Below are 144,179 nucleotides of genomic sequence, written 5' to 3' on the forward strand. Positions count from 1 at the left end.
TCAGCAATTTCAGGATCTGCCTGATTGGTCCATTTCTGTGTTTACCCTTTCACAGGTAGACATACAGACAAAGGGATAGCAGATGAGCCACTCTTGATATAATTAAGGATAGGTATTGCTCTGTGGATATACAGCAGAGTTTGTTTAAACAGGAGAGATCACAATCCAGACACATTACATTTTAAATACACAATGCAGTCCTCTGTAATTAAACATAGAGCTCTATCTGTAGACCTTTTCCCTATCTTAATACATGAGACCTCCTGGTGTTATGTACATTCATACAGGACTGGTGGACAATAATCCTTTTGAATAGGCTGAAACAATGGACTAATCTGCAAGATAAGAAAAACATGCTGGCAGACATTTTAACTACTTTCAAATAGGGATGTGCACGGGCGACTTTTGAGGTCTCGTGTTTTGTGTTTTGGATCCGGATTTTCTCGATGTTTTGGGTTCGGATTTGTTTCGCAAAACACCTGCTGAAAGGTTTTGGTTCGGATTTAAGGTTTTGGTTCGGATTTAAGGTTTTGGATTCGGATTTAAGGTTTTGGATTCGGATTTTTTTTGAAAAAAGCATAAAAAGTTAAAAAAAAATCAATTTTTTGGGCTTATTTTCACTCCTACGCTATTATTGACCTCAATAGCATTCAATAACAAGCATTTCCACTAATTTACAGTGTATTCTGAACACCTCACAATATAGTTCTTAGTCCAAAACGTTGCAACGAGCTATCTTTCTGGACTGCGTAGTGGAGTGGTCCCCACAATATAATAAGAAAACCATCAACTGGTCTTAATCATACCAAAACATGTACCTGGACTGCGTAGAGGAGTGGGTCACCACAATATATATAATAAGAAAACCATCAACTTGTATGATTCGCACCAATAATGTACCTGGACTGCGTAGAGGAGTGGGTCACCACAATATATATAATAAGAAAACCATCAACTTGTATGATTCGCACCAATAATGTACCTGGACTGCGTAGAGGAGTGGGTCACCACAATATAAATTGAAAAAACCCTGAACTTGTATGATTCGCTCCAATAATGTACCTGGACTGTGTAGAGGAGTGGGTCACCACAATATAAATTAAAAACCCTGAACTTGTATGATTCGCTCCAATAATGTACCTGGACTGCGTAGAGGAGTGGGTCACCACAATATAAATTAAAAACCCTGAAATTGTATGATTCGCACCAATAATGTACCTGGACTGCGTAGAGGAGTGGGTCACCACAATATATATAATAAGAAAACCATCAACTTGTATGATTCGCACCAATAATGTACCTGGACTGCGTAGAGGAGTGGGTCACCACAATATATATAATAAGAAAACCATCAACTTGTATGATTCGCACCAATAATGTACCTGGACTGCGTAGAGGAGTGGGTCACCACAATATAAATTGAAAAAACCCTGAACTTGTATGATTCGCTCCAATAATGTACCTGGACTGTGTAGAGGAGTGGGTCACCACAATATAAATTAAAAACCCTGAACTTGTATGATTCGCTCCAATAATGTACCTGGACTGCGTAGAGGAGTGGGTCACCACAATATAAATTAAAAACCCTGAACTTGTATGATTCGCACCAATAATGTACCTGGACTGCGTAGAGGAGTGGGTCACCACAATATATATATAATAAGAAAACCCTGAACTTGTATGATTCGCACTAATAATGTACCTGGACTGCGTAGAGGAGTGGGTCACCACAATATAAATTAAAAACCCTGAACTTGTATGATTCGCTCCAATAATGTACCTGGACTGCGTAGAGGAGTGGGTCACCACAATATAAATTAAAAACCCTGAACTTGTATGATTCGCTCCAATAATGTACCTGGACTGCGTACAGGAGTGGGTCACCACAATATATATATAATAAGAAAACCATCAACTTGTATGATTCGCACCAATAATGTACCTGGACGGCGTAGAGGAGTGGGTCACCACAATATTATTAAAAAACCCTACACAGGTCTGAATTCCACCCAAAAAGTTTATGGACTGCATAGTGTAGTGTTCCCCACAATATTATTTAAAATTTTTGCAGCAACAGTCAACGTTGTTTAATATCTGATACACCTCTATCTGGACTGCATAGTGGAGTGGCCCCGGTACCCAATTTGGTACCGGGGCCACAATACCTCCTCCAAACATGGTACAGACCATTCGTCATTGAGATCCCATCAAGTATGTTAAAGACAGACAGGGTCGAAGTGTTATTGGTTGACTTTGTAAACCAAAAAACTGTCCCTGTTGCACATAGTCGTGCAATGAAGACTGACTTTTTCATTTAAAGGCACCATCTTTCAAGTGTAGTGTTTGTAAGTCATATTATACTTTTGGTAAAATTGGTTTATTTTGTTCCTCTTTATGGTAACTACTAATAGAATTAAAGTATTAAATAGAAGCGGCAGTTCCTCTTTATGGGAATTAGTAATAGAATTAAAGTATTAAATAGAGTGGTATAGAGTGGTAGTGTGGTATAGAGTGGTCCCCACAATATAATAATAAAACCCTCAACTGGTCTGAATTCCACCAAACAAGTATCTGGACTGCGTAGTGGGGTGGCCCCGGTACCCAATTTGATACCGGGGCCACAATAAAATAAATACACCCTCGACTGGTCTGAATTCCACCAAACAAGTATCTGGACTGCGAGGGACTGGCCACTGGCTACCACAATATAATATATAGAAAACCTTCAACAGGTCAGAATTACACCCAAAAATAGTATCTGGACTGCATAGAGTAGTGGGCACTGGGCACCACAATAAAAAATATATAGAAAACCTTCAAAAGGTCAGAATTACACCCAAAAATAGTATCTGGACTGCGTAGAGTAGTGGGCACTGGGCACCACAATAAAAAATATATAGAAAACCTTCAACAGGTCAGAATTACACCTAAAAATAGTATCTGGACTGCGTAGAGTAGTGGGCACTGGGCACCACAATAAAAAATATAAAAAAAAACCTTCAACAGGTCTGCATTACACTGCACATACGGCTGCTCCTCCATCCTCTCCATCATATACATGTTGGAGTTTCAGCGTGTGAAAACCTCTTGTTTTTGATAATGTCAGTGCATTTTGAATATTTTTCAATTTGCCCCACACCACTGAATGTACTTTATCTATGATACGCATCTATCTATCTTGACTGCGTAGTGTGGTGGCCCCGGTACACAATTTGGTACCGAGGCCACAATATAATTAAAAAACCCTCCACGGGTCAGAATTCCACCAAAAAAGGGTATGGACTGCGTAGTGTGGTGTGCCCGGAACACAATTTTTTACAGCGCCAACAATATAATTAAAAAATTGGGCATCAACTGTCACCGTTGTTTAATATCTGATACACCTAAATATGGACTGCACAGTGGAGTGGCCCCGGCAGTAAATTTGGTGCCGGGGCCACAATACCTCCTCCAACTTCCAAGTGTAGTGTTTATAAAGACAGACAGCGTCGAAGTGTTATTAGTTGACTTTCTTAACCCTAAAATTGTCCCTGTTGCAAATATTCGTGTAATGGACAGTTACTTTTTCATTGCAAGACTCAAGCTTTCAAGTGTAGTGTTTATAATATATAAACAACAATACAGTAGTTTTAGAGCACGTCAATACCTCTTGTTTTAAATTATGACAGGGCATTTTACTTTTGGTTTAATTTCTTGAATTTGTTTAAATTTGGTTTTACTTTTTGAACATGGGAAACGACTGTTGATTGGTCATATAATGCAAAAAAAAAAGTTCCAAGATGGAATTGTCCTTGGGCCCTCACACCCACCCTTATGTTGTTGAAATAGGACATGCACACTTTAACAAACCAATCATTTCAGCGACAGGGCCTACCAAACACCTTTGGCTGAAATGATTGGTTTGTTTGGGCCCCCACACCAAAAAAGCTATTCATCTCTCCCTGTACAGACTAAACAGGCTCTACTGAGGCAAGATGTCGTCCTCATCCTCAACCTCTGATTCCTCTCCCCCTACAGTGTGTACTTCCTCCTCATCACACATTATCAATTCGTCCCCGCTGGACTCCACAACCACAGGTCCCTCTGTACTATCTGGAGGGCAGTGCTGTACTTCATTGAGGAATTGATTATTCATTTTTATAAACATCATTTTTTCAACGTTATGAGGAAGCAACCTCCTTCGCCGCTCACTGACCAGGTTCCCTGCTGCACTAAAAACTCTTTCCGAGTACACACTGGAGGGGGGACAACTCAGGTAAAATAGAGCCAGTTTGTACAGGGGCTTCCAAACTGCCTTTTTTTCCTGCCAGTAACAATATGGACTGTCTGACATGTCTACTTGGATGGTGTCAGCAAAGTAATCATCCACAATTTTTTCTATTGTGACAGCATCCAATGCAGCGAGAGTAGACATGTCTGCAATGGTTGGCAGGTCCTTCAGTCCGGACCAGATGTTATCAGCATCCCCCCCAGCGCCTCTTTTGGGAAAACTGAGCTTTTTCCTCGCAGCCATAGATGTGGAAGAAAATGAGGGTGGAGCTGTTGGCATGTCACAGTCCTCTTCAGAGGACAATCTCCTGACCAGCAGGTCTTTGCACCGCTGTAGACTTGTGTCCACCGGAAACAGAGACACAACATACGCTTTAAACCGAGGATCGAGCACGGTGGCCAGAATGTATTCCTCTGACTTTAAAAGAGTGACCACCCTCTGATCCTGGCAAAGCGTACGAAAGGCTACATCCACAAGAGCTACATGCTTGGTGTAATCGCAATGGCTTACCAGCTCCTCCCTCACTTTCTCCAGCTGCTTCTGCAACAGCCTGATCAGGGAAATGACCTGACTCAAGCTGGCAGTGTCGGAACTGACTTCTCGTGCGGCAAGTTCAAATGGCTGCAGAACCTTGCACAACACAGAAATCAGTCTCCACTGCGCTTGACTGAGGCGCATCCCCACTCCTTTGCCTATGTCGTAGGTGGCTGTGTAGGCCTGAATGGCCTTTTGCTGCTCCTCCATCCTCTGCAGCATATAGAGGGTGGAGTTCCAGCGCGTCACAACCTCTTGTTTGAGGTGATGGCAGGGCAGGTTCATGCTTTTTTGATGTGCCTCTAGTCTGCGGTAGGCACTGGCTGAATGCCGAAAGTGTCCAGCAATTTTGCGCGCCACCGCAAGCATCTCCTGCACACCCCTATCACTCTTGAGGTAATGCTGCACCACCAAATTAATGGTGTGGGCAAAACATGGGACGTGCTGGAAATTGCCCATATTTAATGCCCGCACAATGTTACTGGCATTGTCTGACACCACAAATCCCCATGAGAGTCTAAGTGGGGTAAGCTACTGGGAGATAATTTCCCTCAGTTTCTCTAATATGTTGTCAGCGTTGTGCCTCTTATTAAAGCCTGTAATACACAATGTTGCCTGCCTTTGCACGAGCAGCCATTTTGTAGATGCTGCTACTGATGCAGCTGTTGCTGTTGCTGCGGAAGGGGATGCATCTACCCAGTGGGCTGTCACAGTCATATAGTCCTTCGTTTGCCCAGAACCACTTGTCCACATGTCCGTGGTTAAGTGGACAGTGGGTACAACCGCATTTTTTAGAGCACTGAGGACACTTGATCGTACTTCTCTGTACATTTTTGGTATTGCCTGCCTAGTGAAGTGGAATCTCGACGGGATTTGGTACCGGGGACACAATACCTCCATCAACCCGCTAAATCCCACTCCACTGATGGCGGACACCGGGCGCACGTCTAACACCATCATTGCAGTTACAGCCGCAGTTATACGCTTTGCAATAGGGTGACTACTATCGTATTTGGTGGTCATGGCAAACGACTGTTGGACGGTCAATTGTTTTGTGAAAGACTTAGCGGTCTTATGACTTCCCCTCTGGGAAGATGACCGACTAACAGCAGCAACAGCAGCAGTGGCAGTAGTAGGCGTACCGCTGCAGGATTCCTCGGATGAATCCCGTATTGAGGAGGACTCAGTCTGGCTGCTGACTTGGGCTGCAGGACTGAATCTGATGGAGATTGTGGAGGAAGTTGACGAGGAGGGTGTTGCTGGTGTGTATCCAACTGGACCACGGGATTTAGGTGTCCCTGTACCGATGAGGGTCCTAGCCCCAGTTCCTGAACTAACCACTGAACTATGAAGGTTATTCAGGTGACGTATAAGGGAGGATGTTCCTAGGTGGGCAAGATCCTTACCCCTGCTTATTTGAGCTTTACATAAGCTACATATGGCCATACATTGGTTGTCTGGATTTGGATAAAAATAACTCCAGACCGAAGAGGTGCATATTTTGGTCTTCTGACCAGGCATGACGATGGGATTTTTCATCCCATGGACATCAGCTGTTTCCCCCCCTGGTGCCTCATTTACAATAACCACATCACCATCCTCATCATCAAGTTCCTCCACAGCGCCAGCTACATCTTTAATAGGCTCCTCCCGAGCCACCTCTTCCCGTACAGTGATGGGAAGGTCAGGCTTGACAACCACCAACACCCTTGGACTCGCCTTGAGGATTTGTGATAATTTCTCTTTAGAAGGCAGAGTTGTTTGCTGTTTTGTTGCTGACAGCATAACTCTCTTCAATTTTTTGTAGGGGGGGGAGGAGGAGGAGGGATAAGATCCGTGGGTGAAGCTGAACCACTAGTCATGAACACGGGCCAGGGCCTAAGCCGTTCCTTGCCACTCCGTGTCGTAAATGGCATATTGGCAACTTTACGTTTCTCCTCAGATGATTTTAAGTTTCTCTTTTTGCTACTTTTTCTTAACTTGGGCTTTTTAGATTTTACATGCCCGGTACTACGAGATTGGGCATCGGGCTTGGAAGACGACGTTGATGGCATTTCATCGTCTATGTCATGACTAGTGGCAGCAGCTTCAGCATTAGAAGGAAGTGGGTCTTGATCTTTCCCTACTTTATCCTCCAAATTTTTAGTCTCCATTATATGTAGCACAAGATACTGCAGAATGTGTGAACTTGGTAATATTGCAGTACCAATGGACTTATACTGCTGGATTGGTTTTGCAAATTTGGTTATAATTACTTTTTTATTTTATTTTTTATTTTAATTTTTTTTATAACTTTTTTTTATTTTTTAAAAACTTGGGAATAATGGGGAAATAACTATGCCCTTAGAAGCACCTAGCACAGGACACAGCACCACTGGACTGAACAGGACACAGCACAGGACCCAGCAGCACTACGGAACTCAGCAGGACAGAGCACAGGACACAGCACCACTGGACTGATACTGCAGAATGTGTGAACTTTGTAATATTGCAGTACCACTGGACTTTTACTGCTGAATGTGTGAACTTGGTAATATTGCAGTACCAATGGGCTTATACTGCTGGATTGGTTTTGTAAATTTGGTTATAATTATATTTTTTTTAAATTTTTTTTTTTTTTTTTTTAAAAACTTGGGAATAATGGGGAAATAACTATGCCCTTAGAAGCACAGAGCACAGGACACAGCACCACTGGACTGAACAGGACACAGCACAGGACCCAGCAGCACTACGGAACTCAGCAGGACAGAGCACAGGACACAGCACCACTGGACTGATACTGCAGAATGTGTGAACTTTGTAATATTGCAGTACCACTGGACTTTTACTGCTGAATGTGTGAACTTGGTAATATTGCAGTACCAATGAGCTTATACTGCAGGATTGGTTGTGAAAATTTTGTGGTAATTAAAAAAAAATTAAATTAGTTTTTGGTATTTTTTTAAATAACTTTTTTTTATTTTTTTAAACACAGGGGAATATTGGGGAAATAACTATGCCCTTAGAAGCACAGAGCACAGGACACAGCACCACTGGACTGAACAGGACACAGCACAGGACCCAGCAGCACCACTGACCTCAGAAGGACAGAGCACAGGACACAGCACCACTGGACTGAGCACAGCACAGCACAGCACTGAACTGAACAGCACGAGATATAGCAGGACAGAGGACCACCTAACACACCCTCCCTCTACCCTGATCAATGCCCGAGTGAAGATGGCGGCGATTAGCGGGGAATTTATAGGATCCGAGTATCGCGAGATCCGACAACGGGATTATGAGTCAGAGCCTCAGTTTCAGATTTGAATTTGGCGCCAATACCCGGATCTGTCTCGGATCCGACTCGGATCGGCAACGTTCGGGTGGGCTCGGATTTCATAAATCCGAGTGCGCTCATCTCTACTTTCAAATAGAATATATACAAGTTTAAATATGACTGAAAATATGGGGAACCAGAGGGCTAGAAAAAGTATATGTTTTTATAGTCCACTTGTGAGAAACGAGGTGCAGACTGGTTGAGGTGATATTAATACCTCATTTCAACACATTATTGTTGAAAAAAAAATTGTAAGGCGCTTCGGAATTTGCTGGCACTATATAAATAAATGTTGATGAATAAAACCCGTGGCCAACATCTCATCTTTATGGATCTGTAGCTTGCTTTTGTGGTAAGATGGGAGAGAGAACTCTGGGTGACGCTCAGAATAATTTCAACCAAAACTGCAAATTCAGTTTTTTTGGAATGTTACATATCATCTTATATCATATAAGTTATTTATCATCACAAAAGTTTACTTACCCTAGATCTGGTGTTCTAGACATTTATCGTGTCTCTTGTTGTCCATCCTCTGCCCCATGATATGAATATTAGTGTCACTCACCGGACTGTGAGGGCCATTTCCCGTGTGTTCAGGAACCGTGGCCGTCCACCATCCTGAGGGTCTGCGCAAGTGCGGCCCTTATCAAGCCTTCAATACCTGTTGCTTTTAATTGATTGAATGATCAGGCAAGCCTCCCTATTTAAACCACCTGTGATCATTACCTGGTTGCCTGATCTTGGAGTCTCATTCCCCATGAGCCTCTGAAGGTGTTCCTGTGTTTCCCGTGTATTCAGCTTCTGCTGATTCCTGTTTACTGCTTTTGTGGTTGCCAGACCACTTCAACTCTCCTGTGTTCATCGTGCCTGCACTCAGCTGATTCCTATCCGCTGCCTCCGTTACTACTACAGAGTTCCTGCTCACTTCAACTCTCCTGTGTTCATCGTGCCTGCACTCAGCTGATTCCTATCCGCTGCTTCCGTTACTACTACAGAGTTCCTGCTCACTTCAACTCTCCTGTGTTCATCGTGCCTGCACTCAGCTGATTCCTATCCGCTGCCTCCGTTACTACTTCAGAGTTCCTGATGGTCTCAACTCTCCTGTGTTTATCGTGTCAGCTCTCCGCTGCCTCCGTTACCACTACTACTGGATACCAGACCGCCTCAACTCTCCCGTGTTCATCATGTTTCCAGTTTCACTTACTACTGCTTCCTGAGTATTGCTTCTTTGATTCTGGATTACCTGCCGTGCGCTGCACCAACCTGATTACCACCCTCCAGTGGTCTCTCCTCCTGCCGGCCTTCAGCCTTCAGGTATCCCTGCACGTCGCTCTGACAGCCTGCTCTCCCTAACCGCGGTATGCATACTTTCCATTGACTTTGCTTTTGTATTGCATATCCATCTGGACTGAGTTGTGTTCTTCTCCGGAGCCTCCTATCCACTGAAGCTATTGTTACCATTGACTTTGTTTTCTATTGCCTGGATTGCTATTGAGACTTTGTATACTTCAAGCAGCGCTGGTCAGTTATTGTTGTATTGTGGATATCATCGTGGGATCAAGTTCTGTGTGCCCCATGTATACTCTGCTTTACATTCATCTCCTCGTGCCCCTCCTCACATATATATAGCAGTGGTACAACTTGCTGACGCAGACCACTGACTCCTGTTCCCTGTGACACCTGTTTCAAGTATCCTCTCACATAGCAGTGGTACAACTTGCTACACGCAGACCACTGACTTCCCCGTTACCTACCTTCACCTGGAATCCATTCCTTCACTATAGACAGTGGTACAACTTGCTATACGCAGACCACTGACTCCTGTTCCCTGTGACACCTGTTTCAAGTATCCTCTCACATAGCAGTGGTACAACTTGCTACACGCAGACCACTGACTTCCCCGTTACCTACCTTCACCTGGAATCCATTCCTTCACTATAGACAGTGGTACAACTTGCTATACGCAGACCGCTGACTCTCACTACCTCCTCGCTACTCCTGGACATTCCTCCTCACTATAGCAGTGGTACAACTTGCTATACGCAGACCACTGACTCTCCTCACGTTTCCTTGTCCATCTGGATCCTCGTGTACATTCATCTACTCATTACCAGTTGCTGCTAGTCATAGACTTTCCTTGAGCATTCTCTCACCATCTGCTGTTTCTCCTGTTCCGTTGTCACCCTGCTACCAGAGAACCATAATACCAGCTATATTACTCTGGTAAGTCCATCATCTGGTGATATCCTGGGCAAAGACTCCTAGTGCCCGTGACAGTAAGATCAGGCCATGACAGACCCAGGTGCGGAACCTACAGCTAAAGAGATGCTGCAGCATCTGGTTACCCGTATTGAACAACAGGATGTTCGCCAGCGACATTTGCTGCGGTGTTATCGGGCGTTGGCCTCCCAGGGAGCGTTTGTGCAGGATGTCACAGCTACTGTTGATGCTCCTGTTTCCCCAGTGCCATCCCAGGTGTCTACTGCTTCCACGCTTCACCTGCCTACTCCGTCAAAATATGATGGAGACCCCAAAACATGCAGGGGTTTCCTAAATCAATGCTCAGTTCATTTTGAGCTTCAACCTCACAATTTCTCTACTCATCGTTCTAGAGTGGCCTATCTCATTTCCTTGTTTTCCGGACAAGCTTTCGCATGGGCTTCCCCTCTGTGGGAAAATGATCCATTATTACAGGATAGTGCCAAATTTATTTCCACGTTTCGAAGTGTATTTGATGAACCTGGTCGTGTTATTTCCGCTGCATCCAGCATCCTCCGTCTACTTCAGGGTTTTCGTACTGTAGGCCAGTACGTCATTCAATTTCGCATATTAGCCTCTGAACTTCAGTGGAACACTAAAGCGTTAATTGCCGCCTTCTGGCAGGGGCTTTCTGATAAAATTAAAGATGCACTGACTACTCAAGAACTACCTACTTCTCTAGAAGATTTGATTTCTCTTTGCCACCGTGTAGACATGAGATTTCATGAAAGAGAGTCTGAAAAAACAACTTCATTTAAAGCACCTCTTCGCTCAAGCCCTCAAGTTCGCCCAGTTTCATCTCCGGTGATACCCATGGAGATAGGTCGCTCCAAATTAACTTCAGAGGAGAGGGACCGAAGAGTAAAAAATAGACTTTGTATCTATTGTGCTGATTCTACTCATATGCTCAACTCATGCCTTAAAAAAAATCGGGAAATGCCAGGCCCTAACTAGTTCTGGAGAGGTGAAGTTAGGGTCCCTGGAGTCCTCTCCATGTTAAAAGTTTGTGCTTTTGATGTTACAGTTTCCTTTGCTACCAAATCTTTTAAGTCCCAAGCACTTATTGACTCTGGAACTGCAGAAAATTTTATTTCTAAATCCCTCGTGAATCAATGGTCTCTACCAGTGATTACTTTGAAAATGCCTATTACTGTGACTGCTATCGCTGGATCACGCATTATTAATGGTCTCATCACCCAGAGTACGTCTCCAGTAACCCTTCAAATTGGTGTATTACACCAGGAAGAAATTTCATTTTTAATTCTTCCTGTTACTACCAGTCCGATTGTATTAGGTCTTCCATGGCTTCAACGTCACTCTCCTCAGATTGACTGGCACACTCCTCAAGTTACGTCTTGGGGGCCTGAATGTCATCATCGTTGCCTCTCTCAAGTCGTTCCTCTCAAAATACAGCAATCCTCCATTTCACCTTGTTCACCGGGACTTCCTTCTCAGTATGCTTCTTTTGCTGACGTATTTGATAAAACTCAGTCTGAACGTCTTCCTCCTCATCGTTCATGGGACTGTCCGATTGATCTTCAACCTGGCAAGACTCCTCCCAGGGGACGTGTGTATCCACTTTCGTTACCTGAAACTCAAGCTACATCTGAATACATCCAAGAGAATCTTCAGCGAGGATTTATTCGACCTTCTACCTCTCCCGCTGGAGCAGGGTTTTTCTTCGTAAAAAAGAAGGATGGATCATTACGCCCCTGCATAGATTTTCGTGGACTTAACGCCATAACTATCAAAAATCGGTATCCCATTCCATTAATTACTGAGTTATTTGATCGTATCAAGGGAGCCCGGATCTTTAACAAGTTGGATCTTCGTGGTGCCTACAATTTAATTCGAATCAGGTCCGGTGACGAATAGAAGACAGCTTTCAACACCAGAGACGGGCATTATGAACATTTAGTAATGCCCTTCGGGTTATGTAATGCCCCCGCTGTTTTCCAGGGTTTCATTAATGAGATCTTCCGGGACTTGTTATATGTTTGTGTCGTCGTCTATCTGGACGACATATTGATCTTTTCGCAGGACCTGCCTTCTCATCACCAACATGTGGCAGAGGTCCTTTCCAGACTCCGGAAAAATTCATTATTCTGCAAGTTAGAAAAATGTTCATTCGAGTTGCCCCAGATTCCATTTCTGGGATATATTGTCTCCGGAGTTGGTCTTCGGATGGATCCAGAAAAGGTGAATGCTGTGTTATATTGGCCTCAGCCAACTACTCTTCGTGCAATTCAGCGTTTTTTAGGTTTCGCCAATTACTATAGACGCTTCATTCAAGATTTCTCCTCGATTGCATCTCCTATTGTGGCCCTAACTCGTAAAGGGGCCAATACTAAACAATGGTCCTCTGAGGCTCTTCAAGCCTTCCAGTTTCTCAAAGAGTCCTTCTCCTCTGCTCCTGTTCTTCGACAGCCTGATGTGACGCTTCCCTTCTTCCTAGAGGTAGATGCCTCTAATGTTGGTTTAGGAGCCATTCTCTCCCAAAGATCGGAGCAACAAAAATTCCATCCTTGTGCCTTTTACTCTCGGGGTAATTATACCATCGGGGACAAGGAGTTGCTGGCTATAAAAGTAGCATTAGAGGAATGGAGATATTTGTTGGAGGGAACTCGTCATCCTGTGACAATTTTTACTGATCATAAAAATTTGTCATATTTACAGTCTGCTCAATGTTTGAATCCTCGTCCAGCAAGATGGTCTCTTTTCTTTTCTCGTTTTGAACTAATCATAACCTTCAAACCAGCTGCAAAAAATAAAAAAGCAGACGCCCTATCTCGAGCTTTTGTGACGTCCTCAGACGTTGAAGATGGTCCCAACCACTCTATATTAGACCCCAAATGTGTTTCTCTGGCTGCTTCTTCCACTAAGGTGCTACCATTTGGGAGAACCCTCGTGCCTCCTGCTCTTAGGAAGAAAATCCTTTTGTGGTTTCACTCTTCTCGTTTTTCTGGACACTCTGGTGAACGCAAGACCTTTGAAATTCTTTCTCGAAGTTACTGGTGGCCTTCTATGAGGAAAGATGTCAAAGATTTTGTGGCTGCGTGTGATTTGTGTTCACAGTTTAAGACTCCCCGCAGAACTCCAGCGGGTTTGCTTCAACCACTACCCATTCCTTCCAAGCCGTGGACCCATATTAGTATGGACTTTGTTACTGAACTTCCTCCTAGTAAAAACTGCAATACTATTTGGGTAGTGGTGGACAGATTTTCGAAGATGGCACATTTCATTCCTTTGACCGGTTTACCTTCTTCATCTACTCTGGCTGATTATTTCATCAAAGAAATCTTCCGTATTCATGGATGTCCTTCCGAGATTGTTTCAGATAGAGGAGTACAATTCGTTTCCAGATTCTGGCGGGCCCTCTGTAACACCTTGGGTATCCGATTATCACTCTCATCCTCCTACCATCCTCAATCAAACGGACAAACCAAAAGAGTCAGTCAAGATCTTGAGACTTTTATAAGGATGTTCTCTTCAGCCAACCAAGACAACTGGGTAGATTTGCTTCCATGGGCTGAATTCGCTCATAACAACATGTATCATGAGTCATCTTCTAAAACTCCATTCTTTGTGGTTTACGGTCACCATCCGTCTTTTCCGGAATTTCCTGCCCTCCCTCCCACCCAAGTTCCTGCTGTAGAGACTGTTTGTCAGACCTTCAAAAATATTTGGTCTCAGGTCAAAACCTGTTTAAAGAAAACATCTGCCGGATATAAGTCTTTTGCAGATAAAAAGAGACGGGCTATTCCACCACTGAAAATCAGAGATCGTGTGTGGTTATCAACCAAAAATATTCCTTTGAAGGTCCCATCTATGAAGTTCGCTCCTCATTTTATTGGTCCGTATAAGATCATTCAAGTGATAAATCCAGTTTGTTTCAAACTTCTACTACCTAAGAACCTTCGTATTTCCAATGCCTTCCATGTGTCTTTGCTCAAACCTCTTATCATCAACCGTTTCTCAGTCCCTCCTTTAGCACCTCGGCCAGTTCAAATTCATCAAGAGAAGGACTTTGAGATTACTCACATATTGGATGCAAAAATTTCGCAAGCAGTTCTTCGTTTCCTCGTTCATTGGAAGGGCTTTGGTCCTGAAGAGCGGTCATGGATCAAAGCAGAAGATCTCAACGCTCCAGCTCTTCTTAAGAAGTTTTATTCCAAGTTTCCGGACAAACCCGGTTCCAGGTGTTCTGTGCCCACCTTTAAAAGGGGGGGTACTGTCACTCACCGGACTGTGAGGGCCATTTCCTGTGTGTTCAGGAACTGTGGCCGTCCGCCATCCTGAGGGTCTGCGCATGTGCAGCCCTTGTCAAGCCTTCAATACCTGTTGCTTTTAATTGATTGAATGATCAGGCAAGCCTCCCTATTTAAACCACCTGTGATCATTACCTGGTTGCCTGATCTTGGAGTCTCATTCCCCATGAGCCTCTGAAGGTGTTCCTGTGTTCCCCGTGTATTCAGCTTCGTGCCTGCACTCAGCTGATTCTTATCCGCTGCTTCCGTTACTACTACAGAGTTCCTGCTCACTTCAACTCTCCTGCGTTCATCGTGCCTGCACTCAGCTGATTCCTATCCGCTGCCTCCGTTACTACTTCAGAGTTCCTGATGGTCTCAACTCTCCTGTGTTTATCGTGTCAGCTCTCCGCTGCCTCCGTTACCACTACTACTGGATACCAGACCGCCTCAACTCTCCCGTGTTCATCATGTTTCCAGTTTCACTTACTACTGCTTCCTGAGTATTGCTTCTTTGATTCTGGATTACCTGCCGTGCGCTGCACCAACCTGATTACCGCTTCCACCCTCCAGTGGTCTATCCTCCTGCCGGCCTTCAGCCTTCAGGTATCCCTGCACGTCGCTCTGACAGCCTTCTCTCCTGAACCGCGGTATGCATACTTTCCATTGACTTTGCATATCCATCTGGACTGAGTTGTGTTCTTCTCCGGAGCCTCCTATCCACTGAAGATATTGTTACCATTGACTTTGTTTTCTATTGCCTGGATTGCTATTGAGACTTTGTATACTTCAAGCAGCGCTGGTCAGTTATTGTTGTATTGTGGATATCATCGTGGGATCAAGTTCTGTGTGCCCCGTGTATACTCTGCTTTACATTCATCTCCTCGTGCCCCTCCTCACATATATATAGCAGTGGTACAACTTGCTGACGCAGACCACTGACTCCTGTTCCCTGTGACACCTGTTTCAAGTATCCTCTCACATAGCAGTGGTACAACTTGCTACACGCAGACCACTGACTTCCCCGTTACCTACCTTCACCTGGATTCCATTCCTTCACTATAGACAGTGTTACAACTTGCTATACGCAGACCGCTGACTCTCACTACCTCCTCGCTACTCCTGGACATTCCTCCTCACTATAGCAGTGGTACAACTTGCTATACGCAGACCACTGACTCTCCTCACGTTTCCTTGTATATCTGGATCCTCGTGTACATTCATCTACTCATTACCAGTTGCTGCTAGTCATAGACTTTCCTTGAGCATTCTCTCACCATCTGCTGTTTCTCCTGTTCCGTTGTCACCCTGCTACCAGAGAACCATAATACCAGCTATATTACTCTGGTAAGTCCATCATCTGGTGATATCCTGGGCAAAGACTCCTAGTGCCCGTGACAATTAGAAGTCACTACGAATTTCCATTCATTTATAACCTGTATAAAAGGACTCAGTCTGTAGCCTTGTACCTTTATATGGTCATGGGACACCTTGGTGACTTCTAATATCCTGATACTCTACAGTACAGAGTACATTATCTAGTATTACAGGCCAAGTCTACCGTTAAGCGGAACTAGGGGGTTTCCAAGGTCACAAATGGTCAGGGGGCGCCTAAAACAATGAATGAGTGACACACTGTAATCCAGTGTGTTTAATGTGTCTGCGACACCCTCACATGGAGCCCTGACCTCTGATATGAAGGAAAAGCAGCTTATATATGAAGCTGTCACCTGCTGGTCCTCCATGTCGGTGTTACCTTGGGAGTGTGGCACTTGGCTGTGATACCATAGCAGAGAAGCAGAGGATGTTGCAGCAGGGGAGGGGGGCACCATCAACATAAACTTTATTATAAAAAAATATAAAATAATATAGTGTTAATTGCGCTGAAGAGATGTTGCAGGACTACAAGTAAACAAAATCTGTCACTTTTTAATTTAATTATTTTTGGCTTTCTATATAGTGACTACAATATGGATGCATTTATATTAATATGTTAGTAGTAAATTACTGTTCAGTCCAGTTTTTGGACTTGATGTTTCTATTCGTTATTCTTTAAAATTTATAGGCAATACTATTTTTTATGAATTTCAATTCTTTCTTTTTATTTACTATTTATTACTTTTACCATTAAGTGGATTATCGCTAATGTTTATCTTCTGTATTATTTTGCTTTAAATGGTCAAAATGTCATTTTATACTTGTGTAAACACATATTAACCTTTTACTGAAAAAAAAAATCATAAATTTGCTTCTTCTAATGTGGTAAATGGGATCAGCTAAGGGAGGGAGAGAGGGTGTTAAATCTAACATATGGTTAAAAAGGTCATATTGGAGTCTAAAACAAAGAAAGAGCTGTTCATGTCTCCAGGTTTCCACTAACAAAACACACATGATCTCCACATCCCCTGGTTTGGTCTTTCACTTTTCTCTTTCCCACTGAGCTATACATTTCTGCTGTAGTTTTAGATCTTCTTATACTTTTATCTATATTTCCTTCCTCTTCCTTCACACACATATGCTAATTCCCTCCAGCTTTAGGATATTTGTTTGATCTCCCATATTTTTTCCACGCTGCCTTGATTGCTGTGATTTGATTTTACTGCGCCAATTCTGTGATGCTCTGTGAGAGTAGACGGAGCTATATCTGAGGCTGCTCCTCTCTACCCAGGATGGGCTGGATCCTGGTGGATGGCGTCTCTGGCATGATCGTGTACGTTTTCACTGGTGTTTCTCTGCTTTTGCTCAGTTTTGGAATGTGGAACCAGCAGGAATCTCTACTTCAAACAAAGGTGAGTAACAGCATTCATTCAGAAATAAATTACAAGTGTAAAGGATAATTGTGCTGTAAACTTTTATATTGTTAAAGCATACGCTTCTATTGAAGGTTCGGTACTTTAGAGTCTTTCTTTTTTTCTATGAGCAGTAGATGTCACTGGTACATATAATTTGCTCCTGCAGGGTGATGGTGCAGCTTGTGGTGTAAAATTTCCCTCTAACAGCAGCAGATGGAAGCGATATACTATAAACCCACTGGGCTACAAATGGGATCATTTAAACCTGACATACAGGTGAGTCTTGATGGAGCAAGTATCATTTGGTAACCAAAACCTTAGATTTAAAATTAAAGATTGTTTCCCATTACTGTAATATTCAACATTCATAGTTAAGACAGAAATAATAATTGTGTAGAATACTTTCAATAGGGTGCAGCACTTACTAACATCTACAGAGGAGGCTTTGTTTCCTATAGCTAGGAATAGTTTTAGTACATTATTTACTTTTGAAATGCTCTAAATAACATATAATTGTTCTACCAAGAAGCCATAGTTGCAAATAGTTCTCAAAAAGTGACTGCTTATTACAGGATCGTCCAATTTCCCAGCACTCTAAATAGAGGTGACACAGAGAGGGCTTTAGAGATCGCCTTCAACATGTGGAGCAATGTATCGCCTCTCACTTTCCAGCGTGTGCTTCCCCAACAGAAGTCTGATCTAAGCATTGGTAAGTGGCTGTAAGGATAAGGAATTGTACAGAAATTCCATTGTATAATTTCACTAGTTAATGAAGTGGACAATGTAATTATTATCAATTAGAAATAATGATGATTAAAGGTCTATAAATTTCTGGGCTTTCTTTTAAGATTCCAATCAGCCCTCAGTTGCATCTAACTCGAACAACCAAGTCTGTAAAGTCTGCAACTTCCCTGAAAACTATCCCATCTCTATGGGAATAAAGCAATTCTAAAACAAAACACAAACACTGGGTGCTTGCATGATGTAGAAAATTATTATAAGAGACTTAAAAATGGACATATACCAAAAATTACATAAAAAAAAGGCATATGATGTAGCTGTCTTTTCATGATCCAGATACACAAACACGAGAAACAAACACCAAGGGGGAATTCAATTGCCAGTGTGTTGCGTCAAACATCGCGCCACACATATTGCTGGAAATTACGGTATAAATCTCCACTCATTGTTCCTCGCACCTCTATGGGGTGTGAGGAAAGATGAGCGGAGATTTCATAGAAATCTCTACCGCGAAGTGTCTCTGGAAAGTCCGTGAGATATTTTGCGGCCAATTAAATTCCCTGCAATGATTTAAAGTTTGCCACTAGCCATGCAGCGAACGCATTTCATTATATGACTGCTTGCAATTGTGAATCTGTATGAGAAGATAGCTACATCAAAAAGAATATCTGTGATATACCTGGTTTTATGTACTTTTTACAATAAATAAAGAACATTTCTGCATCTTGAAGACACCTCTTGTTTGTGTTTTGTTTTAGAATTGCTATTATTATTATTGTTCATATGCTGCCAAAAAGGCAAACTATAGGGCATTCAAGAAGCATAAATGCAAGAATAGTTATAAATGAAGTATAATGTTGTACATCGGACATAATGGGTTAGGTATATAGCAAACAAATGTTGTATAGCACATGCAAGAAGCCTGAAACAAGGATGAACAGGTGGGGGGAGGTAACACAAGTGAGAGTAGAATTAGGTGGGGAATTGATAAGCTTTTATGAACAGGTTGATAGTTAAGGAACCTTTCAAACATTGGATATGATGGAGAGTCTGATAAGGGGTGAAAAGTATTCCAAACATAGTGAGCAGCACAGAATTCTTGAAGACGGAGTGGGTTGTGGTTATCAGTGGGGAGTTGAGGCAACAGTGATTGGCAAAGCAGAGAGGGTGGGAAGGAGTGTAGAGTGAGATTAGGTTGTAGGTATGAGTAAAGAGATTTAATTGAATTTGGAAGGGATAAGAGAGCCAGTGTACAAATTGTAAGTAGGGAGGTGGAAGTGGAGCTGTAGGAGAGGAAAATCATTCTCCGCACGGCCTTGAGAATGCACTGAATTGGGGCGAGATAGGTGAGAAGGAGGCCTGGCAGGAAGAATGGGAAATGAGAATTTGGGCAGAGAAAGCCAGGGTCAAGAGAAGATTTTTTTTTAGGATAATTGAAACAAGTGTGTGTTTGAACGACAAGGGAAATTTGAAGTGGACTAGGAACACAATGTATATCCCTAGCAAACCCTTAGCCCACACATTGTCTACAGACATTCTGCCCATACAATTGGTCACTTACAAACCAAGCCTTGCAGTCTCACAAGTTTTCTTTTGATATACAAGTAGTCTTACTTCGTGTCCTGGTGCATTTCAAGGTTTATGCCAATTCACGGTCATTAGTACTTCCCCAGAAACTCATTCTGTGCCTAGAATTCCGAACACACTAGAAAATGTCCATGGTGGAATGAGTAAAATGTCACTTCAAAGTTTAACCTTCTACCACTTTAGGAACCCGTTATATACATTTAAATTTTTCAGTTTTACTTTCAAAACACTTCTCGGTTGAGTGTCATCTTAAATTATTCATGATAGTGAAACTAGGACTGTCTTCATTCTGTGTCAGATTTGTATATTTGATGATTTTATTTTACATTGATGAAAGTGTGAAATTGTTTGTGCATGTTAGTGCAAAAGCATGCAGTAAGACACATCTCTGATCAGGGGCTGGCTGGGCTGAGGGGCACTGGGACATTTGTCCACTGGGCCGGTCCCATAGTGGCCTACTTTGGGCTGGGTCGCTGGGATACCTGCATTTTTTTCCTTTAAAATATTCCTAATACGCTCATGAGTCGATTCTTGGCCCCAGGGCTACAATTTGCCAGCCTTCCCCTATCCCCAATCTGCCTAATTATTCCTATTTGACAGCGCAAATTTATACAGCCCCACAGACACTGATATCTAAAGCTGGGTACACACTACAGAAATTTCAACCAACTTTTTATGCCGAGCAATTTTACATGCGATCGATCGGTCCATGGACTGCATATACACTAGCCTACACAGTACACTGTTTTCGTCCAACAATTGGCTCAAACAGCCGACATACGACCGCTCGTTCAAAAGTCGGGTCAGTGTGTGCAGTGACACGATGGTCGAAAGTCTGCCCAAATGGCCGATTATCGCCTCATTTGGTTGGTTGTACCGTTTAATATTTTCGTTCCAATCTCGTTTCTGCTGTGTATTGTGTATAAACTTCTGACTGATCCACAACAGTGAGTACGAAATTACAGTCATTGCTCACAACGACATGGCTGTAAAAAGTCGCTAAAGGGACGTCCGCTCTTCCCTTTATCGTCCTAAACAAGGCTATTGTGTACGCAGTCCATGGACCGAGCGATCGGAACATCGATCGCATGTAAAATCGCTTGGCATAAAAAGTTGGTCGAAATTTCTGTAGCGTGTACCCAGCTTTACTCTGTCCTAATGGCTGCGGGAGCACCAGTGCAGCCTGTTTAGCAGATATAGGGGACATTGTATTTTTTCATTCTCATAGCAGTGATACATAGTCATTGCACAGTGTTCCCATTAATAAAGCCTACTACAACCGATAAATAGCGGTTTTGGCGCTTGCATGGTTTGCAACCTGGGCTGTTAAAATAGCAGAATTAATTTAATGTTTAGAAATGTATTATTATGCATGTAATAACTAGAAGTTATATGTAGCTATATGAATTATCCAATTGTCATTTTTGGGTTCAGGAAGGAATTATTATTATCCCCTTTGAGGCTAAACTAGCAACTGTTACACTGGAAGCTTTTTGTTTTGTTTTCATCTGGATCATTAATTAGAACTTGGTAAGACTCACTTCTCTGTCTTATAGGGAGCCCTGCTGGAGGTTAATGCCGCAATACCCTCCTGTCTCCCTCACAGAGGAGGTTTCTCAATCTCTCCCTGCTGTCGCATATCAACTCTCTCCTGCTATCCCCTGCTTTTTGTGACCAAACTCCTTCTATCTTCCTTTCCCCCCTACTGTTTTCTCCCAATTGCCTTGCCTCACGCTGCTCCCACTTAAACTGTATGCATTGTAGCAATGAACCAATCCTCCACCAGATGACTCTGTGGCTCACTAATTTCAATGAGAGTAAAATTAAATGGAAAAATATCTGAATAAATCTAAACCCACATATATAAGACTACCCTGAAGACATTACAGGTTATCAGTCTAGAGGGCCTGTCCAATATCCCATACATCCCCCTCAGAGGAAAATCCCCAAGAATTATCAAAACTTCAGAGATGATACCCTCTGAGATCTCTGTATCCACTGCTGGATGAAAATCTATGTGTTAAAGACGCTTATTCAATTAAACAAGCTCAGAGAACTGCCAATGCTGAACAAAGACTTTCCAATATTAAGGATGACTTTCAACTTGCTCAACAAACCATCATACAATATAAAGTAAAAGGCTCCCTTGAAGACAAACATTATGGTTTGCAGAATAGCAGCCACCACAATAAATCTGTGGATACTGGATATTCCAGAAAGCAACAAAGGCCAAGAACGACTTCAATAAGCTCCACATTGTGCAGCCACCCAAATGGGAATGCAAACCCACAAATAAACCACAAGACGAAAGTAGAGGGGGCACAGATGGATAGATGAATAGGGCTGATTTATAAATATAAAAATATGCTTTAAGAACAAAAGTGCACTGCACCTCTGAATTTGTTCAGTTCACAAATAACATATTAGAAGAATATATCCTTAGTGTATGACCAGGAAACATCCTCCTTGTACAAGACATAAGAAGCAAGACTTGCTTTGTGCGGGACTGCAGAAGTTTACAAAAACATCATTGTGTCGGATAGTCTTCGATATTTAAAGATAATTTTTAATTTTTTCCCAGCATGTCATAATAATTTTCTATTTACAAATGAAGCACTGATCAGGTAGGTGAGTGACTGCGTAATTAAATAATATGGTGTGTAATTAAATAATAAGGAAAATACTGGCTGAAATTTCATGTAGGACACAAATATTTGATAGCTTTATTTTTACACTGAAATTTAAAGTTGATCTAGGACATGCTCTACCCCAACTATAAATCTGTCCCCACATTTTAAATTTACCTCCCCCTCCAATGCAACATGGTTTTGACAAGGTTCAAAGTTACTAATTTTCTTTACTTTACATTTCTTAATGAATCAGCCCCGATGTGTTTATAGTTTGTGTTATATTATCTATATATTATTTTGTATATTATGTCACAGGGAGGTAAGATGCTTCTTGTGTGGCAATAGTGTGTTGGCAATGTATATTTTCTATGTATTTATATGAGAAAATTTTATTTAATTCCAAGGTTTCCCAAAATAAAATAAGGTTGGGAAGCACTGCATTGATCACTTCATCACGAGACTAGTTTCCCTTTTTGGGAAGTGTCAGAAAAAGAAAAAAATTTTAGTGTAACCAATTTACTTTTTTATTCTTTTTTTCTGGATCAGAAATGGCTTGATTTTGGTCGGAAATTGTACCAAATATCTTCCTATTTATAGGGATTACCATGGGAATAACAGGCAAAAATATGAAGAAAAACAAACAATAAACAGTTTTCCATGATTGTTCCCCTAGTTACCCTATGTTTTTCAATAAACACAGGGGGAACCTCAATTGATGCATTACTTTGTCTATTTTTGAACATAGTTAAAGCCCCTGAAACCTACCACACAATGAAGTCAGCTTTTTGTTCTGAGTACTGGATACCACATATATGTACTTTACGCAAGGTTGTTATAGAGCACAAGAACCTATTTTAGGTTTAATTTGTTTCCCACCACGATAGTATTACATATCTCCATATGAGGGCAAAGTAACTTTGTGCAAAAATCATTAGGGGTAGACAAAGCCAAATATTGGGCAGTTAAAAATTTGGTGGGACACAGGGTTTAAGGAACCATCCACTCTGTGTAATATTGCTGCATTACTGCATGACACCTATGCAAAATGCTTCCGTGTCCCACAGTTAGATTTTAAGTTATTTGTATTTTTACATGTTAATTTTTTATGTGTTTCTTTTTTAATGAGGGCAACATGATCCATGTCTTCCTGCCCCTCAGTATTGTTAAATCACTGATAACAGTGATTTATTATTACTGAGAGATAGGAGAGACTTAGAGCATGTCTACCCTGCCGTAATGTGACCAGCCCACTATTAGGCAGCAAGTGAACAGTCAGTTCTTGAAGTTGATGCATTGGAAACAGGAAAAATGGGCAATGTAAAGCATCTGAGTGACTTTGACAAGGGCCAAATTGTGATGGTTAGACGACTGGGTCAGAGATTCTCCTAAATGGCAGGTGTTGTGGGGTGTTCCCGGTATGCAGTGGTTAGTTCCCACCAAAAGTGGTGCAAGGAAGGACAACTGGTGAACCGGCGACAGGGTCATGGGCGCCCAAGGCTCATTGATGCACATGGAAAGCGAAGGCTAGCCCACCTGGTCCAATCCCACAGAAGAGCTACTGTAGCACAAACTGCTGAAAAAGTTAATGCTGGCTATGATAGAAAGGTGTCAGAACTCACAGCACATCAGCATGGAGGCCTCACCTCGCAACCTACAGACATAAAGGATGTGCTGGTAACGTCTTGGCACCAGATACCTTCAGTGGTCTTTTGGAGCCCATGCCTCGACGGGTCAGAAGTGTTTAACCTACACAATATTAGGTTGGGTGGTTTTAATGTGCTAGCTGATAGGTGTATGTATACAATGGATAGGAAGCAAGTGGTCTAGGTATAATTTCATACAAACTTAAAAATTCAGTTGTTTCAGTGAAAACCGGTTCCAAAAGGGTACATGCCTGGGGTCTAGCGTGCATGCTATCCTGGAGGTCTTCCTTGCACCATCCTGCGGGTAGCTTATTGTCAGTGGTCAACACGTTGCCTATTGGAAAAAGACTGGGTCAGCAGGAGCGAGCATAGGCTAGTTATGTCTGATATGAAACACCCATTAAATGTAACATACTCTGTGTTTGATACAGCAGATTTCTAAATAAATCACCATGTAATGTGGAAAAATCGCCATGGAGACACTGTTAATTTGTTATTTTACCTAATGTTATTGTAATCCTATTCACCCCTTCACATTACAGGATTTTACTCCTTTAATCACAGTGACTGTTGGGGCTCCCCACTGCACCCTTGCTTTGATGGTCTAAATGGAGAACTAGCTCATGCTTTTCTGCCACCAAGAGGAGAGATTCACTTTGATAACCATGAGTTTTGGATACTTGGACCTTCACGGTTCAGCTGGAAACAAGGTATTTCCTTTCTTTTTATTTGGTTTATCTAGTAGAGGCCCATTAAACAATCATAACCACCTTAAAAAAAGTGTACGTGGGAAATGTTTAGCAAACACAATGGGCACCATTTACAGTTGGATAAATTTTGCGCTATGATTGTACATGTAAAGATTCTGTTGCAAAAAAGTGTACGTATGTTGAGTCACATGTACCTCAAGATACATCCAACTCATAAACTGTAATATTTATGCATAAGGTGTCCAAATGGGTATACTTACATCTAACGCTTTCCTGCCCCTAGTCTTAAGATATGCACAAAATTAGATATGAACACATAATGAAGCAGCACGGTGGCTTAATGATTAACAGTTCTGCCTCACAGCACTGGGGTCATGAGTTTGAATCCCGACCATGGCCTTATCTTGTGGATTTTGTATGTTCTCCCCGTGTTTGTGTGGGTGTCCTCCCATACTCCAAAAACATACTAGTAGGTTGATTGGCTGCTATCAAATTGACCCAAAGTGACTATATCTGTCTTACCAACATCTGGCAAATTTTAGCCTAGAGGGTGAAACCTTGCCCAGCAGCCTAGATTTCCCTCCCAGCGCACATCAAGATAAATGCCCATGTGACAGGGGCTTGTGTTATGGTCCCTGTACCTGATTCCTGGATGCTCAATTTTCGGTTAAGGCAGGCAGTGGGACAGAGAACCCTTGAGGCTTCACAGTACTCTAAGTACCAGTTGATGACCATCATGGGGCCAGAGACTCAACAGCATTTTGCACTGCAGCCGTAATACTCAAACCCTGGTATATGTGGTGTCACATAAACTGTCTAAGAATACAGTAATAAAGTTCTAGTCCCCAATACCATAAAGAGCACTCATTTCAAACAATACACAGGTCGATGATATCACCGTCAATAAATCCCCTTTAAAGAAGACCATCATCAGCGGAGCTAATCAGCATGTCTTCACTGGCCAGACATTTGTAAGTGTACATGTTAGAACCGAACAGGAGGCACTTGCAATTATGAGACTCAGTTTTGGCTGAGTGCCCCTGTGAATAATTATAATGGCAGTCTTGTAACTTCTGTAGTGATCAAAAACAGAAATGACTGTCTTTAATCTGATCTTGCTGGAAAAAGTCAGGATTGATGCTGTTCTTTTGCTAGCATATTCAGGCTATGATGGGTTAAGGGATGCTTCTCACACTAGGGGTTACTGTTAGAGTAGGCACTGGTGATTCAGTCTGCAATTCAGTTATAACTGCGTGTATGTACTGGGACATTGGGTAATGTACCCAACTTGTTAAGCAAATGGCTCTGTAAATCTAGCTCACAGCTCTTTAAATGTAGGATATACTGTGAAGTGAGTTAGCATAAACAGTCAGTTTGATTACACAGATCTGGTTCCTGTTGTGTAGATATTTTTCAGCTCCAATCTGACTTACTGGTGTTAGCTCTTGTCTTCAGCTACAGCCTCTCTGTTGTCACGCTAATGAAGTCTTTGCACCTACAGTGTTCTGGCTGGCAACACACCTCAGCTCTCTGTAGCAGTCTGACTCTCAGTAGCAACACTGGCCTCATTCTTCCTCTCAACAGTATCCAGAAAAATGTTTCTCTTTTCACAATGTCTCTGCAGTACTCACTCACTCTCTGAGGCTCCTCCTCCCAACAGTCTGTCTCAAAAACCCGGGAACTTTTTAGCCAGCTTCACAACAGGGGATTTTCTCTGGGCCCTAGTGTCTCTCCTGTATGACGTTGTCACACCTTCTTGTTCCACAGGGTCCTAGTGCCCGGCAGTTTCCGGGTATCACAGCCACTCTCTGCTCTTGACAATTACTCGTATAAACTAGTAGTGCACCTGGGCAAGTGGAGAGGTGGAAAAGTCTTAAGAGGTGCACTGTGCACTTTATATCAAAGTCCAACCTTTTCCCACTTTACCTTTTATTACATTACACTTGTCCATTTTTCCTCCTCATATAATGCAATTGAGCCTCAATTTGTGTGAAGATTTTTAGACATTGCTCAGAGTGAGTGTCATCCGCGGGGGTATCGGGCAGCTCACCCGACCCCCGGCAAACTTACCTGCCTCCGGCGGTCCGCTCCGTCCCGGGCGCCGCCATCTTGCATGCGCAGACCCGCAGTTTATGAAAACTATGGCTTTTCTCCTATTGGCCAGGCAATCCTGGCGCCTAATACAAAAAGGCACTTCCTGCAAACCTTCAGTGCCTGTTCCTCAGTTGCCTTTGGGTACCTAAGAAGTGGCTACTATTCTATTCTACTTGCCTGCAAAGCTGACACTCTACTCAGGTACCAACTATTCTACTCTACTTGTCTGCAAAGCTGACACTCCATCAAGTACCTGCTACTCTACTCGTCTGCAAAGCTGACACTCTACTCGTCTGCAAAGCTGACACTCTACTCAGGTACCAACTATTCTAGTCTACTGGTCTGCAAAGCTGACACTCTATTTAACTACCTGCTACCCTACTAGTCTGCAAAGCTGACGCTCCACTCAGGTACCGACTACTCTATTGTACTCATCTGCAAGCTGACACTCTATTCTAGTACCTGCTACTTTATTGTCTACAAGGCTGACATTCCTATCTAGTTCCTTCTACTCTCCTGCCTAAGAGGGTCTCGCTCAGTACTCTGGCAGGGGTCGCGACCTGCGAGCAGACGCAGCTAAGACCATACTGCTTTGCGGCAGTTCCTGGTGAACACCATCTGCTCGTTAGACTCCACGCCCTGTTAGTGTAAACGCTAACTGTGCAGATCCTAGGATTCGCATCGTAAAGACCCGGAATCTATTGAGTCTAGAAATACTCTTCTCCACCAAAGGCAACATGGAGGTGCAATATATGTCCCAAGTTCAAAACTCAAGTTTGTTTGTAGAATGCCCCTATAAATGTGCCTTGTGCATCCCTTGATCTAAATTCAATAATTCTTCCCCACCCCGCAAAATGTAATCTCACGTTTGCACTGCTCTGTAGGTAGCCAGGAATGCCCTCACTCTGCCAATCTACTCCCCTAAGGCTATGCCATCTTCTGCTCACGTGCACATGAGGCCATCTTGCTCCATAACCCCAAGCTATATGGCAAAAAAGCTAGGCGCACTTGTACAAATTGAGGTTGCACTATGGTGCCAAAGTGGAATTCACTCTGTGTCTTGGGATTTTTTGTGCTTTATAACTGATCGCCACAGTTTGCAAACACCATTTTGGCATCTCTCCGACATAAACCATCTCATGCAATACTGCAAATAACTTTTTTGCTGTAGTATTCAAACCCACTGAAGCATTTCAATCTATATGTGTTTCATCTTAAAATGACTGCCATAAGCTGGAATACTGTTACCCTAACAAAGTGTGCTCTGTCAACAAATAGCTACTTTTGGAAATTGCTTGTTATCTAAGCTAAATTTATATCATAGTCTCAACCTTGGAGCTATTCGGATTAAGAACCAATTCTTCATTTTAAAACACCAATGGAACATTTGGTATTGAGCTAGGCAGGGAAAGTGCTATCAAACTTTAAGCTTAAGATCCCAAATCCTCTTCTGCATGCAACTACCTATACTAGCTAGGTGGCAAAAATAACTGGAAGCTTTTGAGTTACGTCAAGAATATAGCCAGTATGCTATCTTTGAGCTAGATTTACAATGGTGCCTTTAGAACAATAATAACATAAACATCAAAAGTATTAGAAAGGCAGGTGTATTAAGTTATCATGTATCAAACAATAGCTATTTCCATATGTTCCCTCTCCTGAAATAAAGACAGAGGTTTCTTCTAAATATTTATTCTGATCACATAGTTTATTTTGGTAACCTAATTGTTGAAATACAAGACTATTTTAAAGAAGCAGTCCGATCAAAATATGCGATGTTTTTAACATAAATCACTGTGGCAGACTATAAGAAGAATATTGATATTTACCATTTCCCTTGGTTTATTTTGTCAGGCTGCTATGATTAATAGTTCTGTGTCATGGACTACCATAGCAACCACAGTCTCATGGCACATGATGTAGTGAGCAAAGTGGCTATTGACCTGTTTGTGACTGGCAGCCACACTGTGCCCACCAGAGAGGTTTTGAAAAGGTGATAATAATTTGTAGTAGGACAGCTAAGAAAATTGACAAACCAGCAATCTCACATAGGTTTATTTTTTTCTTTAAATAGCAAGTACCTTTTAAGCATGCATCCAAGTATTACTGTTTGTATTGTTAACTTCAAACATATTCAGATGAAACATGCAAGCCTATTTATAGACTTTTGTTCCTTGTGAATATGCATTTACTAAAGAATAAGGTGTAACTCTACATATTTACCCACTCTACTGGGAATGTCCGGGAAACACACAAATTCTGGGTAGGTCCCTGGACTATCAGGAGAGCAGGTAATTCTCCCACATCCTGCGGAACGGGGCCTTGATAATGCAATTCAAGATGAATCAAGTCATTTTGGTCCCACCCCCGTCAAAGAAATCCAATTTTGTTATTCACCTTCTCTGCAGAATCTCCCAGAGGAGAGATACCTAAAGTTGGCAAGTATGCGCTAGATGTACTTTATTAGTACTGTTCTTTTAGTATCCTAGAGTTCAGGTATTTAAAACATTTGTTAGGTTCTTTATTAAAAGACTAATGCGTTGTTGATATAGGGGCACATTTGTTACACATATCACTTACTTTTTTATTTTTGATGCTTTCCTTGATTTTTTTTTATTAAATTTTAATCAAAGGTTAATTTTAACAAATTTCATACACCCATGTTTCACTTCCTTCCTGGTTAGGGACATACCGATATTAAATTAAAAGGCTATGTTTCTTGGTGATAAATTGTAAATGTTAAAGCTTCTCTGTAATCTTTGTGAAACATCAGCAAGTTCAGTACAGGTGATGTCAGGGCTGAAACAGTGCAACACAGAGCCCTGTACCAAAACTTGGATACGGGCCCCGCTGTAGTCTCCTGGCCCCCCTGCTCTACTCTGAAAACAGCACGGAGGAGTCTGTGAGGATACTGGGGTAATGTTTAGCCCTGGTAGCCATACCCAACTTGTCTACCCATAGGTCAGCCCTATGCATCATCACTGGCCTTCCCAATACGTCACCTAGGCAAATAGTGGGCAAAACACAAACCCTATATATATATTTTTATTACACACACAAACACACTATATGGACAAAAGTATTCAGACGCTTGACCATTACACCAACAGGGATTGTAATGACATTGTATTCAAATACATATACTCTGCTATGGAGTTGGTCCCCTTTTGCAGCGATAACAGCTTCCGCTCTTCTTGGAAGGCTTTCCACAAGATGTTGGAGTGTTTCTGTGGGAGTTTATGCCCTTTCATTCTGGAGAGCATTTATGAGGTCAGGCATTGATGTTGGATGACAAGGCCTGGCTCGCAATCTCTGTTCCAGTTCATCCCAAAGGTGTTTTATGGGGGTTGAGGTCAAGGCTCTGTGTGGGCCAGTAAAGTTTTTCAACACCGAACTCATCAAACCATGTCTTTGTAGCCCTTGCTTTGTGCACAAGAGTACAGTCGTGTTGGAGTAAAAAAGGGCCTTCCCCAAACTGTTGCCACAAACTTGGAAGCATAGCATTGTCCAAAATAACCTGGTATGCTGAAGCATTAAGATTGTCCTTCACTGGAGATAAGGGGCCTAACCCAATCCCTGAAAAACAGCCCCATTATTATTATTATCATTTATTTGTTAGGCGCCACAAGGTATCCGCAGCGCCGCACACAGTACTAACAGTAGACTATACAGGGTGAAACCATACAGAACAATGAACAAAAAGTACCAATACTTCAGAAACTCCGGCCAGTCATATGCAGTAAAGACGGAGCGGAAGAACAGGTATGGAGACAGGAGGGGAGGGGGCCCTGCTCATACGAGCTTACATCCTAAGGGAGGGTAAACAGACCAGGCACAAGAGGAGCCAGCTGAGGCAAGAGGAGGACGAGCTAAAGGGAGGAGATGGGGGTTAAGTAGATGGTAGCCCCATACCATTATCCCTCCTCCACCAAACTTCACAGTTGGCATAATACAGTGTCGTGTACACAACACTGTGGAAGCACTGTTTTGTATTATTCTATGTTTTTTATATTTCACTTTTTGTTGATCTATTAATTTTAAATTGACTAATAAAAGTTATATTTTAATTTCATTTTTGAACGGATATATAATTAAGACTGGGGTGCTTATGCTGATCTCTGTCTTTGACCCAGGTCAATTATTTTCTTTAATTTATTTATCATCTTGTAGCACCCCCTCTCTCTTGAATTAGGAATATTTCTATGATTTAAATAGGAGAAGAGGTTGTCCAAATTCGACTGGTGCAGGACCGACCCCTCCCCCCCTTTCTCCATAATGCAGTTAGGCAAGCAGGGCCTGATTAAGGGTTCTGGCCGCCCTAAGCTAATACACCCATAGCACCCCCCCTCCCCCTCCACACCTGAATCATTAAAGGAAAATTCAGGAGTATTTTCCAGCAGACAAGTTTAGACAGATTATCTTACCTGTTCTTGCTGTTCTTACTTGCTTGTTCTTGCAGCTTTGTTGTCATTTAGCTATCCTCTGGAAAGTTGTGGTCTTGTTTTGGAAATGTGCAAACATTACAAACCATCAATGATTAGGCTCTTAAGAGAACATCCTCAAGAATGCCAAACAATGCACCCCCCCAAGCGGCCAATTCAATCTTCCCAAGCCATTCCATCACACCGCAGTGGCCAATTCATGACTCCCCTGCACACTGTCCCCCTTTCTGCACACACTGTCTCCCTTCAAAACACACACTCTGTCCCCCTCAAAATACACTGCCCCCCCTTTCTGCTTAAACACACACTATGTCCCCCCTTTCTGCTTAAACACACATCTACTTACCTGTCCTCTCTTCCACCGGCAATCAGCTCTTCTTACAGCAGCTCCTCACTGATAGTCAGGACATGATAATGACATCATGCCCGACAGCCAGTGAGAGGGGAGGAGGGAACTACAGTGTGGAAGGTGGGGGAGGGGCACCTCCGTGGGCACATAATCAGTAGTAAACAAAAAAATATATATAAAAAAATATCTTAAATGCTGCTGGCGCTGCTCCCCCCCAGGTCCCAACGCCCCAGGTTGCAGCCTGATCAGCCTATTGATTGATCAGGCCCTGCAGGCAGGTAACATTCTCCCGGCATCCACCGAACCCAGACTCGCCCATTTGACTGCCAAAGAAGCATGACTCGTCACACCACAGAACACGTTTCCACTGCTCCAGTCGTGTCGGTGTGCTTTACACCACTCCATCCGACGCTTGGCATCGGTCTGTGAGACGCCGTTCCCGCTGATCCCGTCAGTCGGGGAATGGACATCTGATCTCCCCGCTGGCTGCCCCGGAGTCCTTCCTGGTTCTCCTTGCTGTCGGGTGCATGCGCCCTTCCCTCTGTCCCGTTGCTAGGCAACGGGACGCCGCTGCCTCCGCCTATTGCCGCTTCCTGTTTCTGCCTATCAGGTCCTCCTAACCATTATTTAAACCTGACTCTGGCACCATTGGGGTGCCAGAGTAACAGGTCTACTAGCCTGTGTTACTGGTTCCTTTGCTCCTGGTCTCCTGTGAGTTATACTGTTCCTGTTGTGACCTCGGTTTGGCGACTATCCCACTATCTGAGTGACCCACTTTGTACTTCGACCCCGGCTTGGCGACTACTCCTTTGGATTTCCCTTGGTACCGCATAATACCGATTGGTGTGACCCGGACCGTCTGACCCTTCTACACTACACCGACAACTGGCTAATAGGACCGCGACCTGCGTACCCTGTGCAGTGAAGTCCAAACCTCCTTGCGGGGGTCCCTGGCGAACACCAGGGGTATGTTAGACTCCGCACCTACTAGTTCAGTAGTGCTAATACCGGTTAGTGTTTTGCTCTGTTACATTCCTCAATCGCCCTACGGCCTGACAGTTTACTCTGGCCATGACGGTACCGGAGAACTCTCTGCTCGAGACCTCCTTCTTCATTTAGGACTGCGGGTGGAACAGCAAGAATCCAACCAGGCGCAACTCCTACAGTGTATAAAAGGGGTGATTTCCCGTCTGGACTCCCTGAACATCCCTCAGGCAGCTGCTCCTGCTCCCGCTGCTGCTTCTCCCAGCGGAATTGTCGCTACTTCCAGGACTCTACGGATCCCCACACCTGAGAAGTATGATGGTAATCCCAAGGGATGCCGCGGATTCCTTAACCAGTGCTCCATCCAGTTTGAACTAGCCCCGGAAAATTTCTCGTCCGAGAGAACTAAAGTAGCCTACATTATTTCCCTCTTTACTGGACAAGCTCTGGCCTGGGCCTCTCCACTTTGGGAGCGGAACGATGGGTCTCTCTACAATTCGGACACCTTTATCGAGAACTTCCGAAAGGTATTTGACAAGCCCGGCCGTGTGTCTTCTGCCGCATCAAGTCTGCTAGCTCTTCGTCAAGGTTCTCTTACGGCGGGTCAATACGCTGTTCAGTTCCGTACCTTTGCCTCAGAATTAGGATGGAATGATGAGGCTCTAATAGCTACCTATTGGCAAGGTTTGTCTGATTCTATTAAGGACGCTCTTGCCTCCCGAGATCTTCCTACCAAGCTCGACGACCTGGTGTCTCTTAGTATCAAAGTGGACATCTGCCATCAAAAGCGTTCCGTTGAGAGGAACCAGGATCGCCGTTTTGCTCGTCTAGCTCCCCGCTTTCAATCTCCAGTTCCCCCAGCTGAAGAGCCAATGCAAATTGGACGCTCTCGCTTATCCCGGGACTAAAGGGAATGCCGCATTAGGAACCGTTTGTGTCTGTATTGCGGAGAATCCGGTCACCTTTTGTCTTCTTGTTCTAAGAGACCGGGAAACTCCACCTCCTAGGCAATAAAAGGGAGGTTGTCCCAGGATCCAGTCTCCATTCTACATGTCCTCCTAAAGATACCAACTTCCTGATGCCAGTCACCCTCAGGTCTTCGGATGCCTCTCTGGAATGTTCCGCCTTCGTGGATTCTGGATCCGCAGGGAACTTTATCTCCGCTACTCTGGTGTCCAAGCTTCGCATACCCTATTCTCCATTGCCGCAACCATTGGTTCTGACTGCAGTTGACGGTAACCGTGTCGGCAACAGTTCCATCACCTATATCACCTCTCCAGTTCGGTTGCAGGTAGGAGTTCTTCACCATGAGTGGATTAGGTTCCTGGTCATCCCACAGTCCATCAATTCTATCATCTTAGGGTTACCCTGTGTCACTCACCGGACTGTGAGTGCCATTTCTCCTGTCTTCAGGAACCGTGGCCGTCCGCCATCCTGAGGGTCTGCGCATGTGCAGCCCTTATTAAACCTTCAGTACCTGTTGCTTTTAATTGATTGGATGATCAGGCAACCCTCCCTATTTAAACCACCTGTGATCATTACCTGGTTGCCTGATCTTGGAGTCTCATTCCCCATGAGCCTCTGAAGGTGTTCCTGTGTTTCCTTGTGTATTCAGCTCCAGCTGATTCCCGTCTACTACGTTTGTGGTTTCCAGACCACTTCAACTCTCCTGTACTCATCGTGCCTGCACTCAGCTGATTCTTATCTGCTACTGCTGCCGGATTCCTGTCCGCCTCAACTCTCCTGTGTTCATCGTGTCAGCTCTCCACTGATTCCTATCTGCTTCTACTACCGGATTGCAGACCGCCTCTACTCTCCCGTGTTCAGCGTGTCTTCCCTCCGCTGCCTCCGCTACTACTGCCGGATACCAGACAGTCTCAACTCTCCCGTGTTCATCATGTTTCCAGTTTTACTTACTACTGCTTCCTGAGTATTGCTCCGTTGATACTGGTTACCTGCCGTGCGCTGCACCAACCTGATTACCGCTTCCATCCTCCAGTGGTTTCTCCTCCTGCCGGCGTTCAGCCGTTCAGGTATCCCTGCACGTCTCACTGACAGCCTGCTCTCCTGAACCGCGGTATGCATACCTTCCATTGACTTTGCTTTTGTATTGCATATCCGTCTGATCTGTGTTGTGTTCATATCCGGAGTCTTCTATCTACTGAAGCTATTGTGACTATTGACTTTGTGTCCTATTACCTGGATCGCTCTAGTGACTTTGTAGACTTCAAGCAGCGCTTGTCAGTTATTATTGTATTGTGGATTTCATCGTGGGATCAAGTTCCGTGTGCCCCGTGTATCCTCTGCATTACATTCATCTCCTCGTGCCCCTCCTCACATATATATAGCAGTGGTACAACTTGCTGACGCAGACCACTAACTCCTGTTTCCCTGTGACACCAGTTTCTAGTATCCTCTCACATAAGCAGTGGTACAACTTGCTATACGCAGACCACTGACTTCCCCGTTACCTACTTGCACCTGGAATCCATTCCTTCACTATAGACATGTCACGGGCACTAGGAGTCTTTACCCAGGGATCACCAGGTGGTAGGCTTACCAGAGCAATGTAGATGGTAATAGAGTACTCTGGTAGCAGGGTGATCACGGAACAGGCAATGGTAGATGATGAGATGCTCAGGAAAGTCTATGACTAGCAGCACTGGTAATATGGAGGTATTAATACACGAGGAACTGTATGGACAAGGACACGTGAAGGTAGTCAGTGGTCTGCGATAGCAAGTTGTACCACTGCTATAGTGAGGAGGAATGTCCAACAGCAACGAGGAGGTGATGAGAGTCAGCGGTCTGCGGAGAGCAAGTTGTACCGCTGTCTGAGTGAAGGAATGGAATCCAAGTGGAGGTATCCGGGTAGTCAGTGGTCTGCGATAGCAAGTTGTACCACTGCTATGTGAGAGGATACTGGAACAGGTGATACAGGAAACAGGGATCAGTGGTCTGCCTTCAGCAAGTTGTACCACTGAATATATATGTGAGGAGGTGTACGGGGAGAGACTGCAACACAGGATGTACACGGGCACCTTAAACACGATCCACAATAATATGCACAATATATATAAATGACTGAACAGGTCTGCAAATATAGAAAGTCTCTTGAAGTAATCCAGCACAAGATAACACAGTCAATGATGGCAATAGACTCAGCGGATAGCAGACTCCAGAGGAGAACCAACACAGTCCAGCAAGGTATGCAATACACCAGCACAGTCAATGAGAAGTATGCATACCGTGGTTCAGAAGTAGGCAGTCAGATAGGAGTGCAGCGATACCTGAGCGGCAGGAGGCCGGCAGGATGAGAAGTCCCTGCAGGAAGAGTCTAGTAGGTGCAGCGCACAGGTAAGTAGACCAACAGGGACACGAATCCACAGGAATCAGTAGAACGTGGAACTGGACTCATGGAGGACCCAGGAGAATGGAGATGATCAGCAGAGGAGTAGTTGATGAGATACGAATCCAATGCTGACAGGAGGGTAGAGACCAGCAGGACACAGGAAGGCGTGGAGTGCGGATCAGCAGCGGGTGGACGATAGCGCTGACAGCAGCAGCAGGGCTCTGCGGACACACGGAGGTAACCAGTAGCAACCAACAGGTACCAATAGCGATGGAACACGGGAGAGCAGAGTAGACCAGGAGCTGTTGATCACGAAGAGAAGCAGATGGTAATAATAGCAGCAGTCTCGAGGAAACACAGGAGAGATGAGATGAGGCTGAGGTGCACAGGAGCAGCGGATAGGAATCAGCTAACAGTCACGATGGTGGACACAGGCGAGTTGCAAGCTGGAGTCTGTAGTGCACGGAGGCAGCGGATAGGAATCAGCTAACAGTCACGATGATGAACACAGACGAGTTACCAGCTGGAGACTGTAGTGCACGGAGGCAGCGGATAGGAATCAGCTCACCGACTTGATGATGAACAGGTGAGTGGATGTGGAGAGAAGGCTGTAGTGCACGGAGGCAGCGGGTAGGAATCAGCAAACAGTCACAATGGAATATGATAGCGTTGAAGTGGTATTGAAGACTGTAGTGCACGGAGGCAGCGGATAGGAATCAGCAAACAGTCACGATGATACAGTTGATGGTAGAAGTGGTATGGAAACCACAGTAGTAGAAGTGGTTTGGAAACCACAGAGGTAGAAGTGGTTTGGAAACCACAGGAATCAGCAGCGCTGAATACACGAGGAAACATAGGAACACCTTCAGAGACTCATGGGGAATGAGACTCCAAGATCAGGCAACGTGGTGTTGACCACAGGTGCTTAATATAGGGAGTGTTGCCTGATCTGCCAATTGAGTTAAAGGGACATACACTGAAGTATAGGAAAGGGCTGCGCATGCGCAGACCCTCAGGATGGAGGACGACCACGGTTCCTAAATGTCCGGGAAGAGGCACTCACGGTCCGGTGAGTGACAGTACCCCCCCTTTTAAAGGTGGGCACAGAACGCCTGGAACCGGGCTTGTCCGGATTTTTGGAATAAAACCTCTTCAAAAGGGCAGGAGCATTAAGATCTTCAGCTTTGATCCAAGAGCGCTCCTCAGGACCAAAGCCCTTCCAATGAACGAGGAAACGGAGGACTCCTCGCGAAATTTTTGCGTCTAGTACCGCAGTAATTTCGAAATCCTCCTCCTGATGAACTTGAACTGGCTGCGGAGCTGAGGGAGGATTTGAGAAACGGTTGATAATAAGAGGTTTGAGTAAAGACACATGAAAGGCATTAGAAATCCGAAGATTCTTAGGAAGAAGAAGTTTCACACATACTGGATTGATTACTTGAATGATCCTATATGGACCAATAAAACGAGGGGCGAGTTTCATAGATGGAACCTTCAAACGAATGTTTTTAGTAGATAACCAGACACGATCTCCAATTTTTAGTGGTGGAATAGCCCGCCTCTTCTTATCTGCGAAAGATTTATATTTGATAGATCTCTTCTTTAAACAGGTTTTGACCTGAGACCAGATATTTTTAAAGGTCTGACAAGCAGTCTCCACCGCAGGGACTTGGGTGGGCGGGAGGGCAGGAAATTCCGGAAAAGACGGATGGTGACCGTAAACCACAAAAAATGGAGTTTTGGATGATGACTCATGGTACATGTTGTTATGGGCGAATTCAGCCCAAGGAAGCAACTCTACCCAGTTGTCTTGATTGGCTGAAGAGAACATCCTTATAAAAGTCTCAAGATCTTGATTGACACGTTCAGTTTGTCCGTTAGATTGCGGATGGTAAGACGATGAGAGTGCTAATCGTATGCCCAAGGTTTTACAAAGGGCTCGCCAGAATCTGGAAACGAATTGTACTCCTCTATCTGACACAATCTCAGACGGACATCCATGGATGCGGAAGATCTCTTTAATGAAATGTTCAGCCAGGATAGACGAAGAAGGCAAACCAGACAGAGGGACGAAATGAGCCATCTTCGAAAATCGGTCCACCACCACCCAAATAGTGTTATGATTCTTACTAGATGGTAAATCAGTAACGAAATCCATACTAATATGGGTCCACGGTTTGGACGGAATGGGTAGTGGTCGCAGCAACCCTGCTGGAGTTCTGCGGGAGGATTTGAATTGGGAACATAATTCACAGGAAGCAATGAACTCTTTGACGTCTCTCCTCATTGAAGGCCACCAGTAACTTCGAGAGAGAATCTCAAAGGTCTTGTGTTCACCGGCGTGTCCAGAAAAGCGAGAGGCATGGAACCACGAAAGGATTTTCCTCCTTAGAGTAGGAGGCACGAGGGTCTTCCCAAATGGTAGCATTTTGGTGGATGAAGCAGCCAGTGAGATATATTTGGGGTCTAGAATGGTATGGTTGGAAACCTCTTCTATATCAGAGGACGTCACAAAAGCTCTAGATAAAGCGTCAGCTTTTTTGTTCTTGGCAGCTGGTTTGAAGGTTATTATTAATTCAAAACGGGAAAAGAAAAGAGACCATCTTGCTTGACGAGGGTTCAAGCATTGGGCAGACTGAAGATATGACAAGTTCTTATGATCCGTGAAGATCGTCACCGGATGGCGAGCTCCTTCCAATAAGTATCTCCATTCCTCTAATGCCGCTTTGATAGCCAGTAACTCCTTGTCCCCGATAGTATAATTCTTCTCTGCGGGCAGAAGACCCCGAGAATAGAAGGCACAAGGATGGAATTTTTGCTGTTCAGAGCGTTGGGAGAGAATGGCTCCCAAGCCCACATTAGAGGCATCTACTTCTAGAAAGAAGGGGAGTGTCACATCAGGCTGTCGAAGGATTGGAGCCGAAGAGAAGGACTCTTTGAGTGTTTGAAAGGCTTGAAGAGCCTCCGGCGACCATTGCTTAGGATTAGCCCCTTTCCAAGTCAGGGCCACAATGGGAGATGCAATGGAAGAAAAGTTTTGAATGAAGCGTCTATAGTAATTGGCAAAACCTAAAAAACGCTGGATAGCACGAAGAGTAGTTGGCTGGGGCCAATGTAGTACAGCATTCACCTTGTCTGGATCCATCTTCAGGCCAACTCCGGAAACTATATACCCCAAGAATGGAATCTGGGGCAATTCGAATGAACATTTTTCTAATTTACAGAACAATGAATTTTTTCGTAGCCTGGAGAGGACTTCTGCCACATGTTGGTGGTGAGAAGGCAGGTCCTGAGAAAAGATTAATATGTCGTCCAGATAGACGACGACACATACATATAATAAGTCCCGAAAGATCTCATTGATGAAGCCTTGAAAAACAGCAGGGGCATTACACAGCCCGAAAGGCATTACCAGATATTCGTAATGCCCGTCTCTGGTGTTAAACGCTGTCTTCCATTCGTCACCGGAACGGATTCTGATTAAATTGTAGGCACCACGAAGATCCAGCTTAGTAAAAATACGGGCTCCCTTGATGCGATCGAATAGCTCAGTGATCAGCGGAATGGGGTACCGATTCTTGATAGTAATGGCATTAAGTCCACGAAAATCTATGCAAGGGCGTAATGATCCATCCTTCTTTTTGACGAAGAAGAACCCAGCTCCAGCGGGAGAGGTGGAAGGTCGAATAAACCCACGCTGGAGGTTCTCCTGTATGTACTCAGATGTGGCTTGAGTTTCAGGTAACGAAAGTGGATAGACCCGGCCCCTGGGGGGAGTCTTGCCAGGTAAAAGGTCGATCGGACAATCCCAAGAACGATGAGGAGGAAGACGTTCAGACTGAGCTTTATCAAACACATCAGTAAATGAAGCATATTGAGGAGGGAGTCCCGGTGAGGTAGATGAGATGGAAGATTGCTGTACTTTGAGAGGAATAACTTGGGAAAGGCAACGATGGTGACATTCAGGCCCCCAAGACGTGACTTGAGGGGTGCGCCAGTCAATCTGGGGAGAGTGACACTGAAGCCATGGAAGGCCTAAGACAATCGGACAGAAAGGATTAAAAACGATATTTCTTCATGATGCAGGGCACCAATCTGAAGTGTTACTGGAGACGTACTCTGGGTGATGAGACCATTGATGAGACGTGATCCATCGATAGCCGTCACAGTAATGGGTGTTTTTAAGGTGATCACTGGTAGAGACCATTGATTTACTAACGATTTGGAAATAAAATTTCCTGCTGCTCCGGAATCAATCAATGCCTGTGACTCAAAGGTTTTGGTAGCACAGGAAATCGTAACATCAAAAGCGCAGACTTTAGATTTCATGGAAGATGGAGAGGACTCCAGGGACCCTAACTTCACCTCTCCAGAACTAGTTAGGGCCTGGCATTTCCCGATCTCTTAGGGCAAGAGCTGAGAATATGAGTGGAATCAGCACAATAGATACAGAGTCTATTCTTTACTCTTCGTTTTCTCTCCTCGGAAGATAATTTGGAACGTCCTATCTCCATGGGAATCACAGAGGGTGAAACTGGACGAAATTGAGGGTTAGAACGAAGAGGTGCTTTAGCAGAAGTTGTTTTCTCAGCCTCTCTTTCACGAAATCTCATATCAACACGATGGCATAGAGAGATCAAATCTTCAAGTGATGAAGGAAGCTCTTGAGTAGTCAGTGCATCTTTAATTTTATCGGAGAGCCCCTGCCAGAAGGCGGCAACTAGGGCTTCAGTGTTCCACTGAAGTTCAGAGGCTAAGATCCTAAATTGAATGACGTACTGGCCTACTGTATGAGATCCTTGTCGTAGGCGGAGGATGCTGGAAGCAGCGGAGGTCACACGACCTGGTTCATCGAACACACTTCGGAATGTAGAAATGAATTTGGCACTATCTTGTAATATTGGATCATTTCTTTCCCACAGAGGGGAGGCCCAAGCCAGGGCTTGTCCTGAAAACAAAGAGATAAGATAGGCCACTCTGGAACGATGGGTAGAAAAATTTTGAGGTTGGAGCTCAAAATGGACTGAACATTGGTTCAGGAAACCCCTACAAGTTTTGGGGTCTCCATCGTACTTTGACGGAGTAGGCAGGTGAAGCGTGGAAGCTGTAGACACCTGGGATGGCACTGGGGAAACGGAGGAAAGCACAGGAGCCTCAGGAGTAGCTGTCACAGTCTGTCCAGATGTTCCTTGGGAGGTTAATGACTGATAACACTGAAGTAACAGCTGTTGGCGGGTATCCTGTTGCTCCACACGGCTGACCAGATGCTGCAGCATCTCCTTGGCTGTAGGTTCCGTATCTGGGTCTGTCATGGCCTGATCTTACTGTCACGGGCACTAGGAGTCTTTACCCAGGGATCACCAGGTGGTAGGCTTACCAGAGCAATGTAGATGGTAATAGAGTACTCTGGTAGCAGGGTGATCACGGAACAGGCAATGGTAGATGATGAGATGCTCAGGAAAGTCTATGACTAGCAGCACTGGTAATATGGAGGTATTAATACACGAGGAACTGTATGGACAAGGACACGTGAAGGTAGTCAGTGGTCTGCGATAGCAAGTTGTACCACTGCTATAGTGAGGAGGAATGTCCAACAGCAACAAGGAGGTGATGAGAGTCAGCGGTCTGCGGAGAGCAAGTTGTACCGCTGTCTGAGTGAAGGAATGGAATCCAAGTGGAGGTATCCGGGTAGTCAGTGGTCTGCGATAGCAAGTTGTACCACTGCTATGTGAGAGGATACTGGAACAGGTGATACAGGAAACAGGGATCAGTGGTCTGCCTTCAGCAAGTTGTACCACTGAATATATATGTGAGGAGGTGTACGGGGAGAGACTGCAACACAGGATGTACACGGGCACCTTAAACACGATCCACAATAATATGCACAATATATATAAATGACTGAACAGGTCTGCAAATATAGAAAGTCTCTTGAAGTAATCCAGCACAAGATAACACAGTCAATGATGGCAATAGACTCAGCGGATAGCAGACTCCAGAGGAGAACCAACACAGTCCAGCAAGGTATGCAATACACCAGCACAGTCAATGAGAAGTATGCATACCGTGGTTCAGAAGTAGGCAGTCAGATAGGAGTGCAGCGATACCTGAGCGGCAGGAGGCCGGCAGGATGAGAAGTCCCTGCAGGAAGAGTCTAGTAGGTGCAGCGCACAGGTAAGTAGACCAACAGGGACACGAATCCACAGGAATCAGTAGAACGTGGAACTGGACTCATGGAGGACCCAGGAGAATGGAGATGATCAGCAGAGGAGTAGTTGATGAGATACGAATCCAATGCTGACAGGAGGGTAGAGACCAGCAGGACACAGGAAGGCGTGGAGTGCGGATCAGCAGCGGGTGGACGATAGCGCTGACAGCAGCAGCAGGGCTCTGCGGACACACGGAGGTAACCAGTAGCAACCAACAGGTACCAATAGCGATGGAACACGGGAGAGCAGAGTAGACCAGGAGCTGTTGATCACGAAGAGAAGCAGATGGTAATAATAGCAGCAGTCTCGAGGAAACACAGGAGAGATGAGATGAGGCTGAGGTGCACAGGAGCAGCGGATAGGAATCAGCTAACAGTCACGATGGTGGACACAGGCAAGTTGCAAGCTGGAGTCTGTAGTGCACGGAGGCAGCGGATAAGAATCAGCTAACAGTCACGATGGTGAACACAGGCGAGTTGCAAGCTGGAGACTGTAGTGCACGGAGGCAGCGGATAGGAATCAGCTAACAGTCACGATGATGAACACAGACGAGTTACCAGCTGGAGACTGTAGTGCACGGAGGCAGCGGATAGGAATCAGCTCACCGACTTGATGATGAACAGGTGAGTGGATGTGGAGAGAAGGCTGTAGTGCACGGAGGCAGCGGGTAGGAATCAGCAAACAGTCACGATGATACAGTTGATGGTAGAAGTGGTATGGAAACCACAGTAGTAGAAGTGGTTTGGAAACCACAGAGGTAGAAGTGGTTTGGAAACCACAGGAATCAGCAGCGCTGAATACACGAGGAAACATAGGAACACCTTCAGAGACTCATGGGGAATGAGACTCCAAGATCAGGCAACGTGGTGTTGACCACAGGTGCTTAATATAGGGAGTGTTGCCTGATCTGCCAATTGAGTTAAAGGGACATACACTGAAGTATAGGAAAGGGCTGCGCATGCGCAGACCCTCAGGATGGAGGACGACCACGGATCCTAAATGTCCGGGAAGAGGCACTCACGGTCCGGTGAGTGACAAGACAGTGGTACAACTTGCTATACGCAGACCACTGACTCTCACTACCTCCTCGCTACTCCTGGACATTCCTCCTCACTATAGCAGTCGTACAACTTGCTGTACGCAGACCACTGACTCTCCTCTCGTTTACTTGTCCATCTGGTTCCTTGTGTACATTCATCTACTCATTACCAGTTGCTGCTAGTCATAGACTTTCTTTGAGCATTCTCTCACCATCTGCTGATTCTCCTGTTCCGTGGTCACCCTGCTACCAGAGGACCATAGCACCGCTATATTACTCTGGTAAGTACATCATCTGGTGATATCCTGGGCAAATACTCCTAGTGCCCGTGACACCCTGGCTTAGAACGCATTCACCGCAATTTGATTGGCTTAACGCCCAGGTATCTTCCTGGGGTGCTTCGTGTTTCAACCAGTGTCTCTCAAAGGTACTCCCACCCACCCGCCTACCTTGTCTCTCTCTTGACTCCCAGGTCAAGCTTCCGGAGCCATACTTAGATTTCCTAGACGTCTTTAGCAAAACTGCCGCAGAGTGTCTTCCTCCACATCGTGCGTGGGATTGTCCCATCGAGCTGGTGCCCGATAAAACTATTCCTAAAGGTAGAGCCTATCCACCATCTCTTCCTGAGACGAAGGCTATGTCTCTGTACATCTCTGATAACCTTCAAAGAGGATTCATCAGGAAGTCTACTTCTCCCGCAGGAGCCGGATTCTTTTTTGTAAAGAAAAAAGATGGTTCTTTAAGACCCTGCATAGACTACCGCCGCCTAAATGCCATTACCATCAAGAACCGCTACCCTCTGCCCCTTATTACGGAGTTGTTCGATCGTATCCGGGGTGCTAAGATCTTCTCCAAATTGGATCTCAGAGGGGCTTACAACTTGATACGCATTTGGAAAGGCGACGAGTGGAAAATGGCATTCAACACCCGTGACGGGAACTACGAGTATCTAGTGATGCCTTTTGGGTTATGCAATGCCCCAGCCGTCTTTCAAGATTTCGTCAACGAGATCTTCAGGGATCTGCTGTATCAATTTGTGATTGTCTACCTGGATGATATTTTAATATTCTCATCTGATATATTCTCTCACCATTTTCACGTTAAGAGAGTTCTCTCTCGTCTCAGAAGATATTCTTTATATTGTAAACTGGAGAAATGTCTTTTTGAATGTTCCCAAGTCCCTTTTCTGGGTTATTTAGTTTCCGGCACCGGTCTTCAAATGGATCCTCAAAAAGTAGAAGCCATTATCAACTGGCCACTCCCCACTGGCCTCAAAGCTACACAGCGTTTCATCGGGTTTGCCAACTATTACCGTCAGTTCATTAAAGGATTTTCTTCTATCATCTGTCCCATCACAGCTTTAACCCGCAAGGGTGCCTGCTGCAAACCTTGGTCTACCAAAGTAATATTGGCCTTCAAAACTCTTAAGGAAGCATTTCTTTCGGCTCCCATACTCAAACAGCCAGACCAGGGGAGACCGTTTTTTCTTGAGGTTGACGCTTCGTCTGTAGGAATTGGGGCTGTCCTGTCTCAGAAATCCTCTTTTGGCATCTTGGAGACCTGTGGATTCCTGTCTAAAGAAAATTCTGGTAGTGAATTAAATTATGGAATCGGCGACAAGGAGCTATTGGCCATCAAGATGGCACTAGAAGAGTGGCGCCACCTGCTTGAAGGCGCTTTACATCCTGTGACCGTGATGACAGACCACAAGAACCTTACCTACCTTCAGGAGGCACAATGTCTTAACCCCTGTCAGGCTCGCTGGTCTCTTTTCTTTTCCCAGTTTCAACTTATCCTTACTTTTCGTCCTGGTTCCAAGAACTCTAAGGCCGATGCACTATCCAGGTCTTTTGATAATACGGATTCTCTTACCTTCCCGGACAACAAGATGATTCTGAATCCTATGCAGATCGTGGCCATTACCAACTCTTCATCTCTCTCTTCACCTCCTGGACGCACTTTTGTGGAACCACATTTTCGCTCTAAATTACTATGCTGGGCACACGAGTCTAAATTTGCAGGTCATGCCGGCTACAAGAGGACAAGGGAGTTCCTTTCCAGATACTACTGGTGGCCTACTCTTGGTTCTGATGTTCGTAAATTTGTATCAGCATGCTGTTTGTGCACGCCACAAGATTCCTAGACAAAGCCCATCTGGTCTTCTCCCTCTTCCTATCCCTGACTCTCCCTGGATCAGTATCACAATGGATTTCATCACCGATCTCCCTCGGAGCCACGACTACAATACCATCTGGGTCGTGGTAGATCGCTTTTCCAAAATGTCTCACTTCATTCCTTGTAAAGGTCTTCCCTCAGCTCCTAGACTCGCAGACCTGTTTTTAAAGAATATTTTCCGTCTCCATGGATGTCCTCAGGAGATCATCTCCGATCCTGGGGTAGAATTCGTTGCTAGGTTCTGGAGAGCCTTTTGTACTAAGATTGGAGTCAAACTCAAATTCTCCTCCGGCTATCACCCTCAGACGAATGGACAAACAGAACGAGTGAATCAGGACCTAGAATGCTTCCTGCGGTGCTTTGCCTCTGATCATCAGACTTCCTGGAGTGATCTTCTTTACTGGGCTGAATTTGCTCACAACAATCTCCTGCATTCTTCCTCAGGCCGTTCACCATTCTTCATCATCTATGGGAGACATCCCACGCCTCCTCTCCTATCCGAGGCTCCTTCTTCACTAGTCCCGGCCGCCAACTCTCTTATCCATGACTTTTCTCAAATCTGGACTCAGACTAAAGCAGCACTTTCTACTTCTGTGCAGCGATATAAGAGGGCGGCTGACCGTCATAGGAGAAATTTTCCTGTTCTGAAGGTGGGAGACCGTGTTTGGTTGGCTACTCGCAACCTCCGACTTCGAGTTCCATCTATGAAATTGGCCCCTAAGTTTATAGGTCCTTTTGCTATATCACAAGTCATCAATCCTGTTTCCTACAAGCTTTCTTTACCCCCCTCCCTCAAATTCCATAATGCCTTCCACATTTCCTTGCTAAAACCTCTAGTCCTCAACGAATTGTTCAAGGAACCTGTTTCTCCTCCACCTGTCAAGACCTCTCTAAGCGATGAATTCGAGGTTGAAAGGATTTTGAAGAGACGTTTCTTCCAGCGCAAACCCCAGTATCTGGTACATTGGAAAGGCTACGGCCCTGAGGAGAGATCCTGGGTTTCGGAGGTTGATCTTCATGCTCCTCGTCTCCTTACTAAATTCCTGAAAAGAACTAATCCTTCTCCGAGAGGGAGGAGGGGAGGGGGTAGTCAGACTCCGTTCCCGCTGATCCTCTGTCAGTCGGGGAACGGACGTCTGATCTCCCCGCTGGCTGCCCCGGAGTCCTTCCAGGTTCTCCTTGCTGTCGGGCGCATGCGCCCTTTCCTCTGTCCCATTGCTAGGCAACGGGACGCCGCTGCCTCCGCCTATTGCCGCTTCCTGTTTCTGCCTATCAGGTCCTCCTGACCATTATTTAAACCTGACTCTGGCGCCATTAGGGTGCCAGAGTAACAGGTCTACTAGCCTGTGTTACTGGTTCCTTTGCTCCTGGTCTCTTGTGAGTTCTACTGTTCCTGTTTTCCTGTTGTGACCTCGGCTTGGCGACTATCCCACTATCTGAGTGACCCACTTTGTACTTGGAACCCGGCTTGGCGACTACTTCTTTGGATTTCTCTTGGTACCGCATATTCCCGATTGGTGTGACCCGGACCGTCTGACCCTTCTACACTACACCGGCAACTGGCTAATAGGACCGCGACCAGCGTACCCTGTGCAGCGAAGTCCAAACCTCCTTGCGGGGGTCCCTGGCGAACACCAGGGGTATGTTAGACTCCGCACCTACTAGTGCAGTAGTGCTAATACTGGTTAGTGTTTTGCTCTGTTACATTCCTCAAACGGCCTACGGCCTGACACGGTCTTGGTGATGTAAGGCTTGCATGCAGCTGCTCGGCCATGGAAACCCATTCCATTAAGCTCCTCCTGCACAGTTTTTGTGCTTACCTGAATGCCAGTGGAAGTTCGGAACGCTTCAGTTCTGGAATCAGCAGAGTGTTTGCAACGTTTATGCCCCATGCGCCTTAGCAGTCGCTGACCCCGCTCTGTGATTTTACATGGTCTTTCGCTTCGTGAGTTGCTGTTGTTCGTAAATGCTTCCACTTTGTAATAATATCACTTACAGTTGACCGTGGAATATCCAACAGGGATGGAATTTCACAAACTGTCTTATTGCAAAGGTGGTATTCTATCACAGTACCATGCTTGAAGTCACTAAGCTCTTCAGAATGACCCATTTTGTATCACAAATGTTTGCAGATGGAGACTGCATCGCTAAGCCGAACACTATTGTCCATATAGTGTGTGTGTAAATGTGTATATATACACACACACACACACACACACACACACACAGCAGCATTGCCTGAAGGGAGACCCCCACCCCACCCCCCATTGTCTGCATCTATAAAACCTCCCTCTTGTCATTCCCTTAGCCCACACCCCAACCTGGAATTGAGTTTCTAACTTACGAGGGGCTGTATGTGGGCCTCCCAAAGTCATCAGGGTGTCTTGCAGGCCCCCTGGCAAATTCATACATACATTTTTAAACTCGACACAATCCAAGCAATGTAAAACACAGTTTGGACAAAAAAAAAATGGGTGTCCAGCAGGCTAATCCCCTAGTTTCAGTGTCCTGACACCCTCATCTGTTCAGAGGCTTCTCCTGAGCATGCAGATGAGAACTCCACTCAGTTTTTCAGAGCATTGAGGGAGGCTCAGGGAGAAATGCAGGGACTGATGGAGTAGGGACCTCAGAGAGGCCACACTCTCTGCACACATGGTAGTCAATGTGTGAAGTCAACATGTTGCTCTGAGGGCTAGTCATCAGCAGCAAAGGACAACAGTGGGTGGGATCATAAGCCTAGGGGTATAGTCTATAAGTGGAGGAAACTGAACAATTTCATGAACATTTTTTTGATGGACTGAATACATTTTACATCATATTCTATTAAAATGTATTTAGCCTGTTTAGAATTTATTTTGAATTTTATAGTTACTCTCTTATAATTTCTTGACCTAATTACCTGCATTCTATAAAAGGGACATTTTATTGTGCAGCAAACTAAACCAAGTATAATTTTATTCATTAGCATATGAAGAGGCAGTAGTGGCGGAGAAACTGGCAATGTAATATATGGTGTAAAATTAAGGACTGAAGACAAGCAAAGGCAAATTTACATTTTATTATTTTAGAAAATATTTAATAATAACCAATATTAAATGGAAAGTTTAAAAACAGATACAAAAGGTACAATTAAATCAGTAATAAAGACACAAATATATAATGAAATATTATCCACATACAAACATGCATAACAATGGTTATTGAATGCATTGCTAAAAACATATAAAAAATGAGGTGGCCATAAGAGACACAAACAGAACAAGGACAAGCAATAGAGAGACCTATGCCCCAGTCCCAGAATGATACATTTCTCAATTTGTGCATGTTATATTTTGCATTTGGGACATCCACAGTCTCGCCTCTGTACTCATCTCCCCCTTATCAATGAACACTTCCACATATTATTACTATCTCCTTTGTCTACTCACCCCTCCCTTTCTCTTTTACAGGTGTGTGGTACAATGATCTGGTCCAGGTAGCGGCACATGAGATTGGTCATGCTCTTGGGTTGTGGCACTCTAGTAATGTCTCTGCACTAATGCATCCTAATGCTACCTATACACGGACACGTCATTTGACTCAAGATGATATTTTGGGCATACAGCATCTTTACGGTAACTGTGAACCTTTTTGTAACTCATTATTAACACAACCTCTGCATATTATTATACTTTTCCACAAGGTTATTTAATTAAAAGTAATTTTATTGTACATTATAACTTTTTATTGTGAATATTCACATTACTACACCCATCCTTTAGGAAAAGATAAGAGAAGGCAGCATCATGATGAGTGTACAACTTTCTGGAAAGAGCTCCATAAGTAGAACTGCACCAATTCAAATCTACCTAGTATCTCTTTGGAATCTATACCCAAAACTGGTTAGACTTTTGTTGGGTGGCCAGTGAAGCACAAAACAGCCACTTTAGAGTGTAAATACAGCTTTTGACCTGCCACATACCTTAATTTGCACAAATGTGCCTACATTTCTGCCGGACGCACAATTGTGCAGAACAGGATGGGTGAAGTTGCTGAGCAGCAGCAGTTTGCATAGACAGAGGGGAGTGGTTGAGTGCAATAAAGGAAACTACAAATTAGACACAAGAGTGCAACTCGTTATGAAGAGCAGTTCAGAAATGAGATTTCAGTTTTCAGAGCAAGATTTTTTGTTGAGAATAATAGATGATGACTTTAACATCGTGAATGTCCTATAAATTTATAGATGTAGTAAAGGTGATAGTAAGGTCCGCCATAGAAATGCTTTTATGTGGGCTGAGGCAAATATAAAAAATTCTGGCTTTACCCACACTGAAAAGGGCAATGGAGATATCAATACCTTGCTTTATATGAATAGTTTTATAATATTTATATAGGTTCAGTATAGCTAAGCCCTCACAAGAAATGGAATTAGAGGGAGAAAATTAGTTAACCACATACTATTCTATATTTTCTAAGTTCATAAGTACAATTTTATTTGATTACCATTTTTAAATGGAAATTCCAAATAAATATTAATATATTGCAAGGTATTAATAACTGGAAGGCGTAGAACTTCCTCCACATTTATAGTATACCCTAATTGCAACTGTAAGTTTGGGACAGGGGCGGATCTAGAGAATACGTCAACCCGGGGCGATGTAGGGGGAGACCATTTAGGCCCCGCCCCCTTTTTGACATCTGAGGCTGCATATAATGTGCAGGTCCGTTCAGCAGTGACAGGTAGGACAGTGTGCTGCCAGGATGCTCTGATTGTGTTTAAAACACAATCAGAGCAGCCGGGCAGCACACTGTCCCTGTCTGTCACTGCTGAATGGACCTGCACATAATGTGCAGCCGCCGGCAGCAAGCCCCTGCTAGGGGGGGCGATCGCCCCGATCGCCCCCCCCCCCTGGATCCGCCACTAGTTTGGGAGCAAAATAAGGGGATGAATAAGGGTGAGAAGGATATTACATGCATATAATCATACTGTATACAAGTCATGGAGGATGATGATTTATCATTTAAAGACCAATCTATTTAGGGGACAACCTTAGGAGTGTTGTGTCCTGCTTAACTCATAAAACCAAACTGGCACCTGGGGATGAGGTGGGAGGATATAATTCAAATGATTTGCAGTACTTTGTATAGATGATGTTGTTAATCTTAAAATAAGCTAATGCCTATATTTACCAGCATCTACACATTAGACATAACTAGGCTTTCCACAATTTTGAAAGAGAAAATGTAGATACCGCCAACACATCAGGATTTCCCATCCAATAGCTGCCACTTGTTGCTTTCATGGGTGCCAAACACAATACAATAGAGGATTCCAGTCTCTACATAGCCTGTTAATATACAATAACAGACTACATAGAAAATGTATAGAAAGAAGACTTTCAGTAGCTAGGAAACATGGGAACATGATGGGGTAGATTCAGTTCTAAAGAACAACGTGGAACGCACATCATTACCATTACTACGGTAATTGATGCACATTATTACTATTAGTACGGTAATTTCAACACTGATTTTTGCTCGCAGCACTTTGAGAGCAGAAATCTGTGTTAAAATTACCGTACTAACGGTAATGATGCGCGCCCTGTGTTGTCCTAAAGAACAACGCGGGGATATAAAATAATTCCCATTTATTCTATGTACACAATAAATGATTCCATTTTGTTTTCTATCCATGTATGCAAAAATGACACCTCACCATAAACATATTTTCTGTTTAGCCCAAATCTTGCTATAATTATTGCATTCACAGGCTGTGCAGCTTCAAGGTCCAACTGTGAGTCACTAGCGATGCAGGAAAACTGCAGGTTACAAAGCCAATGTCACCGCAAGTGTAAAGGCTGTAATGGTGAGACAAAATTCTACATATATGTACTATTATGTAGTTGCATCTGAAGAAACTGTATGGTGTTGGGTTTGGTGTTACATTATGCACACTGATTCTTATATTCCTTTCCATTAAGAGGTTCCTGAGCGAGGCCGCACATCACATAAAGTGAAAGTGAAGACCCATTATGCTTCCAGTGGTCAGTATGTCACCTTCAACTGCACTCATATAGCATTCAGACCACGCCAGAGAGTCAGGTAAGAATTGCATGATTAAGAATCATTGTAACATATCCTTCACAATAGGAGAGTAAAAAAAAAAGCATCTCAGCATGTGTTATGAATTTAATAAAGGTCATTTCACCACTGAGATTACAACCAAACACGCCGGCAAGTCTTTCCAAGCTAAATACAATCAACTTTTGTGGCAGTATCAGCAGTAATGGAGTGGTTAGGTAAATGTATAAAACGACAGAAAAACAAATATGCTAATGTACCCCAAATTCTTGGTGACCAAATCACAAAAGCCTTGTGTGTGGAAAATAAGGCTCAAAAGTATTGTATCCTTAAGCAAAAACTAGAACAGATAAAATGTGTTTGTTTTCCAAATATTGAAGATATCAAATTTTGTCAGGTTACCATCCTTATCGCCAAACTATTTGAAATAGGGCAACTTGTGTTTTAGATTTTATTTTTAATTTAAGTTAAAAGGGACAGATTTGTACAAGCAGAAAAGTGCAAAACACTTAAAATACGTCAGCCCTTGATGAAATAATTTGATCATTCACCCTTAAAAGCTAAACATTAGGTTCTAAAACAATGGATTACTATGTCTTCTGTTAATAAATTACCACTCTGTGGCGGAACTACCATTGGCGCGGTGCACAGGTGCCCAATGAGTTAATGGGGCCCACTGCATGGCAGATGAAGAGGGTCGAAATCCCCGGTTCCCTCCGCCCTGCACCGGGGCTCACAGTTTGCTAGTTCCGCCTCTGTTACCAGTCAAACTATATATTTGCTTGTGAATATTGTTCATGTGTTAAAAGCACACTATGTACAATTATTTAAAATGTCAAAAATCACAAATTGTCTTAAAGTTGATAGGTACTACTAAGGTATTCAAAAGTAGGTTTTTAATGGGTTTTGCCAATAGGCTGTGTCAGTTCCTGGTGAGAAGGATACATAGATCATCTGCCAGTGATCGTAACAAGGTAATGAAGTTGTTTTACCGAGAACTGTTCCACCACTGTTGTGTAGGAGGTGAAGAAATGGGTGTTACACTGAAAGTTGTTCATGAAAGGAGTAGTTGCTCAGTTAGCAGACCAGTGTGTGGCTGTTGGACCACCAGTCCAGCAGCTGACAACCCGAAAGGATTGTTTGAGCTGGGGAACACCCCTCACCATCCCACCAAGCAAGTATTCACCCACCTGGGTGCTTCTAGCCACCGCTCCACCCTGTCATGAGAGACCACACGAGCACCATTTGAAAAGAAAGTGCTATGACTGTAGGATATTCAGAAGTGTTCCACAGCACAAGTGCTGCAGACTTGTGCCCCAAATTAGAGTCTGGGAGCCAGACTTTCTTACCTGAGAAATGGAGGTGAGCTTACAAAGACTGTTCCCATTCCAATCAGTCCAATGGAGGATGGCAAGAACATGAAAGTTATAGCAGGCCTTTCGCCTAGATACAAACCCAACCTGATCCCTGTGTATCAAGTCTAACAAAAGAACCTAAGACTATTAGCAACAATTTTTGCAAACAATTTCAAACCGATGTTGAGAGAGCTGGAACATAGGGAGTGGTTCTTAACCTCTTAGGGTATAATAGTAATATGGGTTTCCATAGATTGTGGTAAAAAATATTTTTTTCAGAGATTTCCTGTAAGGCTTGTAGGAGAATTCTTCTCACCAAACATTTTAAAGGATGGTGAACTTATCTGAGCCCGGAGAGGAAGAAGAAAAAACAGCGTCATCTAGTACGGCATGGATAAAGAGCAGCCCAGAAATACCTTGATTTCTTCCAAAATCCTGGGGAAAGTAATCTTTTTCCATGTAGGATGTTGTATTTTCTTGTTTAATAAAGCTCTCTTCAGGGGAGATGTCCTGGTGGATGTTATATACCTTAATAGAATAATTAGAAAAATGAAAGTGGAAAGTGCCAGCTATCTCCTAATTATGTAACACCCTCCCTCCCATTGGTATCTTTCATGGTAAGGATAAAGGTAAAAGTTTTTTGGCATGCAAGGCCCTAGCCAGAAAGCAACCTGTTTTATTTCCCCACTTGAAAATCTTATTACAACATTTGTAGAAGGCCAGTCTTATTTTGACATTAAGGAGTTTGCTAAGGGCTGCACTAGTATCCACTAATTCTCTCAGCATCTCCCTGTATAGGGAAAATGTATGGCTAGGCTGAAGATCTTTTTGGGCCTATTTGTGCTTCTTTTAAAAGGAACCCAACAGAATTCATCTACCCCAAACACATTTGTGGACTTCCCGTTCCATGGATTGAATAGAGGCTTCATTACAAAAGAAGAAAAACATGTAGAAGTTTTTTTTTTAGCCCGGAAAAGTTTCATTGATATTCTTTTGGTTTAAACACACGTCTGGAAGTCTTTCCGTCATAATTTCTGGTATAAAACCTCTTTGTGTGCACAAGATCCACCAAATCATCCTTAAAGCAATGACAGGAGTCTCTGAACCTCCAGGGTGGCTACCTGGCATTCAATCACCTACAATATCATACTACGTGTTTGTGTTTTCTCTTTTGTTTAGTACTAGATTTTGCTTACATATATGTAATAACTTTGGATGTCACCTCGATGAAAAAATGTCTAACACTATAGATGTGTTTATAAAGCACTGATGTACCTAGCTGAACCATCTCTATTATGTATTATGCAATGTATACATGTATTTAACATTGAAGGCCCGAATAGAGAAATGTAAATATAAAAAAAAATAGTAATGTCACTATTTGTAATCTTATAAACTAAATTAACATTCAATTAGGAAAAAAACGTTATTTAAGGCATAGAACAGTCTGTCCTATGAACTAAATTTCATAGAGCAATCAAAATATGAAGGCTGTAAATATCAACAATGATTGAGGAACATCCATGACATTGCCTTCACCTCCCAAAACATTGGGAATACTGAATAAAACAAAAGTTAGGTAACAAGGGACTATTAGGTCCGGCAATGTAACTAATTAAAATTGCTCACTACATCAGCCTAAGGTCACAAAACCTGACACATTCCAGAAGAGCCTAGATGCCTGAACCATCGGTGGGCAACAAGCTGGAGTAAGAGATTTGCCATTCTGGGAGATTGGTCGCCAGCAGCCCCAATGAGTAACAGAAATTATCAAAATCCACTGGTTTACAAAGAAGGGATTGTTTGTAGTGAGATGCTTGAATACTAAATTGGAATCTTCACTGATATTCTATGCTCATCTGCCAAAAGTTTTCGGAGTCTGTGCTCCTGTAAAGTATGCCAAGAGAGGTCCTAGAACATTTACATTCTGCCTCCATCAAAGTCTGTCCCATTCAGTTGATGCCCTTTTTCATGGATCTCTTCCTGTGTATGATATTGTTATCTACAGATAATATCTCAAGACTTGTCTGTCTGAGACCCTCTTGAAGTGCTGTATGGGCTGTATCAAAAACAATTTGCCAATTAAGGTTCTGTGATAATTGATGTGTTGATAAAATCTTAAATATTACCATATCTTGATGTTTTGGTATTGTATTCACAGTTGCTGTGCAGCAAACGTGCAAGCCATTGTTCTGTGTTACCAGAGTTTCTATCAGAGAGGCCAGCTGTCTGTGTTATTAAACAGACAAACTGGCCACACACATACAGATTTGTTCAGCTAAGTGGGTCAATTTAAAAAAAAAACCTAAAAAAAAAAAACTACTATTATTGCAATGCGTGGCTCCATACTAAATAAATTAAAATATAGCTAGATTGGCCAACTTTAAAGTAGAAGGAGAGTGTGTGGAAACAATTTAATTTGTGATCCAATATTTTGATTATGGGTTCTGTGAAATTTGTCAGTTCAAAAATAGGTTGCATGCTCCACATATATATAGTGAAAAGAAGGCCACCCCAATCACAATCTCACATATTTTCAGTACTGACAAGCTTCTAAAATATTTTGCCATATGTCTGTAAAGGTTATTTATGGCTCTTTTCCATAAGCAATTGTAGTTTAGAAGATTTAGTGCAAAAGTCCTTTCCATACAGGGGGTATACACAAACAAAGTCCAGCACTTATTGTTTCCGAAACACTTGCCTACTGCTGTCCAATAATTCCCTTTCTGAACACTTTTTCCGGCTCCCAATTGAGTAACCCAATGCAATCTGAAGTTCTGTCAGTGTGCAGTTGGTTTTAATTAGATTAGTCACACCTAAAACTAATAATGAACTAAATGTTGCTTGAGAGGGAATGCATTCCAGTAAAGCTTCTTAGCGTTAACTTCTTGATTACAGTAAACTGACAACAGTTCTCAGATTATCCTTCACTTTAATTAACCATCTTCCGTCTTACTTTACATTTGCAGCTGGTACAAGGATGGATCCCGTCTTATCTCCTCGGCAGCAATTTGGATGGACAATTTGGTTGTTTTAACTGGGAAATCCTCAGCTAGTCTGGTTGTTCAAGCTCAAGAAATGACGCAAGGACGTTACACATGTGTAATTCGCCAGGGAAGAGTGACATTGGGAGGAAGGTCATGGAATCTACGTGTCATATAACACTTGCACACATCTTTAATCAGAAAAGGGATTAATGCTTGTTCTATGACATATCTTGTTAGTAAATACAAGTATGATTCTTTTAATTTGCAAGAAATGCAAGTTGCTCCAGATATGCCAAATTGCTGTCCATATACAACCATTAATCCAACTCAACTATAACCTTGCCCTTTCCATAACTATGAAAAATACTTAAAGGGCAAGTAGAACCTTTTTTCAAAATGAATATATATCAAAGGCTACATATAACTGAGCTGAATATTATACAAACTGTAATCAGGTCTCCACAACTTCCTCCAAAGTCTAAGAGCCAAGGACAGAATTTAGGTGCCAACAATATACCATATATAGAAAAAATTGTTATACGTGAAGTACACTGGCAAGAGTATGGGTATTATGCTAAATATTTATTAGGTCTCACATGACATATAATACATCTGGTATCTAGTATAAAACTTTCAAAGAACTCAAGATTTCCACCGTATGCAAACTCTACGCAGAAACATATAAATAAATATTCCAGCGTTCTGGAACCACATCAAAATAGATTTATACTAAAATCGCAATTGTACTACCCAAACACTTTGTTTCAGACTACACCGTTGTTAGTTGTAGTTACTAATGTCACAATTCACAGTATAGCAACTAGTGCCCTACCCCAAAGCAGCTACTGCCCCCTTTGCAATATAGCAGCATACCTCCCAACATTTGAATTTTATTATTCAGGACACTTTAGGTGCACCCTTGAAAGAACTTCTAAAGCTCCATACCCCCACCTTCCCCTAAAAAAATCCACTAATGCACGTGGCACCCATTCATACACTTTCCAAGAGTTTTGGCAGTCGGGGCAAATATCATTAAATTGGGACATTTCTGAAGTATGTAGTTGCCAGGCAGAATAACACCCAGTGTCCTTCACCTTTCACAGTACAGCAGCTAATGCCCACACCCAAGTGTCAGCCAGTATCCTCTCTTCACAGTATATCTGCCAGTGTCATTCCCCCCTATTGTGGATACAGTAAAGTAGGCTGTGTTCCCTCATCCCACCCAAAACAACAGCAGCCACTGTCGCTCACATACACAATATAGCAGCCGATGCAACCCCCCACACACACACGGTTTAGCCCCCAATAAACAATATAGTATCCAGTGTCGCCTTTCCCCCCCTCACATTGTATAGCAGCCAAAGCCCCCCACTTACTCACCAGAATAGAAGGGAGCGTACTTCTTTGCAGGGACAATATGACCTGCTTTTGCGGACTCTTAAGTTTTAAGTGTATTAAGTAAATACACTGAGTGGACTGGTAAATTCACAAATGCACAGGTGCAGGATCAGTGAGGTCACAGCAGCTTAACAAACTGCAATTTCAGCTTTTTGACCTGTATCAGATTCTATTAGGACACTGGGGATGGGCACCCTGAAAGGGAGTGTTGAGGTAATTTTACTTTTTAACAGAGCAGCGGGGTGCATTTTACCTCCTTGGTTCATATCTGAAAATTTCAGAGTTAAGTGGTCCTTTAAAAGCAAATGAAGTGTATATACTTATCCATATTTATATAGTTTTTCTTAAAACCTTGTCAATTAGTAATACTTAACTCACTTCACACATAACTGTAGATCAAAAGATATATACCACCTTTTGTCTTGCATTTGAAAATTTCTGTGTCTGGCCCTTACTATTGTACTAATTATATCTTTTAAGTAAATACAAAAACATTAACAAAATACCAGTATATGAATAGTGCACAGAAGCATACATTTCCCAACTGTCTCTGGTCTAAGGTATAGAACTTCTATTCAAAGCCTTGTTTCAGTAATACCGTAATTTCTCATGGTGTTCAATAAGGGTTAGCGGATGTATGTGAAACCAAAGGGATCATTCTGGTGGATGCAATTTTTTTTTTTTTTTGGTGGATGCAATTTTAATGAAAAAATAAAAATTAATGTTTATAACCCACTGATGTAGCATCATTATACATTTGATTTTCTGTAAATGTTCCGGTGTTTACTTTACTTCCGAAAATGCAAAAAAGCATTAATTTAATAACTTTTTTGCTGCCAACTACCTACCCTTTTTAACATATTTTTCAAATGGTTGAAGTGATCACTGGTGATGTCAGAAAGAATTGGAAAAAAGCAGTATTGTAAATAAGAGTTACTAAGGTTAGAGTGAAATATTAGGGTCCAATAATACTAATCTTGAGTACAATATATGTCCTGCATTAATTACAGGACCCCCCTGCAATTTTAACAAACAATACCAAAAGCTATCCAGCCGTAGCAAAAATCAGCTCCCATGCTAGTCAGCATGGGGCTTGTTCCTTTGTTATAGGAAGAGGATGGCGATGCAGCCCTCAGACACAAACCACTATGCACTAAAAATAACTGGGACCCTTGGTTGGTGGGGTTCTGGGTAATCATTGACTGGCTGGGAACCCTGGTGTATGCCAAAGTTGCAAAAGCTGGCAATAGTGGTTATTCCAAAAAATGTGTATTAGGCAAAAAAGTTTGCCAGCTGGAATTTGGTCTCCTGTATGGCCTAGAATGGTTATCACAATACTATGGACTTCCATACCTATTTCCATTGGGAGGCCCTACCCTCCAATTTGGATTAGAATAAAACGCACTTCTTAAATTTTGTTTCCTATACTCTAAGAATTATCTTTAATCTTAATTTATTGATAAATGAATTTTTACTCTCTCGCAGTATGTTGTTGAGAGAGAGAGAGAATATATATGCCATTCAGCCCAGTCAGAATCAAGTTGTAACTCCTCGTAGTGGCTTAATGGTGCCGGGAGCCTGCACATGCAGCCCTAGGAACATACCTGGGTTGGGCTACCATAAAGCTTGTGTAGCCTAAAAGCAGCCTCTTGGAAATCAAACGCATTGTATTTGACTGCTTTTATAACCATCACACACAGCCTATTAACAAAAAGTGCTTATTTCCTCCATGTCTCAAGTGTTAGGTCTTTATAACTGTCCATGTGTACTCGCAGTATACTTTGTGTTCGTATTATCTTTTGAGTTTAAATTATTTGCACAATAAATTGCAACTTATCAGTTAGTTTGACTTTATGTTTAACTTCTATTTTAGTTTAAAGTGAGCACTACATTTTAAAAATTCAAAAGGACATATGTGCATCTCTGGAAGAAGACCAATAAGAGTATACACTGTTAAGTGCTCAGGGGCTATCAATGAGTGATCCACACAGATGACTTCGAACTGAGTGGAGAAATAAAGTGCTTAGGCGAGCAGCTGTCACCAGATGTTATCTGAAAGTAGGTAAAGACAGAGGCATTATTTGGGAATGAAAGTTTGGAAGTGAAATGGTCATGGGACAGAATCACAGGGTAGCTAGGGAGTATTCTAAGCCTCCCTGAAGAGGTTTGCTTCCAGAGACCAGTTGACACTTTGAAGTTTAGCGGACAGTCAAACAGAATGAAAATTAGTAGTCCATAGTAAGGTGCTGCATATGAAAAGTCTATGATTCTTGTTAGGGGAGATTATAATACTCCAAGGAGCGAGCGAGGCCTTTGAAGAGCAGATCTATTTGGCAAATAAAGTGGCGATCAATAGAATGTGAATTCTACTTGATCTTTAAAAAATATCCATTTTTCTTATGGCAGCAGCAATACAAAATATAATATGGTCTTTAAAAGGTGGGTATAAAGCCTTACAGGCCATTACAATCTGCATTTAGCCAGCTAACACAGAGCTTATGTATTTCCATTCCATGTGGATGATGGGGTGCTGGGGGGGGAATGATTTAATAGATGAGGGGAGATAAACACTTGTGTACTTTATATTATATAAAGATACTTAAGACCCTCAAGCTCTATTTAGTTCAATGGGTCAGAAGAACAGGAAGGAAGGAAAGAGTGGGCCAAAGTTACAACTGTCCATTAAAAAGAGATAGAGTTGGGAATTACAACACTAATGCCGGTATACTCAGATGTAACAGTAATAAAACTAGGAGTGTCTACTTTTTTGGCATTTTTTTTTACTGATAATTGTTTTATTATAAAAAAAGTGCTTATTGTAATGAGAAGTATGGTGTCTGGTTCTCACCGGCAGGGGCAGTCTGGGGTGGAGGGCATCTGCCCTCTGGGGCCGGTCCAATAGTGGGCTACCTTGGGCTAGTTTACCTGCATTTTCTTCCTTTAAAATGTTCCTAATAGGCTGTCGATTCAGTCTTGCCCCTCTCCACCCCCTCCCAGATAAAATTTGCCAGCCCTCTCCTGTCCACCAGGTGGATGTTCTCATGAGTATACCAGAGACTGGCCACCTTGCTAGGGACTAGGAAATAGAGAACATGGGTGGGAATCAATTAGGACAGAAAACCTGGTAGAAATTAAATAAGCTTATTTGGCACAAACTGTTCACCACAAGCTAAGCAGTAAAAAAAAAATATGAAGACCGTACATCTACCCTGCATCATTTGGCTTTTATTTTAATTTTGCACTTCTCTGTCTGTTTCACTCTGTACCTACCGCCTCCCTCCCCCCAACACCTTATTAATATATATATATATATATATATATATATATATATATATATATATGTATGACAAAACTTGAAAGGGAATAACCTGATTGCTTGTATGCCGATGCTCATTGTTTTTTTTTTACGCTCCCTTTTCTAAATAAAGTTTTTTAAAAAAGCTTAACTAAAATAAATGCTAAAGTGGAAAAAAAACACAAGTGTATGGAAAATATCATCCATAGGAGTGAGATTTTTTTGAACATACACCAAAGTTTAATTTGCTGTCAATTATATTTAATTGATATTCCTTTTAGTATGTCCTCTGCGTTTTGCACTTTTCAATGCCTAATCTTATAATAGCTTTATAAGTACAAATTATAGGCAAATATATACCAACATATACCTGGTCACCACCACAGTGCATGACATGCTTATTATAGGGATCTGCTCAGCTATAACAAAGGAACGAAATACATGAACCACCAGAACCCTGGTCATCTCATGAATGGAATATGCTATACCCATCCACTCATGCTAACCTTAAAATGTTGCTGCCAAGCGGGAACAGACACAATTACAACTGTGATGCTAATATGATAGTGCTGGAGACTACCATTAGGTAAATTAAAATGTGATTTCACTCTTCCGTACGTAACAAACAATCTAATCATGTTCAGTCTCCTCGCTCCATGTCTCAAGAGTGTATTAGAGTTACCTCCAGCCAGGAACATGACTCAGAGTCGTCGTCACCAAAAAGCAGAGGATGAACTACATTTCCCGTCATCCTCTGCGCTTCCGGGGCGCGTGCTCCGTCTTTACGCTTGCGCTTTGCCGGCCGGCCAACATGGCGACCTTCGTGGAGATCCTGAGGAGCGAGTTCCCGCAGCTGGACGCCGAGCTTTTTCAATACGTGACCGGTGAGAACTGTGGAGGAAACTTAAGCACATGCTAGAGGCTTTATTGTACTGACACAACGAGTCTGGAGACTGGTGACTCACAGTCTATATAACCAGTGATAGCAATGCGCCTCTATGTCTGTGATTTATTTTACAATAATGCCACGTAGGTTATATGTGGGTATATATTGCTAGTTATATATTTTTTTAGACATTGATTAGTGTGAATTCATTCCATAGCTCAGTATCTGCGTTTTAAACTAAAAATATACTTTGAGTGAAATTCTCATTCAAAGTATACTTTCCTATAGGAGTCAATTATGTTTTATATGTAATTGTTCTAAATGGCTATATTTAAAAGATATCTGTAAATGTTGTACAGAGAATATGTAATCACTCACATCAGTCCCTGACCCATTGGAGCTTACAGACTAGTTTGCCACCCCGCACTCGCTCAAGGGTGCATTGTGTCAGAAGGGAATTAATCTATAAGCATGTTTTTGGAGTGTAGAAAGAAACTGGAGCAGCCAGAGGAAACCCACGCAAACATGGGGAGAACATACAAACTCCAAACAGATAGGGACCTGGTTGGAATTGAAGCCATGGCCCCACTGATAGTTATGTTTCTCAATTCATTATATTGTTCTCTACTGTGATCAAGCTTAGGGGTATATTTACTGAACTGTGGGTTTGAAAAAGTGGAGATGTTGCCTATAGCAGCCAATCAGATTATAGCTGTCATTTTGTAGAATGTACTAAATAAATGATAACTAGAATCTGGTTGCTATAGGCAACATCTCTACTTTTCAGACCCGCAGTTTAGTAAATATACCCCCTAGTCTCCAAAAGGCTCTCTTCATTCTTTTTGGCTGGGCTTATTGGCAGGGAGTGTAGTGTGAATCGAAGGAACCCCCCCCCCCCCAAAAAAAAAAGACAACACATGTCAAATCCTTTAAAGAAGGATACTCATTTGGAGTTTCACCCCTAAGCACCCTGGATTGTTCAGTTGGTGTAATTTCTCTCTCCCAGTCCCTTTAATCACAAATGCTGCTTGGATAGAAACAGGATCAGTTATCATCTGAACTTTGGTGTGCTTAATAGGTTGAATTGCCTGTTAAGATTTAAACAATTGTCTTTGGGTAGTGTGCACTGACCGAGTTTTAAAGGGTTTTGCCTCAAATTTGTTCTATTCAAACTCTGGGACTGTCTGCAGGTTTTGGCATGTGTTTTGGCATCTTGCTGTTTGCAGACCTATTTTTAACATTTTTAAGACCTCAATTGTTTGAATTTTAACTCTGATCCACCTCTCCAGTCATTGAGGGGGCTTAGAAAATAACGGCCTCCTGCTTCTGTTCGAACAGCAATCGAAGGGACAGTTATCCTGTGTGCTTCTGAAATGATAATTTTAAATGTTAAAAGTCAGCAGATTGGTGAATAGCAGTTTTTGAAAATCACCTTATATAAGGGGGATGTGTACATCTACTTTTGATAATGAGATGATTTGCAAATCTTTATTACTTTTTTTTTTTTTAGCAGCTTTCTGCTGATGAATATCCCCTTTGCCAGGGATACCCAACCAGCTACCTAAAGGAAAGACCAATGTTCTTTATAAGCCAAATGTCTTTGTTTTAATAAATTCCTGTAAATATTGCATGTATTTTTGAATGTTACTAATTGCTGTTTTTATGTAATGCAACTTTTATTTAAAGGATAACACCCCTTTAATTGTCTATGAAATGAAACAAATGTACTGCAAAGCTGTTCATAGTTCGTTTATAGCCAGTCAAAAGAACTCTAAGGGCTAGATTTACTAAACTGCGGGTTTGAAAAAGTGGTGATGTTGCCCATAGCAGCCAATCAGATTATAGCTGTCACTTTGTAGAAGGTACTAAATAAATGATAACTAGAATCTGATTGGTTACTATAGGCAACATCTCCACTTTTTCAAACCCGCAGTTTAGTAAATATACCCCTAAGTCTTTCAGTATCAAGTCCTACAGTGGAAGCTGGCTCCCTGTTTTAGGTAATGGGGTGGGTGTTTCGGGGATAAAGCCCCCTATTTGCTATGCATCCTGTCCTTGTTTGATTAAGGATGGGTCTGCTAAAGGTGGAATTATCCTATAAGGTTTAGTTTAGTTGCCCAGTATTTGATTTTAGTTGATGGAGATGGCATTATAATGTGGTATATTAAAATGGACAAGTAGGATGGTTGTCTGCTAGAGTATTTTATGTGAACATGAGATACAAACCCCTGTGTGATAACTGCTGCTAAATGTATGTAACTGGAACTATTGGCAATTATATGGAAGTCAATAGCTCATCTTGCCCATCCCTGTATTTAGTAGTCACTTTTGAATGTGGTGAACATTTAATGAGAGAACCTGTAGTATAGTTTAAAAACATAATTTTCATAGAAAAGGGTTCACGCTGTAAGACTGGATGTTTCAACCTTAACGTACTTTATTTCTGTCCATTACTTGTTCCAACTAGATGTTCTTGACAGTGGTCGCTCAGACTTTGAATCAGAGAATGACCTGTTTGAAGCAGTGGGGGAGCTACTACAGGATGTGTCTGGAGATACCAAAGATGATGAGGACATTAAAGACATTTGTCTGAGGATGTACAGAACAATGCGAATGTGAGTATTGCCTGTCAGCAAGTCAGGACTAATATGCACAATGATAGTACTACATGTAAGTGAGAATTTGCCAGCAAATGTTGAAACAGTTGCCTATAATATCAGCACACCCCAGTCCTGCTTGCAATATACATGAAAAGGTCAGAAAATTGTGTGATTTGTAGATGACATGTAGAATTGTCTTGTTGCAGGGTTTTAGTCTGTTTTTCTTTAGTATTTTGTTTCACCAATTTAAGTAAATAAAACTGTAATATTTATTTCAATTTTGCTAAGGGAAAATCATCACGTCCCTTCACAAACGCAGGTGCTACTTGAAGCTCCTATCCAGCTCTCTCAGATTACTGATTACGGTAAGACGGAGGCCCTCAGACTTTGGTGCTGTATTCTTTCCCACAAACAACCCATCCTCAGTTTCTTTTCTATAATAAATGTTCTTGCTTTGAATGTAAGGGAATTGATTTGCAAGATAATATAACAATATTTGACATATACACATCAGCTTACATTTTCATGTTTGCACTGAAGACCTGCAGAGACATGTCTCTCTCTTTGTTCATTAATCTTCTTTAGAGGAATAATATGTAAATACACACCATTGGCTACTGGGATTAAGAAAGTTAACTCAAAGTTGGCACTACTTGTACATTATTTGTTCCAAGATATAATCATGTTTCCTTACTTGTTGCTTAGATGTTGACCCTCAGATCCTGAATGTGTTGCTGATGAAAAAGGACCCGTCTTCGGTGAGATCCCCTTTAATTTTTTCCTTCAAAAGGTGTATATTAGAAACCTTGTTAAGTGAAATTAGTTAATTACTGTTCTTTTAATTCTGATTTGTAGACATGTTAAACATAGGTTGATTAGCATAAAAATTACTTTGTTACATATACAACTTTGGATACGCTTTATAGGCAATGATACATTGGAGAGAAAATAAAGTTTCTTAGCATCTAAAAATAACTTAAGACCTGTACCGCATGTGGGTTTTTTTTGGGGGGGGTTTGTTTTTTTTTGCTTTCTATTAAAATATCCGTGCCTAAAGGGAAAAAAATCTGTGTCCTATATAAAAGCAATCTTTAGAACCATGTGTAAAGCCATATTACCCCTGCACTTTGAGTATTCTAAATGCTCAATTTCTGCAATGAAATATAGTTTCTGAAATGGTTCGTTCTTTCCCTTTGTTTTGCTCAGACTGTTAATGTAAAGAAGTTGGAGAAGGCAGAAGCCAAACTGAAATCAAAACAAGAAAAGCGGTCTGAACGTGACTCACAGAAAGTCGGTGGGAATGTGTAAGTGGGAAAGATGTAGTGTTTTTTGTTTTGTTTTTAGAACTCTGGGAAATTGTCATTTTGAGGGATTCCTTTTCTCATAACCCATCCCTGTTAGCTCTCACCTCTCGTTTTACTTTACAGTGTAATGGAAGAGGCCTCGGCCAGTCAAGCTGCTAGTAAGAAGGAGAATCGCATAGAATCCAGTGGCAAGAACAAGTCATATGACATCCGAATTGAGAACTTTGATGTGTCATTTGGAGAAAGGTGAGTACTGAAAACGTATTACTGTTGTGAAAAGAATGACTGAGCTGTATAAACAAATAGAAGTTATAGACAGTAAGTGTCCTGCTCATGAGCTAAAGCGTTTTTTTTTATTTTTTATTTTGCATTCCTGTGCCTTAGTTTTGTTTAATGCACTTGTTATATGCATATTATTGATAATGATAACACTAACTTGGAAGTGTTCATAACTAGTAAATAAAGAGCTCAATGAGGGGTCGTGTGGTTTTGTTATTGAGCATCTTGTATGTATTAAATGTAAATCTTCATAAAATGCTTCTTAATGAACAACCAGTAGCATCTTGTGGAGTACATATGAAGATCTACATAAAACCTTTTATATATGCTTAATTTTATTTTTATACAGTTTGTAAACAAAGTATACATTCTCATAGTCCTATACAATTAGATATTATTATTATTATTATCCTTTATTTACAAGGCGCCACAACATTTCCGCAGCGCCGTACACAGTACAAACAGTAGACCATACAGGGTAAAACAGCACAGAACAATAAACAAATAATACCAAGACTTCAGAAACTCCAGGCATGGCTAATGTAGTGAAGCTGGAGCAGAAGAATAGGTATAGAGACAGGAGGGATATATATATTATAAGAGCTTACATCCTAAGGGAGGGTAGGCAGACATCAGGCACAGAGGGGAGTCAGTAGAGGGGATCAGGCGCAGTAGGCGTGAATAAAGGGGATGGAACGAGAGAAAGGAAATGAGAACGAGCATGGAGAGAGTGTTAGGTATATGGCTGGTAGGCTTTGAGGAACAGGGGAGTTTTAAGTGCCCGTTTGAAGGAGCACAAATTAAGGGGACAGACGACTGAAGCAAGGGAGGTCTTTGGGTATCATTTTAAAAAGGGTCTCGCAGGTATAGTTGGTGTGTATTTATCCTATAATGATGCATCTACTCAACATCTCATTACAGGGTCCTTTTGACAGGTGCTGAGTTGCATTTGGCATCAGGTCGACGATATGGTTTAGTGGGCAGAAACGGTCTGGGTAAGACGACATTATTGAAGATGCTCGCTAGTCGCAGTCTTCGTGTACCCTCACACATCAGCATTCTACACGTGGAGCAAGAGGTGGCTGGAGACGAAACACCAGCTCTACAGAGTGTATTGGAGTGTGATACTTTACGTGAGAGTCTTCTGCAAGAGGAGAAAGCGCTTAATGCACGTATTAGTGCAGGAAAGTAAGTGAATGTGAAAAAATGCCCTGACCCAAACATTTGCTAATACAGCCCAAAAAAAATATTATATATATATATATATATATAGCGCTCTACTGCAAATCTTTTAAAATGTAAAGTATTCTGTCTTCACTTCATTAGACAGCTTAAGTTCCTCCTATTATCATCTTTAAGTTGAGAGTGCAGGCTTTTGATATAGTGTAATATTACTCATCCTGCCTCTCTGTATGTGAACCAACCAATCCACACAACACAGTTTCTGAATTGCAAGTCTGCCAATCTTTTTTAATCTGTATATATTCTGTGTTGGAGAAGCACCTCACTCCTAACCTGTTGAGCAGCAGTGAGAGAGGGTATGGAGCGCTTAATTAGTAAAGTATAAACTCTCTAGTTTTACATTAATGTATATTAAGCTCAGGCTAAGGCTTTACTTCCTCTTTTAAAGAGCTTTTGTTCTATGATCCGTGCCTCTTTAAATTTGGGATGCAAGTTTAGCTGTTTTCCATGAAGGTGGAAGTAATATAATTCACTATATGTTTTTAAAAACATGCAAGGGAAAATCAAACATTTCTACATGCTCTCACTAAAATACGTAATCGGTATTTTCGCACAGCCTAGTTGATTATCTGTAAGCTCTTGTAGAAGACAATGTTCTTACTAAAGGCATTGCAAAGAGCAGGTAAAAGATAAAAATCTCAAAATGCAGATCTGAAATCAAGCAGGAAGAGTAAATGAGTCAATAGGTGGGATTAACAAAAACAGTTATAGTATCTGACCATGTTGTAGCAATAAGTGGGCGTGGCTAGTTGCCTGACATATTCGACTTCGAATGCTCCAGAGATGGACATATGGTGATGTTAAACAGACCAGGCACTATGTTGGGAGAACAATTGATGAAGATTGAATAGTGGTTATGAAACGGACAGCGTCTTGTGCTAACCAAGGATTATTATAGTGAAATATATACAATATTAAAACAGTATTTGCGCTCTCATCTCTAGTTGTGTTTTTGCAAATATTAAAATGTCATGTTTCTTCTACAAAAATTACCTATTTCTGCATGCACATTTTAACTTTTGTTTCACATTTTTCCCAGGAATGATGGTTCAGAGACTGCACGCCTGTCAGAGATATACAGTAAACTAGAAGAAATTGAGGCAGACAAAGCCCCTGCCAGGTACAGTCTACTATGCCTTATGATTGTTTCCCAAGTATTTCTCTGTATAGTAGGTAATCTTTATTCATGTCTCTTCTCTCCACTCAGAGCCTCTGTGATCCTTGCTGGTTTGGGATTCAGACACTCTATGCAGCAGCAACTGACCAAGTAAGTGGTTGAAGGTGACAGACTAGTTTAAGGCTGTAGGTGTGCATTAATTGGGTTTGCACTAATAGACAATGCCACCTTTTTAATACAATTCTGTGTAATGTGGAGGAAGACCACCACATCCTGTAAGATCTGATCTATATTGTTCTGCAGAGGATTTGATTATTGTCTGTCTTCAGGGAATTCTCTGGTGGGTGGCGCATGAGGTTGGCGTTGGCTCGGGCCCTCTTTGCTAGGTGAGTACAACATAAGTAGTCATTGTTAGTGCTAATGTATTCATTTAGACATATCGAACCAATGACAGAAAGACTAGTAAAGAATGTGCATTGTATATTATGAGTAGAAATTAAAATGTTTCAAAATTAACATTATCTCAATCTTTTTGTCAGGCCTGACCTGCTTTTGCTGGATGGTAAGTGTTCTGGTGTTTTATGTCCTATTTCAGCTGTTTCATTTTTATGCTTTCCTTCCATTTATTTTGTACTTCATTTTCACAGAACCTACAAACATGTTGGATGTACGAGCCATCCTGTGGTTGGAGGACTACTTGCAGGTCTCTATGTTTACTTTCCTATTTGCCCTTCATATTTGGTCTGAATTCCATTTCTGAAATATAAGCTTTTACATTACTCTTGCAGACCTGGCCATCCACTATCCTTGTTGTTTCCCATGACCGTAAGTTCCTAAATGCGGTGGCCACAGACATTGTGCATCTGCATAGCCAACGGCTGGAGGCTTATCGTGGCAACTTTGAGAGCTTTTTGAAAATCAAGGAAGAGCGCCTGAAGAATCAGCAGCGGGAATACGAGGCCCAACATCAGTACCGTGAGCATATACAGGTGATGAGAATCTCTCATGCGCAGATCAGCAGTGTGGAAATTGCTGCAAACTGATAATGAGGGAATAATTACTAGAATAATAAGTAATGTAGGATATGTATTGGGTGCAGGCAATTACATTCTCTTTTTTATAACTACAGGTTTTCATAGATCGGTTTCGGTACAATGCTAACAGGGCTTCTCAGGTGCAGAGTAAACTGAAACTGCTGGAGAAACTGTGAGTCTTCCACATTCATGGGAGTGATTTGAAAGTGGAATCTGGACAACTAATCTCAGTGCTTTCTTGTTTTTTTTCTTAGGCCAGAGCTGAAACCTTTAGAAAAGGAGTCTGAGGTTATATTAAGGTGGGAATATAACCGTAGGAATTTATTGTGTCCTTTCTTTTCGTACTGAAGCTGGTCATTTACAACTTTCTTTTCTTATTCAACTATTCTGTCTTTTTTATTAACCTGTTAACTCATCTTCTTTCTTTCGTACCTATAGGTTTCCTGATGGCTTTGAGAAGTTTTCTCCCCCAATTCTGCAGTTGGATGAAGTTGATTTCTGGTACTCTTCAGATATGCCAATATTCAAGAATCTGTCTGTGTCTGCAGACCTGGAGTCACGAATCTGTGTGGTGAGAGCCAATGTTTAGTATTCTTAGTATTTTGGAAGGATTCGCTCATGATAGGAGACTGTCTAGTGGAATTCTCTTATTTTACAGGTGGGAGAGAATGGAGCAGGAAAATCCACCATGTTGAAGTTATTAATGGGAGAACTGTCCACTGTTCATGGGATTCGGCATGCACACAGGTGAGCTGTACACAACACATTGTCCCTTTTCACCAGTGGAATAGCGGTGATAAACAGAACTAAGCTGATAGGCTAAACTATCTGTATATCCCTGCTTTAACACATACAGATTTATCAGCTCTGTCTTTTGGACAGACGTCTCTTTAACCTATGGTAAACATCTACAATTGCTGGTATGCTGAATCTTTGTCTCTCTTTTCCATTCGCTACCTCCAGAAACCTTAAGATTGGTTATTTCAGTCAGCATCATGTGGATCAGCTGGATCTTAATGTCAGCGCAGTGGAGCTACTTGCAAAACGCTTCCCAGGTAATCTTAGAGATCACCTCTTATTAAAGGAGAAAGTCATTCATGTTTAGATTCATAATCCCAAATTGATCGCAATACAGTCTGCTAAACTTATTCTGTTCCTTCAGAGTAGCAGGAAACACACTTACTTCACCATATATGGTAATGAGAATTGGAGTGTACTGTTTGTTGCTTTTTATTTATTTTTAAACTTCTACTGGTCTGGAGAATCCAGCTGTCGTTTATCAAGTGTGTTTGAAAAGGCCAAACTGTCCATTTTCAGAGGTCCTCTGGCTTTTCCTTACTGTGACTACATTGGGGTAGAAAAGAGCAGATCATTGTGGAAACCATTCTGGAAAAAAAAAAACAGTGAAAATGTTTAATTGACATTGTCCACTTTAGAACAGGCTCCCTGGGATCCCCACGGGTAGCTGGACAGCTTGGTCTCTGAATATATAGCTGTATAAGTTAATGACCTTTTATTTTTTTTTTACACTTCCTAGCAGAGTGTAACACCTTTCCTGTAAGGTAAAATCAGGTAATTTTCTTAGGAAAGTGCATGCTCTTTTCCCTTCAAGTTAGTTCTCCCTCCCAAAAGAGTAACCCCCATTTTTTTCTAGCTGCCTTCAGGAAATAAGGATTTAAGGGTTAGGCTCTGGCCAGTTAGTATCTTATTTTGCTTACATCTACCACTTTATTTTGCCTCTTACACCCGTTGGTGTAAGAATCGGCCTGAGTGTGATGAGAAGACCTTCCATCTGATGGACTCTCACTGTGAATTGTCCCTCTTGTTCCACCTAAGGAGTATGATGATGAAAATGCCAGGTGTCTTCGATCTACTATACTTGGTTTTACCGATGCTGGCCATTTATTTGTTTAGGGTACAGGTTAGCAGCTGGACCTACTATTCATAGCATAAATACTTTGTCCCTTATACAGGCATTTTTTTAAACATTTTTATCAACATATCTGAACTCTGGCACATTGCTTTGTCTGAATTGAAGGTCGTGCCAGCTCCCTCTGGCTACAGACATAAGACTTAATCAAAGATTCCCTAGAGGCTTAGATCACATAGTCCAAGCTCCTCCTGTTCATTAAGGTCCCACTTATTTTACTTACAAGATGGCCACATCCCCTTAATCCACTGAGCTGGGCCACATGTGAAGAAACAAGCACATTTTATTTGCCATGCTAGCCCTCTCTAGTGATTTGAGTTTGCCAGCTGTCCCATAAGATGACCTAACTCGCACATAGACCATCCAAGCGTAAGGCCTCGCCTCCCTTTTTGTTGCTATGGACCCCTGTATTTATTGTCCAATGGTTTCTCTTCTTTAGAGAATTGGTAAACTGCTATTGATTTAGAATGGAAGGGACATTTTTTGTCTCCACTGACCAACCAGAAGATTTCATTTTATTCAAGGAGTCTGGCAACCTTGGTCGGGGTAAATTTCTTTATGCAGTCCCTCATTCTGCATTCACATATTTTGTCTTTATTTTACAAAATGGTCCTCTAGGCATTTCTTCTTCCTAAAGGACAATGACCTGAACAAAATCAGAATTCCAGGCTCCTGATATGCATTCACAAGTTTCCTATCACTTTGCAGACTTGTATCTGTTTCCTAGGGAAGACTAGTGCAATTGGTGTAACTCTCCTAAAGTGGATGCCTTGGGCTTACCCTAGTCCAAACAAACTGATATTAGGACACACTACCATCAATTCCACGATGAGTGGTTTTCTCCATCGCGCAGACAGCCCTTTATGGTTAAGGCCATGAAAAATTGTGTAGGTTGGCATCTCACAGGTTTCAAAAATGAGATATTTCACTTGCCTCTTCTAAACTGCAAGCATTTGTCAGGATGCTGCATCTTTTTTTGCGTATTGTAACCCAGGCAAACTTATGGCCCCATTGTCCACCAATGTTGCTGTCTGCAGTGAAAGAACGTAACACTGTTTTTCAGGATTTTTGATTAGTTCCCAATAATGTTCAAGTGCTCATTGTACCTTCATTCTGCTGTACCTTGCCTCACCTCATTTCCCATTCCCCATAGGTAATACAGAGGAGGAATACCGCCACCAGCTTGGCAGCTATGGGATTTCTGGTGAACTTGCAGTACGGCCTGTAGCCAGTCTGTCTGGAGGCCAAAAGAGTCGTGTTGCTTTTGCCCAAATGACCATGCCGTGGTAAGATAATGCTGATTGCATTGCTATGTAATCACTGCCATACATTTTGTCTTGTGTTTTAAAAAGTATTCATTTCCATCTTTAATTGTTAATGTTTTTGTCTGTTTCCTTTTACAAATAGAGTTTAAAAAAAAAAAAAGTTAATTTCGGAACAACTGCCTTGTTGATGTGTCTGGGTCTCCGCCCATGCTTTATTCCTCACATCCAGTTTCTCTCCCCTGTTGCATTCACCTTAGAAATATTGCCATAATATGCCCTTTTCATACCCAAGATGCTTTAAAAACTTTTATGCAGTCTCTCATCTCTCACCCTGACTACTTTTACCTTCTATTATCTGTCCTTCCCCTCACCCATCTATCCCCACTTCAATCCATCTTTTATGCCGCACCAAAGACTGATTTTTCCTCTAACCGTTTTACATCTGCACTTTGCAAATCCCTACACTGGCTTCATATGTTCTCCATAAGCCAATTAAAATGAATCCCCCTTACTCACAAAGCCCTCAACACCACCATCCCTTTCATGCATCTCAAATCTCATTTCAAAAGTCTCCTCTCACCCTCTTAGATCTACCTCTGACCTGCCAATCCCCTTGCCACTTATGCCTACAAGACTTCTCCTGTGCTACTAACCATTTATGGAATTCTCTATCATGCCCAATTAGACTTTCCCACAACCTTCAAATCTTTACACTCTGAAAACCCATCTCTTTATTAGAGCTTCTCCTTCTGCTGCCAGTGCTACTCACACTAATACACCCTCACAGCTGTCGCAATCTACTCTGAGCTCCTCTTGTTTCAGCTGTGCTTCTTCTAATTAGAATGTAAGCCCTCCCTTCCCTTTTGTTTTCATGTCTGCTTTTTATTTTTTATGCATGTCCTGTATTACCTATTTTATAAAGCTGTGGAGCTTTACAAATCTACAATAATAATGCCTCTTGTATAAATATATGAAATAATTGTTAGCTAATTATGGGAATGTTTTCTTCATGTGTCTTATTTATTGTCATTATTCTATCAGTCCCAACTTTTACATTCTGGATGAACCGACAAATCACCTTGATATGGAGACCATTGAAGCCTTGGGCCAAGCACTGAATAAATTCCGGGTATTCTTTCTTCTCTTTAACTACTTTTAGTTTTAGTTTTTGTCCATCTCTAGTTGATTAATACTTTTTCCTGATGATCTAACCACATAAGTTGTTTGGTTTTTAGTTATTTTACTTTCATTTGACTTATAAAGTGCTATATGTGTTAATCTTGTAGTGTTGCCTTCTTATCTCATGTCGTTCACTGTCCTCTTCTTTTAGGGAGGAGTGATCCTAGTGTCTCACGACGAACGGTTTATCAGACTTGTTTGTCGGGAGCTCTGGGTCTGTGAAAATGGAGGCGTGACGCGAATGGAAGGAGGTTTCGATGAATACCGGGACATCTTGCAGGAGCAGTTCCGCAAAGAGGGCTACCTATAGTTTTAACTCTACAAGAGTTTGGCAATGCTCTTGTGTTTTTCCCCAGCTTCATGGGTGTCCTGTGCATACTGACTGTCACATATTGGAGAGCAAGAGTCCTGACCGTTAAATAAGTCTGGAGTTTTGCAAAGATATGCCCCAGGAGCCTGCAGCTAATAAGACTGATGGGTGTGAGAGCTGAGGGATGGTATTTATTATCAGTACAGACTGAGCAGTGATAGTCCTTGTTTATGTGAAATTTTGTTATGCTGCACATTACCATATTTAATCGGTCCATTTCTTTTATTCCCACCTGAGACTTGCTGCAAGTCCAATCCTAAATGATAAACTTTGCTATTTATTTTATATGTAAATCAAAGTTGAGGCTGTTCATTTAGCTAATGCTACAGACATACTGTTCATTTTATATTCCAGAGCTAACGATTGAATATTTTAACTGATGCTTCTGCTTTCTCTAATCCTACAATGTCATGTGCTTATTGACAAATTGTGTAATATAAGTAGTGGGAAGATTTGTCTATGACTTCACTATTTGTTGCACTTTGTTGAACACCTCAGTTGATGTGCAAAGGTGATGCTGGTCTAAAGCCAGTAGCCAAGCGCGAGGCCCCAGTTGAGGTAATGGTTAGTGGGCAGCTTTATCTTACTGTAGGTGTTAATTAAAAATACCAGTGTCCTCCAGCTGTTACATGTTGTAGGTGTCCAACCACTTACTATGTTTCATCCAGCGCATGCGTCTATGTTCTTGCTTAATGAATTATGAGCTTTTGCAATAGCACTAGCTTGTTAGCTGGGGAACACTTGATACAATTATGCCCTTCCTCATTGTAGTGTGCAGACAACATCTTGCTCATTGTAAACAGTTATCTCTCGCTTCCTGTTAAGTTATTAGAGGTGCCAGGAGATGTGAAACTAACAAGGTGTAAATAAAGAGCAAAATTACAATACTTACATTGTGTGTTTGTTTTCCCAATTTTTAAGGGTTATTTTGATTTTGTTTTTCCTTTCTTTATAAGTTGACACAACTCTTCTTTCTTTGGTTATGATTAGCATTTGTATAGATATTTGTAATCTCTGTGGTGAAGGTGAATGAAATGTATTATTTTGTTGGGCGTGAAAGAGGATAATAGTATTTCTCTCAAGACAGCAGAGATTAATCTTTTTGTTAAGTGGCTACTTTGTATTGGCTGTTTCTCATTCAAACACTTCCATGTTCTTCATTTTCATTCTAAGAAATTCATAGGATGTTAACTGTAGTGAGAGTTGCAGCACTCATTATGGAGAACTATGTTGGACTACGCACAAATTGGTGCTTGCAATGTGTTGGGATTTTTTTTTTTGTTTAAAAATGCATTTGATGCAAAACAGGACGTTATCTTGTTGCTAAATGTGCGTAAAAGCATATGTTTAAACTTCTGAACTGCAGCTTATTGCAGTTAGACTGCAGTTCAAGTGAAAGCTTTCAACCGATTTGACGTGCATCCGGTGCACTATGATGGAACAAGAAGCTCTTAAAATAATAAAAAAAATAATGCACTGCAACACATGTAAAACACATATACATCGATCTCGTTTGATAGTGTTTTTTTATTTTCACCTCTTTTCATGCACTTGAGAAGCATCATAAATTGTTTTCTCTTAAATTTATTCTTCCAATGTTGAACAAGTGATCAATTTTACCATGCAAAAAAACCTGCATGTGAATAAACTGTTTTAATATATCTATGTAAGCACATATGTGTTTTCGCTTTAATTGCCACATCATTTTTATACTTCTTTTAAACTTATATGCAGCTAATATCTATTGCTCAGACCATCTCATTATTCGGACCAATTTCAGTATTTAGTATTTTAAATAGAAATTGAGGAAAGAACATGGTTTCCTCTGGTGGCTACTCTGTTATTTCCATGACTAAATAAGTAGATTATGAATCCTGTACCCAGGTCTATATTGCAGTCGGATGGCTCTCAAGCAGATTTTGTGCTGCATTACTTCACTCCTCTGGTGCATGCGCATCTTTCTTTTGGGGCTCTTTTTTACACGAGTCCATCTTCTTTACTTGAGGTAGGACAGCTTCTACATAGAATTTTTCCAGCTTTGGCTCTGTCATTTTCCAAAATTCTGAGTCAAATTTCACAGAGATGATTGCTGTCTCTTTGTTTGTATGCACCACAAAGTCTGCGCTTCTCATCCCTGTGGCTGCCAGCTGACATTGGACTTGCGTATAATAGGCATGATTTGGCTTCAGGATATAGGAATCCTCATTCAATGCCAAGCAAAAAGAACGGTCCTTGCAGGCCTCCTGCATTGTGTGCTCTTTGTGTTTATATGGACACTTCACCTCTAAAAGGCACAGCTTCTCCCCTGTGTTTTTATCTTTCACTATCCCATCTGGGCTTGCTGCCAGCCAGGTCTTGGTTGGATGTATGAATAGACCACACTCTTCTACTTGCACTTCCCTGCCTTTATTCTTTGAAGCCAGTCTCTCATAGATGTGCACAGCTTTTTTCTCATTTCTAATGCCCCAACCTATGGCAGCTGTTTGCACTCTGGATCCTGAACCCAGAACAGCCTTCAGATAGGATTGTGGAATATCTTTAGTTTTTTGATTAGCAAATCTACTATGAGATATCTGATGTGCCATAGAAGCTGTTATGCGATTTTGTCGCCAGTAGTGCCAGTCCTGATTCTCTGTCTGCCCACGGGTCTGGCTTTCTATTTTCTCTATATCTCTTTGAGACAGCTGCCTTTGAGTGTCAGGTGCAGACAGTTCCCTTTCCTGTGTAGAGGTGTAAGGAGTAATAAGGATTGTCTGGAAGTCTTCAGTTGCCTTTGAGGTGGTTGTGCACCGATTGCCACTGGCTGCTCCTCTGGCACTACTTGAGGCTTCTGTGGTTCGTGTTGTTGGATGGATGCCTTGTCTTGTATGTAATTTCGGCGGGTCACTGGCATTGGGTGGCTCTTTAAATTTCCTTGATGGAGCAAGATTCTCCATTGTTTTCTGCTGATAAGCCGTCCTGCTACCTTTCTGGTTGGTAGATTGGCGCTGTGAAACCTTTACTTCTGGTGGACTCATTTTGAATCTTTAAAGTAGTGGAAAATCTGAAGAGAGAAAACAACATATTTTCAAACTCTAGACATCAGTATGCTAGTATTACTGTATGTGTATAAGAATAAAATGCACACACTCTTAATTATGCTGGCTCAGTATGGGACTGTCTGCATGCAGCACTGACAATAACCAATGTAAATTGTAAATGCTGTGGCGGGTCTTATAAGACGTTTAGTGACCACTGTATAACCCCTACATATGGGCTCCAAAACCCGGGCTTGCCATGCAACCAAGGCTGCTTTTCAATCAATGTGCATGTGTAGGAGATGGGCAGGATTTTCTTACATTTGGAGGGTTAGCTTGGGGTGTAGAGTTAGGGTAGTAGAAGCTAATTTAGACTTTTCATAACTTCAATGAAATCAAGGCTCTAACTAATTACTTATGGATTTTTTTACTTTATTTGGCAAATGTATAAATAAGGGACAAGAACAGCACCTGAGCATACACAATGGGTTAGAAGTGGTCCTAGTTGTTCAGAGATGGATTTTGGAGCATACAGGCAGGATTATGCAATAGACATTGACCGTGGTTAAAAATTACATGACAGGATGCATGCCACAGTGGCCCAAGGGCAAATGCAACCAATGCTGGGTCACTGTTGACAGTGTAAGTCTAGCCTTAAAGGACAAAATGTGTATTCTCAGGAGTAAAATAGAACTGCCTTGCTACAAAAACACAGGGTCAAACAGGAATGAGACATTAGCCACATGATATAAACTATACACATTGAATTGCAATGTAATATTAATAATGGGAAAGATATTGTGGAGTTATAGTTTCAGATGATATGAAGGTAACCAGGCAGTGAGAACATCCAGTAGAATATTTGGTACTATAGGAAAAAGGGATGTTATATTGTCACTTCATATGTCACTAGCAAAAACATCACCTTGAGAACCTTGTAGCTTTCTAAAGGCCCTATCTACATGAAGACATCATTAGAGCGGAACATGCATAGCGGAGAGAAGAGATACATTAATAGAGTTCAGGCAGTATTAACAAATCAAAGATTACATAAGGCTCTGTAGAACAAAGGTAACAAAGTAGAACAGTACAGATAGAGTAAAACAGTTGTGGTGGGAATGGGAACTCCTACAGTAAAATAATTCAAGAATGTATAAAAACATACATGGCTATTGTTATGACTAACATAAATATAAAAAAAACCTGCAAAAAAAAAAAACGCAGAATATATGGACCTAGTTCTTTTCTGCTGCGACATCTACAGTTCTATGAATGTATAAAGTAGCCACATCAGATGTGTTCTTTAACCCAAACACTTAAATCTACAATTCACCAGAGCTGACATTCCACTCAATATGCCTTTTAAATTTTAATAAGTGCTCAATATCCAAAATGTCCTTTAAAAGTCAACATTATTCAAATCATCATCACCATTTATTTATATAACGCCACTGATTCCGCAGCGCTGTACAGAGAACTCATTCACATCAGTCCCTGCCCCATTGGAGTTAACAGTCTAAATTAAATGAAATTTAAATGAAATAAATACAGCTTCTTACAGTATCCCCGACCGATATCTTTCTCCCACTCCCAGGGATCTTCTGTGAGAATACAACAGTTGGATGTGATCTCACTGACAGTAAAAATAGAAGCAAAGTTTTCTGACTAGCATAAGTCTGGACTTGTCAGGGAAATCTCTGAGTCACAGAAAACTGTGGTCAGTTCCACCCTAAGTGATATAGGAAGTGAAGCAAGAGCTGCAGTGTAGGTTGGTCTGCATTTAGCTTCTGCATAATCCCCACTGCTTTTAACAGGGCTTGACAACCTACGGATCTGTAGCTTTTGTGGAACCACAAGTCACTGCATGCCATGCTGGGGCTTGCAGTTTCACAACAGCTAGCTAGCCACACCATGTTCCTTTTATCTGATTTATATCCTCTAATGCACACACATACAAGATCCCATCTACTCTTATTTATGACACACAACACAGACCTAACCTCTTTACTCATTTTATTTTCTATGTATAAAATACCTAACTTTTCAGTAAGTGTAAAACATACATAAAGGTCCTGAGCTATTTCCAGGGCCACTGTTACTTTACCTGAAATCCGTTTCTTCTGGGTCCTCTCCTGTAGATTTCTGTTATAGTGTTCACTCACATATGTGGATTAAATGAGAAACGAAACACAGCTATGTGCCTCTCCCACATCCCCTCCCAGTGTTTTGATGCACTTCCAGAACAAGATATATATCAATAACACTAGAGGGCATACTAAGATGAGACACATAAACCACAGTACCTATAGTAGTAAAAATACATTTTACACTTAACATTTTTCAGTGTCCATTACAGGACACTCACCCAGGAAATGCTTCGGAGGTGTCTGTATTCTGAGCACACTAGTCCTCATTATTTATATAGCGCTACTAATTACACAGCACTGTACAGAGAATATATGTCAGTCATACCAGTATCTGCCCCATTAAAGTTTACAGTCTAAATTCCCAAACACATTAAGGTTAATTTTGACAGCAGCCAATTAACCTAATCAGTATGTTTTTGGATTATGGGAGAAAACCCATGGAAACAGGAATTGAACTCATGCCCCAGCGCTGTGAGGTAGAAATGCTAACCACTGTGCTTCATTAGCACCTTAAAACAATGTTGCCATTGCTTTAAGGTGCTAAAGAAGTGACTAGAGCATAATGACCAGCAAAAGTACTGAAAGTCTCTGTACACTAACAGGATAATAAAGTCATTGACGGATTAACATCCACCTATGGGGCATTACCCTGCACGGCATTCAGCAGAAGATGATTGGCCCCCTTAGGTTCTAGGTCCATTGTATCTCCCCTCGTACTGCTCTGAGCCCCTGTTGTTCTCTGCGGTGTCCATGTTCAGCAGGAAGCTTAATAAGATGTGTGATGCACAAGGATATGAAGCCCTGAAAGGTAAGTGGGGATATGGGAGGGTGTCCCTATAAACTTTGTTAGTCCCTTCAAAATCTTGCTATGGGGTCCACAAGTTTCTAGTTATACCCCTGCTCAAAATTTTTCTTATTTACCCTCTGAGTGTAATATTGTAGCAATGTTATAGGTCTATTTTCTTTTCTGACGTGAAAATTTTACTTATTTTTTGCTGACTGTCAGTACATTTAATGATGGTTGGGAACCTGAGCCTCTATTCTCACAGCAATGTAACAACCGCCCAACAATACATGAATGCAGCAACATACAATTTGTTAAAATTGTGTACAGTTTAGAAACAATATTTGTGATAGTGATCAATTGGTCTGTATTTTGACATGATCTAAATTGGATTTGGACTTTGCTTGTGAATCTCGTGACCCTGACCTCTGGCTTGAATACCGATCTCTGTCTGCTCGTGACCCCTGACCTCAGCTTGTATACTGGTATTGTTGTCTGCTGCCGGCCCCTGACCTCTGCTTGGATTCCACTCCGCTTGCCTGGGTTCTCCCCAGCCGGTACACACTTCACGAACCTCTGTCAGTCTGCAGCCCAGTCTGTCCCCACCATCAGGGGCTCCAGTAAACACCTGACTGGCAGAGTAGACTCCGGGTTGTGTTGTGCCGGCTGGAGGGGTTCCTAACATTATAACCGGCCATAAACAGATGTTAGCGGGCCATGTGGAGTCCCTGTACCAAATGATCCAGGGATTGTCTGAGTGTTTGTCTGTCCAAGAAGAAGCTGCAAAAGCCTCACAACTCACTCCGAGTTCCCCCTGTGAACCTAAGATGAATTTGCCGGACCGGTTCTCCGGAAATGATCCCTGTTCCGGAATTTCAGGGAGAGCTGCAAGCTCTATTTCCGGTTGAGACCCCGCTCCTCCGGTTCAGAGCAACAAAGAGGTGGGATTATAATTTCCCTCCTACAGGGTGACCCCCAGTCCTGGGCCTTTTCTTTGCCACAGACCAGTCCTGCCATCCAATCAGTAGACGCTTTCTTCGAGGCATTAGGTCTACTGTATGATGACCCGGATCGAATGGCCTCCGCTAAAGCTCATCTACGGGCCTTGAACCAAGGTCGGCGGTCGGCAGAGGAATACTGCGCTGAATTTCGTAGATGGTCACCTGACAGTGGTTGGAATGATCCTGCCTTACGCAGCCAGTTCCGTCTAGGCCTGTCGGAACAGATTAAAGACTCCTTGGTGCAATATCCGTCTCCTCCCTCACTGGAGGATCTGATGCACCTCTCCATTAAAATTGACAGGAGAATTAAAGAGCGAAAATCTGAAATGGAGGCATCTTCTCCATCTGCCTTGATTCCTGTTTCCACGGATGATGAGGAGCCTATGCAATTAGGAGCATACCGTCTCTCTCCTGAGGAAAGAGACAGGAGACGATCACAAGGTCTATGTCTTTATTGTGGCACTAAAGGCCACTTCTCCCGTTCCTGCCCAAATAAGCCGGGAAAAGAGCATGCCTAGGGAATGAGGGGAAAATTCACCTAGGTCTGCAAATTGTCTCCCCGAAAAATGCTGTATTGATCCCTGCACAGCTCACATTCAGTGCTCATTCTGTGGACCTGTCGGCCTTCATTGATAGTGGAGCTGCAGGCAACTTCCTTGTCATCGGGTTTGCCCGCACTGCTGGAATTCCGATGGTAAAACTCAAATCTGCTATTACTGTCTGTGGTTTAGATGGAAGTCCGTTGCCTGGTGGCAAGATTTTCTGGGAGACCCCGCCACTACAGTTGAATGTCGGAGCTCTCCATTCAGATTCAATAACCTTCTTCCTTATCGACTGTTCATCGGTTCCCTTGATCCTGGGCCTCCCATGGCTTTCCCGTCATAATCCTGTCATGGACTGGGTAAAAGGAGAAATTGTCCAGTGGAGCTCTTATTGTACACAGTCTTGCTTGTCACTGCCTCTGCGTATGATTCAGTCTATTCCGGAGCAGCTTCCCTCACAATATCATGAATTCTGTGATGTGTTCTCCAAGAAGGCTGCTGATACCTTACCACTACACCGTGACTTCGACTGTGCCATTGAGCTTATTCCTGGTTCCAAGTTACCTAAGGGGCGCTTGTACTCCCTCTCTGGTCCAGAGACCAAACCCATGCAGGAATACATAGATGAAAATCTGGAGAAAGGCTTTATCAGGCCATCCAAATCTCCCGTAGGAGCCGGATGCTTCTTTGTATCTAAAAAGGATGGAGGACTAAGACCCTGTATAGACTACCGGGGATTGAATCTTATCACAATAAAGAACACCTATCCCCTTCCACTTATCTCGGTATTATTTGATCAATTGAGAGGTGCTACTGTTTTCACAAAAATCGACCTTCGTGGAGCGTATAACCTCGTCCGTATCAAGGAAGGAGATGAGTGAAAGACGGCATTCAATACGCACTCTGGCCATTACGAATATCTGGTCATGCCATTTGGCCTTAGCAATGCACCTGCAGTGTTCCAGGACTTGATCAATGAAGTTCTTCGGGACTTCCTTGGTTCTTTCGTGGTCGTCTATTTAGATGATATCCTCATCTATTCCAAATCTTTGCCCGCACATCAGAGCCACGTCAAACAAGTTCTACAAAAATTGCAAGAGAACCACCTTTACGCCAAGCTTGAAAAGTGTGAGTTCGAGGTGCAGAAGGTATCCTTTTTAGGTTACGTAATCTCTTCTGAGGGATTCTCCATGGATTCAACTAAGGTTCAGGCTATTTTGGATTGGGTGCATTCAAACAATCTTAAGGCGGTTCAGAGGTTTCTGGGCTTTTCCAACTATTATAGAAGATTCATTCATGGCTTTGCTGACATTGTGGCTCCCATTGCCGCCCTGACCCGTAAAGGAATGGGTCCAACTAATTGGTCGCCCCAGGCAGTAGCCTCATTTGAAAGCCTGAAAAAGGCCTTTGTCTCTGCTCAGGTCCTTAGACACCCGGATCCAGCTAGGACATTTGTTCTTGAGGTCGACGCCTGGTGCCATCCTATTGCAGAAGGATCCTCATACTAATCGTCTACACCACATGTGCCTATTTCTCCCGTCAGTTCTCTTCAGCAGAAGCCAACTATGATGTCGATAATAGAGAACTATTGGCAATTAAATGGGCCTTCAAGGAGTGGCGGCATTGGTTGGAGGGTGCTTCACATCAGATCTCTGTCATTACCGACCACAAGAATTTGCAATATATACAATCAGCCAAACGTTTAAATCCCAGACAGGCCCGTTGGTCGTTATTCTTTACCCGGTTTAACTTCCTGATCACCTACAGACCAGGTTCTAAAAATGTCCGGGCAGATGCTCTGTCCAAAAGTTTTTTGGCACACCACGTTCCAGTCACAAACCCAGAGGCTATTATTCCTCCTTCCGTAATCCATGCTGGGTTAACCCAAGATCTGAGTATCACACTTCAGAGAATCCAGAAATTAGCCCCTGATACTACTCCGGAGCGATGTCTCTTGGTTCCAGTTCATTTAAGGAAAGCGGTTCTCGCAGAAGCGCATAACAGTAGGTCCGCTGGACACCCTGGAATTCACAAGACGCTGGAAATTCTTTCTCGTACGGTCTGGTGGCCGTCCTTGTCTGCTGACGTCGAGTCATGTCCTCTCATGTGAGGTTTGTGCCAGAAACAAAGTCCCCAGGATCCGTCCAGTAGGTCAGTTAGTTCCTTTGGCCATTCCTGCAAAACCATGGACACACTTGTCCATGAAGAAGTTTTTACAATGCTACACATCGGAGTTCCACGATAACTGGTCTTCCTTGTTACCCTGGGCGGAATTTGCCTGTAGTAATTCCTGTCACTCATCTACCAAGAGCTCTCCGTTTTTTGCAATTATGGTTTTCACCCCAGATCTAACTCTTTGTATTCACTCAAGTCCGTTGGTAATCAGGAGATCCGCTCCACTGCCAGAGATCTCAGAGTTATCTGGAGGAAAGTACAATCATCTTTGAGACAAGCTTCATTTGTTGCAAAAAAAAATTCAGACCGTCACCGTACCACCTGCTCCCTCAAGGTGGGCCAGAAAGTGTATCTGTCCACAAAAAACATCAGGCTCAGACAGCCTTTCAAGAAGTTGGGCCCTAAGTTCATCGGTCCGTTCCTTATCATTAAGCAGGTGAATTCTGTCGCATTTAGGCTAACAATTCCGGGCTCATTAGGAATCCCCAACACATTTCATTGTTCTCTATTGAAGCCAGTACTTTATCCAACTCAAGCCCAGTCTTCAAGCTTCTTTGGGAGAAATACAAACAGACCACAAAAATACATTATCCATAAAATCCTTGATTCTAAAAAAGTGCAAGGTCAGGTGCACTTCCTAGTGCAGTGGAAAAATCGAGGTTTAGAAGAGCGGTCTTGGGTTCCACGAAGACAACTCCATGCCCCTAAACAGCTGAAGGAGTTCTTCAAAAAAATCCCTAGGAAACCTGGGGGTACTGTCAAGAGCCGCGGCGGTACTCACAGTCTCCGCGGCTCGCTTCTGGGTGAGGTGGAATAAACAGACTTAGGGAAAATCCTAGAGGTAAGGATAGGATGAGAGTGTTTAAAGTGAGTCTGCTGTAGGAGAATCAGGTCAGCCTTTTGTTTATTGAAGTATTGTAAAGCCATTGTACATTTATTGGTGGAGTTCAGACCATTGACAATGAGTGGGAGGATCTTCAAAGTTGCGAATGTCTGTTCAAATCCAAAAATAAGTTGAAGATAAAATGTCAGTCCTTTTTGTAAAACAAAAACAAAAATGTCATGGGGAGTCACCTATTTAGAGGATAAATTAAACACTGTTTCAGATTTGATTTCAGCCTTAGGCTTTTTGTTGTAAAACTTAAGTCTTTGAGATTCATCTGAAACAAATGCAGATATGCATAAGCTTCATTAATAGACTTGAAGCTCTGGTTAAGGCAGAGACAAGGCATGTGTGGGATCAGATTTCTTTAAAAAAAGCCTATGAGAAGCATAGGCAAATAGGGGGGGGGGGGGGATTCCTAGTGCCTGAAGACCCCCTCCAAGCCTGGGGCACTGTATAATTGAGGTGGCTGAACCCTGCTCCCGCTTCACACAGGTCTGCTTGAAAAGGGAGAGCTGCACCTAACAGTAGTGCACGCAGCATTGCCCATGTATATTATGGGGATAGGAAGAGTTGGAGAGCAGCCAAGCACTGTCTAAAATTATAGCTATGCCCCCATGCATGCTTGTCACGCCCACTGGCGGCATGGTGTGGAAACCTCCCTCTACAAATCCTGCGTTTGTCCGAGAAGAACAAGGTCCTACAAAGTCTGAGGATTTTTAAGACCATGTCTTTTGAAGATGATGAGGAATTCTGAATTATTGGAATGCCATCATTGATACTTGTTCTTTCTCTTTAATGAGACTTTTAGTAAACTACAGAGAACAGAAGATTGACATGATTGTTGAGGAAATAGACAATGATAATGTGGATTTTGCAGAACGAGATAAGAGTATAAATATTAGAGATGGTCACTGACCCCCGTGTTTTTGTTTTGGATTCGGTTTTGGATCTGGATTACCGTCGTGTTTTGGTTTTGCAAAACCGCCCTTGCGTGTTTTGGTTTTGGCTTTGGTTTTGTTTGGTTTTGTTTTGCTATTTTTTAAAAAAATAAAACATTTTTGGTCTAAAATAACCTAATTTAGTGCTCCACCAGTTTCTTAGATAAGTGAGGTAATTCTAAAGCTAATAAATTATGAAAAAAACTGTTTAATCCCTGGTAGGCCGTCTGCAAATTATACAGTCAAACCTGGTTGTCTACCTCCTCCATCTTTGATTATTGGCAATGTAGCCATCGTCTTTGGGTGTATATTACACCCTACACTTGTAGTTGAATATTAAAAAAGCAGCCTGCACAGACTGTGGAGCTAGAAAGTAAAATTAAATGGACCACGGTACTTTGGTGGTTATCTATGCCCCCCCCCCCCGCCCTCCACTTGTAGTTGCATATAAAAAAAGCAGCCTGCACAGACTGTGGAGCTAGAAAGTAAAATTTAATGGACCACGGTACTTTGGTGGCTATCTATGCCCCCCCCCGCCCTCCACTTGTAGTTGAATATAAAAAAAAGCAGCCTGCATAGACTGAAGAACTAGAAATTCGAATATACAAAGAAATGGACATAGGCAGTTTGGTATCTGTCTGCATCATAATCATCAACATCCTCATTAGCACCCTCGTCACCTCCATAAATCTCCCCCTCATCCTCTTCTATTTCCAAAGTGGCATCCTCAATTTGTGTATCACCGGCTACACTCGGGCTGTTCAGCTACACATCAGCAGAACTGCTGAAAGGGCCCTTCTTTATGGGTACACTAACAGAATGCTCACAATTAGACATACCACTGTTGGATGGACTCTCCACAGGGATTGGCGTCATTTGTGAATCAGAGCAAACATTATCCTTTAATGCCTTACTGTTATCTTGCAGCTCGGCTTTGACGCGTAACAGTAGTTGTGCACTAATTGTATGCTCGGTAACTTTTTGGGGTCTGCCACTAATAGCCAAAGGTGAAGGCCTCATTCTCTCTTTGCCACTGCGTGTGTAGAATGGCATGTTGGCAATTTTTTTTTTTTATCAGCACTTAACTTTTGCTCAGTATCACTTCTTTTTCGCTTCAACACAGTAAATTATTTTTTTTATTTTGTTTTTTTGGACTGATGTCGAAACACTCTGTAGTTTGACATCGCCTTGCCCAGATGACGTACTGGGAACACTAACATCAGGACTGGTGACAGAACCTGGTTGCTCATTCTGCTCATATGTGGACTGCTTTGAATCCATTCTGAGCGCAAAGCACTTGTAGTGGAAAAAATTATTTGGTAGATACTGCTGACAGATATGACTTTTGACAACCAGAAATATTTATGCACAATTATGGGGGACACCCCAAAAGCGCTGGGGAATGCTAAAAATTATTTGGTAGATACTGCTGACAGATATGACTTTTGACAACCAGAAATATTTATGCACAATTATGGGGGACACCCCAAAAGCACTGGGGAGTGCCAAATATTAAAAAAAAAATAATAAACCTCTATCATCCTCCTCTTCTCTAGCGATTTTTGTTAGAGCAATTGCAAGAAGAATATTGGATTCTCTGTCCCTGCTCTAATCAGCCTGTGACTACACCCTGCTCTCCCTCTGTCAAATGGCGATGGATTGCTGTGGAGGCATGTATTTATAATGTTGAAGTATCGCGAGAACCGAGCCCCGAGATCCGACGACGTCATGATGACGTGCGGCCTTGATTTGGATTCGGAACGGGCGGGAGAGTACCGAGCTACTCAGCTCGGTACTCGGATAGGCAAAGTTCGGATGGGTTCGGTTCTCGGGGAACCGGACCCGCCCATCTCTAATAAATATTAGGATTGAATAGTTTGAAAAATCTTTGATTGAAAATAAGGATAAAAAGCTTTCAAGGGATTGTAATGATAACCAAACTGTAGAATACATTCATATAGTAAGAGAGCTTCTCTTTCAAAAAGTTGCAATAAGAGAATAAGCCAACAGTATGATAATAAGGATATATAAGGATTTGATAACTTGGGGAAGAGGGCTCATGCTCATATCTACAATGTTAGTTCTGAGGATACCAAAGTAAAAATCGAAGATGACCAGGATACTAAGACTACTTCCATGCTAATAGATAGTCTGGTATCGGTGAACAAGAGAAAACAGCGGAGCGACCTTTGTTTAACAGAATGGGTTCTAGATACAAGTCCAACTATAATCAAAAGTTGAATGTGTCTTAAGATGATGACAATTTTGTGGGGGAAAGATTTTCAGATTCCATCTAGCCTGAAGGAGAGGAATGGGTTCATACACATGTTTAGAAACACCAAAAAGCAACAGGGAGGTTGAAGAAGGGGATCTAGGGGAGGATGTAACTTTTACAACAAAAAGCATAAGGCTGAAATTAAATCTGAGGGAGTGTTTAAATTAACTGACTCCCCATAAATGTTCTGTTTTACAAAACTAACTCAAGTTCTTCTAGGCCCAACATCTTCAATTTATTTTTAGGTTTAAACACATATATCCATTCACTCAGTTGGAAGAGGTATTTGGCTTATAAAAATTTAAAACACAAAACCATAGATGCAACACTGGTAATATTAGATGATTTTGCTACAAAATGGTTGATATTCTTAAATCTCTCTTAAAAGAAAACACAGATAGGAATATGCTGACTGAAATAGATGCATATAATTTTAAAAAAAATCAGGGAACATTTAAGAATTTTTCCCTTTTCAACATAAAAGTGTGTTTATTGAAAGATTTATTAGACCACATTCGAACACACCAGGAAACTGTAAAAAGGCAGAATAGGGCTATTTGCTACCTTTCCAACAAAGATAGACAAGCTATCAAAAGTTTGATATCAGATACAATTATTATAATTAAGCCCGCTGACAAACGGGTGGATTGATAGTACAAGATGTTGGTGACTATGTACAGGATTTCTATAGGCAGCTTAATAATGAGAAATTTTATGATACACTCTATTGAACCATACTACTCAATATCAACAGGAATATTAAGAATGATTAGATATGGCATTAACCGAAGGGGCTTTATTAAGAGACATCTTGCAACCTTGTTGTTCCCAATAAAATACTTGTTAATCCACTGGGGCAACCTATTATTTCTAGGATAGGGTCTCTCACTGTTAATTTATCGCACTTTGTTGATTTTGTTCTTTGGGACTCACAGCATGTTTATTTGCTCCTACATCAGAAACACTACGCATCTTCTTAATTTGGTTAAATCCATTACATGGATAGATAGTTATTACCTTCTTACCTGTGATGTCCAGTCATTGTATAAAATAACATTTCCCGTGATGCTAGGATTGATGTAGTTAAACAATTCTTAATTACTGATGAAGAGATTGGAGAGGTTCATACTTAATTCCTTTAAATTAAACTAAACTATTTTTTATTTGACTCACAGTTCAGACCCTGGGTATTACCATGGGTACCACATTTGCACTGAGCTTCTCAAACCTATACCTTCTCTAATAGAGATTCTGATAGAGGTGAACAAGGAAAAACAGCTAGGTGGCCTCTGAGTATATTTGCAATGGGGGGTTTGGGCTGAACCTGGTCCTTTACAGCATATATATAAATGATTTATTATTTATATTATGAGTCTATTGTTATTTTTATAATTATATTACTAATAACAACAACACTAAATAACTTAAAGTATATAGGTGTGTTTCACCATTCACTTATCAGTTTTCACAACATAGCCCTTTCGGTAATTAATAATACCATAGTGACTGAAATCATCCACAAAAAAGGGGATTGTAACTACTACTTGGACTATTGAAGTAATCATCTGAGAAGTTGGTGAAACAACATCCCAGATGGATAACTCTTGAGGATGAAGAGGAATTGGTATAATGATGCACTATTTCATAAACAGTGAGCATTTCTTAAATTAATCTGTGGCTAAAGATTACCCTGTACATTTATTAGACTTGGCCTATCAGCTGGTAGCTATAATTGAAACAGACACATTATTAATTAAAAAAATCATGATAACAAAATGCAATGAAATAGAAGCATTACATGTAACTTTATACAAACGTAAGAGCCAGGAATCTTAGTCATCTGTGACATGTGAGAAACTAATTTTCAGACAACATTTGCATTTACCTCATAGACTGTAAGTGCGGTCTGCAATACATGGGATGCACAAAACGGACCCTCAATACCTGCTTCCTTGAACACAGGCGAAACATCAAGAAGAGGGTTGACTCTCATACTTGTTCAAGAAATTGCTCTGGATAGCATAAGGGTGATGTTTCATGCATAACAATGAGAGGTATAGTGAGAGGTATAGAAACCATGCAGAAAACCATGAGAAGAGGGGATAGATACAGGAAACTACAGAAGTGAAGCATTTTGAATTTTCTGGCTTGGTTCTATGTTTCTGTCAGGTCTCAATGAGAGTATAGAGTCAAATGATTTTTACGTTGACCTGCATTATATCACGGAGTCTGTGCATGGGATTATTGATATTGCTTGCTAAATGGTGCAGTTTCCTTCCTTGGTGTTCTCTCCACTTATATATGAGAAGTATTAGATTTACCTAACAACTTCTCTTATACACTGTTGCAATGTGGGGTACAGTTTAGGAGACTAAAGCTGGGTACACACTACAGAATTGTCCACCAATTTTTATGCCAATCGATTTTACATCCGATCGATGGTCCGATTGCTCGGTCCATGGACTGCATACACACTAGCCTTGTTTTAGACGATAAAGGGAAGAGCGGCCGTCCTGTTAGCCACTTTTTACAGCCATGTTGTCATGAGCAATGATTATAATTTTCGTACACACTGAAGCATCATTTGCGGGGCATGTAACTATATAACAAAGACATTAGCATAAAGGGGCAGAGCTTTCACTATAGTTAACACCCAAAGCCGCATAAAAAGAGAAGGCAACACTGTCTCTTTATTCATTCCTATAAAATAGAAGTTTATTACCATACATAAAATTTAGAAAAAACATTTAACTGGTAAAGTGCAATGCAATAATTATTCCCTAATAATAAAATCCCTTCATATGTAATGGAATGCTCCATTCTCTGCGGGCATCATCGCTGACTGGTCCACAGCAGAAACGAACGCCCATGTCTGAGTGTATAAAATGACAGGAGCCTGTCTGGTGCCAAAGAGCGTGAGAAGATGGCGAGTGAGGAAAAGGTGTCAGTGGGGGTTGCGGGTGAGGAAAAGGTGTCAGTGGGGGGTTGCGGGTGAGGAGAAGGTGTCAGTGGGGGTTTCAGCTATGGAGACGGAGACAGAGTCAGAGATGGTGCTGGAAAGGCCAAAAAATATTGAAAAAATGAAGTCGGGGGGTGGAGATGCTCAAGGAGAGCAAAGAGCAAAGCCAATGAGCTCAAAAGAGGTGGAGATGATAGTAAAAGTACTGGACCAGTACGACTACGACATTAAAAAAAGTGAGTAGCACATGTAGTGTACCTGTTTGAAGGACTTTATTTCATTCTAGTTTCACACAAAGCAATGTAAACGCCTCATTTGTAACATAGATCTTTTTTGGTCAGAACAAGGAATTAACGGTGAGAAGGCCAGTTTAGATACCACTAATACCATCAATGTAACACCTGTTATCAAACAAGAAAAAAATTGATGTTGAATGCAAAGATATGAAAGAAGTTATACACAAAGGTATTTCAGTGACCATGTATAGATAACTAAATGCTTTGGGCACATACCTGTACCATTATAATTAACCAAAATGGCGCCTGTTTTCCATAATATATGGAGGTTAAGCCCGCTATTATTGCGATTGCGCCACAGGGACCACGACATAAACTGATCTCGAGCAGTGTGCAAGGTGAGGAAATGAGAGTATTTCTGATGTTGGATATAAATTAAAGATATAGAAGTTTAATGGTAAACATTTTTTATTTCCTTGTTTCGTAGGTAAAGAAATCAAAGGGAATAGAAACACAAGAAAAAAATAAAAACCTTGAGAAAAATTTTGTTGAAATGTGTATGCTGTTTGGAACTGTTCTGCCACAAACTACTAGCACATTTAAAGTGTAATACTATTTTTTGCCTTGTCAAAGCTCAGAAGCGAAACGCGCGTCGGCGTTACGCTGAGCTCGCTGCTCTATTTTTATAAACAATTCAATATAGGCTGAGAGTTAGTACACCTCTAGCTAGGAGATTAGGATTAGGTCCTGTTAGCAGCCAGATATTAGGTTTAGTCTATTAGGAGCATTTAGGAACCAGCCTATTACAACTATACAATGGATAGACATTTACAAGTTTTTAGCTCTTATATATTATTAAGCTAAACCTATCAAAGTGATAACTAGTATTTTGGTTTATAGACACCAATTAAGGGATTGAAGGGTTTATTCGTGCCAAATAGTTTATCTTAACCATAGATCTATCTCTTTATCAACCTCAATCACGGATCACTGCTGATATTTTAGTAGCAGAGACCCACTACAGGAACTCCTGGTAATAGATTCATACCAATTGAGTGTACTTTAATATACTCGTTAGCCGCTAATCACATAGATTAATAGCAGCAAGCCAGCTTGGTAGTATTCTACCTTTTAACTGAATTATTATAGGTTTCAATATCACATTCATCATTTTTAATATTTCGCTGTGACAATTTTTTAACACAATTAACAATAAAGTTTATTTGTTTTTATAATACCAATATATCACAACCATTTGTATAAAAGAGTGCCCACAAAATACTATTCCTCTCTTTCTTTCTTTCTTTTTCTAATTATAAATAGTTGATACATAGTATTGGAGCACCTCCCCTATATGATTAAACATTATTTATGTAATTGACCTTCAAGGGGTTCAAAGCTTGGTGCGGTGTAAAATCGATTGTGTTCTATTTTTTGTACTTGTCATATTCTGCAATAAAAAATGTTGTACTTTTTTCCCTGCAATAAATCTGTTGCATGAACACTGTGTGGTTTATTCTGGGTATTTTACAAATATTAGTTAATAAAGGTTAATATGACTTTCTAAGTTTAATAGTTTATAAAGGGTAAATATGAATAGGTTCCCAACATAGATGCAAAGGGTAATAACACACGTGCTTTACACAAGTGTAATGGTCTGCAACCAGACAGGTACAATACAAATCTATACAAAACACAAGTCAGTGATGTGCAGATACCGCACAACGTGGGACTGGTACAGGCATCACAAATTTACATATACACGCCCCCAGGTCGAGGAAGTATCAGAGGATTGTCGTGGATCGGTCGGAAATTTATACACGCTACACAACGGAAAGGAGATTGGAATGAAAATATTGAACGGTACAAACAACCAAATGAGGCGACAATCGTCCTTTTGGGCAGACTTTCGACCATCGTGTTACTACACACACTGACCCGACTTTCGAACGAGCGGTCGTATGTCGCCTGGTTGAGCTGATTATTGGACAAAAACCCTGTAGTGTGTACCCAGCTTAAGTAAGTGCTGAGATTTAAATTGCTGAAGGATTAATTGAACTCTGCTATAAAGAACACTATTATATCCTTCAAGCACCAGATGTAACCTGTGCTGTGATTAGCATTACCGTCTGACTTGGTATAGCATCAGGATATGTCTGGTAGAAGTCACTTTAAGGATATTCCAAATTGCGACTTTTATTTCTTGTTCTTATTTCTTTTTGGATGTATTTTGATGGCTGATGTATTGTACGAAATGCAGTTCTCATTATTTGATATGGCTAGATATTGTTTTAAATAACGCTATGAAATAAATACATTGTATTGGTTGAACAATCCCTCGTAACATACTAAAATACTTAAATATATGACATAGGACTGATGGTAGCGCTCACCTTTCCTTCTCCGGACAAGCGTTTTTTCAGATGCCCCAAACAATCTGAAATTGATTCATCAGACAAAATGACTTTACCCCAGTTCTCAGCAGTCCAATCCCTGTACCTTTTGCAGAATATCAGTCTGTCCCTGATATTTTTTCCTGGAGAGAAGTGGCTTCTTTGCTGGCCTTCTTGACACCAGGGCGTCCTCCAAAAATCTTTGCCTCACTGTGCATGCAGATGCACTCACACCTGCCTCCTGCCATTCCTGAGCAAGCTCTGCACTGGTGGCACCCCAATCCCGCAGCTGAATTAACTTTAGGAGACAATCCTGGCGCTTGCTGGACGTTCTTGGGAGCCCTGAAGCCTTCTTTTCAACTATCTCTCCTTAAAGTTCTTCATGAGCCCATAAATGGTTGATTTAGGTGCAATCTTACTATCAGCAATATAATATGGGGGGGAGGGGGGTATGGTATATGTACAGTACAAGACAACAGTTCAAAATCTATTCCAACAATAATTTATCATGAGTACAAAATTGCAGGACCTAGGGTGGTAACGAAACATCAAAATTAAATGAGATACTTCATAAAGGCTCTTTATCCATACGACCATAAGAAGGACCAGGAAGCGGTTACAGACTTGCATAAATAAGCAGCTACAAGGAGAAAACTGGAGAGGGCATGGTGCCACTGCCTGACAACGGCCAGGATAGCCTTTTCGAAAATACCAAGAGGCCCATATGGCATCAAACTTGTTTATCATGGAGGTAAAGCTTTCCATGCATGCAGTGTGCCAGATGGAATTTTTGAGGTAGAGGGGGGTCCTTGTTGCTTCCAATTCTTAGTTATTTGTGTTTATGCAGCTGTAAGAATATGAGATACCAAAGAAAGTCCCAGGGGTCTTTGGGTATTGGCTGTTCTGAAAGTGAATTAATGAATGGACCTTAGTCCAGAAAGGTATAATAAGTGGACAAGTCCACCAGATCTGGAAAAGAGTGTCCCTGTAGCCACAGTTCTGCCAGAAATTCAGGTCAGAGGTTGGGAACATTTTAGTTTTTCAGGGGTATAATGCCACCTGTAATAGAGCTTATATACTTTATATCGTATTTTATACGAGTAGATAACGAACTGGTGGCTATTCCCTCTCTAACCTCTTCCCAGCAAAATTGGCCAGAGGGTGGTTCTCGGTCCCTCTCCCAATCCCTTTCATGTCAGCTCTGAGAATCAAGGATAACCACTATGAGTAGATTATACATGATAAGCAAATGAATTAAAATGGGGTTAAATCCCTTAGGGAATCCGTAGGGGGAAAGGAAGTAAGGAAGTGTGACAATTTGTGAAAGATGTCATCTAAAGAGGCCCAGGTATTGTGAATTGTTTCTGGTGAAAAACCAGGTTCTTTTGAGGTTGCAATGAGTTAATAATTCATGATAGCAAAGTTCAACAAAAGTTTAGGTTTTATTAGCAAAGAATATAGAAAGTGAAAGTAATTTGTAACTTAGCTTCCAACCATGGACTTGCTACTTGCTGATCAACCGTAATTCCCAGGACAACCTTCCTCCCCGCTATTAGAGGGCTGGACAGGTCGATCAAACCACGACACCAACTGTAGATTTGGTCCCGTCACAAGGCACACTATGTATCGCAGTATCTCTGCTTTTATAGTGAGATAGTAAGGGGAATCACTTACATTTATGGTTATATGCTTTATTTCATACTTTTAATTGGTACAAAAGAGATAAGAAGAATACATTCCCTGCACAAGTGCAGTTAAACACTGAGACAACGCCCTGGCAAGATGTGTTGGTATTGCATTGGCTCTTCCTTGTTTACTAAAGCGTTTAAAGTAATATACACACAAAAGTAAAATAAGATATAACATTTAATCCAGCAGCTATTTTGATAGGCCTGTTAAATATATGTTGAGGTCATAAGCAACTCTAATATCAGCCTGTCTTCATTATTTAAACTGGGGAGCGGAGAGACCTGGGGGGATTTCCGGGTTGTCCCAAAGAGGGGTTATGGGGGAGATTGCAGTATATTATTTAAACTAAATGAGTGAATGAGTGTCTAATTCAGTATGTGTGTGTCACTGGTAAACAAATAACAGGGATAGGATGTCAAGCAGCTCATTTATCCCTGGTGAACAAACATCAAGGGTAATATATATGCAATGAGGCTAATGTGTATCAGGACATAGGGTATATTTAAGAAAGCACGGTAGTGCACTATCGTGCACTTACCATGTAAATTAGGCCAGGATGTGCTCTCCGCAAATTTATTAAAGGTGCATCACAGCAGATATCATTGATATCTGCTGCTTTGCACTCCTGATCGTTTTGTGAGCAGTCACCATTCAACAGAATGGTGACTGCTCCTGGCCGCAATATAACAAGTCCCAAGAAAATGTTTTTTTTCGGGAACTTGTTGTGTTAATGTATGCCAGCTGAAGCTGGCGTACATCATCCAAAATGCTGGTAAAACTTCTGTTCTTCGTTATGTCCAGCTCTGCTCCGGAGAGCAGAGCTGGACAGCGCATGCGCAGGGAGTGATCTTGTGATCCCTCCCTATCACAGCCTCAAGCTCTCCGGACGGCACATGAGCAGTAGCATGAAGAAGAGAAAGTACACCGAAGAGGAGGAGATCCGGAGCCAGCGCGACCGAAGAGGCAGTGGTGAGTATGTTTTTTTTTATCACAGAAACAGCAGTTTTTCGGAACTGCTGTTTCTGTGATCCATTTTTCATAAATTTGAAAAATACATCAATCCTTATCCATGCGATAAGGATTGTAAGGATTGATAAGTATTTCTCGTTTTGCCCGATAAATGATAAATGTGTCCCATAGTAACAAAGCAGCTCACTGCTGCAGTCTGGCTACATTGAAAAGGTGCCTACAAACCCTGCATGACAATTACTTTTTATCTGCTTAACATAGCAGCAGTGAATAAACACCAAGGTTAGTAATGATGTAATGAGACTAGTGTGTACTAGGACATAGGAATTAAACCAGCTGATTGCTGCAGACAGTCTATTTCATAGTTGCCAACTCTCCCGGAATGTCCGGGAGACTCCCGCATTTTGAGAGAGTCTCCCGGACTCCCGGGCGAGTGTGGCAAAATCCCGGATCTGCCCACTTCCTAGTGAAGTGGGCAGAATTAGGTCACAAACGCCGCGATTCCTGGTGAATCGCGGCGTTTGGCCCCGCCCCCTCTGTCAAATGACGCATTTTGCGTCATGACGTCATGGGGGCGGGTCCAAAATGACACGGATTTTGGAGGCCCGCCCCCCCATGACGCCCACCTCCCCCGCAGGCTCCCGGATACCAACATTGTAAAGTTGGTAAGTATGGTCTATTTACATCAGGAAGGTAACTACAAATACTGCATGACAATATTTTGTCTGCATAGTGTAGCAGCATTGGGATTATATATTCACCAACAAATCCAAATCACAATAAGGATAATTTAATTAGGTTTATCTGATTACACACACACACACACACACACACACACACACACACACACACACACACACACACACACACACACACACACACACACACACACACACACACACACACACACACACACACACACACACACACACACACCTTAAAGTACCTTTATTATATGGTCATTGTCAATATTAGGACAAGTAACAGACACTTATCAAAAATATGATAAATAAACTGCAAATAAGGGTTTCCAGTCAACTATATGTTATTTAAGCAGTAGTGATGAGGTATGACAGCTATTGGCTGCTATTTTAACAGTTATTTTTTGCATTTCTAGTTTCATAATTACTTTTTAATATCTCGCTAGCCAATTGGATTGCAGAAAAACAATCCTTTTACGTTTTATTTTTAATGTATACCAATAAAGCAGAAATGCATGTTTTAAATGTTGGAAATTTGTAAGCCATGGAGCGCCTTTTGTACACACATTTTCTTTTCTTTTTTCTTTTTTTGTGAATTGTTGTCATGTGTGGGTACACCCCCCCTGTAATAATTATTTCTATATATTACTCTGATGAATTATTAGAAAAAATATAGGAAGTTTGTGATTATACTCAGTGCAGTGTGTAACTTTCTATAATGCCTCCTGCAGTGAAAACCATGTTGCTTACTCAGATAAATATTCAAATAAAGATCAAGCCCGCCTGGACCCACTCTCCTTTAGACATCACAATCCTGTTTAACTTGCATGAATATGTTCAAAATAATATGCCTTAACTGTACTCCATGTATATCACATTGTGTATGCCAAATCTATTTCTATAAAAGAACTGTAGCCAACCTGGGGAACATCCAAGCTTGCAAAGACTGTCCCAAGTGCAGTCTGCTTCATAGGTGTGCCAGTGTAACGCCTGTGGTGAACAGGAGAGGTGCACACAGATAAACTTACTATACAAACGATGATCACCTCCTGTCCGCTTCAGAGACACCCCAGCCACTCTCCCCTCCCAGCAGACCAGCAACCGAACATCTGTCACCTCACTCCACTTCCCACAGGCACTCCAACTTCCGGTCCCTGCTCTCCTGCTCCTCTCCGTCAACTGTGGACGACAGACACAACACAGCCTCCCTCTACTCTACCAGTGAGGCTAGTATGTACGACCCACACAACTGCACTAACTAACAACAGGCGGCCTGACCCTAACAACTAACTAATGGTCAGGAACGCAACTTTACTATAAACTGGGTGTGGTGTACTGCCTAAAACCTCCTCCCTCTACTTTACGGGGAACACCAGCCGGAATTCACGGTCTACTCCGGAGGGCTGTTCCTAAACCCTCACCCAGGTCGTACCGAGAAGACTATCTTCTCACTATGGGGTCACTCACGGAATCCTAATGACTAGTCGCACGTGGCACGAAAGAGGCTCACTGGAGCAGCGCACCACCGGAGTGTCAACTGCCGCACGGAACCGCCAGTCGTCACTATCGGAACTCGAAACGGCTACCTTCACACAAGCAGAACACCGTCCCAGTGTGGAACCGCCAGAGAACCTGTCGGAACTGAGGACTGGAACTCCCAAATAGAACAATGGGACGCCCTTGGAACTCAAATGGGCTGTGCTACACTGCCAGTGAGATACTCAATCACCGCCTCTGGAAACCAGCGTAACCCCAGGGATCTACAGTACAAAAAGACTACTGTGTGTTCTTCCTAGCTATGTGTATGCTCTAAACTATACCTTGTCCCCACAGTACAGATACCGGTGCTCTTCTGGGCGGGGGTGCTCTTAGCCCTTACAAGGGCTCCACGCCGAAGTCTTCGTTGTTCTCTCTCAGTGGCAGTAGCTCAGTTGATGATTTATGTTCAATACACTTAAGCATTCTTTATTTGGGTGTGAAAATATGCTCCCCTGTACTGGAGTCAAGTGATAGGATGAAGGTAGCCCGATAAGCGTTGGCTTGGTGCAGAAGTCCATGGGTACAATCTCCATTGGTTTGTGCAGGCAAATAGCTTTAGGGTCCCCCGGTATCATGATATATGCCTTAAATTAGGAAACCCCAATCGCTAAAATGAAGAGCTGTCATAGCAGTATACAAGGTACTTGTATACTGCTTGCCAAAATACTGTGAACAATGAGAAATAACAATGCAGAATGAACACGTATGACCTAATATATAAGCAAAAAAACAGAATTACAACCTTGTATCATAGGATGATATTCAAAATGATCTTATAAATGTCCAAATGTAAACGTTCTTAATCCAGTGATACCGTAGGGGTTGTGGGCATCAGATTCCAAATGATCCTTATTCAGTGTCAGACTGGTCCACAGAGAAACCATGATAACCCCCAGTGGGCCCTGATGCCTTAGAACCACACCCTCTTTTCTTTGTGGACGGAGCCCACCCTATCCCTGCGCTCCGCAACTGTTTCACTAAGTTGCGCTGACAAAGCGGCAAGAGTCTCTGCCTTTCGGTTGGCCTGTCAGTGAGAAGTGAGTGCCGGGTGCTGGGCGGCAGAGTAAGAAAGCATGGGGAGAACACTGTAAATCATATTTTTACTTACCCCTTTAAAAAAATAGTCTAATTAGCGTAAGTTTCATGCAGAAGCCCTGCACCCTTCACATATTGAGGAGCACTTCTGTGTGGCATACTACGAAGTGAGGGGCACATCTGTGTGGCATATTATGAATTGAGGGGCAAATCTGTGTGCATATTATGAAGTGAGGGACATATCTGTGTGGTAATACTTCTTAATGAGGGGCACATCTGTGTGGCATACTACGAAGTGAGGGGCACATCTGTCTGGTATACTATGAATTGAGGGGCACATCTGTGTGGCATATTATGAATTGAGGGGCATATATGTGTGGTGTATTATGAAATGAGGGGCACAGCTATGTGGTGTACTATGAATTGAGGGGCACATCTGTGTTACATACAGGGCTGCATTAATGGAATGGAGGCCCCCGGACTAAGGGTACGGTCAAACTTGATGTTCCCTTTTTACCTGAGGAGGGGCATGTGATGTTCTTGGCAAAGTGTGAATAGGGGGCAGTACTCTATTGTATAATATGATTTGGGGGCACTACTCTTTGTCATAACATGAATTTTGGGCATTACTTTGTGGCATATGATTTGGGGCACTACTGTTTGGTATAATATGAATTGGGGCATTACTGTGTGGTATAATATGAATTGGGGGCATTACTCTGTGGCATAATATGAATTGGGGGCATTACTCTGTGGCATAATATGAATTGGGGGCACTACTGTTTGGCATAATATGAATTGGGGGCACTACTGTGTGGCGTAATATGAACTGGAGGCATTATTGTGGCATAATATGAACTGGGGGCATTACTGTGGCATAATATGAACTGGGAGCATTACTGTGTGGCTTAACATGAATGTTTATTTTTGGTCTCATTACTATTAATATTATCTTGATATCAGCAGCATAAAATAAGAATAAATATTATATATGTACACATGCGTGCACACCTGGACCCGGGTTTGACTTGCCGACACACTGATAGATAAAGGTTGCCAGGCCCTGCACTATAACTTCTCTATTGTCAACTCACCAGAGTTCTCTCTTCACACTCTATTATGACTTGTATTCAAAAATCTTGTGCACTTTTTTCTCTCCTCAAAAGTCTGACATAAAGAAGCACTCCTAGTAAATATAACACTATATACTGTTAATGGGGAGGTGGGGGGTTCTGACCCAATAAAAAAGCTAGTGCACAAATATGAAAAAAAAGCTCTATTAGAAAACATTATACGCATTTAATCTCTAGGTTTTTATCATGATATATGTGAAATTATCCTTATATTCCATAACCACTTTTTCTTAATGAACCACAATATGTTGCTATACGTTAATATGAAAGAGGGAGAAAAAATGTGTATATGTCAGGGCACATATGTGGCGCGTGTAACGCCGCCGTGCGTTTCACTAATCTGTGCTAAAATAAACAATGATAATATACTTAATTGCACTCACATGTGTAAATGAATGTGTAGGCCTTGTATCATACAACAATGTAGGCTTCACCCTCCTGTTTGGATCACCGGAAAGATTTCCTCCGTGTAGTTATCCAGCATTGATGTGAATGGTAAGCAAAGAATATCACATAGTGAAATACTATGATGGCATAATAAAAGTGCATAGCTTACTATGGAATTGTATAAAGTGTGATCTTCTGCATTATGCCTCTGTAAATTCCCATTTTGTACCTGGACTTTTGTATGAGGAATTCATACAATTATCACGATTATCAGAATAATGTCTGTTTTTAATAATTCGCCAAAATATTTGACTACAGTACAAACTGATATTTTGCGTTTCTTTATGCCTACTATTATTTCTTATCAATGATTATTTCGATTATGACAATATTTGGTCATTAGATTATTTCACTAACACCAGTCCTGGCAAACAAAATACAAAGCATTCCTTCCATATCAAACTACATCATGAAGCCAGTTTTAGGCTGTTCCCTGGGTTGAGTCATGTAAGCAATTCAACAAATAAGCAATTTTCACATTAATAAACTATTTTTAAGTCATTTATATACACAACATGTATGCTGTCTGTGCCAAACTTGAGCAAGTTATGAAAAATGTTGTTGCTGTTAGTCTACATTTTACATTGATTTAGATTTACTGCTTTTATAAGGCAAATCTTACATGCAATATTACTCCTCATGCCAATTATAGCTACTCTACTTCCTGTGCGGAAAAATGAATCACCCAATTAATTACTTGTCGTTATTAAACAAATGAAAAAAGGCTTCCTTTCTTGGAAGAAACTGCACATAGCAGAGAAACGCGTCAGGGGCAGGAAAGATAATTCATTTTATTTGTTCTGTGATTTTTAATGCTATATGGACTTTGATGATTATTTGGATGCTTGTGAAAATAGTGACTGTCTATAGTAGGCGAAATTGTTTTATAGATTTGAGCTCCTGAGGATGATTAATAGACCCACTTCAAGTAGTTGCCATCACGGCACTTAATTTGGTGCAAGTTAAAAATACTACCAGCTGGTCAGCACCAGCTTAGCCTGATTTCAAAATGATAAAAGAGCAAACATTTATACCATTATTACAAAAAGGAATTAACACAGGAAGGAAAAGATTTTAAATGAAATCACTTTTTTGGCTGAAATCCGGATACTATGGGGGGAATTCAATTGGTGGCGTTACTGGTGAAAGTAATGCGGCCTGTGCACTATTACTGGTACAACGGTAATAGCGTGCATCATTACTGTTAGTACAGTAATGTTTAACGCTGATTTTGCTTGCGGCTCATGGCGCCGCAAGCTGAAATTCAGATTAGAATGACCATATTAACAGTAATGGTGTGCCGGCCACATTACTATTGACAGTAAAGCGGGCAATTGAATACCCCCCCCCCTATATATGGAACTTAATAATCAAGACTAAAGGGAGTATAAAGAGTGGAACCCTCCTTGTCCCTTATTAATCTTCAATATAAATACTGACTATGGCCAGCTAGGATCTTATGCAAAAATAACTCTGTATACAACACAGGATTAACACAGGAGCATATATAATTAATGACATGCTTTTATTCTTTTTTTTTATTGTGTATTAATATATTAAAAGTGTATTATTTTATATAACTGGCTGAGTAGTTTATTTAGTCCTATTAGACACAGGGCAGCACCAGGGGTTTCCCCTTTGCCATTTGATTTATATGTACCATTTTGAGGCTTCATCCCTGTGCCTGATAAGATATATTTCTAAGTGCATTTGAAAATTGACGTTCACTTGTGTTGTAATGCCAGTGACTTTTTATTACTCATACATGTAGTAGCTGCCCACAGCCGACAGGGGTCATTGATTGCATGGACAGCTTTTAGTCTTCAATAATTAAAACAGCAATTCATCAAAGATTATTACTCAAAATACTGTTCTAAAACAGCAAAGTGATTAACATAATATATAAAATAATTTGATCAAAAACATTTACATTTTAACTATAATTGACTTATTTTATCAACCCCTGCTGAAACCCCTTCTCCTGGGATAATGTTGGCCTTTTCAACCAACAGCTCAGACACACCAAGAAGGGAAAATGTTCACGGCCTCCACATTTCTGTAAGCAACTTGGCCTATATGTACACCTCATGTAATGACAGTTGATTTATTCTTGATTAATATCAATACTCTGAGATTCAAATGAGTCTCTGATTAGATTTGGCTCAACCTTGCTCTTTCTCAAATAAGGCAGTACATTTTCTGTGAAGAATACTTCAAGTTTAGCTTCTGCTGCTCCCAAAAATCATAGTCGAAATATACAGGGACAATTGTGGTCTCTTTATTTGTATGGACTAGTAACTCTGCATACAAAGTGTTAGTGATAGTCATATGACACTGGATTTGGGTGTAGTAGGCATGATCTCTCCGCAGGGTGTAAGAGGTCTCATTCCATGTAAGACAGAAAGAACAATGCTTGCTGGCCTGTCACAGAGTGCTATCAGGATGCTTACTTCACCTGTAAGGGCCAGCTGTCTTTTTTACTCTCGTTTATCACACTCCTGCCAAAACTTACCAGCCAAGGCTTCTCCTTGTGGCGGACTACATCATGGTCTTCTACCTTTAGCTTTTATTATTATCTTTAATTTATAAGGCGCCACAAACGGTCCGCAGCGCCGTACATAACATACCAAAAACAGTGAGCCATGACACAACATGATACAGAAAGAACAAAAATATATACACAGACACAGGTATAGCTTCTGTTTGTATTTTTACAAATTCAGCTTTGTGTACTTATGAATGGCCTCCTCTTCCATACATCTGATCCACTCCTGGTCTGTCGACAATTTCCTATTTCCTGAACTCAGCATAGCTCGTAGCTGTGATAGAGGCATGTGCTCATTTATATTTTGTGTGAACCGGCTGTGAATAATCTCATGTACTGAAGAAGCCAATGTGCAATTCTCACATTGGCTGCCCCAATAGTTTATTTTCTATGATGTTGGAGGGGTTTTTGAGAATGCGGTCAGCGGTCGAAAGGTACAAGGAATCTCCAGATAGATGTATTGTTGACTTCCTGGAAACTTGCACAAACTTATTTCTTTTTGCAACTCTCTTTTTGAAGTTAGCAATAATGGCATAATCATCTGTGCTGAATTCCAGAGATGGTTCATCGGGGGACTGTAAGGTACATTCATCCATGGGTTCTGACAAAGGACCTATCCTAATAATTTCAAAAGGTGTGTCTGAGATGCATCGGGGAGGTTTTTTCAGATTGAGTGGGACAGATTTTATTTGTGGAAACAGATGATCAAAAATATTTAGCATTGGTCGAATTAATTTGTGCATGGGATCCAAAGCCATTGTATAGTATCTAGATGATTTGCTTTTATGATTTACAAAAGGATTGTACTGGGAACAAGTGTTGGATTTACTCTGGGTAGCATTGCCAGAATTCCTCTCGGAGTGTGAGGCAGGTTTGATCTGGGTTATGGGAGCAGGTGTGGTATTGAAATTTCGGGATGAATTGTTTTTGAAGGATTTGAAGAATTTGTCTTGGGTAGATACAATAGGTTTGCCCTGGTTCCATGAAGCAGATTTCTTTTTAGGAGTTGCACAATTGTCTTGTGAAGGCACGGGTTTATCCTGGATATTTTTCATATGTCTCTTCCTTTCCTTCTTTTTTATATTGGCATTTGGAGTAGAATTATTCCAAGGACATGTAGAAGAGTTTATTTTACTTTGTGAAGATGGTTTGCTTTGAAGGGGTAGGTTAGATTTACACTTGATGTTTGGAGGCTTATGGGCCTGAGTGCCTGGAATTATTGGAGGATTATAACAGTGTATGGATGGATCTGCATTGCTCTTAGGCTTTATGGAGGATACCTGCTTTTTGAATGGAGTTGGATTACCGAGATGTGAAGGAAAACATATCTCTTGTCCTGGTAATGAAAACTGGATGTTGGAAGGCTGTGGAATAGTTGGTGCTGGACTTGCAGAATTAGTTTCTGTAGCAATAAGTTTATCCTGCATATTTTCCATAAGTTTCTTCCTTTCCCTCTTGCTTTTCTTGGTGGTTGGAGCAGAATCATTCTGAGGTGCAGATGGATTGCCTTGAGGGGGTAGGTCAGATTTACATTTAATGTTTGGAGGCTTATTGCCCTGAGTGCCTGGAATTATTGTAGGAGTATAACACTGTATCGATGGATCTGCATTGCTCTTAGGCTTTATGGAGGATACTTGCTTTGTGCATAGAGTAGGAGTACTGAGACGTGAAGGCAAAGATATCTCTCGTTTTGGTAATGAAAACTGGATGTTGGAAGGCAGTGGAATAGTTGGTGCTGGATTTGCAGAATTGGTTTGTGTAGGAATGAGTTTATCCTGAATATTTTCCATAAGTTTCTTCTTTTCCCTCTTGCTTTTCTTGATGGTTGGAGCAAAATCATTCTGAAGACTTGTAGTAGATTTTATTTTACTTTGTGCAGATAGACTACCTTGAGGGGGTAGGTCAGATTTACATTTAATGTTTGGAGGCTCATTGGCCTGAGTGCCTGGAATTATTGGAGCAGTGCTACCATGTATGGACGGATCTGGATTTTTCTTAGGGTTTATGGAAGATATTTGCTTTGTGTATGTATTAGGGTTGCTGAGAAGTAAAGGGAAAGATATATTTGCTCTTTGTAATGAACGCCGGATGTTGGAAGGCAGTGCAATAGTTGGTGATGTCACCTGGTATAAGCTCCCTGTCTGTAGGCAATATAAATGTCCTGTTGCTGGACGCTGCAGATACCTTATACTTGGGTCAAGTGGGTTTGTTGTCAATGGCAAGAATAGGTGGGAGTTATCAAAGTTCACTAAGGTTGTTGCTGCCGGGTGCTGCATAATCAATGTAGAAGTATGGGTTTAGTACAACGGAAAGTTAGGTGTTGATTGAAGCAAGGTAGAAGCAGATGATCATAAACATACTGCGGCTAGTAGAGTTTTATACATCCTCTTCTCATGGATTACTAAAAGAAAAATAAAAGGGGAGGAGGGGGGGGGGGTGAGATGCGAAAGCTCCATGTTACCATATACAGATAACTCACATTCAGCAATTATTCATCCATTTCTCATATCCTTCTATGTTACATTGTCTCTATACTTACACATTTTTAACTTATTATTTTTTTTCCAATAGATCAGGTAATATTGATGAACAACCAGGAAAAGTGTAAAATGAGAGAAAACACTGTAATTTTTGAATTACTAAAACCTAAATTATTTTACTCTGGTGAACACAATAAAGAAAAAGACTCATGTACAGCAATATTCTCAGATGTAAAACGCAGGAGAAGGTAATGTAAAAACAGGGAAATAGGTTTGATTAAGAGGGCTGTAATAAATTAATAAATAGAGAATAAAATCTGGAAATCAAAATTAGTGGACACTTCCATAGTATAATGTTATTAAAATTATTTATTTGAACAAGGATAGAAACATTCAAAATGTACCAAAAATCAAATGTATATTTCTGGAAAAATTCTTTCATTTTGTACAATCCATAATAAATTCATTTGAAGCAATATCTAAACAAGGGTTATCCTGCAAAAGTAATTTTACTACCTCAATTCCACATGTGATTTATTTGATGGAATATTGATGTGGTAAGAAACATGTTGGGAAAAGAAAGAGTGCTCTGAAAGTCTGGATTTTTGAGCACGTGACAAATATTATTCATACGGTTGATTTTTTGAACTATTGTATTTTAGTCTTTGTGATTCCAAATTTACAAGCAATTTATGAAGGTGCACAAATCCCAATCCATGGAAGTTTTGCTGTGCTAATTATGTACGCTACAGCTGACTGAGTCATATATATCCCTATTTTACTATTGTATACTGTTTTAGCCACTGTGATTTATATTTTTGGATAATTTGCTTTAAGGTTAAGTTTGAATAATATGAAGTTTATGTAAAATGTTTGCAACAACTAAACATTAGATGCCAACCGCGAAACAATAATTAGGGGTTAATTTGATATAAAGGACAAAATTGGACAGTATGGTCACATAACACGGTACACGGTAACTCATCTACATGGTAAAATTTGAAAAATATTGTATTGCTTTAATAGAAGCCTTTTATGTTTTGTTTGATTCCTTTTTTTTATAAATTGTACGACATATATGTATGAAACTATGTTTAATTGACTGCTGATTGCCCATGCCCATACACACCTGTTATACAAATTAATGTAGTCCTATAATAACATTTATTTTGAGCATGCAGCCACCCCTCCTGATGAAACACTCACAACAAGTTCATTACATCAGTTGTATGCTGTGAACATGCTTGGTGGATGAAAGAAATATAGAGCTTTTAGCTGATACATGGCTACATACATTCCATTTTTGGTATGTTTTGAATCTTTGAATTCTTGTTCAAATAAATTGTTTTAATAATTTTACACTATGTAAGTGCCCCCTCTTTTTTTAAAATTTTTAGACTGATTTACTTTTCAATGGAGACCGTGTATTTGAAAGGAAAGATGCAGGGATAAGTATCCACTTGGTATAAATAGTGAAAGTGTGACTTCCTATTTTGAAGGAGAGAGGATCTGATGAAGTGCATTTTCACTAGCATAAAATTAATTATAAGGTGTTGGAGAGAGACATTTCACTGATAACTTTTATGCACTGCAACATCTTGTTTTTATGTAGAATCTGGCTTTAACTAGGGATGAGCGGGCTCGGATTCTCTCAATCCGAACACCCCCGAACAGTGCCGATCCGAGCCTAATCCGAGCACTGTTCGGGTATTCCCGCCGATCGCAAAACTGAAAACGAGGCTTAACGTCATAATCCCGGCGTCGAATCTCGCGAGATCTGGATTAATATTAGTCCCCGCTGCCCGCCGCCATCTTCACTCGGGCATTGGAGCTTGGATTGAAAACAGCTTTCAGACTTTTGCCTTGAAAAAGCCAAGAAGCGTTAGCGTTTTGTTTCACCTATGCTCATTGCCTCTTATTTCAATCAAGAATCGCTCCCCAGTTTTTACTAGGTAGGGTATTTCACATAACCCCAGCGATTCTTGTTACTCAGTTTCCTCCAATAAGTCCAGTGGTACTGCTATATAACAAAGTTCACTGATCCTGCAGTATAAGTCCATTGGTACTGCTATATAACAAAGTTCACTGATCCTGCAGTATAAGTCCAGTGGTACTGCTATATAACAAAGTTCACTGATCCTGCAGTATAAGTCCATTGGTACTGCTATATAACAAAGTTCACTGCTCCTGCAGTATAGGTCCATTGGTACTGCTATATAACAAAGTTCACTGATCCTGCAGTATAAGTCCATTGGTACTGCTATATAACTCCAGTCCAGTGGTACTGTCCTTTGCCGGGTGTGTGTGGTTTAGGGGTACGCTCTCTTGTGCTGCATATAATGGAGCACAAAAATTTGGAAGATAAAGTAGGGAAAAATCAAGAACCACTTCCTCCTAATGCTGAAGCTGCTGCTACTAGTCATGACATAGACGATGAAATGCCATCAACGTCGTTTGCCAAGGGCGATGCCCAATGTCATAGTAGAGGGCATGTAAAATCCAAAAAGCCAAAGGTCACTAAAATGATGAAAAAAAAGAAATTAAAATCATCTGAGGAGAAACGTAAAATAGCCAATATGCCATTTACGACCCGGAGTGGCAAGGAGTGGCTTAGGCCCTGGCCCGTGTTCATGACTAGTGGTTCAGCTCCACACAACGATCAAAGCCCTCCTCCTCCCCCCCCCTATAAAAAATTTAAGAGAGTTAAGCTGTCATCAACAACACAGAAAACAACTCTGCCTTCTAAAGAAATGGCATCACAAATCCCCAAGGCGAGTCCAAGGGTGTTGGTGGTTGTAAAGCCTGACCTTCCCATCACTGTACGGGAAGAGGTGGCTCCTTCCACCACGCCCTCTGCATATGCTGGAAGGATCACCCACAGTGCAGTTACAGATTTAGATAATGTAGGTGTCAATGTTCTACACCAGGAGGAGGATATTGATGTAGCTGGCGCTGAGGAGGGACTTGACGAGGAGGATGCTGATGTGGTTTTCTTAAATGAGGCACCAGGGGGCGAAACAGTTGTTGTCCATGGGATAAAAAAACGCCCATTGTCATGCCTGGCCAGAAGACCAATAAATCCACCTCTTCGGTCTGGAATTATTTCTATCCCAATCCGTACAACAAATGTATTGCCATATGTACCTTATGTAAAGCTGCAATAAGCAGGGGTATGGATCTTGGCCACCTAGGGACATCCTCCCTTATACGTCACCTGAAGAACCTTCATAAATCTGTGTTTAGTTCAGGAACTGTGGCTAGGACCGTCAGCAGTCCAGGGACACCTAAATCCCTTGGTGCCGTTGTATCCACACCAGCAACACCCTCTTTGTCAATTTCCTCCTCGATCTGGATGGGAGATAGTCCTGCAGGCCATGTCACCGGCATGACTGAGTCCTCTTCAATCCGGGATTCTTCCGGAGGATCCTGCAGCGGTACGCCTACTACTGCCGCTGCTGCTGTTTCTGCTGGGAGTCGGTCATCTTCCCAGAGGGGAAGTCGTAAGACTGCTACGTCTTTCACTAAGCAATTAATCGTACAACAGTCGTTTGCCAGGAGCATGAAGTACGACAACAGTCATCTTATGGCAAAGCGGATAACTGCAGCCTTGACAGCTATGTTGGTGTTAGACGTGCGTCCGGTGTCCGCCGTCAGGGGAGTGGGATTTAGACGGTTGATGGAGGTATTGTGTCCCCGGTACCAAATCCCGTCTAGATTCCACTTCACTAGGCAGGCGATACCCGGGATGTACAGAGAAGTACGAAAAAGTGTCCTCAGTGCTCTGAAAAATGCGGTTGTACCCACTGTCCACTTAACCACGGACATGTGGACAAGTGGTTCAGGGAAAACTAAGGACTATATGACTGTGACAGCCCACTGGGTAGATGCATCGCCTTCCGCAGCAACAGCAGCAGCTGCATCAGTAGCAGCATCTCTGAAACGCCTGCTCGTTCCAAGGCAGGCAACGTTGTGTATCACCGGTTTCAGTAAGAGGCACAGCGCTGACAACCTCTTAGAGAAACTGAGGGAAATCATCTCGCAGTGGCTTACTCCACTTACACTCTCCTGGGGATTTGTGGTTGTGTGACAACGCCAGTAGCATTGTGCGGGCATTACATATGGGCAATTGCCAGCACGTGCCATGTTTTGCCCACAAAAAAAATTTGGTGGTGCAGCATTATCTGAAAAGTGACAGGGGTGTGCAGGATATGCTTGCGGTGGCCTGCAAAATTGCGGGACAATTTCACCATTCTGCCACTGCCTACCAAAGACTGGAGCACCATCAAAAAAGCCTGAACCTGCCCTGCCATCACCTCAAACAAGAGGTTGTGACGCGCTGGAACTCCACCGTCTATATGCTGCAGAGGATGGAGGAGCAGCAAAAGGCCATTCAAGCCTACACAGCCACCTACGACATAGGCAAAGGAGTGGGGATGCGCCTGAGTCAAGCGCAGTCGAGACTGATTTCCGTGTTGTGCAAGGTTCTCCAGCCGTTTGAACTTGCCACACGAGAAGTCAGTTCCGACACTGCCAGCTTGAGTCAGGTGATTCCCCTGATCAGGCTGTTGCAGAAGCAGCTGGAGAAAGTGAGGGAGGAGCTGGTAAAGCATTGCGATTCCACAAAGCATGTAGCTCTTCTGGATGAAGCCTTTGGTACGCTTTGCCAGGATCCGAGGGTGGTCAGTCTTTTAAAGTCAGAGGAATACATTCTGGCCACCGTGCTCGATCCTCGGTTTAAAGCGTATGTTGTGTCTCTGCTTCCGGCGGACACAAGTCTACAGCGGTGCAAAGACCTGCTGATCAGGAGATTGTCATCTGAAGAGGACCGTGACATGGCAACAGCTCCTCCTTCATTTTCTTCCACACCTGTGGCTGCGAGAAAACAGCTGAGATTTCCTAAACGACCCGCTGGCGGGGATGCAGAGAACATCTGGTCCGGACTGAAGGACCTGCCAACGATTGCTGACATGTCTACTGTTGCTGCATTGGATGCTGTCACCATTGAAAAAATGGTGGAGGATTACTTTGCTGACAGCATCCAAGTAGACATGTCAGACAGTCCTTACTTGTACTGGCAGGAAAAAAGGCAGTTTGGAAGCCCCTGTACAAACTGGCTCTATTTTACCTGAGTTGTCCCCCCTCCAGTGCGTACTCCGAAAGAGTTTTTAGTGCAGCGGGGAACCTGGTCAGTGAGCGGCGAAGGAGGTTGCTTCCGCAAAATGTAGAGAAGATGAGGTTCATCAAAATGAATTATCAATTCTTCAATGAAGACCAGCAATGTCCTCCAGAGACTACAGAGGGACCTGTGATTGTGGAGTCCAGTGGGGACGAATTGAATTCTTTGCCAGCTCGTTTTGTGGGGGTCCAAACAAACCAATCATTTCAGCTACAGTTTTGTAGGCCCTGTCGCTGAAATGATTGGTTTGTTAAAGTGCGCATGTCCTATTTCACCAACATAAGGGTGGGTGGGAAGGCCCAAGGACAATTCCATCTTGCACCTCTTTTTTTTCTTTGCCAGCTCGTTTTGTGGGGGTCCAAACAAACCAATCATTTCAGCTACAGTTTTGTAGGCCCTGTCGCTGAAATGATTGGTTTGTTAAAGTGCGCATGTCCTATTTCACCAACATAAGGGTGAGTGGGAAGGCCCAAGGACAATTCCATCTTGCACCTCTTTTTTTTCTTTGCCAGCTCGTTTTGTGGGGGTCCAAACAAACCAATCATTTCAGCCACAGTTTTGTAGGCCCTGTTGCTGAAATGATTGGTTTGTTAAAGTGCGCATGTCCTATTTCACCAACATAAGGGTGGGTGGGAGGCCCCAAGGACAATTCCATCTTGCACCTCTTTTTTTGGACATTATGTGCTCTTTGGGGCCTAGCTTTTCAAACTGCCATCCTGTCTGCCATTACAGTGCCACTCCTAGATGGGCCACGTGTTTGTGCCCCCCACTTGTGTCGCTTAGCTTAGTCATCCAGCTACCTCGGTGCAACCTTTTGGCCTAAAAACAATATTGTGAGGTGTGAGGTGTTCAGAATAGACTGGAAATGAGTGGAAATTAATGTTATTGAGGTTAATAATAGCTTAGGAGTGAAAAATAAATAAATAAATCTGGATTTTAGCAGTTTTTATGCTTTTTTAAAAAAAAATCAGAACCCAAAATCCAAAACCCAAAACCTTGCGAGGGGTGTTTTGGCAAAACCCATTAGAACCCAAAACCTGAAGGTAATCAGAACCCAAAACACGAAAAGTGGCCGGTGCACATCCCTAGCTTTAACTGTAATTACTTATAGTATCCTCTATATGAATACAACAGTCCATATCTTCCAGTGCATGCTCCTTCCCACCGATACTTTATTAGGCTTATCTTTATGTTATTATAGTGTCTTATAATATAATTGAAGTGTATCTCCTGACCCATTAACCTTTTTACAATGTAGGCAATATGGAGTATGCCCAGGTTCTGATGGGTAGATTGATGTCACAGGAAACAAACACAATTTAGCCACTCAATGTCACAACTTGAAAACTAGAGATGTTCACTGACCCCTGTGTTTTGGGTTTGGTTTTGCATCTGGATTAAGTTCGTGTTTTGCTTTTGATTTTGATTTTGGCAAAACCGCCCTCGCGTGTTTTGGTTTTGGTTTTGGATGTGTATTTTTTAGAAAAATAGCTAAAATATGCTAAAATCACATAATTTTACTCTTTATTTGTTCCTACATTATTATTAACCTCAATAACACTAATTTTAAGCCATTTGCAGTCAATTTTGACCACCTCACAGGTCACAATATTATTTTCATACACTTCCGGAAAAAGAATGCGGCAAGCTGGCTGAATGCTAAGTGACAGCGCAACGACACAATCACACGGCAGTTCATAGTACATCTAGGAAACATTGTCACACAGCAGTGGCAGAAAAGAAAAGTGGTACAGGATGGAATTGTCCTTGGACCCTCCCACCCACTCTTATGTAAGATATTGAAAAGTACTTGTGCAGTTTAACAAAGCAAGCACTCCAGCGACAAGGAGTGCCACTTTTGTGACTGAAGTGCTAAGCTATCAATAGATTAGCTGTCTTAAACTCAACAGTGCTGTCAATAAACTCTACATTATTAAACCATGTCTGCTCATGCTGCATCTATAATCTCCTTCTCCTATCTGGATATCTCCCTCTCATCCCTGAAGAACTGCCAAACTTATGTAGACACAAGAATTGATATTACAACTGGAGTGGCATTAGATCTGCTTCAGACAGATTGTGACATGGAACATGTGGGCAGCATGGATTACGTTATGTTGGAATAAGCTGCATTGAACAGAGATTTAAACCAATATATAGATGTAGTTGAGGAGACTGTACTTAAATTAAAACGTGACCCACCGGATGAGATCCCGGATTTAAGAGAGCTTGTACATGAGAGATACACTGCGCTTCAGAAGATTAATACAGAGGAGGCCCTGAGGCAGGATGATAAATATGTCCAGTTTGAAGAACAGCTAAGAGACCTGAGAAAACAAATGGGTATGTCAGACGAAATTTGGATGATAAAGACGAGCAGTTTGCTGTGACCTAGAGCTCTCCTATAACACAGTTGAAGATGGTGAACCCAGTGAAAAACAAAGTATGTGGTCACATGTAGAAGAGAGAAGCAATTGAAAGGATGATTGAAAGCAAATTTTAGCACTTATAGCACGTGGAGGTAACATTGGCACATAGCGGTAACTGAAAGGAAAAGTGGTGCAAGATGGAATTGTCCTTTGGACCCTCCCACCCACCCTTATAATGGATCTTAAAAAAGACATGCACACTTTAACAAACCAAGAATTTCAGCAACAAGCAGTGCCACTTTTGTGGCTGAAGTGCTTGGTTTGTTTGGGTCCCCCACAAAACAATCTAATAATGGGCTTAAAGTAGCTAAGGTAACTGCGCTGTCAATGAACTCTACAGTAACAAGATGTAGTTGTCATCATCTTCAGCCTCATCCTCACCCTCATCAGTGTGTACATCATCCTAACACACTATTAATTCATCCCCGCAGGAAACCACCATTACAGAAATCTCTGTAACATAAATGTCAAAAACAAAAATGTAAAAAGAAAAAAGCTTTTACTTTTTTAAAGAAAAAAACACATCTTTAAAAAAGGTGAAATTTTACTGTAGAAAAACATAAAACTGTCATTTTACCCAAATATTAATAAGCATTCCAGCATCAGCTAGCTTCCTTCTCTCAGCTAGATACCAGCACCTGCAATCTACACTGTCATCATCCTCACCCTCATCAGTGTGTACATCATCCTCATACAATACTAATTAATCCCCGCTGGAATCCACCATTACAGAAGTCTCTGTACTTTGATCTAAATGCCAGTAAAGACCTTCCTCGTGGAATTTGTAGTTTATTTTACGACAGAGCGGTCACAATTTTTGGCCAATTCTTTCAGACCAGACCAAATGTCAAAATGTTTTGCTGAATCATCTGTATCATCCTTGGGTCTCTGAGAAAAGCTTAGTTTTTTTTCCTAGCAGCAGTAGCCTGAGAAACTGAAGGGGGGGGGGGGGGGGGGACACAATTGTGTCTGGTACCACTTCAGCTGTCAACTTGCTCACCAGGAGCTTATTGCATCTCTTGTGATCTGGGACAGTGGGAAATAAAGAGAAGACATAGCTCTTAAACCTAGGATCAAGAATAGTCACCAAAATGAAGTGATACATTTTCCAGAAGTTGATAGCTCTTAGATTCTAGCGAAGTGACTAAAGTACTTCATCTACAAGTCCAACATACTTAGCGTAATTTTTTTTGTTTAATCTCCTCCTGCAGTTTTGCAATGTGCTTTTCCAAAAGTCTAATTAAGGGAATCACTTTGCTCAAGCTAGCAGTGTCTGAACTCAGTTCACAGCTGACTACTTTGAATCGTTTCAGCATCTTGCACAACACGGAAAGTATTCTCCACAGAGCTGGACTAAAATACATTCCCCTACTTTCCCAATGCTATGGCATGTAGAGTAAGCGTGGACAGCTTGTCGCTGTTCCTCCATCCTCACAAGCATATAAAGTGTGGAATTCCACCTTGTTACCACCTCTTGCTTCAGTTGGTGGCAGGGCAAAATAAATTGTTCTTGCAGCTGCTGTAATTTCTTACATGCTGTTGCAGAATGACGAAAATGTCCCAAAACTTTTTCGGGCCACAGACAGCACCTCCTGCACATTCCTGTCTTTTTTCCAAAAAGCTCTGTACCACCAAGTAGATTGTGTGAGCAAAACAGGGAATGTGATGGATTTTACCCAGCTGTAATGCTCTCACAATATTGGTGGCATTATCATAAATGACATATCCTCAGGATAGTCCACACGGGATAAGCCATGTTGCAATGACATCCCTTAGTTTTTCAAACAGGTTGTCATGTGTATGCCTCTTAGTGAAGCTGCTGATACACAAAGTAGTCTGCTTCGGAATAATCTGGCATTGTTGGGTACATGCTGCTGCTGTTCCTGCTGCTGAAGGCAATTCACCAACCCAGTGGGCTGTCACAGTCACATAATCTTTAGTTTGCCCAGTTCTGCTTGTTCACATATCTGTGGTTAAGTGTACAGTGGGTAGAATGGCATTTTGTAGCCCAATAATTACATTTTATGGAACCTTCTGGTAGAGGCGAGGAATTGTTTTTCAAGTAAAATGGTGTGATAGAATTTGGTAACGGAGACACAGGACCCCAATTAACGATCGAAAACCAGCTGCATTAATTGTTTATATTGGACGCAGATCTAATACTAGCATAGTCGCCATGGCATCTGTGATCCGCTTTGCAACTGCATGACAACTTTCATACTTGCTTCCTCTTGCAAAGGATTATATAACAGTCAATTGTTGTAAACTACTAGTAGTCTTCTTCTTGGTCTACTTTCGGATTAATATGCAGCACAGAATTTACCCAACGTAACTTTACCCACCAGAGGCGCGGAGTCTTACACAGTGGCTGGTCTTCTCCAGGAACTCTCACAAGGAAGTATGGGCTTTAGCGGCTTCCACTGTGCAGGTCACGGCCTTCTGGGGAGTATGGTGAATATGCGGATACAGCTATACACAATGAGTACACGGATCTGCTCAAGCTGAGTAAAAGAGGAAATGCCAGAAGATATATATAGTCTCTGAATAGTAGAAACAATGATAACTCGGCAAGTATGATGGCCAGTAATAATGAGAAGAGAGAGTGCCAAGGTGACTAGCACGCAGGTAACTTAAAACAGGCTGATACTTGACACTTGAAGGAAAGTCTATACGGACAGCCAATAACACAGTGCAGTGGAAGAGTCAGCGACTCGCAGCTTTCGCTACAGGTGCACAGTAAAACTCAGTCCCGATAATAGGTAACATACAATGTAGCTTTAGAGTAGGCTGCGGCTGACAGGTATTACCACTGACGTGGAGTGAAGACTTGTCCAGGAGCGGGTAAGATACAAGGTAGCATGGAGCGGTCTGCGGCTGGCAGGTATTACAACTGATGTGGAGTGAAGACTTGTCCAGGAGCAGGTAAGATACAAGGTAGCATGGAACGGTCTGCGGCTGGCAGATATTACCACTGACGTGGAGTGAAGACTTGTCCAGATGCAGGTAAGATACGAAGTAGAGTGAAGCGGTCTGTGGCTGGCAGGTATTACCACTGACGTGGAGTGAAGACTTGTCAGGAGCAGGTAGAATACAAGGTAGCGTGGAGCGGTCTGCAGATGACAGGTATTACCACTGATGTGGAATGGAGACTTGCCCAGGAGCAGGTAGAATACAAGGTAGCCTGGAGCGGTCTGCGGCTGACAGGTATTACCACTGATGTGGAATGGAGACTTGTCCAGGTGCAGATAGAATACAAGGTAGTGGGAGCGGTCTGCGGCTGACAGGTATTACCACTGATGTGGAATGGAGACTTGTCCAGGTGCAGATAAGATACGAGGTAGCATGGAGCGGTCTGCGGCTGACAGGTATTACCACTGATGTGGAATGAAGACTTGTCCAGGTGCAGGTAGCGTCCACGGCAAACAGGTACCACAAACAGAAACAGGGAACTCCTTGGTACCTCAGCAGAATGAGGACCAAGAACAGGCAAAGGTAGAAGGACCACAGGTGTCTTAAATAGTGAGAAGTAATTAATCATCCAATGAGGAGAGAAACAAGGTTTTAACAGTCTGTAGGTCTGCACATGCGCAGACCCCTGATCAAGATGGCGGACGGCCGCGGCGCAAGACAGGCACCGGCAAGACAGAGAGAGACCTAGGTCTTGAGCCAGAGGAACTTACAGTCCAGTGAGTGACAGTAACCCCCCTTTTAAAGGTGGGCACAGAACACTGGGAACCGGGTTTGCCCGGATATTTGGTATAAAACTTTTTCAGAAGTGCTGGATCATTGAGATCATCCGCACGGATCCAAGAGCGCTCCTCCGGGCCAAAGCCTTTCCAATGAACCAGAAAACAAAGAACTCCTCTGGAAAATTTTGAATCAAGGATATGAGTAATCTCGAACTCCTCCTCCTGTTGAAGTTGGATTGGACGAGGTGTAGAAGAAGGAACTGAAAATCGGTTGATGATGAGAGGCTTGAGTAATGAAGCGTGGAAAGAGTTGGAGATACGAAGGTTCTTGGGCAATAACAGTTTGAAACAGACAGGATTTATCACCCGAGTGATTTTATATGGACCAATAAAACGTGGAGCAAACTTCATGGAAGGAACCTTCAGGCGAATATTCCTGGTAGAAAGCCATACACGATCTCCAACTTTAAGTGCCGGAATTGCTTGCCTCTTTTTATCAGCAAAGAATTTATATCTCGAGGATCCCTTCTTCAAAGAGGATTTAACCTGAGTCCAAATGGAATTAAATCTTCGACATAATACACTAACAGCAGGAACTTGGGTGGGAGGGAGGGAAGGAAATTCTGGGAGAGACGGATGGTGACCACAAAGAATGGTGTTTTGGAAGATGATTCATGATACATGTTATTATGGGCAAATTCAGCCCATGGGAGTAAGTCTACCCAATTGTCCTGATTGGCTGAAGAAAAAATTCTCACAAAAGTCTCTAGATCTTGGTTGACTCTCTCGGTCTGTCCATTTGATTGAGGATGGTATGAGGATGACAATGACAACCGGATACCCAAGATTTTACAAAGGGCTAGCCAAAATCTGGAGACGAACTGTACTCCCCTATCCGAAACTATTTCAGACGGACATCCATGGATTCGAAATATTTCCTTGATAAAATGGTCAGCCAATGTCGAAGAAGAAGGCAAGCCTATCAAAGGGAAAAAATGAGCCATTTTAGAGAACCTATCAACGATCACCCAAATGGTATTACATTTCTTGCTGGGAGGAAGGTCAGTGACGAAATCCATACTTATATGGGTCCATGGTTTAGAAGGAATGGGTAGTGGTCGAAGTAGCCTCGCCGATGCTCTACGGGAAGACTTGAATTGAGAACAAACATCACAAGCAGCCACAAATTCCTTCACATCTCTTCTAATAGAGGGCCACCAATAACTTCGAGAGAGAATCTCCAATGTTTTCCGTACTCCCAAATGGCTGGCAAAACGAGAGGAATGATACCATGAAAGGATCTTTTTTGCGAAGAAGTGGTGGCACAAAGGTTTTCCCAAAAGGTAGAACGTTGGTAGAAGAAGCAGCTAGACTCAAACATTTAGGATCAAGTATAGGACGATCCATATAATCTTCAAGGTCAGAAGAAGGAGCAACCGCCCGAGATAATGCATCCGCTTTTTTATTCGTATAAGCTGGTTTGAAGGTAATAATCAAATCAAAGCGAGAGAAAAATAGTGACCATCTTGCTTGTCGGGGGTTCATACATTGAGCTGACTGAAGGTAGAGAAGATTCTTGTGGTTGGTAAATATAGTTAACGGATGACGAGCACCCTCCAACAGGTACCTCCATTCCTCTAAGGCTACTTTAATAGCCAATAGCGCCTTATCCCCGATAGTATAATTTTTCTCTGCAGGTAACAGACTTCGAGAATAAAAAGCACAAGGATGGAATTTCCTTAGTACCGACTTCTGAGACAAAATGGCCCCTAGTCCAACATTAGAGGCATCAACTTCGAGGAAGAATGGGAGAGTTACATCAGGTTGTTGAAGAATAGGAGCAGTAGAGAACGCCTTCTTGAGGAACTAAAATGCTTGGAGAGCCTCAGGAGGCCATTGCTTGGTATTAGCACCCTTGCGGGTAAGAGCAACTATCGGAGAGACAATGGAGGAAAATCCTTGAATAAAGCGTATAGAGCAGGTAAGATACGAGGTAGCATGGAGCGGTCTGCGGCTGGCAGGTATTACCACTGACGTGGAGTGAAGACTTGTCCAGGAGCAGGTAAGATACAAGGTAGCATGGAGTGGTCTGCGGCTGGCAGGTATTACCACTGACATGGAGTGAAGACTTGTCCAGATGCAGGTAAGATACGAAGTAGAGTGAAGCGGTCTGCGGCTGGCAGGTATTACCACTGACGTGGAGTGAAGACTTGTCCAGGAGCAGGTAGAATACAAGGTAGCGTGGAGCGGTCTGCGGATGACAGGTATTACCACTGATGTGGAATGGAGACTTGTCCAGCAGCAGATAAGATACGAGGTAGCATGGAGCGATCTGCGGCTGACAGGTATTACCACTGATGTGGAATGGAGACTTGTCCAGGAGCAGGTAGAGTACAAGGTAGCGTGGAGCGGTCTGCGGCTGACAGGTATTACCACTGATGTGGAATGGAGACTTGTCCAGGTTCAGATAGAATACAAGATAGCGTGGAGCGGTCTGCGGCTGACAGGTATTACCACTGATGTGGAATGAAGACTTGTCCAGGTGCAGGTAGCGTCCACAGCAAACAGGTACCACAAACGGGAACAGGGAACTCCTTGGTACCTCAGCAGAATGAGGACCAAGAACAGGCAAAGGTAGAAGGACCACAGGTGTCTTAAATAGTGAGAAGTAATTAATCATCCAATGAGGAGAGAAACAAGGTTTTAACAGTCTGTAGGTCTGCACATGCGCAGACCCCTGGTCAAGATGGCGGACGGCCGCGGCGCAAGACAGGCGCCGGCAAGACAGAGAGAGACCTAGGTCTTGAGCCAGAGGAACTAACAGTCCGGGGAGTGACAGTGGGACTAATGTTCAAGAATTCTTCAGAGTAATCCCGGATAGGGGAGAAGTCATCTAGCATTAGCAACTTGGATGCAGGACTAACTCCGATCACTATTGAGGATATTGATGAGGAAGGTATTGTCTGTGTGGCTTTACAAGCGCTACAAATGGCTAGACAACTGTTGTCAGGATTGGGTAAAAATAATTCCACACATAAGAGGTGGATTTTTTGGTCTTATGCCCAGGTATGACAATGGCCTTCTTGTTTTCACTGGCAAGAACTGCTTCCACTGGTGCAGGACTTACACAAACAACATCAACCTCATCATCATCCTCATCAACATCCTTATTAGCGCCGTCGTCAGCTACACAAATATCCCCATCATCATGTTGCAAATAGAAAGTGGTATCCTACATTTTTGTATAACCGGCTACACTAAGAGGCATACCGTTCACAACCTGTTTGAAAAACGAAGGGATGTCATTGTGTGAAGATACCGGGTTTATCTGGCCCAGTGCTACCCAGTACCTTCTAGGATTCGTATGGTCACTCAGGCAAAATGCAGTTATAAAAATACAACAGTATATTTATTGTCATACAAATCACACTAGAATATTATGTACACACAGTAAATAAATGCCAGGCAGATTTACCACATCATCTGTCCCTTACCCCAATAACTTAAGGAGATATAGTCACCTGCTGTCCAGACTTCATGACCCATGGATCCCTCTCAGCTGCATATATAGACTCGAGTTAGAAAACGACAATTCAAAACTCCATCTTGCACCTTCCTTAATGAAATGCAAGCATGAACACCCTCCCCCCTGGAGTTGTTCCTTATATATCACAGTTCTAATTTCCACAGTCTTTCCCCTCCCTGGGCAAACTCCTGCGTCTATTCTACTTAACCACTGGTCAGTGCTGGACTTGGGGGGGGGGGGGGGGGGGGATGGGTTGGACAGGGGAGTGAAGATGAGCTGTCCTTTCAGAGAACCTCCCCTGTTAGATGGCCTGTCTGGACTAGCCTGGTGAGAACAATGGACACTAATTAGTTTTCCTACTCAGGCACATGGCAACCTGATCCCTACCCATAATCCCCCTGGCTTCACTTTAAAGACAATGAATAGCAACCTTACCTTACTAGGAGCTTGTGATTTCACTGCTTTTTTGATTTCAAGTGCTGTTTTTGTTTAAAGTGTGGAGTTGGTTCCATTAGGGATTGCTGTGCTGTGCTGAGAGAGTGATATAGTTTGGGGAATTATTCTGTGTGTTTATTGAACGGGATTTGTTTTTCTGTGTGTTTATTAAGTGTTTTTTTTTTTTTTTTTCCTTCTCTCTGTTAGAGCTAGTGGGTGTGGTTTAATTGCATAGTTGATACAGCTGGTTAGTGCAAGCTCTATTTAACAGGAGGTAGCAAGCGATTTCATTGAGCTTGTGATTTCACTGCTTTTTTGATTTCAAGTGCTGTTTTTGTTTAAAGTGTGGAGTTGGTTCCATTAAGGATTGCTGTGCTGTGCTGAGAGAGTGATATAGTTTGGGGAATTATTCTGTGTGTTTATTGAACGGGATTCGTTTTTCTGTGTGTTTATTAAGTGTTTTTTGTTTTTTTTCCCTTCTCTCTGTTAGAGCTAGTGGGTGTGGTTTAATTGCATAGTTGATACAGCTGGTTAGTGCAAGCTCTATTTAACAGGAGGTAGCAAGCGATTTCATTGAGCTTGTGATTTCACTGCTTTTTTGATTTCAAGTGCTGTTTTTGTTTAAAGTGTGGAGTTGGTTCCATTAGGGATTGCTGTGCTGTGCTGAGAGAGTGATATAGTTTGGGGAATTATTCTGTGTGTTTATTGAACGGGATTTGTTTTTCTGTGTGTTTATTAAGTGTTTTTTGTTTTTTTTTTCCTTCTCTCTGTTAGAGCTAGTGGGTGTGGTTTAATTGCATAGTTGATACAGCTGGTTAGTGCAAGCTCTATTTAACAGGAGGTAGCAAGCGATTTCATTGAGCTTGTGATTTCACTGCTTTTTTGATTTCAAGTGCTGTTTTTGTTTAAAGTGTGGAGTTGGTTCCATTAGGGATTGCTGTGCTGTGCTGAGAGAGTGATATAGTTTGGGGAATTATTCTGTGTGTTTATTGAACGGGATTTGTTTTTCTGTGTGTTTATTAAGTGTTTTTTTTTTTTTTTTTTCCTTCTCTCTGTTAGAGCTAGTGGGTGTGGTTTAATTGCATAGTTGATACAGCTGGTTAGTGCAAGCTCTATTTAACAGGAGGTAGCAAGCGATTTCATTGAGCTTATAAATAAATGCCAGGCAGATTTACCACATCATCTGTCCCTTACCCCAATAACTTAAGGAGATATAGTCACCTGCTGTCCAGACTTCATGACCCATGGATCCCTCTCAGCTGCATATATAGACTCGAGTTAGAAAACGACAATTCAAAACTCCATCTTGCACCTTCCTTAATGAAATGCAAGCATGAACACCCTCCCCCCTGGAGTTGTTCCTTATATATCACAGTTCTAATTTCCACAGTCTTTCCCCTCCCTGGGCAAACTCCTGCGTCTATTCTACTTAACCACTGGTCAGTGCTGGACTTGGGGGGGGGGGGGGGGGGGGGGATGGGTTGGACAGGGGAGTGAAGATGAGCTGTCCTTTCAGAGAACCTCCCCTGTTAGATGGCCTGTCTGGACTAGCCTGGTGAGAACAATGGACACTAATTAGTTTTCCTACTCAGGCACATGGCAACCTGATCCCTACCCATAATCCCCCTGGCTTCACTTTAAAGACAATGAATAGCAACCTTACCTTACTAGGAGCTTGTGATTTCACTGCTTTTTTGATTTCAAGTGCTGTTTTTGTTTAAAGTGTGGAGTTGGTTCCATTAAGGAGTTGAATCCAGGAAGGGGTTTAATCTGGTAAGTGGCTAGGAAAGGCTAGTACTAAAGTTCACTGTAGGCTATAAGAAGTTAGGTTAGCCATAATAAGATGAGTAGTAGCAGGCTTGATGATCTCACTCAATGCATATCTTGTCATATGTATGCACACTTGGAGCAAGTGTTCCAAGGTTTATACCTCTGTGAGAAATGTGAGCAATTGGTCTCTTTGGAAGCCCAGGTAACTGATCTAAAGCAGACCATTGCAACATTGAGAGACATTGCCAACCTGGAGCAGAGTTTACAGCTCACCGTTGATGCGTTATCTGAGCAGGGTGGAGCAGAGACAGAGGAGGATGCACAGGTAGGCAGCTGGGTAACAGTTACTAGGGGTAGCAGAGGGAGGAAGAGGCAGGCCAGTTCTGAGCTAGGCAATCCCAGCAGATTTGCCAGATTGGATGAAGATACTGTGGAAGGCAGTTCAGAATTGGTAGAGTTGGATGACACTGCTTCCTCTAGCAACCAGGGGAATGGTCTCTCCAGCATAGAGGGGACCAAAGTTACTCAGGGACCCAGGCAGATTGTGGTGGTAGGGGATTCAATTATTAGGAAGGTAGATAGGGCAATCTGTTACCGGGACCGTGCATGCCGAACAGTGTGTTGTCTCCCGGGTGCTCGGGCTCGGCATATTGCGGATCGGGTGGACAGATTGTTGGGAGGGGCTGGGAATGACCCAGCGGTTTTGGTGCATGTTGGCACCAATGACCGAGTTAGAGGAAGAAGGGGTGTCCTAAAGAATGATTTCAGGGACATAGGTCGCAAACTTAAGGCAAGGACATCCAAGGTAGTATTTTCGGAAATACTACCTGTGCCACGCGCTAGTCCAGGGAGGCAGCGGGAGATTAGGGAGGTTAATGCGTGGCTAAAAGATTGGTGTAGGAAGGAGGGTTTTGGATTCTTAGAGCACTGGGCTGATTTCTCGGTCAGTTGCCATCTTTATTGTCGTGATGGATTGCACCTGAATGAGGAGGGGGCTGCAGTGCTAGGGGAGAGGATGGTTAGAAGGTTGGAGGAGATTTTAAACTAGGCTCCGGGGGGGAGGGGCAAGCAAGTATTTATGGGATAGACATTGAGAGTAGTAAGGAGGAATTTAACAAGAGTCAAGGGGGTGGAGAGGGGGGAAAGGGAAGCATAGCCGATAAGGAGCGGCCCTTTTTAAAGCTAAAAGAAATACCTAAGGGAGGCAATAGACTTAAGTGTATGCTTGCAAATGCAAGAAGCCTGACAGGTAAAATGGGGGAGTTAGAACTAGTAGCAATGAATGAGCAGTATGATATTATAGGTATTACTGAGACCTGGTGGGATGATACACATGACTGGGCAGTCAACTTGGAAGGCTATTCTCTCTTCAGGAGGGATAGGGTAAATAAAAGGGGAGGAGGAGTATGTCTTTATATTAAGCCAGAATTAAAACCAAGTATTCAGGAAGTTATATACGAGAATATTGGTGATAATATAGAGGCATTGTGGGTGGAGATATCCAGCGGAGGAAAAAGTTCAGAGAAGTTTCTGATAGGGATATGCTATAAACCGCCAGATATTAGTACGATTGAGGAAGCCCAACTTCTACAGCAAATTGAAAAGGCTACACAACTAGGTCAAATTTTAATTATGGGGGATTTTAATTATCCGGACATTGATTGGAGTACTGAGACCTGCGGTACAGCTAGGGGAAATAGGTTTCTGAGCACGCTAAAAGACCATTACATGTCCCAATTAGTTGAGGAACCAACTAGGAACCGGACTATACTGGACCTAGTAATAACAAACAATGTAGACGTAATATCAAATATTCAAGTAAAGGAGCACTTGGGAAACAGTGATCATAATATGGTCTCATTTGAAATTAGTTTCCAGAAACAACAGTATAAGGGATCAACTAGGACTTTAAACTTTAAAAAGGCAAATTTTAATATGCTAAAGGAGTCTATAAAGAGCATAGACTGGGACAAAGCCTTTGAAGGAAAAAATACGGAAGAAATGTGGGCTGTCTTTAAAATGTTGTTGGAAACATACACGTATAAGTTCATTCCTATAGGAAATAAATGTAAAAGAATTAAGTCTAAACCAATGTGGCTAAATAAAAAGGTAAGGGAAGAAATGCAAAGGAAGAAGCGTGCATTTAAATTGTTTAAGTCTGAAGGGTCAGAGGAGTCCTTCCATAGGTACAAGGAATGTAATAAAACATGCAAAAAGGAAATTAGATTGGCTAAATTAGAAAATGAAAGGCACGTTGCAAAAGAAAGTAAGACAAACCCCAAAAAGTTTTTTAAGTATATAAATGGCAAAAGGATTAAAAAAGATAATATAGGACCACTAAGAAGTGAGATGGGTGAATTGATAAATGATACTAAGGAAAAAGCAGAGATATTAAACACGTTCTTTTCTTCAGTATTTACCAGAGAGGAACAAATGGCAGGAGTAATACATAAAAATGGAAATGAAACCATGCCATTAATTAATACTTGGTTGTCAGAGGAAGAAGTCCAAAGGCGACTGAAGAATATTAAGATAAATAAAGCTCCAGGTCCAGATGGCATACACCCAAGGGTCCTTATGGAATTAAACTCGGAAATAGCTAGACCGCTATTCTTAATTTTCAGAGATTCAATCTCATCAGGCTCAGTACCAAGGGATTGGCGAATAGCAGATGTGGTGCCGTTGTTTAAAAAGGGGACGAGATCACAACCAGAGAATTATAGACCTGTAAGCCTGACATCAATAGTGGGGAAACTACTGGAAGGTATTTTAAGGGACAGTATTCAGGATTACTTGGTACGCAATAAAATTATTAGTGGGAATCAACATGGATTTGTGAGGGATAGGTCATGTCAAACTAATCTAATTAGTTTCTACGAGGAAGTTAGTGGGAACTTAGACCAGGGCAGGACAGTAGATGTGGTCTACTTAGATTTTGCAAAGGCCTTTGATACAGTGCCACACAAGAGGTTGGTTTACAAAATAAGGGAACTGGGTCTAGAAATCAAAATTTGTACTTGGATCGAAAACTGGTTAGAGAATAGGGAACAGAGAGTTGTGATAAATGGAACATTTTCTAATTGGTCAAAGGTCTTAAGTGGAGTTCCTCAAGGTTCCGTGCTGGGACCACTCCTTTTTAATATATTTATTAATGACCTTGGTGATGGTTTAGAGAGTAAAGTTTCTATTTTTGCAGATGACACTAAACTCTGTAAGGTAATAAAATCAGAGCAAGATGTAGCTTCTCTACAGAGAGACTTAAATAAACTGGAGGATTGGGCGGCTAAATGGAATATGAGGTTTAACACAGATAAATGTAAGGTTATGCATTCAGGGATCAAAAACAAGAACGCAATCTATAAATTAAATGGAATTAATTTGGGAGAATCTATAATGGAAAAGGATTTGGGAGTGCTCGTAGACAGTAGACTTAGCAATAGTGCTCAATGTCAAGCAGCAGCTGCAAGGGCAAACAAAGTATTGGCATGCATAAAAAGGGGCATAGATGCAAGGGAAGACAGTGTAATTTTGCCACTGTATAAATCATTGGTAAGACCTCATCTTGAATATGCAGTACAGTTCTGGGCACCACTCTATAAAAAAGATAATTTGGAACTAGAAAGGGTTCAGAGAAGGGCGACAAAATTGATAAAGGGTATGGAGTCATTAAGTTATGAGGAAAGGTTAGCCAGTTTAGGCATGTTTACTTTAGAAAAGAGGCGTCTAAGGGGAGATATGATTACTATGTACAAATACATTAGGGGTCAATACAGAGAGCTTTCATGGGAACTTTTTACCCCAAGGACCATACACAGGACACGTGGTCATCCCCTAAGGTTAGAGGAGAGGAAATTTCACAACCAGCAAAGGAAGGGGTTCTTTACAGTAAGGGCAGTCAAGATATGGAATTCATTGCCAGGGAAGGTTGTGATGGCAGATTCAATAGATATGTTTAAGAAAGGGTTAGACAAATTTTTAGCGGAAAGGTGTATCCAGGGATACGACCGTTAATTTAAAATAAAGGATAGTAGTGGATATAGGGTAAAAATTGGATTGCAATATTGAGTCTGGGGGGGATTTTCAAAATTGAAACAGATGGGCGGTTGCCTACTCTGGATTAATTACAAATATAAGTGCAGGATCGCAGGAGATCCAAAATAGGTTGAACTTGATGGACTGGTGTCTTTTTTCAACCTCATCAACTATGTAACTATGTACTTCAAGTTATTAATATACAATAAACAATATACATATGTACACTGAACTACAATGTCCCCTTAGCCACATGTTATTGGACAATCCAGTTGTAGTCTGGTGAGCTGGGGAACAAACAGCATGGGCTATAAAAAGTACTATAATCCACATTATGTGAGAAATGAGACATGCTCACAGGGTTATCAAACTCATTTTGTCACACATTGCAACATGGCTTAACCCGCTTGGACTCTCCTGAGGATATCATCAGTCATTTGTGATAACGCCACCAATCTTGTGAGAACATTACAGCGGGGAAAATTCCATCACATTCCCTATTTTGCTCACACAATCAACTTGGTGGTACCGAGCTTTTTAAGAAATGACAGTGATGTGAAGGATATGCTGTCTGTGTCCCGAAATAATTTGGGTCATTTTTGGCATTCTACAACAGCATGTAGGAGATTGCAGCTGCTGCAAGAAGAATCGAATTTGAGGGGTGAATGTACTTTAGTCCAGTGCAGTGGAGAATACTTTCTGTGTTGTGCAAGGTGCTGAAACCACCCTAAATAGTCATCAGCGAAGTGAGTTCAGACACTAGCTGGAGTCAAGTGATTCCCCTAATTAGACTTTTGGAAAAGCAGCAAGAGAAATTGAAGGAGGAGATACAAGTGTAAAAAAATTTAAACAGCATAATTCGGAGTTATACCGGAGGAAACAGGAGAAGAACATTCTGCTTATTGCCACAGCTACACAAGGACAACAGTCAGTATTTACCTAAAACTCCACAATCTACCCCTGATGTTTCCATCTCTCCCTGGCTACAGGCTTCACACAATATGAAGACTGTTTTGAACTCTGATGTTATTTTCTTCTCACCTCATGAAAGTTTATTTTATCTGTCAGTTTGTTAAATCAGCCTGCTGTACTACTTGCTCAGCCACTCCTTACCAATGCCATAGCTGTTTCAGTCCTCTATCTCATCATTACACTTTCAATTCTACTCAAGAATTTGTCTGCCATCACAAGTATAAAGAAATGAAACTGAGTTTAAACCACTCTCCTCTCTCATGACTCAATAACTCAGCTACTACATCACCTGTTCCTTATTACTCTCCATTCAACACTTCCACCGACTCCCCCACATGACTCCCCACATCATTACTCCATGTTATCCAGACATCCAGGAATAAACTACATCTACTGCAGCCTCACTTTGCACTACTTCTCTGATTGCACAGGACATTACAACTAGGTAATTCTTTTAATTCCCTCATTTTGTGCTATTTTACTCATAAATCCCAATGTTTGCCAAATTATTTTTCTTCCTGTCCTTTCATGGCATTATATCTAGGACTATATCATCCCTCACCCATCCAGCAACACACACCTCTGTCCACATTGCCTCTTCATTAGTTCACTCACCTGTAGTTAACACTCATGAACTGTTGTCCTATTTAAATTCAATTGTTATAACAGCCTCACCCTGTCTCCAGAAACTGAAAGGACACACATCTTACAATCAACTTTCCTTCCTTTCTTCCTCCCTGCTTCTATTAGCTGTTGATAGATCACCTAATCCAGGTTCCCCTCACTTCTCCCACACACATATATCTGAACACTACAGAAATCCAGCAAACCCGGTATGCATCACCTGTCTCCCCACTCTTCCAATGCCCTTTACATGTGCCCTTTGGAATGTACGCTCGGTTTGTAACAAACTTGCCTCCATACATGATCTCTTCCTCTCCAACAACCTCAACCTTATTACAATAACAGAAACATGGCTCACGCAATCAGACACTACCTCACCTGCAGCCCTTTCACATGTTGGTCTCCATTTCACCCACACCCCCAGACCTGGAGGCAGACAAGGAGGTGGGGTTGGACTACTTCTCTCCCCACAGTGCACGTTCACAGTTCTAGCAAATGTCCTATCACTCACGTTCCCATCTTCTGAAGTTCATACTGTTAGGATTTTTAACCCATTCTCTATGCGTGTTGCTGTCATCTATCGCCCCCTGGACCACACCAACAATTTCTTGAACACTTCTCTGCATGGCTCCCTCACTTCTTATCCTCTGACATTCCCACCATCATCATGGGTGATTTCAACATCCCTATTGCTAATCCCCATTCCAATGCTGCTTTCAAACTACTCTCTCTAACATCCTCACTTGACCTCTCCCAGTGGATTGAATCCGCTACTCATCAGGATGCCCACTGTCTTGATCTTGTTTTACTCTAGACTATACTCAGTTTCTGATTTTCTTAACACTTCTCTCCCCCTCTCAGATCATCACCTTATTAGCTACTCGCTCACTCCCAGTTCTTTACCCTCCCCAGTGTCAAACTCTTCCAAGCCTCCTCACACCCACAAGAATATTAACTCTATTGCTTTTCAACAGTTTTTCACCTCTATTCAACACCTTCTCTCCCCAATTTCTACATTCTGCTCCCTTGATAGGGCAGTACCTCATTTTCACCAAACCCTAGCAACTGCCCTTAATCAAGTGGCTCCAGAGACTCTAAAATCTTCCCGTAGACTTTGTTGTCAACCGTGGCACACTAAAGTAACACAGACTTTACAAAAACGTAAAGCAGAACGTCACTGGCGTAAATCTTGTACCTATAATGATTTCATCACATATACTGCTGTCTATCACTCTTATCAAAATGCTCTGGACACTGCAAAACAAACATACTTCCAATCTCTCATCTATGCTCAGGATTCTAACCCCAAACACCTTTTTTTTTTTGTAACTTAAATTTTAATAAATCAACCTGGGTGACAGCCAGCATACAGAGAAATAGCAGAAACATAATACAAAAAAAAGAAAAGAAGGCAACCACTGTCACAGTACAAGTCAGTAATTGCTGTTCATAGCAACATGTGGCACAAAACTGGAAAACTGTATTGACACAGACAATATCCTTATTATTATAAAGGGCAGTGGGTGGAAAGGGGTGGGTGGGTGGACGGGAGGGGGGGTCGTCTGTGCTAGTAAGATAGTACAGGTCGGTGTCTCAGACCTCAGAAGGAGTAACTTCATCTAAAGGATTATTATGAACACAAGTATCTGGTACAAACGAATCAACCTACAGGAGGGGAAGTATTGGGGACATCAGTGGTGTAACCAAGGGGCCCAGATTTGGTAAAACTTATCATCGTTATCCCGTAGGTGAAAAGTGATTTTTTTTCCATGCTAGCCATGAACCAGACAAAGGATTTTAGAGAAGAGACGCGGGGGGGGGGGGGCGCTGCGCTTTTCCAGGATTTGGTTATTGTCACGGGCACTAGGAGTTTTGACCCAGAATTCACCAGATGTAGCTTTACCCACCAGAGGCGCGGAGTCCAACATAGTGGCTGGTCTTCTCCAGGAACTCCCGCAAGGAAGTCCGGTGAGTCACAGCTATGAGGCATCTAGCGGCTGCCAAAATGTGCGAAGCCAGTTTCGCAGAGGGGACATCAGCATCTTGTATAGGGTAGCATAGAAGGAAGGACCAAGGATCCTTCTGGATAGGGAATTGAAGAAGGGAGGAAAGGAGAGTAGCTACTTTATCCCAGAAGGAGGAAATGATAGGGCAAGACCACCAGATATGGAAGAACGTACCTCTATGTCCGCATTCCCGCCAACAGGCCGGGGAAGCAGTCGGATACATTTTAGCTAGTCTGTCAGGCGTAAGGTACCATCTGTAGAGAACCTTGTATGCATTCTCTTTAATTAAAGTAGAGATGGAACTAGAGGCTACATTTGATCTGATGATCTCCCAGCAGTCCTCCTCCGGGGGAGTGACCCAGATCCCTCTCCCACTCCCTCTAGTGACTACTCCCGGAGATCAGTAATTTATCCAGGAGTAAATTAAAGATTTAGGAAATCATGCCTCTTCGAAGAGGTGAGGAGAGACAGAGAGTCTCAAAGGAGGAGATCAATGGAGGTGAATTGCCCGACAGGAGAGATAGGACGAAATGTCTAATTTGTAAGTATTGGTAGAATGGGGGGTTTAGTGTGAGGAATTTGGAGCGGAGAGCATCAAAGGTCATAAATCCTCCTTGATCCAGAAGGTCTCCAGCAAATCGAATACCCGCGGCGGTCCATGTAAGGGAGAAGGACCGAAGATAGATAAGATCAGACTTGAAATTGTATCATCTCTTTCAACAAGCAGTCAGGTCAATTCCTTTGTAGCACCCTCTAACAGTCTCTCTTCATTTGATCCCAGAAATGTAGTGGAAGTTTCTACTCTCTTCTCATCTTCCTACTCTACCTCCTGTCCTCTTGATCCCATACCCTCACAAATTGGTAGGTCACTGTCTCCTGTGCTCATTCCACCTCTAATTAAAATCTGTAATCTCTCTCTCTACTTGTATTTTTCCATCACTATTCAAGCATGCAGTGATTATTCCTATTTTGAAAAGACAAAATTCTGACCCAAACTCTCTCTCAAATTACCGCCCCATCTCTCAGCTCCCATGCACCTCCCCAACCTTCTCGAGAGAAAAGCCTACACTCGCCTCACATACTTTCTTACAGCAAACAACCTACTGGATTCCAATAATTTACAGATATGAAACAAACTATCCACTGTAATGTGCGTATTGTCGCTAACCAATAACGATTGTCGAACCTCGATTTGTGTTTCCAACGCACAAAGATTTATTCGCAATAAGTGGAAAAAATATGCTCAAGCGATGTAATAGTAAATACAGCCGTTACTTAACGCAGGCGCTCTGGATCCAGTGCAGTCATTCAATCCTGAAGTCTGGGGACAAGAAGTCTGCACTCTGGATCACAAGCTGCTGCTTATATACACAATCAAGTACAGTAATACAATGAAGATGGTATGGCTTGCATCTATTGGTCCGGGTCTCAGGAATGTCCAAGGGGTCGTCAATCATTGGCTGGTTCATCCTAAGGAATCCAAAGGAGGGGGTCATCTCTGCAGGGGGTATGCTCTGCTCTTCCCGCCAGAATTCCTTAGTCTTAAGTAGTTCATAATTCCCTATCATTCATAACTTGCGTATGCACTCTGCGATTCCCTCGCAGAGCGCACCAAACAGTAGGATATGTAACAAGGTTCATTATGATACCACTCATGATGTTATTCCTTTAACCCGTTCTGTGTATTTCACTAATATGCATGTAACTCTGATATAACATATAAATACTACTATATTTCGACATAACTGACTATGTGTTGCAACTACCAATAATGTGTACTATTTTATAAGTATGCGTGTTTGTGCGAATGTATGGTAAAAGACCAATTACTGTTGCTGCCACGTGTAGTGGATGCGTACGCCCTTTCACGCCGTAGCGTTCCCTTGTACGTCATAGCGTACCGTACGCATCTTTTCAGACAAAGACAACCAAGTTTGCTAGACTTTAATTGAAATGACTTTATCCAATTTGCTGACTTCGACAGTTCCACCCTTTGATAGTGTAATAAACTATCACCCAATCACCGTTTCAAGTTCAGGATTATACAATACTTCTTCACAGACCATGATCTCGGTATCTGGTACCACCCTTTCAGTCTCTTTCTCAGTGTTACTCTTATGAGACCGTTTTCCACACTTCAACACAGTAGGAACACATTTGACAACTAAACCAATTGCTAAGATGACAACCAGTATAAGGAGAAGGAGCTTACCTACACTCGCAATCATTTCCTGTACCCACTCCCCCAGACCGGAGAACCATTTTGCTGGGTTCAACCATGAGAACCAACCCGCCACCTTTTCCCCGACCTCATATAACGAAGAATTATGGCTCTTTCGAAATTCCCATTTCAGCTGCAAAATTTCATCCATCTTCCGGTCTATAACCTCTTTAGGGTCTTCCGTATTATTAGTAATGTACGTGCAACATTTGACACCGAACTGGGTGGCCAGTGTCACACAGTACCCACCAGTAATAGAGGTGAGATAATTTAGTACCAGTCTATGTTGCACCAACTCCTTCTTGTACGCTTGTAGCTCCCTTCCAGTATACCTGAAAGTGTCATCATACATCTCGGTGATATTATCTATTAATTTAGCTAGGTCTTGGATATATTTAAAGTTTAATGTTCCCCGAGCGGTCCTGGTGAGATCTAGAGCAACCATAACTTGGAAACCAGCAGTTTCACTAATCAATTTTGTAGCTATGGGTTCCTCACCAGGAATCATATTTCTCTTGCCACGGTGTTCATACTGTGTGTGTATGTATGGTGGTGATGTAGTCTTGTGAATATCTACCATTTCTTCATGAGTAATAGTCATGATTTCAGGAACCAGTTTAGCTAAGAAACACAAGCCCTTGGAACTCGGAGTCACCCAGGAATAAGCTTTCCTCCCACAAACAAAATACACATCATCAGGGAGAACATAAGGAACAGTATGCCCATGAATTATATCACACAGAGTTTTGATAAAACTACCCATGCCTAGTGTCTCCATCTGCTCTAGACACGTGTCGGCATTAATGATATTTTCACATTTATCTGTAGAGACTTTTCCAATAGATACCTTCTTATGTTTGGTTATGCGCCCTAACTTGTGACTTCCATCAGCATTCCTGCCTAGTAGTGACCTTGTGAGTCTCTCTCTAAAATGAGTGTGGCGAGCCATTGTCTGATCTGATAGGTCAGCCTCCCAATTCTCCAGGCGCTTTGCATGAGATATGTTTAGGCACAGCAAAGATCTGCCTATGGAGTATTGTCGAAGCGTCAGACTAGGGGACCTAGTGTTATTGTACCTCCCTTCTATGGGCCTCCCACCCCTTAATTCGAGTACTTCGGATATGTTTAGCGGGAATGGCACTAGTCCTATGTTATGCTGCCCTTGAGGCACGTGAGAGCACACCCAACACTCAGTTTGGTTTAGCACCTTACCCACCAGGGAGTGATAATCCTCCAAAGGATGTCCGCCTATATTCAGAGTACTGGGGGACTGGCATCGTTGGATGCATCTCTCGTCAACTAGGGAGTTGCAGAACTTGCAGATACAATACTCATCAGACAATAGCCCCTCACACTGCCTCCGAGTTCCTGAGCTAGCAGACCTTTTCATAACCCCTGGACCAAGTTTGATAATGGGCTGCTCAGGATATCCTATTAACTTTTCTTCGGCCTCCATTTCATCCGTATCACTCCCAGAACTCTCCTCCATCCTCCATTCTCCTTCACAAAAATAGAATGTCCTAGAAAAAGTAAAAACAAGGAAAATCCTGGAACAAAAGAAAAACAAAAACCGCCACTCCATCGCTGGAAAGATAGTTCTGAGGCAACGTCTCTGGTTCAGGTGTCTTAACTGCAGGCTTTAGGTCTCCCGGAACAGGCTCACAAGTGACAGCTCTATGTCGTCGGTCTGAGTCTTGTCTTGCACTTTCTCCGGATTATGGACTCTCCTGCAGTGGGTGGAATGGACCCAAGTGTCTCTCTCTGCAACCTTCAGTGATGTAGTACTGGTCAGCAGCACTTGGTACGGGCCTTCCCAACGATCTGTTAAACAACCTGAACGTAAGAAATTGCGGATCATAACATAGTCTCCAGGTTCAACATCATGACAGTTCGTTTCTGGCATACCAGGTGACAGCATTTTTAGTTTTTGTTGTTGTTGTTTCAGCTGTCTACTCATTCTTATAAGATATTGTACAGTCACTTCATTATTACACTTTAAGTCGTCTTGTGGACTCACGATCAAATGAGGTTGTCGTCCGAACAGTATCTCAAAGGGGGACAGATTAAGAGGAGGTCTAGGAGTGGTTCGAATGCTGTGGAGGACCAACGGCAAAGCCTCAGGCCATGCCAACCCAGTTTCAGCCATTATCTTACCTAGTTTGTTCTTGATAGTACCGTTTACTCTCTCCACCTTACCACTGGCTCGTGGTCGGTAAGGGGTGTGAAGTCTGCTACTGATTCCCATGAGTTTACACATATTTTGGAAGACATCACCAGTAAAATGGGTACCCCTATCACTTTCAATGATTCTAGGGATACCGAACCTACACACAAAGTCTTGTACAATTTTCTTTGCAGTGAACACAGCAGTATTAGTGGCTGCCGGATATGCTTCTACCCAACCGGAAAACACATCAATACACACTAACACATACTTCAGATTCCTGCACGGTGGTAGTTGGATATAGTCAATTTGTATTACCTGAAAAGGTCCGTCTGTAGGAGGGATGTGGGATGGCTCAGTTGGAATAGTTTTCCCAACATTTTTCCTCAAACAAGTAAGACATGACATTGCTTTCTTACCAGCTTGAGAGGAAAATCCGGGAGCACACCAGTATGCTCTCACCAGTTTGCACATACCTTCTTTACCCAGGTGAGTCAGGCCGTGTGCTGCTTCAGCCAGGCTTGGATAGTATGTTCGGGGAGCTACAGGCTTACCTTGTCCATCCCTCCAGAGTCCTGAGGACTCTTGACCACATCCCTTCGCCTTCCAGACCGCCTTCTCCTGCAGGGAACACAAATCTTGCATTTCAATTAATTTCTGCGTGTCTAATGTCTGAAAAACCATCATAGTCTCGGTCGATACAGTCATAGGTTGCCCTGCTGCCCATTTAGCAGCTTCGTCTGCCCTGTTGTTGCCCAATGACACTGGGTCTTCTTCAAAGGTATGGGCTTTGCACTTTATGACGGCTACTGTTCTGGGTAACTGTATCGCTGTCAGAAGTCCTTTTATGTGTTGTGAGTGTGCCACTGGTGTACCTGCTGCTGTCGTAAAGTTTCTAAGACGCCAAAGGGCCCCAAAATCATGCACTACCCCGAAGGCGTACCTAGAGTCAGTATATATGTTGGCTGATTTACCCTCTGCCAATTCACACGCTCTCCTTAGTGCTACTAGTTCCGCCACCTGGGCTGAGTGAGGTGGACCAAGGGGTTCAGCTTCTACCACATCCTGATCGTCTACAACAGCGTAACCAGTACATAGCTCTCCTGTCTCTGTCTGTCTATGGCAACTTCCGTCTGTATAAAACGTAAAATCTACATTTTCTAAGGGGGTGTCACATATGTCGGGCCTTGCAGTAAAGGTCTGATTCAGGTGTTCCATACAGTCATGCGTGTCAGTATTCTTGCCTAACTCATCATCAACCAGGGTCTCCTCACCTCCCACCCTTTGTGTCTCTTGAGACACATACGGAAGGTATGTAGCTGGATTTAGGGTGCTACATCGTTTGATGGTGATGTTTGAGGGTGCCATCAGGGCTAGTTCCCACTTTGTGAATCTAGCTGAAGAAACATGTCTGGTTTGGGCTGAATTTAACAGAGCTGATACAGCATGGGGTGTATAGATGGTTGAATTATGTCCTAATACTACATCCTCGCTCTTACTTACTAGAAGGGCCGTTGCTGCTACACTTCTGAGACATGTTGGGAGTGACCTTGCCACATTGTCTAATTGTGCACTGTAGTATGCTACCGGTCTGCTAGCGTCACCATGTTTCTGTGTGAGGACACCTGCTGCACAGCCATCAGCTTCTGTACAAAATAGCTCAAAAGGCTTTTCATAATCAGGTATTCCCAATGCAGGTGCTCTTGTCAGACTATCTTTAAGATTAAAGAACGCTTGCTCCGACTCTTCTGTGTGTATGACACGTTCTGGTTTTGAGGAAGAGACTAGCTCCTGCAATGGTAATGCCAGAATAGAAAAACCTGGGATCCAGGACCTACAGTATCCACACATCCCCAAGAAAGTACGAATCTGCTTCTGGCTCTGCGGCAGGGTCATGTGTTGTATGGCCTCAATTCTGTCGGTTGTCAGGTGTCTTAGCCCCTTAGTGAGGCAGTGTCCTAAGTATTTGACCTTAGTCTGACATGGCTGTAATTTATCCTTTGCCACCTTGTGCCCTGTTTGTGAAAGATGAAGCAACAACAATTTAGTATCATGTAAACATGACATAAAAGAATCAGAGCACAACAACAAATCGTCCACATATTGAATTAGAACAGACCCATTGTGGGGTTGAAAGGATTGCAAACAGTCATGTAAGGCTTGGGAGAAAATACTGGGGCTGTCAATGAACCCCTGGGGTAGTCTGGTCCATGTGTATTGCACTCCCCTGTAGGAGAATGCAAAAAGGTATTGGCAGTCAGGGTGAAGAGGGACTGAAAAGAAAGCAGAACATAGATCAATGACAGTAAAATGACTGGCAGACGGTGGAATCTGCATGAGGATGACAGCTGGATTCGGCACTACGGGGAATTGGCTCTCAACAACTTTGTTAATTCCCCTTAAGTCCTGGACTAATCTATAGCCCCTCCCCCCACTCTTCTTCACAGGGAAAATGGGACTATTTGCTGTACTGGCTGTACGAATTAAAATCCCTTGTTGTAACAGCCTCTCAATAACAGGATATACCCCTAGTTCCACCTCCGGTTTTAATGGATAATGTGGGATTTTTGGAGCTATCCTACCACTTTTTAGATTGACCATGACAGGGGCTACGTTTGCCATCAGTCCAGTGTCCTGTCCATCTCTGGTCCATAGGGAACCTGGTATTTCCAGCAACATCCCCTTTACTTGAGATGGACTTTGTTCTATAACAGGAGAGTGTAACATTAACCTTGGAGGGGTGTCCAATATGTCCTGTACCTCATGTGCAACCTTCTCGGGTATATCTAGGAACACACCATCTGAAGTACAGTATATGACACATCCCATTTTACATAACAAGTCTCTCCCTAGCAAGTTAGTAGGAGCCGCTGCAGCCAAGAGAAACGAATGCTTAGTATGCAGAGGCCCGATAGTAACTTCGGCGGGTTTAGTTAGAGGATAATGTAACACTTTTCCCGTCACCCCCATAGCTGGAATAGTTTTGCTGGTCACCTGTAGATTGAAAGGAGAGGTTATCACAGATCGGGCCGCCCCTGTATCTACAAGAAAAGTTTGTTTCCTGCCAGCTATGTCAACTATCATTGTTGGTTCTTCACTCTGACTCTCAGTTAACCTCACTGGCTGTAGACTACAGGTATGACCTGACCCCTAGCGCTGACTATTGATTTCCCGCGCAGCATTTGCTGCCGTAATATGCGCGGGTAGATGTGAGTCTTCTAGTCTATGTGAATCCTTTCTTGGAGGATATCTATGTGACCCACCCCTATGTGTATTGAGTCTTTCTTTATTACAATCTCTCCTGTAATGTCCTTCCTCGTTACAGTTGAAACACCTGATCACTTTAGGTTTCCTGTTATATGGGTTGTATGCTGGTGGTCGTGTATGCACCCCTTCTAGAGCCTGTATACTTACCGTCATTAACCTATCACTTTTCTCTTCCCTTTTTCTAAAAAGGTTCTTGTCATGCTCCACAGCAGACTCCCTAAGGAAGTCTACCGTGACGCCTCTCCAATTAGGTAATGTGGTTTGTACTCTCGTCTTTAAATTTTCCCTAAGGCCATCCATCAGTACCCCTACAGCTACCTCTCTGTGATGTGGGTCCTCACTTATGTTGGATATCCCAGTAAATCGTGCAATCGCTGTTATAGCTCTAGCAAAGTAATCTGAGGCAGTTTCACTATCCTTTTGTTTAATGGTGAAAATCTTACTCCAATTTACTACTACTGGAAAACAGATGGCTAAGTGTTTGACAATTTGTTCTATATTCCGTTGGTTAATCTCATCAGTCAGGGTGTCATCTTCCTCCAACAAACAATCTCCAATAAATTTTTGTATGTTAGTATTGGGAGGAAGACACGCCCTCAACACTACCCGCCAATCCTTACTGGTTGGTTCATGAGCATTCCCTAAGTCTTTAACAAATTTCTGACATTTAGCTAACTCTTTTCTAGGATCTGGGAATTCAGTCATAATGGAACGTAATTCTGATCTAGTCCAGGGACAATGCATTGTAACATTTCTTAAAGGAACTACACCATCCTTATCCGGTTTCCCATTGGGAACTGATATTGTGCGGACCGGGAACACACCCTCTGGTACACTAACTTCAGGGGACGCTACAGGATTTACAGGCCCTAGATTTAGAACACTTTCACTCCTAGTGATCACGCTACTCTCACCTATCTCAGCCATTTTCTCATACTTGCGCTGAGCCTCTAGTACATTAACAGCATGGGCAATGGCCGAAATCACAGTGGGTTCATCTTCGTTTTCAGATACACTTGATTGAAACTGATTTAAAACAGGGTACAACTTAGTAATTTTTCTATTTTCAGTTTTAACAACGGCTGTACTTACCCCTCCCGCCACATAAGGTGGCGGGGGCGCGCTTGCGCTGAGTTCGCCGCGCTTCTCAATGGTTACATCCGCCTTGCGCGCGCTTTTCGCCACGCCTATTTCCGGTTTGCATTCGCTGCTCTGCCACGTGTTACCTTCCATTTGCCACAATTTTAAACAATCATTATGTCTATTTCTCTTTTTCGTTGACTTGATCAACCATATTCTATCTTTTACAGTATTCAGTACCTCTGCATTAAAACTCCCTATTGTTGGGAAAGGCCTATCACAAGCTTTGGTCATCCCGACCCACGTGTCACAATACACAGTTGCATATGCACCATACTTCTTACACATGAGAAACCTCGCTGAACCAATAGGGCCTTCCTTAGGCAGTACACTGACCATCTCTAGCGTATGCTTAGCACCCATGTTGAACAATATACCTTCTACCCGGAACACAGACACACCGCAATGCTCTGTTCCTTCCGGCCAAATGTGAAATACAGACACACCGCAATGCTCTGTTCTTTCCACCTAATAATTTCAACTCTGTTGCTATACTCACCGCTAGAGATCTATAATCCTCGGTGAACGTATTTCCTTTAGCCGCGCTCACTCGCTTTTCCCTAATACAGAAATATCACTGTGGGCCCCAAGGGCTATCAGCTCCTCGATACCCTGGCTAAACCACAAAATCTGCTGAGTTTATTATCGCTGGGAGCGCAAAGTCGATACAATCAACCTGCCTTTCCAGTATAATTCCTCCTAGCTGCTTCACCAATTCGCACTAACGGTGCGACCGGATCGCACTGCCTACCAATACTAATTATTAGCAAACCTTGCGATCTATTGGTAGCGCTTTGCGAAAACCCAGTTTTCGCATTCGGTATACCTGCCCTGTATACCGTCCTTCAGTTGGGCAATCCGCCTCGTCAGACAGCAACTGAGCACCTCAACAATAAAACAGTGTATCTACGTTACAACATCACACACTATACACCTTTTCTGCGCAGAAAATCAAAAGTTCCCAACAATAGTAATAATGTCTCAGAGGCTTTCACAAGTAATTATACTATGCATGTATAATAACTATCAACACGATTGTTTAACCACGTGGCAAGTTTACCGGAAGTTCGCGTACGCACAGCAGGAAGTACACATACGCTAAACAATGCAATACAGTTAAAACGCACAATGACAGAAAAAAGAAACAGTTTTCTCTTTTGTCCCTAGGTTCTAGTTAGCGTGCCCTAGATAATGCAAAACGGACATTCGGTTTCGCAACACAGAGTAAAATTCAGGTTTTGAACACCATGCGTTCTTACCCGTTTATGACGCGTCTCCACCCTTTGTTGAGGAACCGAAATCCGTTGGTCTTGCGTATCATCGGCAACGAAACCTCCAAAGCTCACGAGCCCCCAAATTGTAATGTGCGTATTGTCGCTAACCAATAACGATTGTCGAACCTCGATTTGTGTTTCCAACGCACAAAGATTTATTCGCAATAAGTGGAAAAAATATGCTCAAGCGATGTAATAGTAAATACAGCCGTTACTTAACGCAGGCGCTCTGGATCCAGTGCAGTCATTCAATCCTGAAGTCTGGGGACAAGAAGTCTGCACTCTGGATCACAAGCTGCTGCTTATATACACAATCAAGTACAGTAATACAATGAAGATGGTATGGCTTGCATCTATTGGTCCGGGTCTCAGGAATGTCCAAGGGGTCGTCAATCATTGGCTGGTTCATCCTAAGGAATCCAAAGGAGGGGGTCATCTCTGCAGGGGGTATGCTCTGCTCTTCCCGCCAGAATTCCTTAGTCTTAAGTAGTTCATAATTCCCTATCATTCATAACTTGCGTATGCACTCTGCGATTCCCTCGCAGAGCGCACCAAACAGTAGGATATGTAACAAGGTTCATTATGATACCACTCATGATGTTATTCCTTTAACCCGTTCTGTGTATTTCACTAATATGCATGTAACTCTGATATAACATATAAATACTACTATATTTCGACATAACTGACTATGTGTTGCAACTACCAATAATGTGTACTATTTTATAAGTATGCGTGTTTGTGCGAATGTATGGTAAAAGACCAATTACTGTTGCTGCCACGTGTAGTGGATGCGTACGCCCTTTCACGCCGTAGCGTTCCCTTGTACGTCATAGCGTACCGTACGCATCTTTTCAGACAAAGACAACCAAGTTTGCTAGACTTTAATTGAAATGACTTTATCCAATTTGCTGACTTCGACACCACGCACAAAGGAAACCGCTGCCATTATTTGCATAAAACAGGGTCCACCTCACCCTATAACGTATTTTACAATTAAAAAAGATATGCAACAAACGGCGCTGGATTCCAGCTCATAACTTATCATATACAGATAATTATAGAAAAAAATGTCCAAAATGTTCAAAGTTCATTTCTTCCTGTATACAGTCAATATATGTAGATGTCTCTTTAAATAGTTCTATTTGTTGCTGATATGATTGATATATGACAGTATTTTCAAGAAGTCAGGGTCGAAACGCGTTGGTTGCTGTGGGAGCAGGTACCGCCGTCGCAGAGCTGACTGACATCTCTACGAAGGGCAGACAGGGAATATTGGCATGCTACACGCTGTTTGTTTTCCGGAGTTCTGGTAGGCGGACTTGCCCCCTATTATATACGCTGCATTTATGGATGGAGATTTTATGTTTATGTTTTGTAAATGCTACACTTTCTAAATTTTTTATTTTTTTTAACAAAAGATAAAACACTATATACTCCCTTATATCTCTCTTATACCCTGGGATCCTATTACATCGAGAGGATTATGAGGAGAAACTTCTGAGAGGAGTGTTGATACTATCTGTGATCTAATACCAACATAGTGTCCCTTCATTGTGTAAGTGTGTTTTCCAATTATACTTCCCCTATCTGTATATCCCCTTATTTCTTAGTCTGCATGATGCTGATTATGGGGTTAAGACTCCATTTTTTCTGGTGATTAAAATATGGTGATGTGATTTACACTGGGTGTGTGAGACACGGAATTGATTGTGGATATACACACTGATACGTTTTCTCTTTATTTGAGGATTATCTCTCCTGATGGTTGTGACTTCTTGAAAATACTGTCATATATCAATCATATCAGCAACAAATAGAACTATTTAAAGAGACATCTACATATATTGACTGTATACAGGAAGAAATGAACTTTGAACATTTTGGACATTTTTTCCTATAATTATCTGTATATGATAAGTTATGAGCTGGAATCCAACGCCGTTTGTTGCATATCTTTTTTAATTGTAACCTACTGGATTCCCTTCAGTCAGGCTTTCGCTCTCAACACTCCACAGAGACTGCGCTGACCAAGGTTGTCAATGATTTCATCACAGCAAAAACTGAAGGCCATTACTCTCTTCTAATTCTCCTGCATCTTTCTGCTGCATTTGACACTGTTGACCACTCTCTCCTCATACAAATGCTACAATCGCTAGGTCTTGAAAGCACTTTCCTATACTAGATCTCATCCTACCTATCTAAACACTCTTACAATGTTAATTTCTCTGGATCCACCTCTGCTCCGCTTCCTTTACCAGTTGGAGTACCCTAAGGCTCAGTCCTAGGTCCTCTGCTATTCTCTACACCATTTCTCTTGGAAAACTAATAAGCTCCTTTGGATTTCAATATCATCTCTATGTGGATGATACACAAATCTATCTATCCTCTCCTGATCTTTCACCATCTGTGTTGTCTCACGTTACTGACTGTCTTTCTGCCATTTCACCGTAGATGTCTTCTCGCCAACTCAAACTCAATCTTTCAAAGGCTGAATTAATAATATTCCAACCCAAAAACATAAGCTTCCTGCCTGAAATGTCTATATCTGTTGATAACATGATCATAAATCCCACCACTCAAGCTCGCTGCCTAGGTGTAATCCTTGACTCACAACTGTCATTTATTCCACACATTGACTCTATATCTACATCATGTTACATACATCTAAAGAACATTTCCAGAATACGCATATATCTCAAACAGGACACTGCAAAAACCTTAATTCATGCACTCATCTCCTGCACCGACTAGTGCAATTCCCTCCCTACTGGTCTTCCCAAAGTCAGACTTGAACCCCTACAATCTATTATGCACGCAGCGGCTAGATTGATTTTCCTTGCAAACCGTTCTTCCTCTGCTGAGCCACTCTGTCAGTCTCTACATTGGCTGCCTGTATTTCAACGAATCCAATATAAAATTCTTCTACTAACATACAAGGCCGTCAACAAAATTGCACAGACATACATCTCCTCACTTGTCTCAAAATATCTCCCAACTCGACACCTCTGTTCTGCACAAGATCTGCGTCTCTCTTCCACTTTCATCACATTCTCCCATTCCCGGTTACAGGACTTTTTTTGGGCTGCACCCACGTTCTGGAATTCCCTCGCTCGCACAATAAGACTTTCCTCTAGTCTTCAAACCTTCAAGCATTCTCTGAAAACCCACCTCTTCAGTCAAGCTTATGATATTCCTCAACCAGCATCTTAATCTCCCTAGGTTACCCTATTTATCACCCTCTGCACAGCTAACACAAGACAACAACCCGCTGACCAACACTGCTGTGTGACTGATCGCACGGCCCACTCAATACTTTTTACCTTTGCATTCTAGCTGGTCCAATGTGCAATATGATGTTTCACGTGCCCTTGTTATTCAAACTCCCATTGTCCCATAGATTGTAAGCTTGCGAGCAGGGCACTCTTACCTCTCTGTCTGTCTGTTTTACCCAATATTGTTTTATTAATGTTTGTTCCCTATTGTAAAGCGCTATGGAATCTGCTGGCGCTATATAAATAAATGTTGATGATGAGATGAAACTAAGCAATTCCGCTAACTATATAGCACTTGTAGATCAAGTACTTTATTCACTTCACCAGGATCGAAGTGTTATCAACATCTTTAAATTAGAGCACTACATTTTGGCAATTGTGCATGATCCTAGGTTTAAGAGCTATGTCTTCTCTTTTTTTCAAACTGACCCAGATCTCAAGAGATGCAATGAGCTCCTGGTCAGCAAGCTGACAGCTCAAGTGGTACATGACACGAGGACTCATGCTCCCTCAGTTTCTTTAGCAACTGCTGCTAGGAAAAAACTTAGCTTTCCCAAGACACCCAGTGGTGATGCAGATGAGTCAGCACAACATTTTGACATTTGGTCTGA

The 144,179-nt window shown here is 42.2% G+C and overlaps 3 protein-coding genes across 4 annotated transcripts; 2 read left to right on the plus strand and 1 right to left on the minus strand.

The window, feature by feature from the left end:
• The first annotated feature begins 17,298 nt into the window (after positions 1-17,298).
• LOC142143188 (matrix metalloproteinase-23-like) lies at positions 17,299-57,884 on the plus strand. The gene is made up of 8 exons (XM_075200897.1): positions 17,299-17,418; positions 17,588-17,697; positions 17,994-18,130; positions 24,565-24,732; positions 48,826-48,990; positions 51,126-51,221; positions 51,337-51,457; positions 55,761-57,884. Exons 1-8 carry the CDS (start codon positions 17,299-17,301, stop codon positions 55,951-55,953), a joined length of 1,110 nt encoding a protein of 369 aa, XP_075056998.1. The 3' UTR covers positions 55,954-57,884.
• A 3,362-nt stretch (positions 57,885-61,246) lies between these two features.
• On the plus strand, positions 61,247-74,564 carry ABCF3 (ATP binding cassette subfamily F member 3). Its single transcript, XM_075202420.1, has 21 exons — positions 61,247-61,355; positions 63,825-63,972; positions 64,246-64,322; positions 64,663-64,715; positions 65,164-65,261; positions 65,385-65,507; positions 66,462-66,728; positions 67,822-67,902; positions 67,990-68,049; positions 68,229-68,285; positions 68,439-68,461; positions 68,547-68,602; positions 68,688-68,888; positions 69,029-69,105; positions 69,188-69,232; positions 69,372-69,504; positions 69,592-69,680; positions 69,897-69,988; positions 72,017-72,149; positions 73,170-73,257; positions 73,459-74,564. The coding sequence occupies exons 1-21, from the start codon at positions 61,283-61,285 to the stop codon at positions 73,615-73,617; spliced, it is 2,133 nt and encodes a 710-aa protein (XP_075058521.1). The 5' UTR covers positions 61,247-61,282; the 3' UTR covers positions 73,618-74,564.
• Positions 74,565-75,184: 620 nt separating this feature from the next.
• Positions 75,185-78,887, minus strand: LOC142144049 (uncharacterized). Of its 2 annotated transcripts, none has more exons than XM_075202422.1 (2): positions 78,799-78,887; positions 75,185-76,720 (listed from the first exon to the last, which is right to left on the minus strand). In XM_075202422.1, the coding sequence occupies exon 2, from the start codon at positions 76,692-76,694 to the stop codon at positions 75,612-75,614; it is 1,083 nt and encodes a 360-aa protein (XP_075058523.1). In that variant the 5' UTR covers positions 76,695-76,720; positions 78,799-78,887; the 3' UTR covers positions 75,185-75,611. The 2 variants fall into 2 exon arrangements, with proteins under 2 accessions (XP_075058523.1, XP_075058522.1); XM_075202421.1 differs by lacking the exon at positions 78,799-78,887 and adding an exon at positions 78,254-78,383.
• Positions 78,888-144,179: the final 65,292 nt, after the last annotated feature.

Source organism: Mixophyes fleayi, chromosome 3 (assembly GCF_038048845.1).
Source record: "Mixophyes fleayi isolate aMixFle1 chromosome 3, aMixFle1.hap1, whole genome shotgun sequence".
NCBI classification, from domain to species: Eukaryota; Metazoa; Chordata; class Amphibia; order Anura; family Limnodynastidae; genus Mixophyes; species Mixophyes fleayi.

Coding starts and splice junctions, on each gene's coding strand:
- LOC142143188 (XM_075200897.1), top strand. CDS start 17,299: ATGGGCTGGATCCTGGTGGATGGCGTCTCTGGCATGATCGTGTACGTT. Junction 17,419..17,587: donor AATCTCTACTTCAAACAAAG/GTGAGTAACAGC, acceptor TTGCTCCTGCAG/GGTGATGGTGCAGCTTGTGG. Junction 17,698..17,993: donor CATTTAAACCTGACATACAG/GTGAGTCTTGAT, acceptor TGCTTATTACAG/GATCGTCCAATTTCCCAGCA.
- ABCF3 (XM_075202420.1), top strand. CDS start 61,283: ATGGCGACCTTCGTGGAGATCCTGAGGAGCGAGTTCCCGCAGCTGGAC. Junction 63,973..64,245: donor ATGTACAGAACAATGCGAAT/GTGAGTATTGCC, acceptor AATTTTGCTAAG/GGAAAATCATCACGTCCCTT. Junction 66,729..67,821: donor GCACGTATTAGTGCAGGAAA/GTAAGTGAATGT, acceptor CATTTTTCCCAG/GAATGATGGTTCAGAGACTG.
- LOC142144049 (XM_075202422.1), bottom strand. CDS start 76,694: ATGAGTCCACCAGAAGTAAAGGTTTCACAGCGCCAATCTACCAACCAG.